Source organism: Hyla sarda, unplaced genomic scaffold (genome assembly GCF_029499605.1).
Source record: "Hyla sarda isolate aHylSar1 unplaced genomic scaffold, aHylSar1.hap1 scaffold_630, whole genome shotgun sequence".
In the NCBI taxonomy this organism is placed as follows: Eukaryota; Metazoa; Chordata; class Amphibia; order Anura; family Hylidae; genus Hyla; species Hyla sarda.
This window is the reverse complement of record NW_026610645.1, coordinates 7,415-149,363: the sequence shown is the minus strand read 5'-3', so window position 1 is coordinate 149,363 and position 141,949 is coordinate 7,415. Positions and strand designations below refer to the sequence as shown.

The following is a 141,949-nucleotide window of genomic DNA, read 5'->3' as shown; positions in this document are numbered from 1 at the left end:
TTCTCCTTTTCGCCTCTTTTCTGGGCGTATTATTCTTCTTTTTCTTCTTTTTTTTCGTCTAATGCATACCCCATCAGTGCAGCAATGCTTATTCAATACCGCCAGCAGATGGAGACACTGGGGGATAATTTTCTAAGGATTTATACTGATTTTTCCTGTCTGAATTTGTCGCACAGAAAGTTGCAGGCCAAATATGTGTGACATTTCTGCGACTTTAGCTTCTAGAGCATTTTTACAACATTATACATAGGTGCTGAATACATAAAAAGCGACTGTTCAGCGACAGACAAGTCGCATCGGCTGAAAGTAGGCCAGAATGTCAGTCCATGTTGGAGCAGGTTTAGATACAGTCTAAAGTATAGATCTCAAAGTCTGTGCACAGAATTTAGCAAGGGCCTCGCACCTTCTGATGCATCAGGTAGGTGCACAATAGCATAGCCTAACCCTCTGTACTTTGGTCTATATTGATGCGGGACATAGACAGCCAGCTGATGACCAATCCATTAGTGCAATGGATGGCTGGAAGCATTTGTCTTTGCCTTTGCAATACCACAGAAGCAATGCATGGTCAATGTACAGCAATGACACACCTGTGTGAACAGCCAGGAGACCCCCCCCCCCATGTTATGTTACATAGTTACATAGTTAGTACGGTCGAAAAAAGACATATGTCCATCAAGTTCAACCAGGGAATTAAGGGGTAGGGGTGTGGCGCGATATTGGGGAAGGGATGAGATTTTATATTTCTTCATAAGCATTAATCTTATTTTGTCAATTAGGAACATTCAGCACCCACCCGCTATCAAGGCAGCTGCCTATCATGTCATGCCCTACCTGCACAGGTGTGCTGGCTACTCAAATGATCCAATTAAGGAGGCCATTTAGTCAGCAGCAGCAGAAGTCCTGTGCCTGGACGCTCCAACAGCGGCCAGACACAAGCAGAAGCAGAAGCAGCAGAAGCAGCAGCAGCACCACCTTTTGTTTTTTGGCTGCAGCAGCAGCAAGGCCCACAGGGCTGGCTAGCTGGCTAGCCAGCAAGCAGGTAGCAATGAAAGTAGGAATCTTTCTTTTTAACCCTGTAAGGGGGTGGTGCACTGTACCCGAAGATACTGCCATATCGGGTCAAGGCATAGGGCGACGGAAGCAAGCTTCGAAATCGGCCCCCGTTCTCAAAAATCCATTTAATATATGGTCCCCAGATAGGGGACGTATCAGATATTAAACTGATAAGAACAGATACTACACTTGATCTTAGCCAAAAGGCCGAGAAGCGATAACCGTGAAAGGGGCGGGCCCAACAAGGTGCCCTTCATGGGCACTATCACTGCTTGCTGTCAGGGAGGCTGCCAGACAATTTTCCATGCACACTCTGGGCTGGGGGGCAGTCAACCACCAGTACACACAGCAGAACCTAAACCCATACCATTATTGCTAAGCAGCAAGACAGGGGCCCATTGCACTCCCACGGGGCCTTTTTAAATGCAATCCATAACCCGGATTTGCCAGGAACCCTTCTTACTCCTCCTACTTGCATGTGACACTGGGCTTAGGATCTGCATAGGAAACACACACACAAGCACACACCTACCTTTGTTGCCTGCAGATGCCTCCTTGGCTGTCCCCAAACGGTATCAAACCAACACCCACGGGAAGCTGTAAGCATAGAGGACATGCCTGCACCCCATTGGACTTACCTGTGTGGGTTAAACCCGGGTTATTTGACAACCTATGGCGGTGATGGTTCTGCTCAGGCAGAGCAGTGCTGATGCTCCTCATAAAGCTGTCGCTGCTGTGAAGGTTCTAGGTGACATCACAAATCCCTATGGTTACATACACAACAAAGCTGGGTTGTTGTTGTTTACACTCTGCAAGGCCTGTGGAAGTGAGTGACATCATAGCACTGTAGTTCTGAGGGTTCTAGATGGATGCAACAATCTCCTGTTGCTTCTATGAAGGCCATAATAGACGACATCACCAAACAGCTCCATAGTCACATACACAGCAAAGGAGAGATGTTGTTTACACCTAGTGATGTCAGTGGTATTGAGTGACATCACAGCACAGTGCTAAGGCTCCTGGGCCTGGACACAGCAGCGGCTGCAATATCTCAACGGAGAATACGTTTATATATATGTGTGTGTGTGCGCGTATATATATATATATATATATATATATTTTTTTTTTTTTTTTTCCGCCGAAATCACTTTTAAACCCATTTCCACCTTTTTTTCCCTTCTCTTCCTCTTACTTTTTTTTCACGTTTTTTTACGTTTTTCTCCTTTTCGCCTCTTTTCTGGGCGTATTATTCTTCTTTTTCTTCTTTTTTTTCGTCTAATGCATACCCCATCAGTGCAGCAATGCTTATTCAATACCGCCAGCAGATGGAGACACTGGGGGATAATTTTCTAAGGATTTATACTGATTTTTCCTGTCTGAATTTGTCGCACAGAAAGTTGCAGGCCAAATATGTGTGACATTTCTGCGACTTTAGCTTCTAGAGCATTTTTACAACATTATACATAGGTGCTGAATACATAAAAAGCGACTGTTCAGCGACAGACAAGTCGCATCGGCTGAAAGTAGGCCAGAATGTCAGTCCATGTTGGAGCAGGTTTAGATACAGTCTAAAGTATAGATCTCAAAGTCTGTGCACAGAATTTAGCAAGGGCCTCGCACCTTCTGATGCATCAGGTAGGTGCACAATAGCATAGCCTAACCCTCTGTACTTTGGTCTATATTGATGCGGGACATAGACAGCCAGCTGATGACCAATCCATTAGTGCAATGGATGGCTGGAAGCATTTGTCTTTGCCTTTGCAATACCACAGAAGCAATGCATGGTCAATGTACAGCAATGACACACCTGTGTGAACAGCCAGGAGACCCCCCCCCCCCATGTTATGTTACATAGTTACATAGTTAGTACGGTCGAAAAAAGACATATGTCCATCAAGTTCAACCAGGGAATTAAGGGGTAGGGGTGTGGCGCGATATTGGGGAAGGGATGAGATTTTATATTTCTTCATAAGCATTAATCTTATTTTGTCAATTAGGAACATTCAGCACCCACCCGCTATCAAGGCAGCTGCCTATCATGTCATGCCCTACCTGCACAGGTGTGCTGGCTACTCAAATGATCCAATTAAGGAGGCCATTTAGTCAGCAGCAGCAGAAGTCCTGTGCCTGGACGCTCCAACAGCGGCCAGACACAAGCAGAAGCAGAAGCAGCAGAAGCAGCAGCAGCACCACCTTTTGTTTTTTGGCTGCAGCAGCAGCAAGGCCCACAGGGCTGGCTAGCTGGCTAGCCAGCAAGCAGGTAGCAATGAAAGTAGGAATCTTTCTTTTTAACCCTGTAAGGGGGTGGTGCACTGTACCCGAAGATACTGCCATATCGGGTCAATGCATAGGGCGACGGAAGCAAGCTTCGAAATCGGCCCCCGTTCTCAAAAATCCATTTAATATATGGTCCCCAGATAGGGGACGTATCAGATATTAAACTGATAAGAACAGATACTACACTTGATCTTAGCCAAAAGGCCGAGAAGCGATAACCGTGAAAGGGGCGGGCCCAACAAGGTGCCCTTCATGGGCACTATCACTGCTTGCTGTCAGGGAGGCTGCCAGACAATTTTCCATGCACACTCTGGGCTGGGGGGCAGTCAACCACCAGTACACACAGCAGAACCTAAACCCATACCATTATTGCTAAGCAGCAAGACAGGGGCCCATTGCACTCCCACGGGGCCTTTTTAAATGCAATCCATAACCCGGATTTGCCAGGAACCCTTCTTACTCCTCCTACTTGCATGTGACACTGGGCTTAGGATCTGCATAGGAAACACACACACAAGCACACACCTACCTTTGTTGCCTGCAGATGCCTCCTTGGCTGTCCCCAAACGGTATCAAACCAACACCCACGGGAAGCTGTAAGCATAGAGGACATGCCTGCACCCCATTGGACTTACCTGTGTGGGTTAAACCCGGGTTATTTGACAACCTATGGCGGTGATGGTTCTGCTCAGGCAGAGCAGTGCTGATGCTCCTCATAAAGCTGTCGCTGCTGTGAAGGTTCTAGGTGACATCACAAATCCCTATGGTTACATACACAACAAAGCTGGGTTGTTGTTGTTTACACTCTGCAAGGCCTGTGGAAGTGAGTGACATCATAGCACTGTAGTTCTGAGGGTTCTAGATGGATGCAACAATCTCCTGTTGCTTCTATGAAGGCCATAATAGACGACATCACCAAACAGCTCCATAGTCACATACACAGCAAAGGAGAGATGTTGTTTACACCTAGTGATGTCAGTGGTATTGAGTGACATCACAGCACAGTGCTAAGGCTCCTGGGCCTGGACACAGCAGCGGCTGCAATATCTCAACGGAGAATACGTTTATATATATGTGTGTGTGTGCGCGTATATATATATATATATATATATATATATATATATATATATTTCTCCGCCGAAATCACTTTTAAACCCATTTCCACCTTTTTTTCCCTTCTCTTCCTCTTACTTTTTTTTCACGTTTTTTTTACGTTTTTCTCCTTTTCGCCTCTTTTCTGGGCGTATTATTCTTCTTTTTCTTCTTTTTTTTCGTCTAATGCATACCCCATCAGTGCAGCAATGCTTATTCAATACCGCCAGCAGATGGAGACACTGGGGGATAATTTTCTAAGGATTTATACTGATTTTTCCTGTCTGAATTTGTCGCACAGAAAGTTGCAGGCCAAATATGTGTGACATTTCTGCGACTTTAGCTTCTAGAGCATTTTTACAACATTATACATAGGTGCTGAATACATAAAAAGCGACTGTTCAGCGACAGACAAGTCGCATCGGCTGAAAGTAGGCCAGAATGTCAGTCCATGTTGGAGCAGGTTAAGATACAGTCTAAAGTATAGATCTCAAAGTCTGTGCACAGAATTTAGCAAGGGCCTCGCACCTTCTGATGCATCAGGTAGGTGCACAATAGCATAGCCTAACCCTCTGTACTTTGGTCTATATTGATGCGGGACATAGACAGCCAGCTGATGACCAATCCATTAGTGCAATGGATGGCTGGAAGCATTTGTCTTTGCCTTTGCAATACCACAGAAGCAATGCATGGTCAATGTACAGCAATGACACACCTGTGTGAACAGCCAGGAGACCCCCCCCCCCCCCATGTTATGTTACATAGTTACATAGTTAGTACGGTCGAAAAAAGACATATGTCCATCAAGTTCAACAAGGGAATTAAGGGGTAGGGGTGTGGCGCGATATTGGGGAAGGGATGAGATTTTATATTTCTTCATAAGCATTAATCTTATTTTGTCAATTAGGAACATTCAGCACCAACCCGCTATCAAGGCAGCTGCCTATCATGTCATGCCCTACCTGCACAGGTGTGCTGGCTACTCAAATGATCCAATTAAGGAGGCCATTTAGTCAGCAGCAGCAGAAGTCCTGTGCCTGGACGCTCCAACAGCGGCCAGACACAAGCAGAAGCAGAAGCAGCAGAAGCAGCAGCAGCACCACCTTTTGTTTTTTGGCTGCAGCAGCAGCAAGGCCCACAGGGCTGGCTAGCTGGCTAGCCAGCAAGCAGGTAGCAATGAAAGTAGGAATCTTTCTTTTTAACCCTGTAAGGGGGTGGTGCACTGTACCCGAAGATACTGCCATATCGGGTCAATGCATAGGGCGACGGAAGCAAGCTTCGAAATCGGCCCCCGTTCTCAAAAATCCATTTAATATATGGTCCCCAGATAGGGGACGTATCAGATATTAAACTGATAAGAACAGATACTACACTTGATCTTAGCCAAAAGGCCGAGAAGCGATAACCGTGAAAGGGGCGGGCCCAACAAGGTGCCCTTCATGGGCACTATCACTGCTTGCTGTCAGGGAGGCTGCCAGACAATTTTCCATGCACACTCTGGGCTGGGGGGCAGTCAACCACCAGTACACACAGCAGAACCTAAACCCATACCATTATTGCTAAGCAGCAAGACAGGGGCCCATTGCACTCCCACGGGGCCTTTTTAAATGCAATCCATAACCCGGATTTGCCAGGAACCCTTCTTACTCCTCCTACTTGCATGTGACACTGGGCTTAGGATCTGCATAGGAAACACACACACAAGCACACACCTACCTTTGTTGCCTGCAGATGCCTCCTTGGCTGTCCCCAAACGGTATCAAACCAACACCCACGGGAAGCTGTAAGCATAGAGGACATGCCTGCACCCCATTGGACTTACCTGTGTGGGTTAAACCCGGGTTATTTGACAACCTATGGCGGTGATGGTTCTGCTCAGGCAGAGCAGTGCTGATGCTCCTCATAAAGCTGTCGCTGCTGTGAAGGTTCTAGGTGACATCACAAATCCCTATGGTTACATACACAACAAAGCTGGGTTGTTGTTGTTTACACTCTGCAAGGCCTGTGGAAGTGAGTGACATCATAGCACTGTAGTTCTGAGGGTTCTAGATGGATGCAACAATCTCCTGTTGCTTCTATGAAGGCCATAATAGACGACATCACCAAACAGCTCCATAGTCACATACACAGCAAAGGAGAGATGTTGTTTACACCTAGTGATGTCAGTGGTATTGAGTGACATCACAGCACAGTGCTAAGGCTCCTGGGCCTGGACACAGCAGCGGCTGCAATATCTCAACGGAGAATACGTTTATATATATGTGTGTGTGTGCGCGTATATATATATATATATATATATATATATATATATATATATATATATATTTCTCCGCCGAAATCACTTTTAAACCCATTTCCACCTTTTTTTCCCTTCTCTTCCTCTTACTTTTTTTTCACGTTTTTTTTACGTTTTTCTCCTTTTCGCCTCTTTTCTGGGCGTATTATTCTTCTTTTTCTTCTTTTTTTTCGTCTAATGCATACCCCATCAGTGCAGCAATGCTTATTCAATACCGCCAGCAGATGGAGACACTGGGGGATAATTTTCTAAGGATTTATACTGATTTTTCCTGTCTGAATTTGTCGCACAGAAAGTTGCAGGCCAAATATGTGTGACATTTCTGCGACTTTAGCTTCTAGAGCATTTTTACAACATTATACATAGGTGCTGAATACATAAAAAGCGACTGTTCAGCGACAGACAAGTCGCATCGGCTGAAAGTAGGCCAGAATGTCAGTCCATGTTGGAGCAGGTTAAGATACAGTCTAAAGTATAGATCTCAAAGTCTGTGCACAGAATTTAGCAAGGGCCTCACACCTTCTGATGCATCAGGTAGGTGCACAATAGCATAGCCTAACCCTCTGTACTTTGGTCTATATTGATGCGGGACATAGACAGCCAGCTGATGACCAATCCATTAGTGCAATGGATGGCTGGAAGCATTTGTCTTTGCCTTTGCAATACCACAGAAGCAATGCATGGTCAATGTACAGCAATGACACACCTGTGTGAACAGCCAGGAGACCCCCCCCCCCCCCATGTTATGTTACATAGTTACATAGTTAGTACGGTCGAAAAAAGACATATGTCCATCAAGTTCAACAAGGGAATTAAGGGGTAGGGGTGTGGCGCGATATTGGGGAAGGGATGAGATTTTATATTTCTTCATAAGCATTAATCTTATTTTGTCAATTAGGAACATTCAGCACCCACCCGCTATCAAGGCAGCTGCCTATCATGTCATGCCCTACCTGCACAGGTGTGCTGGCTACTCAAATGATCCAATTAAGGAGGCCATTTAGTCAGCAGCAGCAGAAGTCCTGTGCCTGGACGCTCCAACAGCGGCCAGACACAAGCAGAAGCAGAAGCAGCAGAAGCAGCAGAAGCAGCAGCAGCACCACCTTTTGTTTTTTGGCTGCAGCAGCAGCAAGGCCCACAGGGCTGGCTAGCTGGCTAGCCAGCAAGCAGGTAGCAATGAAAGTAGGAATCTTTCTTTTTAACCCTGTAAGGGGGTGGTGCACTGTACCCGAAGATACTGCCATATCGGGTCAATGCATAGAGCGACGGAAGCAAGCTTCGAAATCGGCCCCCGTTCTCAAAAATCCATTTAATATATGGTCCCCAGATAGGGGACGTATCAGATATTAAACTGATAAGAACAGATACTACACTTGATCTTAGCCAAAAGGCCGAGAAGCGATAACCGTGAAAGGGGCGGGCCCAACAAGGTGCCCTTCATGGGCACTATCACTGCTTGCTGTCAGGGAGGCTGCCAGACAATTTTCCATGCACACTCTGGGCTGGGGGGCAGTCAACCACCAGTACACACAGCAGAACCTAAACCCATACCATTATTGCTAAGCAGCAAGACAGGGGCCCATTGCACTCCCACGGGGCCTTTTTAAATGCAATCCATAACCCGGATTTGCCAGGAACCCTTCTTACTCCTCCTACTTGCATGTGACACTGGGCTTAGGATCTGCATAGGAAACACACACACAAGCACACACCTACCTTTGTTGCCTGCAGATGCCTCCTTGGCTGTCCCCAAACGGTATCAAACCAACACCCACGGGAAGCTGTAAGCATAGAGGACATGCCTGCACCCCATTGGACTTACCTGTGTGGGTTAAACCCGGGTTATTTGACAACCTATGGCGGTGATGGTTCTGCTCAGGCAGAGCAGTGCTGATGCTCCTCATAAAGCTGTCGCTGCTGTGAAGGTTCTAGGTGACATCACAAATCCCTATGGTTACATACACAACAAAGCTGGGTTGTTGTTGTTTACACTCTGCAAGGCCTGTGGAAGTGAGTGACATCATAGCACTGTAGTTCTGAGGGTTCTAGATGGATGCAACAATCTCCTGTTGCTTCTATGAAGGCCATAATAGACGACATCACCAAACAGCTCCATAGTCACATACACAGCAAAGGAGAGATGTTGTTTACACCTAGTGATGTCAGTGGTATTGAGTGACATCACAGCACAGTGCTAAGGCTCCTGGGCCTGGACACAGCAGCGGCTGCAATATCTCAACGGAGAATACGTTTATATATATGTGTGTGTGTGCGCGTATATATATATATATATATATATATATATATATATATATATATATATATTTCTCCGCCGAAATCACTTTTAAACCCATTTCCACCTTTTTTTCCCTTCTCTTCCTCTTACTTTTTTTTCACGTTTTTTTTACGTTTTTCTCCTTTTCGCCTCTTTTCTGGGCGTATTATTCTTCTTTTTCTTCTTTTTTTTCGTCTAATGCATACCCCATCAGTGCAGCAATGCTTATTCAATACCGCCAGCAGATGGAGACACTGGGGGATAATTTTCTAAGGATTTATACTGATTTTTCCTGTCTGAATTTGTCGCACAGAAAGTTGCAGGCCAAATATGTGTGACATTTCTGCGACTTTAGCTTCTAGAGCATTTTTACAACATTATACATAGGTGCTGAATACATAAAAAGCGACTGTTCAGCGACAGACAAGTCGCATCGGCTGAAAGTAGGCCAGAATGTCAGTCCATGTTGGAGCAGGTTTAGATACAGTCTAAAGTATAGATCTCAAAGTCTGTGCACAGAATTTAGCAAGGGCCTCGCACCTTCTGATGCATCAGGTAGGTGCACAATAGCATAGCCTAACCCTCTGTACTTTGGTCTATATTGATGCGGGACATAGACAGCCAGCTGATGACCAATCCATTAGTGCAATGGATGGCTGGAAGCATTTGTCTTTGCCTTTGCAATACCACAGAAGCAATGCATGGTCAATGTACAGCAATGACACACCTGTGTGAACAGCCAGGAGACCCCCCCCCCCCCCATGTTATGTTACATAGTTACATAGTTAGTACGGTCGAAAAAAGACATATGTCCATCAAGTTCAACCAGGGAATTAAGGGGTAGGGGTGTGGCGCGATATTGGGGAAGGGATGAGATTTTATATTTCTTCATAAGCATTAATCTTATTTTGTCAATTAGGAACATTCAGCACCCACCCGCTATCAAGGCAGCTGCCTATCATGTCATGCCCTACCTGCACAGGTGTGCTGGCTACTCAAATGATCCAATTAAGGAGGCCATTTAGTCAGCAGCAGCAGAAGTCCTGTGCCTGGACGCTCCAACAGCGGCCAGACACAAGCAGAAGCAGAAGCAGCAGAAGCAGCAGCAGCACCACCTTTTGTTTTTTGGCTGCAGCAGCAGCAAGGCCCACAGGGCTGGCTAGCTGGCTAGCCAGCAAGCAGGTAGCAATGAAAGTAGGAATCTTTCTTTTTAACCCTGTAAGGGGGTGGTGCACTGTACCCGAAGATACTGCCATATCGGGTCAATGCATAGGGCGACGGAAGCAAGCTTCGAAATCGGCCCCCGTTCTCAAAAATCCATTTAATATATGGTCCCCAGATAGGGGACGTATCAGATATTAAACTGATAAGAACAGATACTACACTTGATCTTAGCCAAAAGGCCGAGAAGCGATAACCGTGAAAGGGGCGGGCCCAACAAGGTGCCCTTCATGGGCACTATCACTGCTTGCTGTCAGGGAGGCTGCCAGACAATTTTCCATGCACACTCTGGGCTGGGGGGCAGTCAACCACCAGTACACACAGCAGAACCTAAACCCATACCATTATTGCTAAGCAGCAAGACAGGGGCCCATTGCACTCCCACGGGGCCTTTTTAAATGCAATCCATAACCCGGATTTGCCAGGAACCCTTCTTACTCCTCCTACTTGCATGTGACACTGGGCTTAGGATCTGCATAGGAAACACACACACAAGCACACACCTACCTTTGTTGCCTGCAGATGCCTCCTTGGCTGTCCCCAAACGGTATCAAACCAACACCCACGGGAAGCTGTAAGCATAGAGGACATGCCTGCACCCCATTGGACTTACCTGTGTGGGTTAAACCCGGGTTATTTGACAACCTATGGCGGTGATGGTTCTGCTCAGGCAGAGCAGTGCTGATGCTCCTCATAAAGCTGTCGCTGCTGTGAAGGTTCTAGGTGACATCACAAATCCCTATGGTTACATACACAACAAAGCTGGGTTGTTGTTGTTTACACTCTGCAAGGCCTGTGGAAGTGAGTGACATCATAGCACTGTAGTTCTGAGGGTTCTAGATGGATGCAACAATCTCCTGTTGCTTCTATGAAGGCCATAATAGACGACATCACCAAACAGCTCCATAGTCACATACACAGCAAAGGAGAGATGTTGTTTACACCTAGTGATGTCAGTGGTATTGAGTGACATCACAGCACAGTGCTAAGGCTCCTGGGCCTGGACACAGCAGCGGCTGCAATATCTCAACGGAGAATACGTTTATATATATGTGTGTGTGTGCGCGTATATTTATATATATATATATATATATATATATATATATATATATATATTTCTCCGCCGAAATCACTTTTAAACCCATTTCCACCTTTTTTTCCCTTCTCTTCCTCTTACTTTTTTTTCACGTTTTTTTACGTTTTTCTCCTTTTCGCCTCTTTTCTGGGCGTATTATTCTTCTTTTTCTTCTTTTTTTTCGTCTAATGCATACCCCATCAGTGCAGCAATGCTTATTCAATACCGCCAGCAGATGGAGACACTGGGGGATAATTTTCTAAGGATTTATACTGATTTTTCCTGTCTGAATTTGTCGCACAGAAAGTTGCAGGCCAAATATGTGTGACATTTCTGCGACTTTAGCTTCTAGAGCATTTTTACAACATTATACATAGGTGCTGAATACATAAAAAGCGACTGTTCAGCGACAGACAAGTCGCATCGGCTGAAAGTAGGCCAGAATGTCAGTCCATGTTGGAGCAGGTTTAGATACAGTCTAAAGTATAGATCTCAAAGTCTGTGCACAGAATTTAGCAAGGGCCTCGCACCTTCTGATGCATCAGGTAGGTGCACAATAGCATAGCCTAACCCTCTGTACTTTGGTCTATATTGATGCGGGACATAGACAGCCAGCTGATGACCAATCCATTAGTGCAATGGATGGCTGGAAGAATTTGTCTTTGCCTTTGCAATACCACAGAAGCAATGCATGGTCAATGTACAGCAATGACACACCTGTGTGAACAGCCAGGAGACCCCCCCCCCCCATGTTATGTTACATAGTTACATAGTTAGTACGGTCGAAAAAAGACATATGTCCATCAAGTTCAACCAGGGAATTAAGGGGTAGGGGTGTGGCGCGATATTGGGGAAGGGATGAGATTTTATATTTCTTCATAAGCATTAATCTTATTTTGTCAATTAGGAACATTCAGCACCCACCCGCTATCAAGGCAGCTGCCTATCATGTCATGCCCTACCTGCACAGGTGTGCTGGCTACTCAAATGATCCAATTAAGGAGGCCATTTAGTCAGCAGCAGCAGAAGTCCTGTGCCTGGACGCTCCAACAGCGGCCAGCCACAAGCAGAAGCAGAAGCAGCAGAAGCAGCAGCAGCACCACCTTTTGTTTTTTGGCTGCAGCAGCAGCAAGGCCCACAGGGCTGGCTAGCTGGCTAGCCAGCAAGCAGGTAGCAATGAAAGTAGGAATCTTTCTTTTTAACCCTGTAAGGGGGTGGTGCACTGTACCCGAAGATACTGCCATATCGGGTCAATGCATAGGGCGACGGAAGCAAGCTTCGAAATCGGCCCCCGTTCTCAAAAATCCATTTAATATATGGTCCCCAGATAGGGGACGTATCAGATATTAAACTGATAAGAACAGATACTACACTTGATCTTAGCCAAAAGGCCGAGAAGCGATAACCGTGAAAGGGGCGGGCCCAACAAGGTGCCCTTCATGGGCACTATCACTGCTTGCTGTCAGGGAGGCTGCCAGACAATTTTCCATGCACACTCTGGGCTGGGGGGCAGTCAACCACCAGTACACACAGCAGAACCTAAACCCATACCATTATTGCTAAGCAGCAAGACAGGGGCCCATTGCACTCCCACGGGGCCTTTTTAAATGCAATCCATAACCCGGATTTGCCAGGAACCCTTCTTACTCCTCCTACTTGCATGTGACACTGGGCTTAGGATCTGCATAGGAAACACACACACAAGCACACACCTACCTTTGTTGCCTGCAGATGCCTCCTTGGCTGTCCCCAAACGGTATCAAACCAACACCCACGGGAAGCTGTAAGCATAGAGGACATGCCTGCACCCCATTGGACTTACCTGTGTGGGTTAAACCCGGGTTATTTGACAACCTATGGCGGTGATGGTTCTGCTCAGGCAGAGCAGTGCTGATGCTCCTCATAAAGCTGTCGCTGCTGTGAAGGTTCTAGGTGACATCACAAATCCCTATGGTTACATACACAACAAAGCTGGGTTGTTGTTGTTTACACTCTGCAAGGCCTGTGGAAGTGAGTGACATCATAGCACTGTAGTTCTGAGGGTTCTAGATGGATGCAACAATCTCCTGTTGCTTCTATGAAGGCCATAATAGACGACATCACCAAACAGCTCCATAGTCACATACACAGCAAAGGAGAGATGTTGTTTACACCTAGTGATGTCAGTGGTATTGAGTGACATCACAGCACAGTGCTAAGGCTCCTGGGCCTGGACACAGCAGCGGCTGCAATATCTCAACGGAGAATACGTTTATATATATGTGTGTGTGTGCGCGTATATATATATATATATATATATATATATATTTCTCCGCCGAAATCACTTTTAAACCCATTTCCACCTTTTTTTCCCTTCTCTTCCTCTTACTTTTTTTTCACGTTTTTTTACGTTTTTCTCCTTTTCGCCTCTTTTCTGGGCGTATTATTCTTCTTTTTCTTCTTTTTTTTCGTCTAATGCATACCCCATCAGTGCAGCAATGCTTATTCAATACCGCCAGCAGATGGAGACACTGGGGGATAATTTTCTAAGGATTTATACTGATTTTTCCTGTCTGAATTTGTCGCACAGAAAGTTGCAGGCCAAATATGTGTGACATTTCTGCGACTTTAGCTTCTAGAGCATTTTTACAACATTATACATAGGTGCTGAATACATAAAAAGCGACTGTTCAGCGACAGACAAGTCGCATCGGCTGAAAGTAGGCCAGAATGTCAGTCCATGTTGGAGCAGGTTTAGATACAGTCTAAAGTATAGATCTCAAAGTCTGTGCACAGAATTTAGCAAGGGCCTCGCACCTTCTGATGCATCAGGTAGGTGCACAATAGCATAGCCTAACCCTCTGTACTTTGGTCTATATTGATGCGGGACATAGACAGCCAGCTGATGACCAATCCATTAGTGCAATGGATGGCTGGAAGCATTTGTCTTTGCCTTTGCAATACCACAGAAGCAATGCATGGTCAATGTACAGCAATGACACACCTGTGTGAACAGCCAGGAGACCCCCCCCCCCCCATGTTATGTTACATAGTTATATAGTTAGTACGGTCGAAAAAAGACATATGTCCATCAAGTTCAACCAGGGAATTAAGGGGTAGGGGTGTGGCGCGATATTGGGGAAGGGATGAGATTTTATATTTCTTCATAAGCATTAATCTTATTTTGTCAATTAGGAACATTCAGCACCCACCCGCTATCAAGGCAGCTGCCTATCATGTAATGCCCTACCTGCACAGGTGTGCTGGCTACTCAAATGATCCAATTAAGGAGGCCATTTAGTCAGCAGCAGCAGAAGTCCTGTGCCTGGACGCTCCAACAGCAGCCAGACACAAGCAGAAGCAGAAGCAGCAGAAGCACCACCTTTTGTTTCTTGGCTGCAGCAGCAGCAAGGCCCACAGGGCTGGCTAGCTGGCTAGCCAGCAAGCAGGTAGCAATGAAAGTAGGAATCTTTCTTTTTAACCCTGTAAGGGGGTGGTGCACTGTACCCGAAGATACTGCCATATCGGGTCAATGCATAGGGCGACGGAAGCAAGCTTCGAAATCGGCCCCCGTTCTCAAAAATCCATTTAATATATGGTCCCCAGATAGGGGACGTATCAGATATTAAACTGATAAGAACAGATACTACACTTGATCTTAGCCAAAAGGCCGAGAAGCGATAACCGTGAAAGGGGCGGGCCCAACAAGGTGCCCTTCATGGGCACTATCACTGCTTGCTGTCAGGGAGGCTGCCAGACAATTTTCCATGCACACTCTGGGCTGGGGGGCAGTCAACCACCAGTACACACAGCAGAACCTAAACCCATACCATTATTGCTAAGCAGCAAGACAGGGGCCCATTGCACTCCCACGGGGCCTTTTTAAATGCAATCCATAACCCGGATTTGCCAGGAACCCTTCTTACTCCTCCTACTTGCATGTGACACTGGGCTTAGGATCTGCATAGGAAACACACACACAAGCACACACCTACCTTTGTTGCCTGCAGATGCCTCCTTGGCTGTCCCCAAACGGTATCAAACCAACACCCACGGGAAGCTGTAAGCATAGAGGACATGCCTGCACCCCATTGGACTTACCTGTGTGGGTTAAACCCGGGTTATTTGACAACCTATGGCGGTGATGGTTCTGCTCAGGCAGAGCAGTGCTGATGCTCCTCATAAAGCTGTCGCTGCTGTGAAGGTTCTAGGTGACATCACAAATCCCTATGGTTACATACACAACAAAGCTGGGTTGTTGTTGTTTACACTCTGCAAGGCCTGTGGAAGTGAGTGACATCATAGCACTGTAGTTCTGAGGGTTCTAGATGGATGCAACAATCTCCTGTTGCTTCTATGAAGGCCATAATAGACGACATCACCAAACAGCTCCATAGTCACATACACAGCAAAGGAGAGATGTTGTTTACACCTAGTGATGTCAGTGGTATTGAGTGACATCACAGCACAGTGCTAAGGCTCCTGGGCCTGGACACAGCAGCGGCTGCAATATCTCAACGGAGAATACGTTTATATATATGTGTGTGTGTGCGCGTATATATATATATATATATATATATATATATATATATATTTCTCCGCCGAAATCACTTTTAAACCCATTTCCACCTTTTTTTCCCTTCTCTTCCTCTTACTTTTTTTTCACGTTTTTTTTACGTTTTTCTCCTTTTCGCCTCTTTTCTGGGCGTATTATTCTTCTTTTTCTTCTTTTTTTTCGTCTAATGCATACCCCATCAGTGCAGCAATGCTTATTCAATACCGCCAGCAGATGGAGACACTGGGGGATAATTTTCTAAGGATTTATACTGATTTTTCCTGTCTGAATTTGTCGCACAGAAAGTTGCAGGCCAAATATGTGTGACATTTCTGCGACTTTAGCTTCTAGAGCATTTTTACAACATTATACATAGGTGCTGAATACATAAAAAGCGACTGTTCAGCGACAGACAAGTCGCATCGGCTGAAAGTAGGCCAGAATGTCAGTCCATGTTGGAGCAGGTTTAGATACAGTCTAAAGTATAGATCTCAAAGTCTGTGCACAGAATTTAGCAAGGGCCTCGCACCTTCTGATGCATCAGGTAGGTGCACAATAGCATAGCCTAACCCTCTGTACTTTGGTCTATATTGATGCGGGACATAGACAGCCAGCTGATGACCAATCCATTAGTGCAATGGATGGCTGGAAGCATTTGTCTTTGCCTTTGCAATACCACAGAAGCAATGCATGGTCAATGTACAGCAATGACACACCTGTGTGAACAGCCAGGAGACCCCCCCCCCCCCCCATGTTATGTTACATAGTTACATAGTTAGTACGGTCGAAAAAAGACATATGTCCATCAAGTTCAACCAGGGAATTAAGGGGTAGGGGTGTGGCGCGATATTGGGGAAGGGATGAGATTTTATATTTCTTCATAAGCATTAATCTTATTTTGTCAATTAGGAACATTCAGCACCCACCCGCTATCAAGGCAGCTGCCTATCATGTAATGCCCTACCTGTACAGGTGTGCTGGCTACTCAAATGATCCAATTAAGGAGGCCATTTAGTCAGCAGCAGCAGAAGTCCTGTGCCTGGACGCTCCAACAGCAGCCAGACACAAGCAGAAGCAGAAGCAGCAGAAGCACCACCTTTTGTTTCTTGGCTGCAGCAGCAGCAAGGCCCACAGGGCTGGCTAGCTGGCTAGCCAGCAAGCAGGTAGCAATGAAAGTAGGAATCTTTCTTTTTAACCCTGTAAGGGGGTGGTGCACTGTACCCGAAGATACTGCCATATCGGGTCAATGCATAGGGCGACGGAAGCAAGCTTCGAAATCGGCCCCCGTTCTCAAAAATCCATTTAATATATGGTCCCCAGATAGGGGACGTATCAGATATTAAACTGATAAGAACAGATACTACACTTGATCTTAGCCAAAAGGCCGAGAAGCGATAACCGTGAAAGGGGCGGGCCCAACAAGGTGCCCTTCATGGGCACTATCACTGCTTGCTGTCAGGGAGGCTGCCAGACAATTTTCCATGCACACTCTGGGCTGGGGGGCAGTCAACCACCAGTACACACAGCAGAACCTAAACCCATACCATTATTGCTAAGCAGCAAGACAGGGGCCCATTGCACTCCCACGGGGCCTTTTTAAATGCAATCCATAACCCGGATTTGCCAGGAACCCTTCTTACTCCTCCTACTTGCATGTGACACTGGGCTTAGGATCTGCATAGGAAACACACACACAAGCACACACCTACCTTTGTTGCCTGCAGATGCCTCCTTGGCTGTCCCCAAACGGTATCAAACCAACACCCACGGGAAGCTGTAAGCATAGAGGACATGCCTGCACCCCATTGGACTTACCTGTGTGGGTTAAACCCGGGTTATTTGACAACCTATGGCGGTGATGGTTCTGCTCAGGCAGAGCAGTGCTGATGCTCCTCATAAAGCTGTCGCTGCTGTGAAGGTTCTAGGTGACATCACAAATCCCTATGGTTACATACACAACAAAGCTGGGTTGTTGTTGTTTACACTCTGCAAGGCCTGTGGAAGTGAGTGACATCATAGCACTGTAGTTCTGAGGGTTCTAGATGGATGCAACAATCTCCTGTTGCTTCTATGAAGGCCATAATAGACGACATCACCAAACAGCTCCATAGTCACATACACAGCAAAGGAGAGATGTTGTTTACACCTAGTGATGTCAGTGGTATTGAGTGACATCACAGCACAGTGCTAAGGCTCCTGGGCCTGGACACAGCAGCGGCTGCAATATCTCAACGGAGAATACGTTTATATATATGTGTGTGTGTGCGCGTATATATATATATATATATATATATATATATATATATATATATATATATATTCTCCGCCGAAATCACTTTTAAACCCATTTCCACCTTTTTTTCCCTTCTCTTCCTCTTACTTTTTTTTCACGTTTTTTTACGTTTTTCTCCTTTTCGCCTCTTTTCTGGGCGTATTATTCTTCTTTTTCTTCTTTTTTTCGTCTAATGCATACCCCATCAGTGCAGCAATGCTTATTCAATACCGCCAGCAGATGGAGACACTGGGGGATAATTTTCTAAGGATTTATACTGATTTTTCCTGTCTGAATTTGTCGCACAGAAAGTTGCAGGCCAAATATGTGTGACATTTCTGCGACTTTAGCTTCTAGAGCATTTTTACAACATTATACATAGGTGCTGAATACATAAAAAGCGACTGTTCAGCGACAGACAAGTCGCATCGGCTGAAAGTAGGCCAGAATGTCAGTCCATGTTGGAGCAGGTTTAGATACAGTCTAAAGTATAGATCTCAAAGTCTGTGCACAGAATTTAGCAAGGGCCTCGCACCTTCTGATGCATCAGGTAGGTGCACAATAGCATAGCCTAACCCTCTGTACTTTGGTCTATATTGATGCGGGACATAGACAGCCAGCTGATGACCAATCCATTAGTGCAATGGATGGCTGGAAGCATTTGTCTTTGCCTTTGCAATACCACAGAAGCAATGCATGGTCAATGTACAGCAATGACACACCTGTGTGAACAGCCAGGAGACCCCCCCCCCCCCATGTTATGTTACATAGTTACATAGTTAGTACGGTCGAAAAAAGACATATGTCCATCAAGTTCAACCAGGGAATTAAGGGGTAGGGGTGTGGCGCGATATTGGGGAAGGGATGAGATTTTATATTTCTTCATAAGCATTAATCTTATTTTGTCAATTAGGAACATTCAGCACCCACCCGCTATCAAGGCAGCTGCCTATCATGTCATGCCCTACCTGCACAGGTGTGCTGGCTACTCAAATGATCCAATTAAGGAGGCCATTTAGTCAGCAGCAGCAGAAGTCCTGTGCCTGGACGCTCCAACAGCGGCCAGACACAAGCAGAAGCAGAAGCAGCAGAAGCAGCAGCAGCACCACCTTTTGTTTTTTGGCTGCAGCAGCAGCAAGGCCCACAGGGCTGGCTAGCTGGCTAGCCAGCAAGCAGGTAGCAATGAAAGTAGGAATCTTTCTTTTTAACCCTGTAAGGGGGTGGTGCACTGTACCCGAAGATACTGCCATATCGGGTCAATGCATAGGGCGACGGAAGCAAGCTTCGAAATCGGCCCCCGTTCTCAAAAATCCATTTAATATATGGTCCCCAGATAGGGGACGTATCAGATATTAAACTGATAAGAACAGATACTACACTTGATCTTAGCCAAAAGGCCGAGAAGCGATAACCGTGAAAGGGGCGGGCCCAACAAGGTGCCCTTCATGGGCACTATCACTGCTTGCTGTCAGGGAGGCTGCCAGACAATTTTCCATGCACACTCTGGGCTGGGGGGCAGTCAACCACCAGTACACACAGCAGAACCTAAACCCATACCATTATTGCTAAGCAGCAAGACAGGGGCCCATTGCACTCCCACGGGGCCTTTTTAAATGCAATCTATAACCCGGATTTGCCAGGAACCCTTCTTACTCCTCCTACTTGCATGTGACACTGGGCTTAGGATCTGCATAGGAAACACACACACAAGCACACACCTACCTTTGTTGCCTGCAGATGCCTCCTTGGCTGTCCCCAAACGGTATCAAACCAACACCCACGGGAAGCTGTAAGCATAGAGGACATGCCTGCACCCCATTGGACTTACCTGTGTGGGTTAAACCCGGGTTATTTGACAACCTATGGCGGTGATGGTTCTGCTCAGGCAGAGCAGTGCTGATGCTCCTCATAAAGCTGTCGCTGCTGTGAAGGTTCTAGGTGACATCACAAATCCCTATGGTTACATACACAACAAAGCTGGGTTGTTGTTGTTTACACTCTGCAAGGCCTGTGGAAGTGAGTGACATCATAGCACTGTAGTTCTGAGGGTTCTAGATGGATGCAACAATCTCCTGTTGCTTCTATGAAGGCCATAATAGACGACATCACCAAACAGCTCCATAGTCACATACACAGCAAAGGAGAGATGTTGTTTACACCTAGTGATGTCAGTGGTATTGAGTGACATCACAGCACAGTGCTAAGGCTCCTGGGCCTGGACACAGCAGCGGCTGCAATATCTCAACGGAGAATACGTTTATATATATGTGTGTGTGTGCGCGTATATATATATATATATATATATATATATATATATATATATATTTCTCCGCCGAAATCACTTTTAAACCCATTTCCACCTTTTTTTCCCTTCTCTTCCTCTTACTTTTTTTTCACGTTTTTTTACGTTTTTCTCCTTTTCGCCTCTTTTCTGGGCGTATTATTCTTCTTTTTCTTCTTTTTTTTCGTCTAATGCATACCCCATCAGTGCAGCAATGCTTATTCAATACCGCCAGCAGATGGAGACACTGGGGGATAATTTTCTAAGGATTTATACTGATTTTTCCTGTCTGAATTTGTCGCACAGAAAGTTGCAGGCCAAATATGTGTGACATTTCTGCGACTTTAGCTTCTAGAGCATTTTTACAACATTATACATAGGTGCTGAATACATAAAAAGCGACTGTTCAGCGACAGACAAGTCGCATCGGCTGAAAGTAGGCCAGAATGTCAGTCCATGTTGGAGCAGGTTTAGATACAGTCTAAAGTATAGATCTCAAAGTCTGTGCACAGAATTTAGCAAGGGCCTCGCACCTTCTGATGCATCAGGTAGGTGCACAATAGCATAGCCTAACCCTCTGTACTTTGGTCTATATTGATGCGGGACATAGACAGCCAGCTGATGACCAATCCATTAGTGCAATGGATGGCTGGAAGCATTTGTCTTTGCCTTTGCAATACCACAGAAGCAATGCATGGTCAATGTACAGCAATGACACACCTGTGTGAACAGCCAGGAGACCCCCCCCCCCCCCCCATGTTATGTTACATAGTTACATAGTTAGTACGGTCGAAAAAAGACATATGTCCATCAAGTTCAACCAGGGAATTAAGGGGTAGGGGTGTGGCGCGATATTGGGGAAGGGATGAGATTTTATATTTCTTCATAAGCATTAATCTTATTTTGTCAATTAGGAACATTCAGCACCCACCCGCTATCAAGGCAGCTGCCTATCATGTCATGCCCTACCTGCACAGGTGTGCTGGCTACTCAAATGATCCAATTAAGGAGGCCATTTAGTCAGCAGCAGCAGAAGTCCTGTGCCTGGACGCTCCAACAGCGGCCAGACACAAGCAGAAGCAGAAGCAGCAGAAGCAGCAGCAGCACCACCTTTTGTTTTTTGGCTGCAGCAGCAGCAAGGCCCACAGGGCTGGCTAGCTGGCTAGCCAGCAAGCAGGTAGCAATGAAAGTAGGAATCTTTCTTTTTAACCCTGTAAGGGGGTGGTGCACTGTACCCGAAGATACTGCCATATCGGGTCAATGCATAGGGCGACGGAAGCAAGCTTCGAAATCGGCCCCCGTTCTCAAAAATCCATTTAATATATGGTCCCCAGATAGGGGACGTATCAGATATTAAACTGATAAGAACAGATACTACACTTGATCTTAGCCAAAAGGCCGAGAAGCGATAACCGTGAAAGGGGCGGGCCCAACAAGGTGCCCTTCATGGGCACTATCACTGCTTGCTGTCAGGGAGGCTGCCAGACAATTTTCCATGCACACTCTGGGCTGGGGGGCAGTCAACCACCAGTACACACAGCAGAACCTAAACCCATACCATTATTGCTAAGCAGCAAGACAGGGGCCCATTGCACTCCCACGGGGCCTTTTTAAATGCAATCTATAACCCGGATTTGCCAGGAACCCTTCTTACTCCTCCTACTTGCATGTGACACTGGGCTTAGGATCTGCATAGGAAACACACACACAAGCACACACCTACCTTTGTTGCCTGCAGATGCCTCCTTGGCTGTCCCCAAACGGTATCAAACCAACACCCACGGGAAGCTGTAAGCATAGAGGACATGCCTGCACCCCATTGGACTTACCTGTGTGGGTTAAACCCGGGTTATTTGACAACCTATGGCGGTGATGGTTCTGCTCAGGCAGAGCAGTGCTGATGCTCCTCATAAAGCTGTCGCTGCTGTGAAGGTTCTAGGTGACATCACAAATCCCTATGGTTACATACACAACAAAGCTGGGTTGTTGTTGTTTACACTCTGCAAGGCCTGTGGAAGTGAGTGACATCATAGCACTGTAGTTCTGAGGGTTCTAGATGGATGCAACAATCTCCTGTTGCTTCTATGAAGGCCATAATAGACGACATCACCAAACAGCTCCATAGTCACATACACAGCAAAGGAGAGATGTTGTTTACACCTAGTGATGTCAGTGGTATTGAGTGACATCACAGCACAGTGCTAAGGCTCCTGGGCCTGGACACAGCAGCGGCTGCAATATCTCAACGGAGAATACGTTTATATATATGTGTGTGTGTGCGCGTATATATATATATATATATATATATATATATATATATATATCTCCGCCGAAATCACTTTTAAACCCATTTCCACCTTTTTTTCCCTTCTCTTCCTCTTACTTTTTTTTCACGTTTTTTTACGTTTTTCTCCTTTTCGCCTCTTTTCTGGGCGTATTATTCTTCTTTTTCTTCTTTTTTTTCGTCTAATGCATACCCCATCAGTGCAGCAATGCTTATTCAATACCGCCAGCAGATGGAGACACTGGGGGATAATTTTCTAAGGATTTATACTGATTTTTCCTGTCTGAATTTGTCGCACAGAAAGTTGCAGGCCAAATATGTGTGACATTTCTGCGACTTTAGCTTCTAGAGCATTTTTACAACATTATACATAGGTGCTGAATACATAAAAAGCGACTGTTCAGCGACAGACAAGTCGCATCGGCTGAAAGTAGGCCAGAATGTCAGTCCATGTTGGAGCAGGTTTAGATACAGTCTAAAGTATAGATCTCAAAGTCTGTGCACAGAATTTAGCAAGGGCCTCGCACCTTCTGATGCATCAGGTAGGTGCACAATAGCATAGCCTAACCCTCTGTACTTTGGTCTATATTGATGCGGGACATAGACAGCCAGCTGATGACCAATCCATTAGTGCAATGGATGGCTGGAAGCATTTGTCTTTGCCTTTGCAATACCACAGAAGCAATGCATGGTCAATGTACAGCAATGACACACCTGTGTGAACAGCCAGGAGACCCCCCCCCCCCCCCATGTTATGTTACATAGTTACATAGTTAGTACGGTCGAAAAAAGACATATGTCCATCAAGTTCAACCAGGGAATTAAGGGGTAGGGGTGTGGCGCGATATTGGGGAAGGGATGAGATTTTATATTTCTTCATAAGCATTAATCTTATTTTGTCAATTAGGAACATTCAGCACCCACCCGCTATCAAGGCAGCTGCCTATCATGTCATGCCCTACCTGCACAGGTGTGCTGGCTACTCAAATGATCCAATTAAGGAGGCCATTTAGTCAGCAGCAGCAGAAGTCCTGTGCCTGGACGCTCCAACAGCGGCCAGACACAAGCAGAAGCAGAAGCAGCAGCAGCACCACCTTTTGTTTTTTGGCTGCAGCAGCAGCAAGGCCCACAGGGCTGGCTAGCTGGCTAGCCAGCAAGCAGGTAGCAATGAAAGTAGGAATCTTTCTTTTTAACCCTGTAAGGGGGTGGTGCACTGTACCCGAAGATACTGCCATATCGGGTCAATGCATAGGGCGACGGAAGCAAGCTTCGAAATCGGCCCCCGTTCTCAAAAATCCATTTAATATATGGTCCCCAGATAGGGGACGTATCAGATATTAAACTGATAAGAACAGATACTACACTTGATCTTAGCCAAAAGGCCGAGAAGCGATAACCGTGAAAGGGGCGGGCCCAACAAGGTGCCCTTCATGGGCACTATCACTGCTTGCTGTCAGGGAGGCTGCCAGACAATTTTCCATGCACACTCTGGGCTGGGGGGCAGTCAACCACCAGTACACACAGCAGAACCTAAACCCATACCATTATTGCTAAGCAGCAAGACAGGGGCCCATTGCACTCCCACGGGGCCTTTTTAAATGCAATCCATAACCCGGATTTGCCAGGAACCCTTCTTACTCCTCCTACTTGCATGTGACACTGGGCTTAGGATCTGCATAGGAAACACACACACAAGCACACACCTACCTTTGTTGCCTGCAGATGCCTCCTTGGCTGTCCCCAAACGGTATCAAACCAACACCCACGGGAAGCTGTAAGCATAGAGGACATGCCTGCACCCCATTGGACTTACCTGTATGGGTTAAACCCGGGTTATTTGACAACCTATGGCGGTGATGGTTCTGCTCAGGCAGAGCAGTGCTGATGCTCCTCATAAAGCTGTCGCTGCTGTGAAGGTTCTAGGTGACATCACAAATCCCTATGGTTACATACACAACCAAAGCTGGGTTGTTGTTGTTTACACTCTGCAAGGCCTGTGGAAGTGAGTGACATCATAGCACTGTAGTTCTGAGGGTTCTAGATGGATGCAACAATCTCCTGTTGCTTCTATGAAGGCCATAATAGACGACATCACCAAACAGCTCCATAGTCACATACACAGCAAAGGAGAGATGTTGTTTACACCTAGTGATGTCAGTGGTATTGAGTGACATCACAGCACAGTGCTAAGGCTCCTGGGCCTGGACACAGCAGCGGCTGCAATATCTCAACGGAGAATACGTTTATATATATGTGTGTGTGTGCGCGTATATATATATATATATATATATATATATATATATATTTCTCCGCCGAAATCACTTTTAAACCCATTTCCACCTTTTTTTCCCTTCTCTTCCTCTTACTTTTTTTTCACGTTTTTTTACGTTTTTCTCCTTTTCGCCTCTTTTCTGGGCGTATTATTCTTCTTTTTCTTCTTTTTTTTCGTCTAATGCATACCCCATCAGTGCAGCAATGCTTATTCAATACCGCCAGCAGATGGAGACACTGGGGGATAATTTTCTAAGGATTTATACTGATTTTTCCTGTCTGAATTTGTCGCACAGAAAGTTGCAGGCCAAATATGTGTGACATTTCTGCGACTTTAGCTTCTAGAGCATTTTTACAACATTATACATAGGTGCTGAATACATAAAAAGCGACTGTTCAGCGACAGACAAGTCGCATCGGCTGAAAGTAGGCCAGAATGTCAGTCCATGTTGGAGCAGGTTTAGATACAGTCTAAAGTATAGATCTCAAAGTCTGTGCACAGAATTTAGCAAGGGCCTCGCACCTTCTGATGCATCAGGTAGGTGCACAATAGCATAGCCTAACCCTCTGTACTTTGGTCTATATTGATGCGGGACATAGACAGCCAGCTGATGACCAATCCATTAGTGCAATGGATGGCTGGAAGCATTTGTCTTTGCCTTTGCAATACCACAGAAGCAATGCATGGTCAATGTACAGCAATGACACACCTGTGTGAACAGCCAGGAGACCCCCCCCCCCCCCCCATGTTATGTTACATAGTTACATAGTTAGTACGGTCGAAAAAAGACATATGTCCATCAAGTTCAACCAGGGAATTAAGGGGTAGGGGTGTGGCGCGATATTGGGGAAGGGATGAGATTTTATATTTCTTCATAAGCATTAATCTTATTTTGTCAATTAGGAACATTCAGCACCCACCCGCTATCAAGGCAGCTGCCTATCATGTCATGCCCTACCTGCACAGGTGTGCTGGCTACTCAAATGATCCAATTAAGGAGGCCATTTAGTCAGCAGCAGCAGAAGTCCTGTGCCTGGACGCTCCAACAGCGGCCAGACACAAGCAGAAGCAGAAGCAGCAGCAGCACCACCTTTTGTTTTTTGGCTGCAGCAGCAGCAAGGCCCACAGGGCTGGCTAGCTGGCTAGCCAGCAAGCAGGTAGCAATGAAAGTAGGAATCTTTCTTTTTAACCCTGTAAGGGGGTGGTGCACTGTACCCGAAGATACTGCCATATCGGGTCAATGCATAGGGCGACGGAAGCAAGCTTCGAAATCGGCCCCCGTTCTCAAAAATCCATTTAATATATGGTCCCCAGATAGGGGACGTATCAGATATTAAACTGATAAGAACAGATACTACACTTGATCTTAGCCAAAAGGCCGAGAAGCGATAACCGTGAAAGGGGCGGGCCCAACAAGGTGCCCTTCATGGGCACTATCACTGCTTGCTGTCAGGGAGGCTGCCAGACAATTTTCCATGCACACTCTGGGCTGGGGGGCAGTCAACCACCAGTACACACAGCAGAACCTAAACCCATACCATTATTGCTAAGCAGCAAGACAGGGGCCCATTGCACTCCCACGGGGCCTTTTTAAATGCAATCCATAACCCGGATTTGCCAGGAACCCTTCTTACTCCTCCTACTTGCATGTGACACTGGGCTTAGGATCTGCATAGGAAACACACACACAAGCACACACCTACCTTTGTTGCCTGCAGATGCCTCCTTGGCTGTCCCCAAACGGTATCAAACCAACACCCACGGGAAGCTGTAAGCATAGAGGACATGCCTGCACCCCATTGGACTTACCTGTGTGGGTTAAACCCGGGTTATTTGACAACCTTGGCGGTGATGGTTCTGCTCAGGCAGAGCAGTGCTGATGCTCCTCATAAAGCTGTCGCTGCTGTGAAGGTTCTAGGTGACATCACAAATCCCTATGGTTACATACACAACAAAGCTGGGTTGTTGTTGTTTACACTCTGCAAGGCCTGTGGAAGTGAGTGACATCATAGCACTGTAGTTCTGAGGGTTCTAGATGGATGCAACAATCTCCTGTTGCTTCTATGAAGGCCATAATAGACGACATCACCAAACAGCTCCATAGTCACATACACAGCAAAGGAGAGATGTTGTTTACACCTAGTGATGTCAGTGGTATTGAGTGACATCACAGCACAGTGCTAAGGCTCCTGGGCCTGGACACAGCAGCGGCTGCAATATCTCAACGGAGAATACGTTTATATATATGTGTGTGTGTGCGCGTATATATATATATATATATATATATATATATATATATATATTCTCCGCCGAAATCACTTTTAAACCCATTTCCACCTTTTTTTCCCTTCTCTTCCTCTTACTTTTTTTTCACGTTTTTTTACGTTTTTCTCCTTTTCGCCTCTTTTCTGGGCGTATTATTCTTCTTTTTCTTCTTTTTTTTCGTCTAATGCATACCCCATCAGTGCAGCAATGCTTATTCAATACCGCCAGCAGATGGAGACACTGGGGGATAATTTTCTAAGGATTTATACTGATTTTTCCTGTCTGAATTTGTCGCACAGAAAGTTGCAGGCCAAATATGTGTGACATTTCTGCGACTTTAGCTTCTAGAGCATTTTTACAACATTATACATAGGTGCTGAATACATAAAAAGCGACTGTTCAGCGACAGACAAGTCGCATCGGCTGAAAGTAGGCCAGAATGTCAGTCCATGTTGGAGCAGGTTTAGATACAGTCTAAAGTATAGATCTCAAAGTCTGTGCACAGAATTTAGCAAGGGCCTCGCACCTTCTGATGCATCAGGTAGGTGCACAATAGCATAGCCTAACCCTCTGTACTTTGGTCTATATTGATGCGGGACATAGACAGCCAGCTGATGACCAATCCATTAGTGCAATGGATGGCTGGAAGCATTTGTCTTTGCCTTTGCAATACCACAGAAGCAATGCATGGTCAATGTACAGCAATGACACACCTGTGTGAACAGCCAGGAGACCCCCCCCCCCCCCCCATGTTATGTTACATAGTTACATAGTTAGTACGGTCGAAAAAAGACATATGTCCATCAAGTTCAACCAGGGAATTAAGGGGTAGGGGTGTGGCGCGATATTGGGGAAGGGATGAGATTTTATATTTCTTCATAAGCATTAATCTTATTTTGTCAATTAGGAACATTCAGCACCCACCCGCTATCAAGGCAGCTGCCTATCATGTCATGCCCTACCTGCACAGGTGTGCTGGCTACTCAAATGATCCAATTAAGGAGGCCATTTAGTCAGCAGCAGCAGAAGTCCTGTGCCTGGACGCTCCAACAGCGGCCAGACACAAGCAGAAGCAGAAGCAGCAGAAGCAGCAGCAGCACCACCTTTTGTTTTTTGGCTGCAGCAGCAGCAAGGCCCACAGGGCTGGCTAGCTGGCTAGCCAGCAAGCAGGTAGCAATGAAAGTAGGAATCTTTCTTTTTAACCCTGTAAGGGGGTGGTGCACTGTACCCGAAGATACTGCCATATCGGGTCAATGCATAGGGCGACGGAAGCAAGCTTCGAAATCGGCCCCCGTTCTCAAAAATCCATTTAATATATGGTCCCCAGATAGGGGACGTATCAGATATTAAACTGATAAGAACAGATACTACACTTGATCTTAGCCAAAAGGCCGAGAAGCGATAACCGTGAAAGGGGCGGGCCCAACAAGGTGCCCTTCATGGGCACTATCACTGCTTGCTGTCAGGGAGGCTGCCAGACAATTTTCCATGCACACTCTGGGCTGGGGGGCAGTCAACCACCAGTACACACAGCAGAACCTAAACCCATACCATTATTGCTAAGCAGCAAGACAGGGGCCCATTGCACTCCCACGGGGCCTTTTTAAATGCAATCCATAACCCGGATTTGCCAGGAACCCTTCTTACTCCTCCTACTTGCATGTGACACTGGGCTTAGGATCTGCATAGGAAACACACACACAAGCACACACCTACCTTTGTTGCCTGCAGATGCCTCCTTGGCTGTCCCCAAACGGTATCAAACCAACACCCACGGGAAGCTGTAAGCATAGAGGACATGCCTGCACCCCATTGGACTTACCTGTGTGGGTTAAACCCGGGTTATTTGACAACCTATGGCGGTGATGGTTCTGCTCAGGCAGAGCAGTGCTGATGCTCCTCATAAAGCTGTCGCTGCTGTGAAGGTTCTAGGTGACATCACAAATCCCTATGGTTACATACACAACAAAGCTGGGTTGTTGTTGTTTACACTCTGCAAGGCCTGTGGAAGTGAGTGACATCATAGCACTGTAGTTCTGAGGGTTCTAGATGGATGCAACAATCTCCTGTTGCTTCTATGAAGGCCATAATAGACGACATCACCAAACAGCTCCATAGTCACATACACAGCAAAGGAGAGATGTTGTTTACACCTAGTGATGTCAGTGGTATTGAGTGACATCACAGCACAGTGCTAAGGCTCCTGGGCCTGGACACAGCAGCGGCTGCAATATCTCAACGGAGAATACGTTTATATATATGTGTGTGTGTGCGCGTATATATATATATATATATATATATATATATATATATATTTCTCCGCCGAAATCACTTTTAAACCCATTTCCACCTTTTTTTCCCTTCTCTTCCTCTTACTTTTTTTTCACGTTTTTTTACGTTTTACTCCTTTTCGCCTCTTTTCTGGGCGTATTATTCTTCTTTTTCTTCTTTTTTTTTCGTCTAATGCATACCCCATCAGTGCAGCAATGCTTATTCAATACCGCCAGCAGATGGAGACACTGGGGGATAATTTTCTAAGGATTTATACTGATTTTTCCTGTCTGAATTTGTCGCACAGAAAGTTGCAGGCCAAATATGTGTGACATTTCTGCGACTTTAGCTTCTAGAGCATTTTTACAACATTATACATAGGTGCTGAATACATAAAAAGCGACTGTTCAGCGACAGACAAGTCGCATCGGCTGAAAGTAGGCCAGAATGTCAGTCCATGTTGGAGCAGGTTTAGATACAGTCTAAAGTATAGATCTCAAAGTCTGTGCACAGAATTTAGCAAGGGCCTCGCACCTTCTGATGCATCAGGTAGGTGCACAATAGCATAGCCTAACCCTCTGTACTTTGGTCTATATTGATGCGGGACATAGACAGCCAGCTGATGACCAATCCATTAGTGCAATGGATGGCTGGAAGCATTTGTCTTTGCCTTTGCAATACCACAGAAGCAATGCATGGTCAATGTACAGCAATGACACACCTGTGTGAACAGCCAGGAGACCCCCCCCCCCCCCCATGTTATGTTACATAGTTACATAGTTAGTACGGTCGAAAAAAGACATATGTCCATCAAGTTCAACCAGGGAATTAAGGGGTAGGGGTGTGGCGCGATATTGGGGAAGGGATGAGATTTTATATTTCTTCATAAGCATTAATCTTATTTTGTCAATTAGGAACATTCAGCACCCACCCGCTATCAAGGCAGCTGCCTATCATGTCATGCCCTACCTGCACAGGTGTGCTGGCTACTCAAATGATCCAATTAAGGAGGCCATTTAGTCAGCAGCAGCAGAAGTCCTGTGCCTGGACGCTCCAACAGCGGCCAGACACAAGCAGAAGCAGAAGCAGCAGAAGCAGCAGCAGCACCACCTTTTGTTTTTTGGCTGCAGCAGCAGCAAGGCCCACAGGGCTGGCTAGCTGGCTAGCCAGCAAGCAGGTAGCAATGAAAGTAGGAATCTTTCTTTTTAACCCTGTAAGGGGGTGGTGCACTGTACCCGAAGATACTGCCATATCGGGTCAATGCATAGGGCGACGGAAGCAAGCTTCGAAATCGGCCCCCGTTCTCAAAAATCCATTTAATATATGGTCCCCAGATAGGGGACGTATCAGATATTAAACTGATAAGAACAGATACTACACTTGATCTTAGCCAAAAGGCCGAGAAGCGATAACCGTGAAAGGGGCGGGCCCAACAAGGTGCCCTTCATGGGCACTATCACTGCTTGCTGTCAGGGAGGCTGCCAGACAATTTTCCATGCACACTCTGGGCTGGGGGGCAGTCAACCACCAGTACACACAGCAGAACCTAAACCCATACCATTATTGCTAAGCAGCAAGACAGGGGCCCATTGCACTCCCACGGGGCCTTTTTAAATGCAATCCATAACCCGGATTTGCCAGGAACCCTTCTTACTCCTCCTACTTGCATGTGACACTGGGCTTAGGATCTGCATAGGAAACACACACACAAGCACACACCTACCTTTGTTGCCTGCAGATGCCTCCTTGGCTGTCCCCAAACGGTATCAAACCAACACCCACGGGAAGCTGTAAGCATAGAGGACATGCCTGCACCCCATTGGACTTACCTGTGTGGGTTAAACCCGGGTTATTTGACAACCTATGGCGGTGATGGTTCTGCTCAGGCAGAGCAGTGCTGATGCTCCTCATAAAGCTGTCGCTGCTGTGAAGGTTCTAGGTGACATCACAAATCCCTATGGTTACATACACAACAAAGCTGGGTTGTTGTTGTTTACACTCTGCAAGGCCTGTGGAAGTGAGTGACATCATAGCACTGTAGTTCTGAGGGTTCTAGATGGATGCAACAATCTCCTGTTGCTTCTATGAAGGCCATAATAGACGACATCACCAAACAGCTCCATAGTCACATACACAGCAAAGGAGAGATGTTGTTTACACCTAGTGATGTCAGTGGTATTGAGTGACATCACAGCACAGTGCTAAGGCTCCTGGGCCTGGACACAGCAGCGGCTGCAATATCTCAACGGAGAATACGTTTATATATATGTGTGTGTGTGCGCGTATATATATATATATATATATATATATATATATATATTTCTCCGCCGAAATCACTTTTAAACCCATTTCCACCTTTTTTTCCCTTCTCTTCCTCTTAATTTTTTTTTCACGTTTTTTTACGTTTTTCTCCTTTTCGCCTCTTTTCTGGGCGTATTATTCTTCTTTTTCTTCTTTTTTTTCGTCTAATGCATACCCCATCAGTGCAGCAATGCTTATTCAATACCGCCAGCAGATGGAGACACTGGGGGATAATTTTCTAAGGATTTATACTGATTTTTCCTGTCTGAATTTGTCGCACAGAAAGTTGCAGGCCAAATATGTGTGACATTTCTGCGACTTTAGCTTCTAGAGCATTTTTACAACATTATACATAGGTGCTGAATACATAAAAAGCGACTGTTCAGCGACAGACAAGTCGCATCGGCTGAAAGTAGGCCAGAATGTCAGTCCATGTTGGAGCAGGTTTAGATACAGTCTAAAGTATAGATCTCAAAGTCTGTGCACAGAATTTAGCAAGGGCCTCGCACCTTCTGATGCATCAGGTAGGTGCACAATAGCATAGCCTAACCCTCTGTACTTTGGTCTATATTGATGCGGGACATAGACAGCCAGCTGATGACCAATCCATTAGTGCAATGGATGGCTGGAAGCATTTGTCTTTGCCTTTGCAATACCACAGAAGCAATGCATGGTCAATGTACAGCAATGACACACCTGTGTGAACAGCCAGGAGACCCCCCCCCCCCCCCCCATGTTATGTTACATAGTTACATAGTTAGTACGGTCGAAAAAAGACATATGTCCATCAAGTTCAACCAGGGAATTAAGGGGTAGGGGTGTGGCGCGATATTGGGGAAGGGATGAGATTTTATATTTCTTCATAAGCATTAATCTTATTTTGTCAATTAGGAACATTCAGCACCCACCCGCTATCAAGGCAGCTGCCTATCATGTCATGCCCTACCTGCACAGGTGTGCTGGCTACTCAAATGATCCAATTAAGGAGGCCATTTAGTCAGCAGCAGCAGAAGTCCTGTGCCTGGACGCTCCAACAGCGGCCAGACACAAGCAGAAGCAGAAGCAGCAGAAGCACCACCTTTAGTTTTTTGGCTGCAGCAGCAGCAAGGCCCACAGGGCTGGCTAGCTGGCTAGCCAGCAAGCAGGTAGCAATGAAAGTAGGAATCTTTCTTTTTAACCCTGTAAGGGGGTGGTGCACTGTACCCGAAGATACTGCCATATCGGGTGAATGCATAGGGCGACGGAAGCAAGCTTCGAAATCGGCCCCCGTTCTCAAAAATCCATTTAATATATGGTCCCCAGATAGGGGACGTATCAGATATTAAACTGATAAGAACAGATACTACACTTGATCTTAGCCAAAAGGCCGAGAAGCGATAACCGTGAAAGGGGCGGGCCCAACAAGGTGCCCTTCATGGGCACTATCACTGCTTGCTGTCAGGGAGGCTGCCATACAATTTTCCATGCACACTCTGGGCTGGGGGGCAGTCAACCACCAGTACACACAGCAGAACCTAAACCCATACCATTATTGCTAAGCAGCAAGACAGGGGCCCATTGCACTCCCACGGGGCCTTTTTAAATGCAATCCATAACCCGGATTTGCCAGGAACCCTTCTTACTCCTCCTACTTGCATGTGACACTGGGCTTAGGATCTGCATAGGAAACACACACACAAGCACACACCTACCTTTGTTGCCTGCAGATGCCTCCTTGGCTGTCCCCAAACGGTATCAAACCAACACCCACGGGAAGCTGTAAGCATAGAGGACATGCCTGCACCCCATTGGACTTACCTGTGTGGGGGTATACCCGGGTTATTTGACAACCTATGGCGGTGATGGTTCTGCTCAGGCAGAGCAGTGCTGATGCTCCTCATAAAGCTGTCGCTGCTGTGAAGGTTCTAGGTGACATCACAAATCCCTATGGTTACATACACAACAAAGCTGGGTTGTTGTTGTTTACACTCTGCAAGGCCTGTGGAAGTGAGTGACATCATAGCACTGTAGTTCTGAGGGTTCTAGATGGATGCAACAATCTCCTGTTGCTTCTATGAAGGCCATAATAGACGACATCACCAAACAGCTCCATAGTCACATACACAGCAAAGGAGAGATGTTGTTTACACCTAGTGATGTCAGTGGTATTGAGTGACATCACAGCACAGTGCTAAGGCTCCTGGGCCTGGACACAGCAGCGGCTGCAATATCTCAACGGAGAATACGTTTATATATATGTGTGTGTCACGATGCCGGCTGGCAGGTAGTGGATCCTCTGTGCCAGAGAGGGATTGGCGTGGACCGTGCTAGTGGATCGGTTCTAAGTCACTACTGGTTTTCACCAGAGCCCGCCGCAAAGCGGGATGGTCTTGCTGCGGCGGTAGTGACCAGGTCGTATCCACTAGCAACGGCTCTACCTCTCTGGCTGCTGAAGATAGGCGCGGTACAAGGGAGTAGACAGAAGCAAGGTCGGACGTAGCAGAAGGTCGGGGCAGGCAGCAAGGATCGTAGTCAGGGGCAACGGCAGGAGGTCTGGAACACAGGCTAGGAACACACTAGGAAACGCTTTCACTGGCACGATGGCAACAAGATCCGGCGAGGGAGTGAAGGGGAAGTGAGATGATATAGGGAAGTGCACAGGTGATAACACTAATTGGAACCACTGCGCCAATCAGCGGCGCAGTGGCCCTTTAAATCGCAAAGACCCGGCGCACGCGCGCCCTAGGGAGCGGGGCCGCGCGCGCCGGGACAGGACAGACGGAGAGCGAGTCAGGTACGGGAGCCGGGGTGCGCATCGCGAGCGGGCGCTACCCGCATCGCGAATCGCATCCCGGCTGGAGGCGGTATCGCAGCGCCCCGGGTCAGTGGAACTGACCGGAGCGCTGCAGTGAGAAGAGTGTAGCGAGCGCTCCGGGGAGGAGCGGGGACCCGGAGTGCTCGGCGTAACAGTACCCCCCCCCCCTTGGGTCTCCCCCTCTTCTTGGGGCCTGAGAACCTGAGGACCAGACTTTTGTCCAGGATATTGTCCTCAGGTTCCCAGGACCTCTCTTCGGGACCACAACCCTCCCAATCCACTAAAAAGAAGGTTTTCCCTCTGACCTTTTTAGATGCTAAAATCTCTTTGACGGAGAAGATGTCCGAGGAGCCGGAGACAGGAGTGGGAGGAACAGATTTGGGAGAGAAACGGTTAATGATAAGTGGTTTAAGAAGAGAAACGTGAAAGGCATTAGGAATACGAAGAGAAGGAGGAAGAAGAAGTTTGTAAGAGACAGGATTAATCTGGCGCAAAATTTTGAAAGGACCAAGATAGCGTGGTCCCAACTTATAGCTAGGGACACGGAAGCGGACATATTTAGCGGAGAGCCATACCTTGTCTCCAGGGGAAAAAATGGGAGGAGCTCTTCTTTTCTTATCCGCAAATTTCTTCATGCGTGAAGAAGCCTGTAAGAGAGAATTTTGGGTCTCTCTCCATATGATGGAAAGATCACGAGAAATTTCATCCACAGCGGGCAGACCAGAGGGCAAGGGGGTAGGGAGGGGAGGAAGAGGGTGACGGCCGTACACCACGAAAAATGGGGATTTGGAGGAAGATTCAGAGACTCTGAAATTATACGAGAATTCGGCCCAAGGTAGAAGATCTGCCCAGTCATCCTGGCGGGAGGAAACAAAATGTCGTAAATAATCACCCAAGACCTGGTTAATTCTTTCTACTTGTCCATTGGATTGAGGATGATATGCAGAAGAAAAATTTTATTTAATCTTGAGTTGTTTACAGAGAGCCCTCCAGAATTTAGACACGAATTGGACGCCTCTATCCGAGACGATCTGCGTAGGCAACCCGTGAAGACGAAAAATGTGTACAAAAAATTGTTTAGCCAACTGAGGCGCTGAAGGAAGACCAGGAAGAGGGATGAAATGTGCCATTTTGGAGAATCGATCAACGACCACCCAAATAACAGTGTTGCCATGGGATGGGGGTAAGTCAGTAATAAAATCCATACCAATCAGAGACCAAGGCTGTTCGGGGACAGGCAGAGGATGAAGAAAACCAGCGGGCTTCTGGCGAGGAGTCTTATCCCGGGCACAGATAGTGCAGGCTCGCACAAAGTCCACCACATCAGTCTCTAGAGTCGGCCACCAATAGAAGCGAGAGATGAGTTGCACAGATTTCTTGATGCCCGCATGACCTGCGAGATGGGAGGAGTGACCCCATTTGAGGATTCCGAGGCGTTGGCGTGGAGAAACAAAGGTCTTTCCTGGAGGAGTTTGCCTGATGGAGGCTGGAGAAGTGGAAATCAGGCAGTCAGGAGGAATGATGTGTTGAGGAGAGAGTTCAACTTCAGAAGCATCTGAGGAACGAGAGAGAGCATCGGCCCTAATGTTCTTATCGGCAGGCCGAAAGTGAATTTCAAAATTAAATCGGGCAAAGAACAGAGACCACCTGGCCTGACGAGGATTCAGCCGTTGGGCAGACTGGAGGTAGGAGAGGTTCTTGTGATCGGTGTAAATAATAACTGGAAATCTTGATCCCTCCAGCAGATGCCTCCATTCCTCAAGTGCTAATTTAATGGCTAGAAGCTCTCGATCCCCGATGGAGTAGTTCCTCTCCGCCGGAGAGAAGGTCCTAGAAAAAAAACCACAAGTAACAGCATGCCCGGAAGAGTTTTTTTGTAGAAGGACAGCTCCAGCTCCCACTGAGGAGGCATCAACCTCCAATAGAAAGGGTTTAGATGGGTCAGGTCTGGAGAGCACGGGAGCCGAAGAAAAGGCAGACTTGAGCCATTTAAAGGCGTCTTCCGCTTGAGGAGGCCAAGACTTGGGATCGGCATTTTTTTTGGTTAAAGCCACAATAGGAGCCACAACGGTAGAAAAATGTGGAATAAATTGCCTGTAATAATTGGCGAACCCCAAAAAACGTTGGATGGCACGGAGTCCGGAGGGGCGTGGCCAATCTAAGACGGCAGAGAGTTTGTCTGGATCCATTTGTAGTCCCTGGGCAGAGACCAAGTATCCTAGGAAAGGAAGAGATTGGCATTCAAACAGACATTTCTCTATTTTGGCATAGAGTTGATTGTCACGAAGTCTCTGAAGAACCATACGGACATGCTGGCGGTGTTCTTCTAGATTGGCAGAAAAAATCAGGATATCGTCCAGATATACAACAACACAGGAGTATAGGAGATCACGAAAAATTTCATTAACAAAGTCTTGGAAGACGGCAGGGGCGTTGCACAGGCCAAAGGGCATGACCAGATACTCAAAGTGTCCATCTCTGGTGTTAAATGCCGTTTTCCATTCATCCCCCTCTCTGATGCGGATGAGATTATAAGCACCTCTTAAGTCCAGTTTGGTAAAAATGTGGGCACCTTGGAGGCGATCAAAGAGTTCAGAGATGAGGGGTAGGGGGTAGCGGTTCTTAACCGTGATTTTATTAAGACCGCGGTAGTCAATGCAAGGACGTAGAGAGCCATCTTTTTTGGACACAAAGAAAAATCCGGCTCCGGCAGGAGAGGAGGATTTACGGATAAAGCCCTTTTTTAAATTTTCCTGGACGTATTCAGACATGGCAAGAGTCTCTGGGACGGACAGAGGATAGATTCTGCCCCGGGGTGGAGTAGTGCCCGGGAGGAGGTCAATAGGACAATCATAAGGCCTGTGAGGAGGTAGAGTCTCAGCTTGTTTTTTGCAAAAAACGTCCGCAAAGTCCATATAGGCCTTAGGGAGACCGGTTACAGGAGGAACCACAGAGTCACGGCAAGGGTTACTGGGAACCGGTTTTAGGCAGTCCTTGGAACAAGAGGGCCCCCAACTCCTGATCTCCCCAGTGGACCAATCCAGGGTTGGGGAATGGAGTTGAAGCCAGGGAAGTCCAAGGAGAATTTCAGAAGTGCAATTGGGGAGGACCAAAAGTTCAATCCTCTCGTGATGAGATCCGATGCACATTAGAAGGGGCTCCGTGCGGAAACGTATGGTACAGTCCAATCTTTCATTGTTTACACAATTGATGTAGAGGGGTCTGGCGAGACTGGTCACCGGGATGTTGAACTTGTTGACGAGAGAGGCCAAAATAAAATTTCCTGCAGATCCGGAGTCCAAGAAGGCCACAGCAGAGAAGGAGAAGGCAGAGGCAGACATCCGCACAGGCACAGTAAGACGTGGAGAAGCAGAGTAGACATCAAGGACTGTCTCACCTTTGTGCGGAGTCAGCGTACGTCTTTCCAGGCGGGGAGGACGGATAGGACAATCCTTCAGGAAGTGTTCGGTACTAGCACAGTACAGGCAGAGATTCTCCATGCGGCGTCGTGTCCTCTCTTGAGGTGTCAGGCGAGACCGGTCGACCTGCATAGCCTCCACGGCGGGAGGCACAGGAACAGATTGCAGGGGACCAGAGGAGAGAGGAGCCGGGGAGAAGAAACGCCTCGTGCGAACAGAGTCCATATCCTGGCGGAGCTCCTGACGGCTTTCGGAAAAACGCATGTCAATGCGAGTGGCTAGGTGAATGAGTTCATGTAGATTAGCAGGGATTTCTCGTGCGGCCAGAACATCTTTAATGTTGCTGGATAGGCCTTTTTTAAAGGTCGCGCAGAGTGCCTCATTATTCCAGGATAATTCTGAAGCAAGAGTACGGAATTGTACGGCATACTCGCCAACGGAAGAATTACCCTGGACCAGGTTCAACAGGGCAGTCTCAGCAGAAGAGGCTCGGGCAGGTTCCTCAAAGACACTTCGAATTTCCGAGAAGAAGGAGTGTACAGAGGCAGTGACGGGGTCATTGCGGTCCCAGAGCGGTGTGGCCCAAGACAGGGCTTTTCCAGACAGAAGGCTGACTACGAAAGCCACCTTAGACCTTTCAGTGGGGAACTGGTCCGACATCATCTCCAAGTGCAATGAACATTGGGAAAGAAAGCCACGGCAAAACTTAGAGTCCCCATCAAATTTATCCGGCAAGGATAGTCGTAGTCCAGAAGTGGCCACTCGCTGCGGAGGAGGTGCAGGAGCTGGCGGAGGAGATGATTGCTGGAGCTGTGGTAGTAACTGTTGTAGCATAACAGTCAGTTGAGACAGCTGTTGGCCTTGTTGCGCTATCTGTTGTGACTGCTGGGCGACCACCGTGGTGAGGTCAGCGACAACTGGCAGAGGAACTTCAGCGGGATCCATGGCCGGATCTACAGTCACGATGCCGGCTGGCAGGTAGTGGATCCTCTGTGCCAGAGAGGGATTGGCGTGGACCGTGCTAGTGGATCGGTTCTAAGTCACTACTGGTTTTCACCAGAGCCCGCCGCAAAGCGGGATGGTCTTGCTGCGGCGGTAGTGACCAGGTCGTATCCACTAGCAACGGCTCTACCTCTCTGGCTGCTGAAGATAGGCGCGGTACAAGGGAGTAGACAGAAGCAAGGTCGGACGTAGCAGAAGGTCGGGGCAGGCAGCAAGGATCGTAGTCAGGGGCAACGGCAGGAGGTCTGGAACACAGGCTAGGAACACACTAGGAAACGCTTTCACTGGCACGATGGCAACAAGATCCGGCGAGGGAGTGAAGGGGAAGTGAGATGATATAGGGAAGTGCACAGGTGATAACACTAATTGGAACCACTGCGCCAATCAGCGGCGCAGTGGCCCTTTAAATCGCAAAGACCCGGCGCGCGCGCGCCCTAGGGAGCGGGGCCGCGCGCGCCGGGACAGGACAGACGGAGAGCGAGTCAGGTACGGGAGCCGGGGTGCGCATCGCGAGCGGGCGCTACCCGCATCGCGAATCGCATCCCGGCTGGAGGCGGTATCGCAGCGCCCCGGGTCAGTGGAACTGACCGGAGCGCTGCAGTGAGAAGAGTGTAGCGAGCGCTCCGGGGAGGAGCGGGGACCCGGAGCGCTCGGCGTAACAGTGTGTGTGTGCGCGTATATATATATATATATATATATATATATATATATATATATATATATTTCTCCGCCGAAATCACTTTTAAACCCATTTCCACCTTTTTTTCCCTTCTCTTCCTCTTACTTTTTTTTCACGTTTTTTTACGTTTTTCTCCTTTTCGCCTCTTTTCTGGGCGTATTATTCTTCTTTTTCTTCTTTTTTTTCGTCTAATGCATACCCCATCAGTGCAGCAATGCTTATTCAATACCGCCAGCAGATGGAGACACTGGGGGATAATTTTCTAAGGATTTATACTGATTTTTCCTGTCTGAATTTGTCGCACAGAAAGTTGCAGGCCAAATATGTGTGACATTTCTGCGACTTTAGCTTCTAGAGCATTTTTACAACATTATACATAGGTGCTGAATACATAAAAAGCGACTGTTCAGCGACAGACAAGTCGCATCGGCTGAAAGTAGGCCAGAATGTCAGTCCATGTTGGAGCAGGTTTAGATACAGTCTAAAGTATAGATCTCAAAGTCTGTGCACAGAATTTAGCAAGGGCCTCGCACCTTCTGATGCATCAGGTAGGTGCACAATAGCATAGCCTAACCCTCTGTACTTTGGTCTATATTGATGCGGGACATAGACAGCCAGCTGATGACCAATCCATTAGTGCAATGGATGGCTGGAAGCATTTGTCTTTGCCTTTGCAATACCACAGAAGCAATGCATGGTCAATGTACAGCAATGACACACCTGTGTGAACAGCCAGGAGACCCCCCCCCCCCCCCCCCATGTTATGTTACATAGTTACATAGTTAGTACGGTCGAAAAAAGACATATGTCCATCAAGTTCAACCAGGGAATTAAGGGGTAGGGGTGTGGCGCGATATTGGGGAAGGGATGAGATTTTATATTTCTTCATAAGCATTAATCTTATTTTGTCAATTAGGAACATTCAGCACCCACCCGCTATCAAGGCAGCTGCCTATCATGTCATGCCCTACCTGCACAGGTGTGCTGGCTACTCAAATGATCCAATTAAGGAGGCCATTTAGTCAGCAGCAGCAGAAGTCCTGTGCCTGGACGCTCCAACAGCGGCCAGACACAAGCAGAAGCAGAAGCAGCAGAAGCAGCAGCAGCACCACCTTTTGTTTTTTGGCTGCAGCAGCAGCAAGGCCCACAGGGCTGGCTAGCTGGCTAGCCAGCAAGCAGGTAGCAATGAAAGTAGGAATCTTTCTTTTTAACCCTGTAAGGGGGTGGTGCACTGTACCCGAAGATACTGCCATATCGGGTGAATGCATAGGGCGACGGAAGCAAGCTTCGAAATCGGCCCCCGTTCTCAAAAATCCATTTAATATATGGTCCCCAGATAGGGGACGTATCAGATATTAAACTGATAAGAACAGATACTACACTTGATCTTAGCCAAAAGGCCGAGAAGCGATAACCGTGAAAGGGGCGGGCCCAACAAGGTGCCCTTCATGGGCACTATCACTGCTTGCTGTCAGGGAGGCTGCCAGACAATTTTCCATGCACACTCTGGGCTGGGGGGCAGTCAACCACCAGTACACACAGCAGAACCTAAACCCATACCATTATTGCTAAGCAGCAAGACAGGGGCCCATTGCACTCCCACGGGGCCTTTTTAAATGCAATCCATAACCCGGATTTGCCAGGAACCCTTCTTACTCCTCCTACTTGCATGTGACACTGGGCTTAGGATCTGCATAGGAAACACACACACAAGCACACACCTACCTTTGTTGCCTGCAGATGCCTCCTTGGCTGTCCCCAAACGGTATCAAACCAACACCCACGGGAAGCTGTAAGCATAGAGGACATGCCTGCACCCCATTGGACTTACCTGTGTGGGGGTATACCCGGGTTATTTGACAACCTATGGCGGTGATGGTTCTGCTCAGGCAGAGCAGTGCTGATGCTCCTCATAAAGCTGTCGCTGCTGTGAAGGTTCTAGGTGACATCACAAATCCCTATGGTTACATACACAACAAAGCTGGGTTGTTGTTGTTTACACTCTGCAAGGCCTGTGGAAGTGAGTGACATCATAGCACTGTAGTTCTGAGGGTTCTAGATGGATGCAACAATCTCCTGTTGCTTCTATGAAGGCCATAATAGACGACATCACCAAACAGCTCCATAGTCACATACACAGCAAAGGAGAGATGTTGTTTACACCTAGTAATGTCAGTGGTATTGAGTGACATCACAGCACAGTGCTAAGGCTCCTGGGCCTGGACACAGCAGCGGCTGCAATATCTCAACGGAGAATACGTTTATATATATGTGTGTGTGTGCGCGTATATATATATATATATATATATATATATATATATATATATATTTCTCCGCCGAAATCACTTTTAAACCCATTTCCACCTTTTTTTCACTTCTCTTCCTCTTACTTTTTTTTCACGTTTTTTTACGTTTTTCTCCTTTTCGCCTCTTTTCTGGGCGTATTATTCTTCTTTTTCTTCTTTTTTTTCGTCTAATGCATACCCCATCAGTGCAGCAATGCTTATTCAATACCGCCAGCAGATGGAGACACTGGGGGATAATTTTCTAAGGATTTATACTGATTTTTCCTGTCTGAATTTGTCGCACAGAAAGTTGCAGGCCAAATATGTGTGACATTTCTGCGACTTTAGCTTCTAGAGCATTTTTACAACATTATACATAGGTGCTGAATACATAAAAAGCGACTGTTCAGCGACAGACAAGTCGCATCGGCTGAAAGTAGGCCAGAATGTCAGTCCATGTTGGAGCAGGTTTAGATACAGTCTAAAGTATAGATCTCAAAGTCTGTGCACAGAATTTAGCAAGGGCCTCGCACCTTCTGATGCATCAGGTAGGTGCACAATAGCATAGCCTAACCCTCTGTACTTTGGTCTATATTGATGCGGGACATAGACAGCCAGCTGATGACCAATCCATTAGTGCAATGGATGGCTGGAAGCATTTGTCTTTGCCTTTGCAATACCACAGAAGCAATGCATGGTCAATGTACAGCAATGACACACCTGTGTGAACAGCCAGGAGACCCCCCCCCCCCCCCCATGTTATGTTACATAGTTACATAGTTAGTACGGTCGAAAAAAGACATATGTCCATCAAGTTCAACCAGGGAATTAAGGGGTAGGGGTGTGGCGCGATATTGGGGAAGGGATGAGATTTTATATTTCTTCATAAGCATTAATCTTATTTTGTCAATTAGGAACATTCAGCACCCACCCGCTATCAAGGCAGCTGCCTATCATGTCATGCCCTACCTGCACAGGTGTGCTGGCTACTCAAATGATCCAATTAAGGAGGCCATTTAGTCAGCAGCAGCAGAAGTCCTGTGCCTGGACGCTCCAACAGCGGCCAGACACAAGCAGAAGCAGAAGCAGCAGAAGCAGCAGCAGCACCACCTTTTGTTTTTTGGCTGCAGCAGCAGCAAGGCCCACAGGGCTGGCTAGCTGGCTAGCCAGCAAGCAGGTAGCAATGAAAGTAGGAATCTTTCTTTTTAACCCTGTAAGGGGGTGGTGCACTGTACCCGAAGATACTGCCATATCGGGTCAATGCATAGGGCGACGGAAGCAAGCTTCGAAATCGGCCCCCGTTCTCAAAAATCCATTTAATATATGGTCCCCAGATAGGGGACGTATCAGATATTAAACTGATAAGAACAGATACTACACTTGATCTTAGCCAAAAGGCCGAGAAGCGATAACCGTGAAAGGGGCGGGCCCAACAAGGTGCCCTTCATGGGCACTATCACTGCTTGCTGTCAGGGAGGCTGCCAGACAATTTTCCATGCACACTCTGGGCTGGGGGGCAGTCAACCACCAGTACACACAGCAGAACCTAAACCCATACCATTATTGCTAAGCAGCAAGACAGGGGCCCATTGCACTCCCACGGGGCCTTTTTAAATGCAATCCATAACCCGGATTTGCCAGGAACCCTTCTTACTCCTCCTACTTGCATGTGACACTGGGCTTAGGATCTGCATAGGAAACACACACACAAGCACACACCTACCTTTGTTGCCTGCAGATGCCTCCTTGGCTGTCCCCAAACGGTATCAAACCAACACCCACGGGAAGCTGTAAGCATAGAGGACATGCCTGCACCCCATTGGACTTACCTGTGTGGGGGTATACCCGGGTTATTTGACAACCTATGGCGGTGATGGTTCTGCTCAGGCAGAGCAGTGCTGATGCTCCTCATAAAGCTGTCGCTGCTGTGAAGGTTCTAGGTGACATCACAAATCCCTATGGTTACATACACAACAAAGCTGGGTTGTTGTTGTTTACACTCTGCAAGGCCTGTGGAAGTGAGTGACATCATAGCACTGTAGTTCTGAGGGTTCTAGATGGATGCAACAATCTCCTGTTGCTTCTATGAAGGCCATAATAGACGACATCACCAAACAGCTCCATAGTCACATACACAGCAAAGGAGAGATGTTGTTTACACCTAGTGATGTCAGTGGTATTGAGTGACATCACAGCACAGTGCTAAGGCTCCTGGGCCTGGACACAGCAGCGGCTGCAATATCTCAACGGAGAATACGTTTATATATATGTGTGTGTCACGATGCCGGCTGGCAGGTAGTGGATCCTCTGTGCCAGAGAGGGATTGGCGTGGACCGTGCTAGTGGATCGGTTCTAAGTCACTACTGGTTTTCACCAGAGCCCGCCGCAAAGCGGGATGGTCTTGCTGCGGCGGTAGTGACCAGGTCGTATCCACTAGCAACGGCTCTACCTCTCTGGCTGCTGAAGATAGGCGCGGTACAAGGGAGTAGACAGAAGCAAGGTCGGACGTAGCAGAAGGTCGGGGCAGGCAGCAAGGATCGTAGTCAGGGGCAACGGCAGGAGGTCTGGAACACAGGCTAGGAACACACTAGGAAACGCTTTCACTGGCACGATGGCAACAAGATCCGGCGAGGGAGTGAAGGGGAAGTGAGATGATATAGGGAAGTGCACAGGTGATAACACTAATTGGAACCACTGCGCCAATCAGCGGCGCAGTGGCCCTTTAAATCGCAAAGACCCGGCGCGCGCGCGCCCTAGGGAGCGGGGCCGCGCGCGCCGGGACAGGACAGACGGAGAGCGAGTCAGGTACGGGAGCCGGGGTGCGCATCGCGAGCGGGCGCTACCCGCATCGCGAATCGCATCCCGGCTGGAGGCGGTATCGCAGCGCCCCGGGTCAGTGGAACTGACCGGAGCGCTGCAGTGAGAAGAGTGTAGCGAGCGCTCCGGGGAGGAGCGGGGACCCGGAGTGCTCGGCGTAACAGTACCCCCCCCCCCTTGGGTCTCCCCCTCTTCTTGGGGCCTGAGAACCTGAGGACCAGACTTTTGTCCAGGATATTGTCCTCAGGTTCCCAGGACCTCTCTTCGGGACCACAACCCTCCCAATCCACTAAAAAGAAGGTTTTCCCTCTGACCTTTTTAGATGCTAAAATCTCTTTGACGGAGAAGATGTCCGAGGAGCCGGAGACAGGAGTGGGAGGAACAGATTTGGGAGAGAAACGGTTAATGATAAGTGGTTTAAGAAGAGAAACGTGAAAGGCATTAGGAATACGAAGAGAAGGAGGAAGAAGAAGTTTGTAAGAGACAGGATTAATCTGGCGCAAAATTTTGAAAGGACCAAGATAGCGTGGTCCCAACTTATAGCTAGGGACACGGAAGCGGACATATTTAGCGGAGAGCCATACCTTGTCTCCAGGGGAAAAAATGGGAGGAGCTCTTCTTTTCTTATCCGCAAATTTCTTCATGCGTGAAGAAGCCTGTAAGTGAGAATTTTGGGTCTCTCTCCATATGATGGAAAGATCACGAGAAATTTCATCCACAGCGGGCAGACCAGAGGGCAAGGGGGTAGGGAGGGGAGGAAGAGGGTGACGGCCGTACACCACGAAAAATGGGGATTTGGAGGAAGATTCAGAGACTCTGAAATTATACGAGAATTCGGCCCAAGGTAGAAGATCTGCCCAGTCATCCTGGCGGGAGGAAACAAAATGTCGTAAATAATCACCCAAGACCTGGTTAATTCTTTCTACTTGTCCATTGGATTGAGGATGATATGCAGAAGAAAAATTTAATTTAATCTTGAGTTGTTTACAGAGAGCCCTCCAGAATTTAGACACGAATTGGACGCCTCTATCCGAGACGATCTGCGTAGGCAACCCGTGAAGACGAAAAATGTGTACAAAAAATTGTTTAGCCAACTGAGGCGCTGAAGGAAGACCAGGAAGAGGGATGAAATGTGCCATTTTGGAGAATCGATCAACGACCACCCAAATAACAGTGTTGCCATGGGATGGGGGTAAGTCAGTAATAAAATCCATACCAATCAGAGACCAAGGCTGTTCGGGGACAGGCAGAGGATGAAGAAAACCAGCGGGCTTCTGGCGAGGAGTCTTATCCCGGGCACAGATAGTGCAGGCTCGCACAAAGTCCACCACATCAGTCTCTAGAGTCGGCCACCAATAGAAGCGAGAGATGAGTTGCACAGATTTCTTGATGCCCGCATGACCTGCGAGATGGGAGGAGTGACCCCATTTGAGGATTCCGAGGCGTTGGCGTGGAGAAACAAAGGTCTTTCCTGGAGGAGTTTGCCTGATGGAGGCTGGAGAAGTGGAAATCAGGCAGTCAGGAGGAATGATGTGTTGAGGAGAGAGTTCAACTTCAGAAGCATCTGAGGAACGAGAGAGAGCATCGGCCCTAATGTTCTTATCGGCAGGCCGAAAGTGAATTTCAAAATTAAATCGGGCAAAGAACAGAGACCACCTGGCCTGACGAGGATTCAGCCGTTGGGCAGACTGGAGGTAGGAGAGGTTCTTGTGATCGGTGTAAATAATAACTGGAAATCTTGATCCCTCCAGCAGATGCCTCCATTCCTCAAGTGCTAATTTAATGGCTAGAAGCTCTCGATCCCCGATGGAGTAGTTCCTCTCCGCCGGAGAGAAGGTCCTAGAAAAAAAACCACAAGTAACAGCATGCCCGGAAGAGTTTTTTTGTAGAAGGACAGCTCCAGCTCCCACTGAGGAGGCATCAACCTCCAATAGAAAGGGTTTAGATGGGTCAGGTCTGGAGAGCACGGGAGCCGAAGAAAAGGCAGACTTGAGCCATTTAAAGGCGTCTTCCGCTTGAGGAGGCCAAGACTTGGGATCGGCATTTTTTTTGGTTAAAGCCACAATAGGAGCCACAACGGTAGAAAAATGTGGAATAAATTGCCTGTAATAATTGGCGAACCCCAAAAAACGTTGGATGGCACGGAGTCCGGAGGGGCGTGGCCAATCTAAGACGGCAGAGAGTTTGTCTGGATCCATTTGTAGTCCCTGGGCAGAGACCAAGTATCCTAGGAAAGGAAGAGATTGGCATTCAAACAGACATTTCTCTATTTTGGCATAGAGTTGATTGTCACGAAGTCTCTGAAGAACCATACGGACATGCTGGCGGTGTTCTTCTAGATTGGCAGAAAAAATCAGGATATCGTCCAGATATACAACAACACAGGAGTATAGGAGATCACGAAAAATTTCATTAACAAAGTCTTGGAAGACGGCAGGGGCGTTGCACAGGCCAAAGGGCATGACCAGATACTCAAAGTGTCCATCTCTGGTGTTAAATGCCGTTTTCCATTCATCCCCCTCTCTGATGCGGATGAGATTATAAGCACCTCTTAAGTCCAGTTTGGTAAAAATGTGGGCACCTTGGAGGCGATCAAAGAGTTCAGAGATGAGGGGTAGGGGGTAGCGGTTCTTAACCGTGATTTTATTAAGACCGCGGTAGTCAATGCAAGGACGTAGAGAGCCATCTTTTTTGGACACAAAGAAAAATCCGGCTCCGGCAGGAGAGGAGGATTTACGGATAAAGCCCTTTTTTAAATTTTCCTGGACGTATTCAGACATGGCAAGAGTCTCTGGGACGGACAGAGGATAGATTCTGCCCCGGGGTGGAGTAGTGCCCGGGAGGAGGTCAATAGGACAATCATAAGGCCTGTGAGGAGGTAGAGTCTCAGCTTGTTTTTTGCAAAAAACGTCCGCAAAGTCCATATAGGCCTTAGGGAGACCGGTTACAGGAGGAACCACAGAGTCACGGCAAGGGTTACTGGGAACCGGTTTTAGGCAGTCCTTGGAACAAGAGGGCCCCCAACTCCTGATCTCCCCAGTGGACCAATCCAGGGTTGGGGAATGGAGTTGAAGCCAGGGAAGTCCAAGGAGAATTTCAGAAGTGCAATTGGGGAGGACCAAAAGTTCAATCCTCTCGTGATGAGATCCGATGCACATTAGAAGGGGCTCCGTGCGGAAACGTATGGTACAGTCCAATCTTTCATTGTTTACACAATTGATGTAGAGGGGTCTGGCGAGACTGGTCACCGGGATGTTGAACTTGTTGACGAGAGAGGCCAAAATAAAATTTCCTGCAGATCCGGAGTCCAAGAAGGCCACAGCAGAGAAGGAGAAGGCAGAGGCAGACATCCGCACAGGCACAGTAAGACGTGGAGAAGCAGAGTAGACATCAAGGACTGTCTCACCTTTGTGCGGAGTCAGCGTACGTCTTTCCAGGCGGGGAGGACGGATAGGACAATCCTTCAGGAAGTGTTCGGTACTAGCACAGTACAGGCAGAGATTCTCCATGCGGCGTCGTGTCCTCTCTTGAGGTGTCAGGCGAGACCGGTCGACCTGCATAGCCTCCACGGCGGGAGGCACAGGAACAGATTGCAGGGGACCAGAGGAGAGAGGAGCCGGGGAGAAGAAACGCCTCGTGCGAACAGAGTCCATATCCTGGCGGAGCTCCTGACGCCTTTCGGAAAAACGCATGTCAATGCGAGTGGCTAGGTGAATGAGTTCATGTAGATTAGCAGGGATTTCTCGTGCGGCCAGAACATCTTTAATGTTGCTGGATAGGCCTTTTTTAAAGGTCGCGCAGAGTGCCTCATTATTCCAGGATAATTCTGAAGCAAGAGTACGGAATTGTACGGCATACTCGCCAACGGAAGAATTACCCTGGACCAGGTTCAACAGGGCAGTCTCAGCAGAAGAGGCTCGGGCAGGTTCCTCAAAGACACTTCGAATTTCCGAGAAGAAGGAGTGTACAGAGGCAGTGACGGGGTCATTGCGGTCCCAGAGCGGTGTGGCCCAAGACAGGGCTTTTCCAGACAGAAGGCTGACTACGAAAGCCACCTTAGACCTTTCAGTGGGGAACTGGTCCGACATCATCTCCAAGTGCAATGAACATTGGGAAAGAAAGCCACGGCAAAACTTAGAGTCCCCATCAAATTTATCCGGCAAGGATAGTCGTAGTCCAGAAGTGGCCACTCGCTGCGGAGGAGGTGCAGGAGCTGGCGGAGGAGATGATTGCTGGAGCTGTGGTAGTAACTGTTGTAGCATAACAGTCAGTTGAGACAGCTGTTGGCCTTGTTGCGCTATCTGTTGTGACTGCTGGGCGACCACCGTGGTGAGGTCAGCGACAACTGGCAGAGGAACTTCAGCGGGATCCATGGCCGGATCTACAGTCACGATGCCGGCTGGCAGGTAGTGGATCCTCTGTGCCAGAGAGGGATTGGCGTGGACCGTGCTAGTGGATCGGTTCTAAGTCACTACTGGTTTTCACCAGAGCCCGCCGCAAAGCGGGATGGTCTTGCTGCGGCGGTAGTGACCAGGTCGTATCCACTAGCAACGGCTCTACCTCTCTGGCTGCTGAAGATAGGCGCGGTACAAGGGAGTAGACAGAAGCAAGGTCGGACGTAGCAGAAGGTCGGGGCAGGCAGCAAGGATCGTAGTCAGGGGCAACGGCAGGAGGTCTGGAACACAGGCTAGGAACACACTAGGAAACGCTTTCACTGGCACGATGGCAACAAGATCCGGCGAGGGAGTGAAGGGGAAGTGAGATGATATAGGGAAGTGCACAGGTGATAACACTAATTGGAACCACTGCGCCAATCAGCGGCGCAGTGGCCCTTTAAATCGCAAAGACCCGGCGCGCGCGCGCCCTAGGGAGCGGGGCCGCGCGCGCCGGGACAGGACAGACGGAGAGCGAGTCAGGTACGGGAGCCGGGGTGCGCATCGCGAGCGGGCGCTACCCGCATCGCGAATCGCATCCCGTCTGGAGGCGGTATCGCAGCGCCCCGGGTCAGTGGAACTGACCGGAGCGCTGCAGTGAGAAGAGTGTAGCGAGCGCTCCGGGGAGGAGCGGGGACCCGGAGCGCTCGGCGTAACAGTGTGTGTGTGCGCGTATATATATATATATATATATATATATATATATATATATATATATATATTTCTCCGCCGAAATCACTTTTAAACCCATTTCCACCTTTTTTTCCCTTCTCTTCCTCTTACTTTTTTTTCACGTTTTTTTACGTTTTTCTCCTTTTCGCCTCTTTTCTGGGCGTATTATTCTTCTTTTTCTTCTTTTTTTTCGTCTAATGCATACCCCATCAGTGCAGCAATGCTTATTCAATACCGCCAGCAGATGGAGACACTGGGGGATAATTTTCTAAGGATTTATACTGATTTTTCCTGTCTGAATTTGTCGCACAGAAAGTTGCAGGCCAAATATGTGTGACATTTCTGCGACTTTAGCTTCTAGAGCATTTTTACAACATTATACATAGGTGCTGAATACATAAAAAGCGACTGTTCAGCGACAGACAAGTCGCATCGGCTGAAAGTAGGCCAGAATGTCAGTCCATGTTGGAGCAGGTTTAGATACAGTCTAAAGTATAGATCTCAAAGTCTGTGCACAGAATTTAGCAAGGGCCTCGCACCTTCTGATGCATCAGGTAGGTGCACAATAGCATAGCCTAACCCTCTGTACTTTGGTCTATATTGATGCGGGACATAGACAGCCAGCTGATGACCAATCCATTAGTGCAATGGATGGCTGGAAGCATTTGTCTTTGCCTTTGCAATACCACAGAAGCAATGCATGGTCAATGTACAGCAATGACACACCTGTGTGAACAGCCAGGAGACCCCCCCCCCCCCCCCCCATGTTATGTTACATAGTTACATAGTTAGTACGGTCGAAAAAAGACATATGTCCATCAAGTTCAACCAGGGAATTAAGGGGTAGGGGTGTGGCGCGATATTGGGGAAGGGATGAGATTTTATATTTCTTCATAAGCATTAATCTTATTTTGTCAATTAGGAACATTCAGCACCCACCCGCTATCAAGGCAGCTGCCTATCATGTCATGCCCTACCTGCACAGGTGTGCTGGCTACTCAAATGATCCAATTAAGGAGGCCATTTAGTCAGCAGCAGCAGAAGTCCTGTGCCTGGACACTCCAACAGCGGCCAGACACAAGCAGAAGCAGAAGCAGCAGAAGCAGCAGCAGCACCACCTTTTGTTTTTTGGCTGCAGCAGCAGCAAGGCCCACAGGGCTGGCTAGCTGGCTAGCCAGCAAGCAGGTAGCAATGAAAGTAGGAATCTTTCTTTTTAACCCTGTAAGGGGGTGGTGCACTGTACCCGAAGATACTGCCATATCGGGTCAATGCATAGGGCGACGGAAGCAAGCTTCGAAATCGGCCCCCGTTCTCAAAAATCCATTTAATATATGGTCCCCAGATAGGGGACGTATCAGATATTAAACTGATAAGAACAGATTTTTTTTTTTTTTTTTTTTTTATCTAAAGCCGAGGAACGTGCTTTCGATTCACCCAAAGTGCAAGAAAAAGTGCAAACGTGTTACACAAAAAAAAACGTGCACAAAGGATGCGGTCTATCGCAAGCCCTTCTCCGATAGGAGAGAGGCCCCCCAACAAACCTTACCCTTCGCCTCCGGACCAAAAGGTACCTGCGAGGTTCCAGGTTCGATGTCCCTTTTCGCCGAAGCTACTAGGGGACCACAAATGCTCCCGGCATCCCCCTTGGCGTCAGCCAAGGTATCTGCCCGCAGAGCCGATTACGGTAGGTACCCTGCCAAAGCAGGAGTACCCGGGGTGTTTGCAGGGAGGTGTGGAACCTAATGGCCACACACACCTCCCCTAGACCGCCAGGAGGGACACCCAGAAGGGCTACCGCATCCTGACAAATCCTGTGAACACACAACACGCAAAAAGTGACACAGTGAGACAAAAAAGAAATAAATAAGTGAATGTGTGCAGATATACTGCCCGGACATTCGGCCGGATCTATAAAAATTTCTCTGATCCTAGCCAGAAGGCCGGGAATCAAGAGGTGAGTGCCACAAGGTGAAGAGATTATGGTGCCCGTGCGTCAACTCGGTGAGTCTATTCTCCCAGTGAGTTTCGGCACCTCGGGGTCACCACTCCCCGAGGCACAAAAGTACCTCGGCTCTAGACCCTCTCAGCCTCATGGCGAGACCCGGAGGGAACAGGTCACATCGGGGCAGCCGTCGAGCTGATTCCTCAGAACCAGCCCCGGAAAGCCCTGGTACACCTGCATCCTCCATGCAGCACCCATCCCCACCAGCATGAAAACTGATAAGAACAGATACTACACTTGATCTTAGCCAAAAGGCCGAGAAGCGATAACCGTGAAAGGGGCGGGCCCAACAAGGTGCCCTTCATGGGCACTATCACTGCTTGCTGTCAGGGAGGCTGCCAGACAATTTTCCATGCACACTCTGGGCTGGGGGGCAGTCAACCACCAGTACACACAGCAGAACCTAAACCCATACCATTATTGCTAAGCAGCAAGACAGGGGCCCATTGCACTCCCACGGGGCCTTTTTAAATGCAATCCATAACCCGGATTTGCCAGGAACCCTTCTTACTCCTCCTACTTGCATGTGACACTGGGCTTAGGATCTGCATAGGAAACACACACACAAGCACACACCTACCTTTGTTGCCTGCAGATGCCTCCTTGGCTGTCCCCAAACGGTATCAAACCAACACCCACGGGAAGCTGTAAGCATAGAGGACATGCCTGCACCCCATTGGACTTACCTGTGTGGGTTAAACCCGGGTTATTTGACAACCTATGGCGGTGATGGTTCTGCTCAGGCAGAGCAGTGCTGATGCTCCTCATAAAGCTGTCGCTGCTGTGAAGGTTCTAGGTGACATCACAAATCCCTATGGTTACATACACAACAAAGCTGGGTTGTTGTTGTTTACACTCTGCAAGGCCTGTGGAAGTGAGTGACATCATAGCACTGTAGTTCTGAGGGTTCTAGATGGATGCAACAATCTCCTGTTGCTTCTATGAAGGCCATAATAGACGACATCACCAAACAGCTCCATAGTCACATACACAGCAAAGGAGAGATGTTGTTTACACCTAGTGATGTCAGTGGTATTGAGTGACATCACAGCACAGTGCTAAGGCTCCTGGGCCTGGACACAGCAGCGGCTGCAATATCTCAACGGAGAATACGTTTATATATATGTGTGAGTGTGCGCGTATATATATATATATATATATATATATATATATATATATATATTTCTCCGCCGAAATCACTTTTAAACCCATTTCCACCTTTTTTTCCCTTCTCTTCCTCTTACTTTTTTTTCACGTTTTTTTACGTTTTTCTCCTTTTCGCCTCTTTTCTGGGCGTATTATTCTTCTTTTTCTTCTTTTTTTTCGTCTAATGCATACCCCATCAGTGCAGCAATGCTTATTCAATACCGCCAGCAGATGGAGACCCTGGGGGATAATTTTCTAAGGATTTATACTGATTTTTCCTGTCTGAATTTGTCGCACAGAAAGTTGCAGGCCAAATATGTGTGACATTTCTGCGACTTTAGCTTCTAGAGCATTTTTACAACATTATACATAGGTGCTGAATACATAAAAAGCGACTGTTCAGCGACAGACAAGTCGCATCGGCTGAAAGTAGGCCAGAATGTCAGTCCATGTTGGAGCAGGTTTAGATACAGTCTAAAGTATAGATCTCAAAGTCTGTGCACAGAATTTAGCAAGGGCCTCGCACCTTCTGATGCATCAGGTAGGTGCACAATAGCATAGCCTAACCCTCTGTACTTTGGTCTATATTGATGCGGGACATAGACAGCCAGCTGATGACCAATCCATTAGTGCAATGGATGGCTGGAAGCATTTGTCTTTGCCTTTGCAATACCACAGAAGCAATGCATGGTCAATGTACAGCAATGACACACCTGTGTGAACAGCCAGGAGACCCCCCCCCCATGTTATGTTACATAGTTACATAGTTAGTACGGTCGAAAAAAGACATATGTCCATCAAGTTCAACCAGGGAATTAAGGGGTAGGGGTGTGGCGCGATATTGGGGAAGGGATGAGATTTTATATTTCTTCATAAGCATTAATCTTATTTTGTCAATTAGGAACATTCAGCACCCACCCGCTATCAAGGCAGCTGCCTATCATGTCATGCCCTACCTGCACAGGTGTGCTGGCTACTCAAATGATCCAATTAAGGAGGCTATTTAGTCAGCAGCAGCAGAAGTCCTGTGCCTGGACGCTCCAACAGCGGCCAGACACAAGCAGAAGCAGAAGCAGCAGAAGCAGCAGCAGCACCACCTTTTGTTTTTTGGCTGCAGCAGCAGCAAGGCCCACAGGGCTGGCTAGCTGGCTAGCCAGCAAGCAGGTAGCAATGAAAGTAGGAATCTTTCTTTTTAACCCTGTAAGGGGGTGGTGCACTGTACCCGAAGATACTGCCATATCGGGTCAATGCATAGGGCGACGGAAGCAAGCTTCGAAATCGGCCCCCGTTCTCAAAAATCCATTTAATATATGGTCCCCAGATAGGGGACGTATCAGATATTAAACTGATAAGAACAGATTTTTTTACTTTTAGATATAATATTCTTAGACTAAAAGACCTTACGCAGTCCAGATTACACTTAGTCTGCTAAAAGCATATTCCACAGATGTAGATTCCAAAGACTTTTAGCCACTTTGTGACCTAATCTTTTTTTATCCAATAAATAGAAAACATACATCTCACTAAGAGCTAGGCGAACACAATCTTTAGAGGTAATAGTGTCTCTTTTAAAAAGAAGAATATTCCTCGTCTTCCATAGTGCAATTTTAATACAATTTATACTAATCCACAAAACCCGAGACTTCTCCACAGATAAAACATTATAAAATCCATATAAAATAACTTCATGATTTAAAAAATTAAGATCAGAAATGAATTTTAGTAAGGGTCCTATCAAATGCCATATCTCTTGGGCGTAAAAACAGTTCCAAAAAAGGTGTAAAACTGTTTCCTCACTAGGACACCCCATTCTCGGGCACTTTGCACTACGACACAATCCTCTTCTGTGTTGGAATTCTCTGGTAGGCAAACATTGATGTGCTATCTGCCAGGCCAGATCTTTTAAGTCATTAGATAAGAATCCCATATTCACCATCCTCCAAACTCTTAGAGATTTCTCAGTGGAATAATTAGATATTAAGCAAATCTGTTCTATCTTCCTGATTTCAGGAACTAATTTTCGTGCATTACTACAAATTTCTTGACTAAAATTAGCAATGCCATAAATACGAATAATCTTTTCTAAAACCACATAGTGCGCTGGGGGAATAAATAAGATTGGGGACGTTAAAGGTAAGGTTATCCACTTTCTTTTTCTAAAAATGTGACCTGCAGCATATTTTAAAAAATAAGACCAATAACAGTTTCTTTGCAAGCCATTAAAACACATAGAAAAAAAGTGAATATATAAAAACCTTTTTAAATCAGGCACATCCTTACCCCCCAATTTCTTTGTCTTCATCATTACATCTCTCCTGAGTTTATCCATTTTAGACCCCCATAAAAAATGAAAGCAAATCTTGTTTAAAAACTTTAAGGTGCGTTCACTCGGTGGGAAAACCAAGCTTAAATATAGCATGATAGGTAGCAACAAAGCTTTCATTATCAGTACTTTTCCTTCTATTGTTAATTTCCTCATTTTCCAAAAACTTATTTTCTTTTGCACTTTCTCTTTGACGATGGACCAGCTTTCCTCTCCATTATTTTCATTGTCAAAGATGACACCCAAGATTTTGATTTTATCATATTGCACATTCACCTCCGTATTGCCCCAATTCCCTATTGCAAAGCAATCACATTTATTTTTATTTAATTTGAAGCCAGAGCCCTCACAAAAAAATTCTGTCTGTCTGATAGCACGTTTCAGGGATGGTTCATCTGAACATAGAATATTAACATCATCCATGTATGCTATCGTCTTTACGCTCTGTCCTCCACTTCCAGGGATTGGCACTCCTCTAATGAGCTTATCTTTTCTCAAAACATTCAACAGAGGTTCTATTGCACATATGAAAAGAATGGGTGATAGGGGGCACCCCTGTTTCACCCCAGACTGTAAACATACTTCTTGGGATAAAAAACCGTTAATTAAAATACGACTAAAACAGTTTTTATATAAAAGTGCAATTTTTCCAACAATAAAATCAGGAAAATTCATTTTCTTTAAAACCAACCATAAAAAATCATGAGAAACACGGTCATAAGCCTTTTGAAAATCCAAGGATAAAATTGCCAATTTCTGATCACATTGTTTCTGATACCATAAAACATCTTTTACAAGGTTTAGATGATCACTTATTTTCCTTCCAGGTACTCCGCATACTTGGTCACTGTGTATAACCTTAGCAATTACCTGCTTGAGCCTATTTGCTAAAATTTTTGCTAAAACCTTATAGTCTGTATTTAGCAGGGTAATAGGCCTCCAATTTTCTAATTTAGAGATGTCTCCTTTTTTAAAAATCAGAGTAACAACACCATCTCTCCAGGACGCAGGTAAAATCTCAGATTTAAAAGCACAGTTAAAAATACCTAAAAGATCATCTTTTAAAATGGACCAAAAACACAGATAAAATTCAACTGGCAACCCATCCGAACCAGGTGTTTTACCATTTAAAAAACTCTTAAAAGTGCTTAAAAGTTCAGGTAAAAAGATTTCATCACAAAGGCTCTCTTGGTCAGTTTTGTCAAGTTTTGAATCTAAGGTATCTAAAACATCATTAGTAAAGGAAATATCAATATCTTTTTTATTAAAAAGCTCCTGATAAAATACTTGTGCTTCTCGCAACATCTCTTCATTAGTTATCTTCCCTTCAATTACAGATATCATTTCTTTCTTTCCCACCACCTTCTTAAAAAAGAATCTCGAACACTTTTCATCATTCTCCAGACATTGCACCTTGCTGTTAAAAATCATTTCTTTTCCTTTTTGACTAATGGCATTTTTTATTTCATTCTTTGTCTGAGCAATAACATCATCCATCTCAAGCCCGGCTTGCTTTAGTTTATAATATGTTTGGATTTTAGTGTTTAACATTTTAAACCATAACTTTTTCTCCTTAGCCTTTTGGATGCCCACACGGATAAAAAACTGTTTAGTCCACTTTTTAACATCCTCCCACCAATCCAAAATATTTTTATATTGGGATTGACGCAATCTCCATTTGTTATAAGCAGCAATAAAATCATTTTTTGTTTTCATGTCCTCTAATAAAGTAGTGTTGAGCTTCCAAACGCCTCTGCCTTTCTCTAGGCCAGGTAAAGTGACATGTGCATATAATAACTTATGATCAGAGAAAATATTCGATAAAAGAGAAACATCAACTAGATTAAAACTTTCCGATAAAAAAATAAAATCAATCCTGGATTTGCAGACATTATTTTCCCATGTGTAACCAGGGTCGTCTGGGTATTTTCTCCTCCAGACATCGGTAAAGTTAAAATCCTCAGTCATACTCTTAATCTGTTTCTCTGTTTTATCCACTCTGACATGCACACTTCCACTCTCACGATGATCACCACTCATACAACAATTAAAATCTCCAGCCATTAAAATAGGTGTTGAACCTGGGATAAAAGCCTGAATATCATTAATCAAGTCGGCTCTCACATTTTTTTCAGGAGAAGCATAGATGTTAAAAAGCTTAATCTCCGAGCCATTGTACTTAATATTAACTAATAGCGCTCTACCAGGTATAATTTCTAAGAAGGACAAAACTTGTACATCTGAACCTCTAAACAAGATCCCAACACCTGAAGATCTGTTCAGATTGTCACCCGACCAGACCGATGGTCCCAAAGTCCAGCCACGACAAAGGCCCTCATAATTTGGACTATGTTCAATTCCACATTCTTGTAAAAAGAACAGAGAACAGTCCAAGGTCTCTAAAAAACTAAACAAAGCAGCCCTTCTCGTAGGGCTCTTTAGACCTCTCACATTAAGAGAGGAGCACTTTAAGGAAGCTATTCGCTACTGGAGTTTGAGTCCGATATGAAACCCACAGGTGACTCCGGGCTTTCGAACTCTTTGATATTTTTTGGATCGGACGCTGATCTTATAGAAGGCCTCCATGCATGTTGACTGTCCTCACATTCTTCTGAGCTTTTTTTGACAGGCCGTTTAATGCCAAGTTGTGGCTCATCTCCGAGTTCCTTCTTCCGCTTGATCTCCTTCACGCCAACCTCCATGGCTTCACTGCTCACTAGTGACCCTCCACCGCCAGAACCCTCCACAGAAGGTCTCCCCTCTGTCTCAGGCACAGCAGAAAGGTCCATAAGCTCCGCCACGACATCAGAAGTTACAGCCGGCTTTTCTGAAGGCGCCTCAGACCGCTGGGGTGCTTTCGCAGGTGGTACTTCAGCTTGCACTACACCCACTCTCCCCGCTACACGGTCAGCCCACGATCTAGCTACACTGGAACGGAGACTGCAATCTTTAAAGGCATGGCCTTCTTCACCACAAATGTTGCAGACAATTTTAGCACAGTCCTTAGAAACATGGCCTTCTTGATTGCACCGACCACAGCGAACTGTAGTGTCCGTGCAAACTTCCATAGTATGTCCGAATTTCTTACATTTCCTACAAAAAGTAGGCATCTCGGGATAAAACAAATAGCCCTTATCCCGACCGATAGAAAAGTTGGAGGGTGGATGACACAACCCTCCAATGCCAGTAGCATCCTCCTTCATTTTCACAAAAAACTTATGTTTCCCCGTCCATAGGTCTTCTGAATTCATCACCTTATGGGAATACTTAACAGAACTGCAGTATTTCCCCAAAAAGAGCTCAATATGGGACACAGTCACAAAGGGATTGTGCATACACACAACTAGAGGAATATCGCCACCAGTATACAACACTGTGACCGTGATCCCATCAAGCTCAGCAAGGTCTTGATTGCTTTTCAGCTTCTCAAAAAGATTCTGGCATGCATAAGCAGAGTCCAGAGTTAGGATGAAGCTGCCCTTCCGAGGATCTCTGAGACAGACGATGTTCTCTTTCTTCACCCCAAGAAGCTTGTAGAGAGTTTCTTTCACAAAATAAGAAAGTTGGACGAGTTCTTGTTTGTCTTCATCAACATCAAAGCGAAAGGAAAAACGAATCCGCGTTTCACCGGATGTAAGGTAACGGATGCGAACACCCATCTTGTCGATCGCCTTTTCGGTTCCTCGTAGCAGCCCCCCTTGGAAAAGGTAGGACAAACTCCCAGGATCCTCCTGACCAGACACTTGATCTAGCCAAAAGGCCGAGAAGCGATAACCGTGAAAGGGGCGGGCCCAACAAGGTGCCCTTCATGGGCACTATCACTGCTTGCTGTCAGGGAGGCTGCCAGACAATTTTCCATGCACACTCTGGGCTGGGGGGCAGTCAACCACCAGTACACACAGCAGAACCTAAACCCATACCATTATTGCTAAGCAGCAAGACAGGGGCCCATTGCACTCCCACGGGGCCTTTTTAAATGCAATCCATAACCCGGATTTGCCAGGAACCCTTCTTACTCCTCCTACTTGCATGTGACACTGGGCTTAGGATCTGCATAGGAAACACACACACAAGCACACACCTACCTTTGTTGCCTGCAGATGCCTCCTTGGCTGTCCCCAAACGGTATCAAACCAACACCCACGGGAAGCTGTAAGCATAGAGGACATGCCTGCACCCCATTGGACTTACCTGTGTGGGTTAAACCCGGGTTATTTGACAACCTATGGCGGTGATGGTTCTGCTCAGGCAGAGCAGTGCTGATGCTCCTCATAAAGCTGTCGCTGCTGTGAAGGTTCTAGGTGACATCACAAATCCCTATGGTTACATACACAACAAAGCTGGGTTGTTGTTGTTTACACTCTGCAAGGCCTGTGGAAGTGAGTGACATCATAGCACTGTAGTTCTGAGGGTTCTAGATGGATGCAACAATCTCCTGTTGCTTCTATGAAGGCCATAATAGACGACATCACCAAACAGCTCCATAGTCACATACACAGCAAAGGAGAGATGTTGTTTACACCTAGTGATGTCAGTGGTATTGAGTGACATCACAGCACAGTGCTAAGGCTCCTGGGCCTGGACACAGCAGCGGCTGCAATATCTCAACGGAGAATACGTTTATATATATGTGTGTGTGTGCGTATATATATATATATATATATATATATATATATATATATATATATTTCTCCGCCAAAATCACTTTTAAACCCATTTCCACCTTTTTTTCCCTTCTCTTCCTCTTACTTTTTTTTCACGTTTTTTTACGTTTTTCTCCTTTTCGCCTCTTTTCTGGGCGTATTATTCTTCTTTTTCTTCTTTTTTTTCGTCTAATGCATACCCCATCAGTGCAGCAATGCTTATTCAATACCGCCAGCAGATGGAGACACTGGGGGATAATTTTCTAAGGATTTATACTGATTTTTCCTGTCTGAATTTGTCGCACAGAAAGTTGCAGGCCAAATATGTGTGACATTTCTGCGACTTTAGCTTCTAGAGCATTTTTACAACATTATACATAGGTGCTGAATACATAAAAAGCGACTGTTCAGCGACAGACAAGTCGCATCGGCTGAAAGTAGGCCAGAATGTCAGTCCATGTTGGAGCAGGTTTAGATACAGTCTAAAGTATAGATCTCAAAGTCTGTGCACAGAATTTAGCAAGGGCCTCGCACCTTCTGATGCATCAGGTAGGTGCACAATAGCATAGCCTAACCCTCTGTACTTTGGTCTATATTGATGCGGGACATAGACAGCCAGCTGATGACCAATCCATTAGTGCAATGGATGGCTGGAAGCATTTGTCTTTGCCTTTGCAATACCACAGAAGCAATGCATGGTCAATGTACAGCAATGACACACCTGTGTGAACAGCCAGGAGACCCCCCCCCCCCCATGTTATGTTACATAGTTACATAGTTAGTACGGTCGAAAAAAGACATATGTCCATCAAGTTCAACCAGGGAATTAAGGGGTAGGGGTGTGGCGCGATATTGGGGAAGGGATGAGATTTTATATTTCTTCATAAGCATTAATCTTATTTTGTCAATTAGGAACATTCAGCACCCACCCGCTATCAAGGCAGCTGCCTATCATGTCATGCCCTACCTGCACAGGTGTGCTGGCTACTCAAATGATCCAATTAAGGAGGCCATTTAGTCAGCAGCAGCAGAAGTCCTGTGCCTGGACGCTCCAACAGCGGCCAGACACAAGCAGAAGCAGAAGCAGCAGAAGCAGCAGCAGCACCACCTTTTGTTTTTTGGCTGCAGCAGCAGCAAGGCCCACAGGGCTGGCTAGCTGGCTAGCCAGCAAGCAGGTAGCAATGAAAGTAGGAATCTTTCTTTTTAACCCTGTAAGGGGGTGGTGCACTGTACCCGAAGATACTGCCATATCGGGTCAATGCATAGGGCGACGGAAGCAAGCTTCGAAATCGGCCCCCGTTCTCAAAAATCCATTTAATATATGGTCCCCAGATAGGGGACGTATCAGATATTAAACTGATAAGAACAGATACTACACTTGATCTTAGCCAAAAGGCCGAGAAGCGATAACCGTGAAAGGGGCGGGCCCAACAAGGTGCCCTTCATGGGCACTATCACTGCTTGCTGTCAGGGAGGCTGCCAGACAATTTTCCATGCACACTCTGGGCTGGGGGGCAGTCAACCACCAGTACACACAGCAGAACCTAAACCCATACCATTATTGCTAAGCAGCAAGACAGGGGCCCATTGCACTCCCACGGGGCCTTTTTAAATGCAATCCATAACCCGGATTTGCCAGGAACCCTTCTTACTCCTCCTACTTGCATGTGACACTGGGCTTAGGATCTGCATAGGAAACACACACACAAGCACACACCTACCTTTGTTGCCTGCAGATGCCTCCTTGGCTGTCCCCAAACGGTATCAAACCAACACCCACGGGAAGCTGTAAGCATAGAGGACATGCCTGCACCCCATTGGACTTACCTGTGTGGGTTAAACCCGGGTTATTTGACAACCTATGGCGGTGATGGTTCTGCTCAGGCAGAGCAGTGCTGATGCTCCTCATAAAGCTGTCGCTGCTGTGAAGGTTCTAGGTGACATCACAAATCCCTATGGTTACATACACAACAAAGCTGGGTTGTTGTTGTTTACACTCTGCAAGGCCTGTGGAAGTGAGTGACATCATAGCACTGTAGTTCTGAGGGTTCTAGATGGATGCAACAATCTCCTGTTGCTTCTATGAAGGCCATAATAGACGACATCACCAAACAGCTCCATAGTCACATACACAGCAAAGGAGAGATGTTGTTTACACCTAGTGATGTCAGTGGTATTGAGTGACATCACAGCACAGTGCTAAGGCTCCTGGGCCTGGACACAGCAGCGGCTGCAATATCTCAACGGAGAATACGTTTATATATATGTGTGTGTGTGCGCGTATATATATATATATATATATATATATATATATATATATATATATATATATATATATATTTCTCCGCCGAAATCACTTTTAAACCCATTTCCACCTTTTTTTCCCTTCTCTTCCTCTTACTTTTTTTTCACGTTTTTTTACGTTTTTCTCCTTTTCGCCTCTTTTCTGGGCGTATTATTCTTCTTTTTCTTCTTTTTTTTCGTCTAATGCATACCCCATCAGTGCAGCAATGCTTATTCAATACCGCCAGCAGATGGAGACACTGGGGGATAATTTTCTAAGGATTTATACTGATTTTTCCTGTCTGAATTTGTCGCACAGAAAGTTGCAGGCCAAATATGTGTGACATTTCTGCGACTTTAGCTTCTAGAGCATTTTTACAACATTATACATAGGTGCTGAATACATAAAAAGCGACTGTTCAGCGACAGACAAGTCGCATCGGCTGAAAGTAGGCCAGAATGTCAGTCCATGTTGGAGCAGGTTTAGATACAGTCTAAAGTATAGATCTCAAAGTCTGTGCACAGAATTTAGCAAGGGCCTCGCACCTTCTGATGCATCAGGTAGGTGCACAATAGCATAGCCTAACCCTCTGTACTTTGGTCTATATTGATGCGGGACATAGACAGCCAGCTGATGACCAATCCATTAGTGCAATGGATGGCTGGAAGCATTTGTCTTTGCCTTTGCAATACCACAGAAGCAATGCATGGTCAATGTACAGCAATGACACACCTGTGTGAACAGCCAGGAGACCCCCCCCCCCCCATGTTATGTTACATAGTTACATAGTTAGTACGGTCGAAAAAAGACATATGTCCATCAAGTTCAACCAGGGAATTAAGGGGTAGGGGTGTGGCGCGATATTGGGGAAGGGATGAGATTTTATATTTCTTCATAAGCATTAATCTTATTTTGTCAATTAGGAACATTCAGCACCCACCCGCTATCAAGGCAGCTGCCTATCATGTCATGCCCTACCTGCACAGGTGTGCTGGCTACTCAAATGATCCAATTAAGGAGGCCATTTAGTCAGCAGCAGCAGAAGTCCTGTGCCTGGACGCTCCAACAGCGGCCAGACACAAGCAGAAGCAGAAGCAGCAGAAGCAGCAGCAGCACCACCTTTTGTTTTTTGGCTGCAGCAGCAGCAAGGCCCACAGGGCTGGCTAGCTGGCTAGCCAGCAAGCAGGTAGCAATGAAAGTAGGAATCTTTCTTTTTAACCCTGTAAGGGGGTGGTGCACTGTACCCGAAGATACTGCCATATCGGGTCAATGCATAGGGCGACGGAAGCAAGCTTCGAAATCGGCCCCCGTTCTCAAAAATCCATTTAATATATGGTCCCCAGATAGGGGACGTATCAGATATTAAACTGATAAGAACAGATACTACACTTGATCTTAGCCAAAAGGCCGAGAAGCGATAACCGTGAAAGGGGCGGGCCCAACAAGGTGCCCTTCATGGGCACTATCACTGCTTGCTGTCAGGGAGGCTGCCAGACAATTTTCCATGCACACTCTGGGCTGGGGGGCAGTCAACCACCAGTACACACAGCAGAACCTAAACCCATACCATTATTGCTAAGCAGCAAGACAGGGGCCCATTGCACTCCCACGGGGCCTTTTTAAATGCAATCCATAACCCGGATTTGCCAGGAACCCTTCTTACTCCTCCTACTTGCATGTGACACTGGGCTTAGGATCTGCATAGGAAACACACACACAAGCACACACCTACCTTTGTTGCCTGCAGATGCCTCCTTGGCTGTCCCCAAACGGTATCAAACCAACACCCACGGGAAGCTGTAAGCATAGAGGACATGCCTGCACCCCATTGGACTTACCTGTGTGGGTTAAACCCGGGTTATTTGACAACCTATGGCGGTGATGGTTCTGCTCAGGCAGAGCAGTGCTGATGCTCCTCATAAAGCTGTCGCTGCTGTGAAGGTTCTAGGTGACATCACAAATCCCTATGGTTACATACACAACAAAGCTGGGTTGTTGTTGTTTACACTCTGCAAGGCCTGTGGAAGTGAGTGACATCATAGCACTGTAGTTCTGAGGGTTCTAGATGGATGCAACAATCTCCTGTTGCTTCTATGAAGGCCATAATAGACGACATCACCAAACAGCTCCATAGTCACATACACAGCAAAGGAGAGATGTTGTTTACACCTAGTGATGTCAGTGGTATTGAGTGACATCACAGCACAGTGCTAAGGCTCCTGGGCCTGGACACAGCAGCGGCTGCAATATCTCAACGGAGAATACGCTTATATATATGTGTGTGTGTGTGCGCGTATATATATATATATATATATATATATATATATATATTTCTCCGCCGAAATCACTTTTAAACCAATTTCCACCTTTTTTTCCCTTCTCTTCCTCTTACTTTTTTTTCACGTTTTTTTACGTTTTTCTCCTTTTCGCCTCTTTTCTGGGCGTATTATTCTTCTTTTTCTTCTTTTTTTTCGTCTAATGCATACCCCATCAGTGCAGCAATGCTTATTCAATACCGCCAGCAGATGGAGACACTGGGGGATAATTTTCTAAGGATTTATACTGATTTTTCCTGTCTGAATTTGTCGCACAGAAAGTTGCAGGCCAAATATGTGTGACATTTCTGCGACTTTAGCTTCTAGAGCATTTTTACAACATTATACATAGGTGCTGAATACATAAAAAGCGACTGTTCAGCGACAGACAAGTCGCATCGGCTGAAAGTAGGCCAGAATGTCAGTCCATGTTGGAGCAGGTTTAGATACAGTCTAAAGTATAGATCTCAAAGTAAGTCTGTGCACAGAATTTAGCAAGGGCCTCGCACCTTCTGATGCATCAGGTAGGTGCACAATAGCATAGCCTAACCCTCTGTACTTTGGTCTATATTGATGCGGGACATAGACAGCCAGCTGATGACCAATTCATTAGTGCAATGGATGGCTGGAAGCATTTGTCTTTGCCTTTGCAATACCACAGAAGCAATGCATGGTCAATGTACAGCAATGACACACCTGTGTGAACAGCCAGGAGACCCCCCCCCCCCCATGTTATGTTACATAGTTACATAGTTAGTACGGTCGAAAAAAGACATATGTCCATCAAGTTCAACCAGGGAATTAAGGGGTAGGGGTGTGGCGCGATATTGGGGAAGGGATGAGATTTTATATTTCTTCATAAGCATTAATCTTATTTTGTCAATTAGGAACATTCAGCACCCACCCGCTATCAAGGCAGCTGCCTATCATGTCATGCCCTACCTGCACAGGTGTGCTGGCTACTCAAATGATCCAATTAAGGAGGCCATTTAGTCAGCAGCAGCAGAAGTCCTGTGCCTGGACGCTCCAACAGCGGCCAGACACAAGCAGAAGCAGAAGCAGCAGAAGCAGCAGCAGCACCACCTTTTGTTTTTTGGCTGCAGCAGCAGCAAGGCCCACAGGGCTGGCTAGCTGGCTAGCCAGCAAGCAGGTAGCAATGAAAGTAGGAATCTTTCTTTTTAACCCTGTAAGGGGGTGGTGCACTGTACCCGAAGATACTGCCATATCGGGTCAATGCATAGGGCGACGGAAGCAAGCTTCGAAATCGGCCCCCGTTCTCAAAAATCCATTTAATATATGGTCCCCAGATAGGGGACGTATCAGATATTAAACTGATAAGAACAGATACTACACTTGATCTTAGCCAAAAGGCCGAGAAGCGATAACCGTGAAAGGGGCGGGCCCAACAAGGTGCCCTTCATGGGCACTATCACTGCTTGCTGTCAGGGAGGCTGCCAGACAATTTTCCATGCACACTCTGGGCTGGGGGGCAGTCAACCACCAGTACACACAGCAGAACCTAAACCCATACCATTATTGCTAAGCAGCAAGACAGGGGCCCATTGCACTCCCACGGGGCCTTTTTAAATGCAATCCATAACCCGGATTTGCCAGGAACCCTTCTTACTCCTCCTACTTGCATGTGACACTGGGCTTAGGATCTGCATAGGAAACACACACACAAGCACACACCTACCTTTGTTGCCTGCAGATGCCTCCTTGGCTGTCCCCAAACGGTATCAAACCAACACCCACGGGAAGCTGTAAGCATAGAGGACATGCCTGCACCCCATTGGACTTACCTGTGTGGGTTAAACCCGGGTTATTTGACAACCTATGGCGGTGATGGTTCTGCTCAGGCAGAGCAGTGCTGATGCTCCTCATAAAGCTGTCGCTGCTGTGAAGGTTCTAGGTGACATCACAAATCCCTATGGTTACATACACAACAAAGCTGGGTTGTTGTTGTTTACACTCTGCAAGGCCTGTGGAAGTGAGTGACATCATAGCACTGTAGTTCTAAGGGGTCTAGATGGATGCAACAATCTCCTGTTGCTTCTATGAAGGCCATAATAGACGACATCACCAAACAGCTCCATAGTCACATACACAGCAAAGGAGAGATGTTGTTTACACCTAGTGATGTCAGTGGTATTGAGTGACATCACAGCACAGTGCTAAGGCTCCTGGGCCTGGACACAGCAGCGGCTGCAATATCTCAACGGAGAATACGTTTATATATATGTGTGTGTGTGCGCGTATATATATATATATATATATATATATATATATATATATTTCTCCGCCGAAATCACTTTTAAACCCATTTCCACCTTTTTTTCCCTTCTCTTCCTCTTACTTTTTTTTCACGTTTTTTTACGTTTTTCTCCTTTTCGCCTCTTTTCTGGGCGTATTATTCTTCTTTTTCTTCTTTTTTTTTCGTCTAATGCATACCCCATCAGTGCAGCAATGCTTATTCAATACCGCCAGCAGATGGAGACACTGGGGGATAATTTTCTAAGGATTTATACTGATTTTTCCTGTCTGAATTTGTCGCACAGAAAGTTGCAGGCCAAATATGTGTGACATTTCTGCGACTTTAGCTTCTAGAGCATTTTTACAACATTATACATAGGTGCTGAATACATAAAAAGCGACTGTTCAGCGACAGACAAGTCGCATCGGCTGAAAGTAGGCCAGAATGTCAGTCCATGTTGGAGCAGGTTTAGATACAGTCTAAAGTATAGATCTCAAAGTCTGTGCACAGAATTTAGCAAGGGCCTCGCACCTTCTGATGCATCAGGTAGGTGCACAATAGCATAGCCTAACCCTCTGTACTTTGGTCTATATTGATGCGGGACATAGACAGCCAGCTGATGACCAATCCATTAGTGCAATGGATGGCTGGAAGCATTTGTCTTTGCCTTTGCAATACCACAGAAGCAATGCATGGTCAATGTACAGCAATGACACACCTGTGTGAACAGCCAGGAGACCCCCTTTCCCCCCCCCCCATGTTATGTTACATAGTTACATAGTTAGTACGGTCGAAAAAAGACATATGTCCATCAAGTTCAACCAGGGAATTAAGGGGTAGGGGTGTGGCGCGATATTGGGGAAGGGATGAGATTTTATATTTCTTCATAAGCATTAATCTTATTTTGTCAATTAGGAACATTCAGCACCCACCCGCTATCAAGGCAGCTGCCTATCATGTCATGCCCTACCTGCACAGGTGTGCTGGCTACTCAAATGATCCAATTAAGGAGGCCATTTAGTCAGCAGCAGCAGAAGTCCTGTGCCTGGACGCTCCAACAGCGGCCAGACACAAGCAGAAGCAGAAGCAGCAGAAGCAGCAGCAGCACCACCTTTTGTTTTTTGGCTGCAGCAGCAGCAAGGCCCACAGGGCTGGCTAGCTGGCTAGCCAGCAAGCAGGTAGCAATGAAAGTAGGAATCTTTCTTTTTAACCCTGTAAGGGGGTGGTGCACTGTACCCGAAGATACTGCCATATCGGGTCAATGCATAGGGCGACGGAAGCAAGCTTCGAAATCGGCCCCCGTTCTCAAAAATCCATTTAATATATGGTCCCCAGATAGGGGACGTATCAGATATTAAACTGATAAGAACAGATACTACACTTGATCTTAGCCAAAAGGCCGAGAAGCGATAACCGTGAAAGGGGCGGGCCCAACAAGGTGCCCTTCATGGGCACTATCACTGCTTGCTGTCAGGGAGGCTGCCAGACAATTTTCCATGCACACTCTGGGCTGGGGGGCAGTCAACCACCAGTACACACAGCAGAACCTAAACCCATACCATTATTGCTAAGCAGCAAGACAGGGGCCCATTGCACTCCCACGGGGCCTTTTTAAATGCAATCCATAACCCGGATTTGCCAGGAACCCTTCTTACTCCTCCTACTTGCATGTGACACTGGGCTTAGGATCTGCATAGGAAACACACACACAAGCACACACCTACCTTTGTTGCCTGCAGATGCCTCCTTGGCTGTCCCCAAACGGTATCAAACCAACACCCACGGGAAGCTGTAAGCATAGAGGACATGCCTGCACCCCATTGGACTTACCTGTGTGGGTTAAACCCGGGTTATTTGACAACCTATGGCGGTGATGGTTCTGCTCAGGCAGAGCAGTGCTGATGCTCCTCATAAAGCTGTCGCTGCTGTGAAGGTTCTAGGTGACATCACAAATCCCTATGGTTACATACACAACAAAGCTGGGTTGTTGTTGTTTACACTCTGCAAGGCCTGTGGAAGTGAGTGACATCATAGCACTGTAGTTCTGAGGGTTCTAGATGGATGCAACAATCTCCTGTTGCTTCTATGAAGGCCATAATAGACGACATCACCAAACAGCTCCATAGTCACATACACAGCAAAGGAGAGATGTTGTTTACACCTAGTGATGTCAGTGGTATTGAGTGACATCACAGCACAGTGCTAAGGCTCCTGGGCCTGGACACAGCAGCGGCTGCAATATCTCAACGGAGAATACGCTTATATATATGTGTGTGTGTGTGCGCGTATATATATATATATATATATATATATATATATATTTCTCCGCCGAAATCACTTTTAAACCAATTTCCACCTTTTTTTCCCTTCTCTTCCTCTTACTTTTTTTTCACGTTTTTTTACGTTTTTCTCCTTTTCGCCTCTTTTCTGGGCGTATTATTCTTCTTTTTCTTCTTTTTTTTCGTCTAATGCATACCCCATCAGTGCAGCAATGCTTATTCAATACCGCCAGCAGATGGAGACACTGGGGGATAATTTTCTAAGGATTTATACTGATTTTTCCTGTCTGAATTTGTCGCACAGAAAGTTGCAGGCCAAATATGTGTGACATTTCTGCGACTTTAGCTTCTAGAGCATTTTTACAACATTATACATAGGTGCTGAATACATAAAAAGCGACTGTTCAGCGACAGACAAGTCGCATCGGCTGAAAGTAGGCCAGAATGTCAGTCCATGTTGGAGCAGGTTTAGATACAGTCTAAAGTATAGATCTCAAAGTAAGTCTGTGCACAGAATTTAGCAAGGGCCTCGCACCTTCTGATGCATCAGGTAGGTGCACAATAGCATAGCCTAACCCTCTGTACTTTGGTCTATATTGATGCGGGACATAGACAGCCAGCTGATGACCAATTCATTAGTGCAATGGATGGCTGGAAGCATTTGTCTTTGCCTTTGCAATACCACAGAAGCAATGCATGGTCAATGTACAGCAATGACACACCTGTGTGAACAGCCAGGAGACCCCCCCCCCCCCCATGTTATGTTACATAGTTACATAGTTAGTACGGTCGAAAAAAGACATATGTCCATCAAGTTCAACCAGGGAATTAAGGGGTAGGGGTGTGGCGCGATATTGGGGAAGGGATGAGATTTTATATTTCTTCATAAGCATTAATCTTATTTTGTCAATTAGGAACATTCAGCACCCACCCGCTATCAAGGCAGCTGCCTATCATGTCATGCCCTACCTGCACAGGTGTGCTGGCTACTCAAATGATCCAATTAAGGAGGCCATTTAGTCAGCAGCAGCAGAAGTCCTGTGCCTGGACGCTCCAACAGCGGCCAGACACAAGCAGAAGCAGAAGCAGCAGAAGCAGCAGCAGCACCACCTTTTGTTTTTTGGCTGCAGCAGCAGCAAGGCCCACAGGGCTGGCTAGCTGGCTAGCCAGCAAGCAGGTAGCAATGAAAGTAGGAATCTTTCTTTTTAACCCTGTAAGGGGGTGGTGCACTGTACCCGAAGATACTGCCATATCGGGTCAATGCATAGGGCGACGGAAGCAAGCTTCGAAATCGGCCCCCGTTCTCAAAAATCCATTTAATATATGGTCCCCAGATAGGGGACGTATCAGATATTAAACTGATAAGAACAGATACTACACTTGATCTTAGCCAAAAGGCCGAGAAGCGATAACCGTGAAAGGGGCGGGCCCAACAAGGTGCCCTTCATGGGCACTATCACTGCTTGCTGTCAGGGAGGCTGCCAGACAATTTTCCATGCACACTCTGGGCTGGGGGGCAGTCAACCACCAGTACACACAGCAGAACCTAAACCCATACCATTATTGCTAAGCAGCAAGACAGGGGCCCATTGCACTCCCACGGGGCCTTTTTAAATGCAATCCATAACCCGGATTTGCCAGGAACCCTTCTTACTCCTCCTACTTGCATGTGACACTGGGCTTAGGATCTGCATAGGAAACACACACACAAGCACACACCTACCTTTGTTGCCTGCAGATGCCTCCTTGGCTGTCCCCAAACGGTATCAAACCAACACCCACGGGAAGCTGTAAGCATAGAGGACATGCCTGCACCCCATTGGACTTACCTGTGTGGGTTAAACCCGGGTTATTTGACAACCTATGGCGGTGATGGTTCTGCTCAGGCAGAGCAGTGCTGATGCTCCTCATAAAGCTGTCGCTGCTGTGAAGGTTCTAGGTGACATCACAAATCCCTATGGTTACATACACAACAAAGCTGGGTTGTTGTTGTTTACACTCTGCAAGGCCTGTGGAAGTGAGTGACATCATAGCACTGTAGTTCTAAGGGGTCTAGATGGATGCAACAATCTCCTGTTGCTTCTATGAAGGCCATAATAGACGACATCACCAAACAGCTCCATAGTCACATACACAGCAAAGGAGAGATGTTGTTTACACCTAGTGATGTCAGTGGTATTGAGTGACATCACAGCACAGTGCTAAGGCTCCTGGGCCTGGACACAGCAGCGGCTGCAATATCTCAACGGAGAATACGTTTATATATATGTGTGTGTGTGCGCGTATATATATATATATATATATATATATATATATATATATATTTCTCCGCCGAAATCACTTTTAAACCCATTTCCACCTTTTTTTCCCTTCTCTTCCTCTTACTTTTTTTTCACGTTTTTTTACGTTTTTCTCCTTTTCGCCTCTTTTCTGGGCGTATTATTCTTCTTTTTCTTCTTTTTTTTTCGTCTAATGCATACCCCATCAGTGCAGCAATGCTTATTCAATACCGCCAGCAGATGGAGACACTGGGGGATAATTTTCTAAGGATTTATACTGATTTTTCCTGTCTGAATTTGTCGCACAGAAAGTTGCAGGCCAAATATGTGTGACATTTCTGCGACTTTAGCTTCTAGAGCATTTTTACAACATTATACATAGGTGCTGAATACATAAAAAGCGACTGTTCAGCGACAGACAAGTCGCATCGGCTGAAAGTAGGCCAGAATGTCAGTCCATGTTGGAGCAGGTTTAGATACAGTCTAAAGTATAGATCTCAAAGTCTGTGCACAGAATTTAGCAAGGGCCTCGCACCTTCTGATGCATCAGGTAGGTGCACAATAGCATAGCCTAACCCTCTGTACTTTGGTCTATATTGATGCGGGACATAGACAGCCAGCTGATGACCAATCCATTAGTGCAATGGATGGCTGGAAGCATTTGTCTTTGCCTTTGCAATACCACAGAAGCAATGCATGGTCAATGTACAGCAATGACACACCTGTGTGAACAGCCAGGAGACCCCCTTTCCCCCCCCCCCATGTTATGTTACATAGTTACATAGTTAGTACGGTCGAAAAAAGACATATGTCCATCAAGTTCAACCAGGGAATTAAGGGGTAGGGGTGTGGCGCGATATTGGGGAAGGGATGAGATTTTATATTTCTTCATAAGCATTAATCTTATTTTGTCAATTAGGAACATTCAGCACCCACCCGCTATCAAGGCAGCTGCCTATCATGTCATGCCCTACCTGCACAGGTGTGCTGGCTACTCAAATGATCCAATTAAGGAGGCCATTTAGTCAGCAGCAGCAGAAGTCCTGTGCCTGGACGCTCCAACAGCAGCCAGACACAAGCAGAAGCAGAAGCAGCAGCAGCACCACCTTTTGTTTCTTGGCTGCAGCAGCAGCAAGGCCCACAGGGCTGGCTAGCTGGCTAGCCAGCAAGCAGGTAGCAATGAAAGTAGGAATCTTTCTTTTTAACCCTGTAAGGGGGTGGTGCACTGTACCCGAAGATACTGCCATATCGGGTCAATGCATAGGGCGACGGAAGCAAGCTTCGAAATCGGCCCCCGTTCTCAAAAATCCATTTAATATATGGTCCCCAGATAGGGGACGTATCAGATATTAAACTGATAAGAACAGATACTACACTTGATCTTAGCCAAAAGGCCGAGAAGCGATAACCGTGAAAGGGGCGGGCCCAACAAGGTGCCCTTCATGGGCACTATCACTGCTTGCTGTCAGGGAGGCTGCCAGACAATTTTCCATGCACACTCTGGGCTGGGGGGCAGTCAACCACCAGTACACACAGCAGAACCTAAACCCATACCATTATTGCTAAGCAGCAAGACAGGGGCCCATTGCACTCCCACGGGGCCTTTTTAAATGCAATCCATAACCCGGATTTGCCAGGAACCCTTCTTACTCCTCCTACTTGCATGTGACACTGGGCTTAGGATCTGCATAGGAAACACACACACAAGCACACACCTACCTTTGTTGCCTGCAGATGCCTCCTTGGCTGTCCCCAAACGGTATCAAACCAACACCCACGGGAAGCTGTAAGCATAGAGGACATGCCTGCACCCCATTGGACTTACCTGTGTGGGTTAAACCCGGGTTATTTGACAACCTATGGCGGTGATGGTTCTGCTCAGGCAGAGCAGTGCTGATGCTCCTCATAAAGCTGTCGCTGCTGTGAAGGTTCTAGGTGACATCACAAATCCCTATGGTTACATACACAACAAAGCTGGGTTGTTGTTGTTTACACTCTGCAAGGCCTGTGGAAGTGAGTGACATCATAGCACTGTAGTTCTGAGGGTTCTAGATGGATGCAACAATCTCCTGTTGCTTCTATGAAGGCCATAATAGACGACATCACCAAACAGCTCCATAGTCACATACACAGCAAAGGAGAGATGTTGTTTACACCTAGTGATGTCAGTGGTATTGAGTGACATCACAGCACAGTGCTAAGGCTCCTGGGCCTGGACACAGCAGCGGCTGCAATATCTCAACGGAGAATACGTTTATATATATGTGTGTGTGTGCGCGTATATATATATATATATATATATATATATATATATATATATTTCTCCGCCGAAATCACTTTTAAACCCATTTCCACCTTTTTTTCCCTTCTCTTCCTCTTACTTTTTTTTCACGTTTTTTTACGTTTTTCTCCTTTTCGCCTCTTTTCTGGGCGTATTATTCTTCTTTTTCTTCTTTTTTTTTGTCTAATGCATACCCCATCAGTGCAGCAATGCTTATTCAATACCGCCAGCAGATGGAGACACTGGGGGATAATTTTCTAAGGATTTATACTGATTTTTCCTGTCTGAATTTGTCGCACAGAAAGTTGCAGGCCAAATATGTGTGACATTTCTGCGACTTTAGCTTCTAGAGCATTTTTACAACATTATACATAGGTGCTGAATACATAAAAAGCGACTGTTCAGCGACAGACAAGTCGCATCGGCTGAAAGTAGGCCAGAATGTCAGTCCATGTTGGAGCAGGTTTAGATACAGTCTAAAGTATAGATCTCAAAGTCTGTGCACAGAATTTAGCAAGGGCCTCGCACCTTCTGATGCATCAGGTAGGTGCACAATAGCATAGCCTAACCCTCTGTACTTTGGTCTATATTGATGCGGGACATAGACAGCCAGCTGATGACCAATCCATTAGTGCAATGGATGGCTGGAAGCATTTGTCTTTGCCTTTGCAATACCACAGAAGCAATGCATGGTCAATGTACAGCAATGACACACCTGTGTGAACAGCCAGGAGACCCCCCCCCCCCATGTTATGTTACATAGTTACATAGTTAGTACGGTCGAAAAAAGACATATGTCCATCAAGTTCAACCAGGGAATTAAGGGGTAGGGGTGTGGCGCGATATTGGGGAAGGGATGAGATTTTATATTTCTTCATAAGCATTAATCTTATTTTGTCAATTAGGAACATTCAGCACCCACCCGCTATCAAGGCAGCTGCCTATCATGTCATGCCCTACCTGCACAGGTGTGCTGGCTACTCAAATGATCCAATTAAGGAGGCCATTTAGTCAGCAGCAGCAGAAGTCCTGTGCCTGGACGCTCCAACAGCGGCCAGACACAAGCAGAAGCAGAAGCAGCAGAAGCAGCAGCAGCACCACCTTTTGTTTTTTGGCTGCAGCAGCAGCAAGGCCCACAGGGCTGGCTAGCTGGCTAGCCAGCAAGCAGGTAGCAATGAAAGTAGGAATCTTTCTTTTTAACCCTGTAAGGGGGTGGTGCACTGTACCCGAAGATACTGCCATATCGGGTCAATGCATAGGGCGACGGAAGCAAGCTTCGAAATCGGCCCCCGTTCTCAAAAATCCATTTAATATATGGTCCCCAGATAGGGGACGTATCAGATATTAAACTGATAAGAACAGATTTTTTTTTTTTTTTTTATAAACCTTCAGGTTTAGACTAAACACCACTTAGATAACGCGTCATTTTTGACTCATGGTGAAGTCTAACTCATCATTAGGTCATTCTTTATTTGTTCAAAGCAAATTCAAAACAAATTCAAATACCATCACCATTACACCCTTACAACATGTCTCCACTTCAAAAATTTCCATATCCCCTCTGCATCTATTTCACCTAATTTCTTTTTATCACGTAAATAAACGGTGTACAACCTATCCAGAATCATTCTTAAACTTCCTTCCACAGTCACATCTTTTCTCTTAAACACATATAAATTTCTAACATCCCACAAGACTTCCTTCACAATCGCCAACAACACAAACAACACTCTTTCATTCTTTCTTCCAATCATACTAAGACCAAACATCACAATCTCATATGACAACCTATTTATCCCAGTCAACTCCTTACACAACGGACCTATCCCTCTCCATACATTCTGAGCCATGTCACAATTCCAAATCACATGCATCACACTTTCAACCCCACTACAATCTTCCCTCGGACATATTTCACTCCTTCCAATACCTCTATTCCTTTGGAACTCTCTTACTGGTAAGGCTCCATGCAAACACTGCCATCCTATCTCTCTCTGTCTATTTGATATTCCATCTGTCATTAAACTCTTCCACACCTTAGACACATCCTGGCCTCTTACCATATTAATCGGACACTCCACCTCACTTGCGGCGACATACCCAAACACATTCTTCTTACTTTCAAACAACTCCTTTCTCACACCAATCAACCTATAACTCTCCAAAAACTTTTCCACATACAAATACCAACTCGGGCACACAAACGCATAAGGCACTCTCAAATCTCTCTCCAGCCAACCTAATTTGCATAACACACGCCCACCTAAATATCTCAACATACATGCAAAATTCTTTTCTCCTCTCATCATCCTTCTAACCGCAAACACCACATTCACCCCCAAATACACATCTAGATTTGGAAATCCCATTCCACCCTTACTACCATCCTTCATCACAACTTCTCTCCTCACTCTTTCCACTTTTGTACCCCAAAAAAACACAAACAAAATTCTTTTTAACTTCCTTAAAACCATATAACTTGGCGGAAACACTATTGCCACATACAATAAAATAGGCAATATTACACTTTTCACAACCAGCACTTTCCCAACCATAGACAAATCTCTCAACCTCCAAAGACTCAATTTTTTGGACACTCTCTTCTCTACATCATCCCAACTTTCTCTCCCATCCAATCTTTCATCCATTTTAACACCTAAAACCTGAATACCACCTTCAATATTATTCATACCCACATCCTCACTTCCTTGCATACTACCAAAACATTTATACTCACTTTTGTCCCAATTCACCTTAAACCCAGACGCTCCACAAAACAATCCAACTAGTAACTTTGCCCTTCTCATAACAGCCACAGACTCTCCCAAAATACACACATCATCCATGTAGGCCAAAACTTTGACTTCTCTCCCACCACTCCCTGGAATTTTTAACCCTCTAACACACTTATCCCGCCGCAACATCTCTAATAATGGCTCCATAGCACATATAAAAGCCATAGGGGACAACGGACAACCCTGCCTTACACCAGAACATACTTTCACCTTCTCAGACATCCAACCATTTATCAAAACCTTACTATATACTCCATCATACAGCATCCTTACAACATTTACAAAATCACCCGGGAATCCCATTCTCACTAATACTCTAAACAAAAACCTATGTGACAGACGATCAAACGCCTTTTCAAAATCTATCGACATCACTCTAACCTCCTGTTTCCTACTCATACTATCCCATAACAAATCTCTCAACAAACACAAATTTTCATTTATTCTTCTCCCAGGCACTCCACACACTTGTTCTTCTCCAATCACCTGCTCAACCACATCTCTCATCCTATTTGTAATTATTTTAGCAAACACCTTATAATCTACATTCAACAAAGTTATCGGCCTCCAATTCCTCACATCATTCACATCACCTTTCTTATAAATCAACACAACCACTCCACTCTTCATACTTTCCACCATTCTCTCATTCCTCCACATATACCTATACACTTCCACCAAATCATCCTTCACAACATCCCAAATCCAAGCATAAAATTCAACAGGCAACCCATCCTCTCCAGGCGTTTTATTTCTTGACATACCATCCACAGTCCTCTTCACTTCCTCCTCTCCAATCTCTCTCATCAGAGTCCCATATTCACTACCATCCACCCTCTTATCAAGCACTCTCAACACTTCATCCTGCAAGTCCTCTTCACAATCTTTTACCGCATACAACTCTTCATAAAAATTTTTAACCACTCCCAACACAGCTTTACCTTTAACCAGACAGCCATCATCATCATACACTCTTACCATATCCTCTCTCTTCCCAATAACTTTTTTAAAGAAATATCTTGAACATTTCTCATCTTTCTCTAACTTATCAAGTTTTGCTTGATACATCAACTCTTTACCTTTCTCATTCAACCAATTTTTTAGATCACTCTTCACAACCTCAATCTGCTCACCCACACTCCAGCCATACTTCTTTAACTTATTGAGAAACACCAATCTTTTATTCAACCATTCATACTTCTTCTTCCTCCCAGCATTCCGCTTATATCCCTCTCTTTTAAAGAAAACTTTTGTTTGACCCTTAACCCATTCCCACCAACACAATATATCAGGAAAATCATTCTTTTTCTTACACCAACCCCTATACTTATTAACATATCTATCATACACTCCTTCCACTTCCAACAATTTAACATTTAATTTCCATACACCCCTCCCACTCACACAATCTGCATCCAATACTAACTCACAACACACATACTCATGATCTGAATATCCTACTTTTTCTTGCATATAATTCTTACATAACACACCCTTAGACACAAAACACATATCTAGTCTGGAACTATGACTTCCACTATCGGAATAATATGTATCTAACAAAGGACACACTCCACACGCTTCAGCCACATCCTTTAACTTAAAGTCACACACCATACTTTTAAGAATATTCCCAGATACATCCACATTCCCCTTAATTTCACAGTTGAAATCCCCCACCCACACCAAAGGTATTTTACCCGGCAGAAACCTCTTAATTACCTCCAACAACCCCACCCGCTCCTCCCTCCTTACCGGCGCATACACATTTATCAACCTAAATTTAACCCCCTGCACCTTAACCTCCACCATGATACACCTCCCCTCCTCTATTACCACATAACTACAAACTTCAAACTTAAAGCTCTTAAAAAGCACCCCTACCCCATCATTCCTATTATGCCCAGACACCGACCAAACAGCAGGACCATAAGCCCATTCTCCCTTCCCCGGAATATCATTTAGCCCACATTCCTGCAAACAAATAATGTCCGCTTTTTTCCCTGCCAAGTCCTCCAAAATTACTGTCCTTCTGACTTTACTTCTAAAGACTCTAACGTTTATAGAACCGACTAAAAAAGACATACCACCATCTTAACAACCCTAAGGAAGAATTTGACAGAAAAGAAGAAAGTTATTTAGGTAGCTTTCCTCAGCGGTGTGGGAGAAGCTTCTCCCGCAGAGCACGCATCCATGTCGCTCTCAGATAGCGGTTGATACCGATTGTCCGTAGCCACCAGCGTCGACTCCATCTGTCCACCAGAAAGCTTCCTGGCCGTCTTCTTGGGGGGACGAAAAAGATCAAAGTCATCCTCTCTCTCTCTATGTCTCTCCTCACGGTCTTCACCCTCAGAAGAAGACCACTCTTCAATTTGCGGCGACTCCTCAGCCGGGGGACTGGGAGCATCCTCAATCTCCCCTTCTTCCACTTGCACCGCCATTTGCTCCTCCTCCACCACCACTTGCTCCTCCACCACCTTCACTTGCTCCTCTACCACCACAGGACTCTGTACCTCTCCAATAATAACGCTCTCTCTTGCAGGAACCACTGCAGCCGCAGCTGCAGCTGCCCTCCTCCTCTCCACCATTTCCTCTTCCATTCTCCTCTCCTCCTCCCTCCTCTTCAACACTGGACAGTTCTTGTACACATGGCCAGCTTCCCCACATAGGTCACAGGTCCTCGGGTGTGGACATGCACCCGCCTCATGCCCCGGTTGCTTACAGTTCCTGCATTTCTTACTGCCAGGGCAGGCCTCCTTCACATGTCCAAACAATAGACAATTTCTACAGAAAGATGGCTGTCCGTAGTAATAGAGATAACCTCTGAAACCAGCAATGGTAAAGTTCGCCGGAGGGTGCTTAACGCCTCCAATGCAATCTCCATCAAGCCGCAACTTCACAAAGAACTTATACGTGCCATTAAATACACCAATGCTGCTTGTCTGCTTAGTACCACCAGCAATAGACTCACAATAGATGCTCAAGAAGTTCTTAATCATAGAGACATCAACAAACGGATTGTACATGTGGATAAACAAAGTCTTTGTCCCCATTTCAAAAAGGGGATAAAAGGACACATCCCGCAAAACCTCACTTCCACTGTTCCGTTTTAAGCACTCATAAAAGTTCTGGCAGTCAGCATCATATAAGAAGGACACGTCATAAATACCTTGGCGCTTGTTCTCCTGGACACAAAAGAGGTCGCTCAAGGAAAATCCTGCCAGTCGCTCAACAATGGTATGGCCGATGTATTCAATGCTGTTTCTTAGACGATCCGTGGTTAGCACCTTGATGCGTACGGTCTTCTCCACTGCAGACATGTTGGATCCAGCCATCTTTCCAAATCTGTCGGTAACGAGTACCACAGTCTTGATCACCTACGCAGCTAGTCGCGGCGCAGTTCACTCGCACCCTCAGCGCCGACCGAGGCAATAAACCCCGATCTTAGCCAAAAGGCCGAGAAGCGATAACCGTGAAAGGGGCGGGCCCAACAAGGTGCCCTTCATGGGCACTATCACTGCTTGCTGTCAGGGAGGCTGCCAGACAATTTTCCATGCACACTCTGGGCTGGGGGGCAGTCAACCACCAGTACACACAGCAGAACCTAAACCCATACCATTATTGCTAAGCAGCAAGACAGGGGCCCATTGCACTCCCACGGGGCCTTTTTAAATGCAATCCATAACCCGGATTTGCCAGGAACCCTTCTTACTCCTCCTACTTGCATGTGACACTGGGCTTAGGATCTGCATAGGAAACACACACACAAGCACACACCTACCTTTGTTGCCTGCAGATGCCTCCTTGGCTGTCCCCAAACGGTATCAAACCAACACCCACGGGAAGCTGTAAGCATAGAGGACATGCCTGCACCCCATTGGACTTACCTGTGTGGGTTAAACCCGGGTTATTTGACAACCTATGGCGGTGATGGTTCTGCTCAGGCAGAGCAGTGCTGATGCTCCTCATAAAGCTGTCGCTGCTGTGAAGGTTCTAGGTGACATCACAAATCCCTATGGTTACATACACAACAAAGCTGGGTTGTTGTTGTTTACACTCTGCAAGGCCTGTGGAAGTGAGTGACATCATAGCACTGTAGTTCTGAGGGTTCTAGATGGATGCAACAATCTCCTGTTGCTTCTATGAAGGCCATAATAGACGACATCACCAAACAGCTCCATAGTCACATACACAGCAAAGGAGAGATGTTGTTTACACCTAGTGATGTCAGTGGTATTGAGTGACATCACAGCACAGTGCTAAGGCTCCTGGGCCTGGACACAGCAGCGGCTGCAATATCTCAACGGAGAATACGTTTATATATATGTGTGTGTGTGCGCGTATATATATATATATATATATATATATATATATATATATATATTTCTCCGCCGAAATCACTTTTAAACCCATTTCCACCTTTTTTTCCCTTCTCTTCCTCTTACTTTTTTTTCACGTTTTTTTACGTTTTTCTCCTTTTCGCCTCTTTTCTGGGCGTATTATTCTTCTTTTTCTTCTTTTTTTTCGTCTAATGCATACCCCATCAGTGCAGCAATGCTTATTCAATACCGCCAGCAGATGGAGACACTGGGGGATAATTTTCTAAGGATTTATACTGATTTTTCCTGTCTGAATTTGTCGCACAGAAAGTTGCAGGCCAAATATGTGTGACATTTCTGCGACTTTAGCTTCTAGAGCATTTTTACAACATTATACATAGGTGCTGAATACATAAAAAGCGACTGTTCAGCGACAGACAAGTCGCATCGGCTGAAAGTAGGCCAGAATGTCAGTCCATGTTGGAGCAGGTTTAGATACAGTCTAAAGTATAGATCTCAAAGTCTGTGCACAGAATTTAGCAAGGGCCTCGCACCTTCTGATGCATCAGGTAGGTGCACAATAGCATAGCCTAACCCTCTGTACTTTGGTCTATATTGATGCGGGACATAGACAGCCAGCTGATGACCAATTCATTAGTGCAATGGATGGCTGGAAGCATTTGTCTTTGCCTTTGCAATACCACAGAAGCAATGCATGGTCAATGTACAGCAATGACACACCTGTGTGAACAGCCAGGAGACCCCCCCCCCCCCCCCATGTTATGTTACATAGTTACATAGTTAGTACGGTCGAAAAAAGACATATGTCCATCAAGTTCAACCAGGGAATTAAGGGGTAGGGGTGTGGCGCGATATTGGGGAAGGGATGAGATTTTATATTTCTTCATAAGCATTAATCTTATTTTGTCAATTAGGAACATTCAGCACCCACCCGCTATCAAGGCAGCTGCCTATCATGTCATGCCCTACCTGCACAGGTGTGCTGGCTACTCAAATGATCCAATTAAGGAGGCCATTTAGTCAGCAGCAGCAGAAGTCCTGTGCCTGGACGCTCCAACAGCGGCCAGACACAAGCAGAAGCAGAAGCAGCAGCAGCACCACCTTTTGTTTTTTGGCTGCAGCAGCAGCAAGGCCCACAGGGCTGGCTAGCTGGCTAGCCAGCAAGCAGGTAGCAATGAAAGTAGGAATCTTTCTTTTTAACCCTGTAAGGGGGTGGTGCACTGTACCCGAAGATACTGCCATATCGGGTCAATGCATAGGGCGACGGAAGCAAGCTTCGAAATCGGCCCCCGTTCTCAAAAATCCATTTAATATATGGTCCCCAGATAGGGGACGTATCAGATATTAAACTGATAAGAACAGATACTACACTTGATCTTAGCCAAAAGGCCGAGAAGCGATAACCGTGAAAGGGGCGGGCCCAACAAGGTGCCCTTCATGGGCACTATCACTGCTTGCTGTCAGGGAGGCTGCCAGACAATTTTCCATGCACACTCTGGGCTGGGGGGCAGTCAACCACCAGTACACACAGCAGAACCTAAACCCATACCATTATTGCTAAGCAGCAAGACAGGGGCCCATTGCACTCCCACGGGGCCTTTTTAAATGCAATCCATAACCCGGATTTGCCAGGAACCCTTCTTACTCCTCCTACTTGCATGTGACACTGGGCTTAGGATCTGCATAGGAAACACACACACAAGCACACACCTATCTTTGTTGCCTGCAGATGCCTCCTTGGCTGTCCCCAAACGGTATCAAACCAACACCCACGGGAAGCTGTAAGCATAGAGGACATGCCTGCACCCCATTGGACTTACCTGTGTGGGTTAAACCCGGGTTATTTGACAACCTATGGCGGTGATGGTTCTGCTCAGGCAGAGCAGTGCTGATGCTCCTCATAAAGCTGTCGCTGCTGTGAAGGTTCTAGGTGACATCACAAATCCCTATGGTTACATACACAACAAAGCTGGGTTGTTGTTGTTTACACTCTGCAAGGCCTGTGGAAGTGAGTGACATCATAGCACTGTAGTTCTGAGGGTTCTAGATGGATGCAACAATCTCCTGTTGCTTCTATGAAGGCCATAATAGACGACATCACCAAACAGCTCCATAGTCACATACACAGCAAAGGAGAGATGTTGTTTACACCTAGTGATGTCAGTGGTATTGAGTGACATCACAGCACAGTGCTAAGGCTCCTGGGCCTGGACACAGCAGCGGCTGCAATATCTCAACGGAGAATACGTTTATATATATGTGTGTGTGTGCGCGTATATATATATATATATATATATATATATATATATATATATATATATATATATTTCTCCGCCGAAATCACTTTTAAACCCATTTCCACCTTTTTTTCCCTTCTCTTCCTCTTACTTTTTTTTCACGTTTTTTTACGTTTTTCTCCTTTTCGCCTCTTTTCTGGGCGTATTATTCTTCTTTTTCTTCTTTTTTTTTCGTCTAATGCATACCCCATCAGTGCAGCAATGCTTATTCAATACCGCCAGCAGATGGAGACACTGGGGGATAATTTTCTAAGGATTTATACTGATTTTTCCTGTCTGAATTTGTCGCACAGAAAGTTGCAGGCCAAATATGTGTGACATTTCTGCGACTTTAGCTTCTAGAGCATTTTTACAACATTATACATAGGTGCTGAATACATAAAAAGCGACTGTTCAGCGACAGACAAGTCGCATCGGCTGAAAGTAGGCCAGAATGTCAGTCCATGTTGGAGCAGGTTTAGATACAGTCTAAAGTATAGATCTCAAAGTCTGTGCACAGAATTTAGCAAGGGCCTCGCACCTTCTGATGCATCAGGTAGGTGCACAATAGCATAGCCTAACCCTCTGTACTTTGGTCTATATTGATGCGGGACATAGACAGCCAGCTGATGACCAATCCATTAGTGCAATGGATGGCTGGAAGCATTTGTCTTTGCCTTTGCAATACCACAGAAGCAATGCATGGTCAATGTACAGCAATGACACACCTGTGTGAACAGCCAGGAGACCCCCCCATGTTATGTTACATAGTTACATAGTTAGTATGGTCGAAAAAAGACATATGTCCATCAAGTTCAACCAGGGAATTAAGGGGTAGGGGTGTGGCGCGATATTGGGGAAGGGATGAGATTTTATATTTCTTCATAAGCATTAATCTTATTTTGTCAATTAGGAACATTCAGCACCCACCCGCTATCAAGGCAGCTGCCTATCATGTCATGCCCTACCTGCACAGGTGTGCTGGCTACTCAAATGATCCAATTAAGGAGGCCATTTAGTCAGCAGCAGCAGAAGTCCTGTGCCTGGACGCTCCAACAGCGGCCAGACACAAGCAGAAGCAGAAGCAGCAGAAGCAGCAGCAGCACCACCTTTTGTTTTTTGGCTGCAGCAGCAGCAAGGCCCACAGGGCTGGCTAGCTGGCTAGCCAGCAAGCAGGTAGCAATGAAAGTAGGAATCTTTCTTTTTAACCCTGTAAGGGGGTGGTGCACTGTACCCGAAGATACTGCCATATCGGGTCAATGCATAGGGCGACGGAAGCAAGCTTCGAAATCGGCCCCCGTTCTCAAAAATCCATTTAATATATGGTCCCCAGATAGGGGACGTATCAGATATTAAACTGATAAGAACAGATACTACACTTGATCTTAGCCAAAAGGCCGAGAAGTGATAACCGTGAAAGGGGCGGGCCCAACAAGGTGCCCTTCATGGGCACTATCACTGCTTGCTGTCAGGGAGGCTGCCAGACAATTTTCCATGCACACTCTGGGCTGGGGGGCAGTCAACCACCAGTACACACAGCAGAACCTAAACCCATACCATTATTGCTAAGCAGCAAGACAGGGGCCCATTGCACTCCCACGGGGCCTTTTTAAATGCAATCCATAACCCGGATTTGCCAGGAACCCTTCTTACTCCTCCTACTTGCATGTGACACTGGGCTTAGGATCTGCATAGGAAACACACACACAAGCACACACCTACCTTTGTTGCCTGCAGATGCCTCCTTGGCTGTCCCCAAACGGTATCAAACCAACACCCACGGGAAGCTGTAAGCATAGAGGACATGCCTGCACCCCATTGGACTTACCTGTGTGGGTTAAACCCGGGTTATTTGACAACCTATGGCGGTGATGGTTCTGCTCAGGCAGAGCAGTGCTGATGCTCCTCATAAAGCTGTCGCTGCTGTGAAGGTTCTAGGTGACATCACAAATCCCTATGGTTACATACACAACAAAGCTGGGTTGTTGTTGTTTACACTCTGCAAGGCCTGTGGAAGTGAGTGACATCATAGCACTGTAGTTCTGAGGGTTCTAGATGGATGCAACAATCTCCTGTTGCTTCTATGAAGGCCATAATAGACGACATCACCAAACAGCTCCATAGTCACATACACAGCAAAGGAGAGATGTTGTTTACACCTAGTGATGTCAGTGGTATTGAGTGACATCACAGCACAGTGCTAAGGCTCCTGGGCCTGGACACAGCAGCGGCTGCAATATCTCAACGGAGAATACGTTTATATATATGTGTGTGTGTGCGCGTATATATATATATATATATATATATATATATATATATTTCTCCGCCGAAATCACTTTTAAACCCATTTCCACCTTTTTTTCCCTTCTCTTCCTCTTACTTTTTTTTCACGTTTTTTTACGTTTTTCTCCTTTTCGCCTCTTTTCTGGGCGTATTATTCTTCTTTTTCTTCTTTTTTTTCGTCTAATGCATACCCCATCAGTGCAGCAATGCTTATTCAATACCGCCAGCAGATGGAGACACTGGGGGATAATTTTCTAAGGATTTATACTGATTTTTCCTGTCTGAATTTGTCGCACAGAAAGTTGCAGGCCAAATATGTGTGACATTTCTGCGACTTTAGCTTCTAGAGCATTTTTACAACATTATACATAGGTGCTGAATACATAAAAAGCGACTGTTCAGCGACAGACAAGTCGCATCGGCTGAAAGTAGGCCAGAATGTCAGTCCATGTTGGAGCAGGTTTAGATACAGTCTAAAGTATAGATCTCAAAGTCTGTGCACAGAATTTAGCAAGGGCCTCGCACCTTCTGATGCATCAGGTAGGTGCACAATAGCATAGCCTAACCCTCTGTACTTTGGTCTATATTGATGCGGGACATAGACAGCCAGCTGATGACCAATTCATTAGTGCAATGGATGGCTGGAAGCATTTGTCTTTGCCTTTGCAATACCACAGAAGCAATGCATGGTCAATGTACAGCAATGACACACCTGTGTGAACAGCCAGGAGACCCCCCCCCCCCCCCATGTTATGTTACATAGTTACATAGTTAGTACGGTCGAAAAAAGACATATGTCCATCAAGTTCAACCAGGGAATTAAGGGGTAGGGGTGTGGCGCGATATTGGGGAAGGGATGAGATTTTATATTTCTTCATAAGCATTAATCTTATTTTGTCAATTAGGAACATTCAGCACCCACCCGCTATCAAGGCAGCTGCCTATCATGTCATGCCCTACCTGCACAGGTGTGCTGGCTACTCAAATGATCCAATTAAGGAGGCCATTTAGTCAGCAGCAGCAGAAGTCCTGTGCCTGGACGCTCCAACAGCGGCCAGACACAAGCAGAAGCAGAAGCAGCAGAAGCAGCAGCAGCACCACCTTTTGTTTTTTGGCTGCAGCAGCAGCAAGGCCCACAGGGCTGGCTAGCTGGCTAGCCAGCAAGCAGGTAGCAATGAAAGTAGGAATCTTTCTTTTTAACCCTGTAAGGGGGTGGTGCACTGTACCCGAAGATACTGCCATATCGGGTCAATGCATAGGGCGACGGAAGCAAGCTTCGAAATCGGCCCCCGTTCTGAAAAATCCATTTAATATATGGTCCCCAGATAGGGGACGTATCAGATATTAAACTGATAAGAACAGATTTTTTTTTTTTTTTTTTATCTAAAGCCGAGGAACGTGCTTTCGATTCACCCAAAGTGCAAGAAAAAGTGCAAACGTGTTACACTAAAAAAACGTGCACAAAGGATGCGGTCTATCGCAAGCCCTTCTCCGATAGGAGAGAGGCCCCCCAACAAACCTTACCCTTCACCTCCGGACCAAAAGGTACCTGCGAGGTTCCAGGTTCGATGTCCCTTTTCGCCGAAGCTACTAGGGGACCACAAATGCTCCCGGCATCCCCCTTGGCGTTGGCCAAGGTATCTGCCCGCAGAGCTGATTACGGTAGGTACCCTGCCAAAGCAGGAGTACCCGGGGTGTTTGCAGGGAGGTGCGGAACCTAATGGCCACACACACCTCCCCTAGACCGCCAGGAGGGACACCCAGAAGGGCTACCGCATCCTGACAAATCCTGTGAACACACAACACGCAAAAAGTGACACAGTGAGACAAAAAAGAAATAAATAAGTGAATGTGTGCAGATATACTGCCCGGACATCCGGCCGGATCTATAAAAATTTCTCTGATCCTAGCCAGAAGGCCGGGAATCAAGAGGTGAGTGCCACAAGGTGAAGAGATTATGGTGCCCGTGCTTCAACTCAGTGAGTCTATTCTCCCAGTGAGTTTCGGCACCTCGGGGTCACCACTCCCCGAGGCACAAAAGTACCTCGGCTCTAGACCCTCTCAGCCTCATGGCGAGACCCGGAGGGAACAGGTCACATCGGGGCAGCCGTCGAGCTGATTCCTCAGAACCAGCCCCGGAAAGCCCTGGTACACCTGCATCCTCCATGCAGCACCCATCCCAACCAGCATGAAAACTGATAAGAACAGATTTTTTACTTTTAGATATAATATTCTTAGACTAAAAGACCTTACGCAGTCCAGATTACACTTAGTCTGCTAAAAGCATATTCCACAGATGTAGATTCCAAAGACTTTTAGCCACTTTGTGACCTAATCTTTTTTTATCCAATAAATAGAAAACATACATCTCACTAAGAGCTAGGCGAACACAATCTTTAGAGGTAATAGTGTCTCTTTTAAAAAGAAGAATATTCCTCGTCTTCCATAGTGCAATTTTAATACAATTTATACTAATCCACAAAACCCGAGACTTCTCCACAGATAAAACATTATAAAATCCATATAAAATAACTTCATGATTTAAAAAATTAAGATCAGAAATGAATTTTAGTAAGGGTCCTATCAAATGCCATATCTCTTGGGCGTAAAAACAGTTCCAAAAAAGGTGTAAAACTGTTTCCTCACTAGGACACCCCATTCTCGGGCACTTTGCACTACGACACAATCCTCTTCTGTGTTGGAATTCTCTGGTAGGCAAACATTGATGTGCTATCTGCCAGGCCAGATCTTTTAAGTCATTAGATAAGAATCCCATATTCACCATCCTCCAAACTCTTAGAGATTTCTCAGTGGAATAATTAGATATTAAGCAAATCTGTTCTATCTTCCTGATTTCAGGAACTAATTTTCGTGCATTACTACAAATTTCTTGACTAAAATTAGCAATGCCATAAATACGAATAATCTTTTCTAAAACCACATAGTGCGCTGGGGGAATAAATAAGATTGGGGACGTTAAAGGTAAGGTTATCCACTTTCTTTTTCTAAAAATGTGACCTGCAGCATATTTTAAAAAATAAGACCAATAACAGTTTCTTTGCAAGCCATTAAAACACATAGAAAAAAAGTGAATATATAAAAACCTTTTTAAATCAGGCACATCCTTACCCCCCAATTTCTTTGTCTTCATCATTACATCTCTCCTGAGTTTATCCATTTTAGACCCCCATAAAAAATGAAAGCAAATCTTGTTTAAAAACTTTAAGGTGCGTTCACTCGGTGGGAAAACCAAGCTTAAATATAGCATGATAGGTAGCAACAAAGCTTTCATTATCAGTACTTTTCCTTCTATTGTTAATTTCCTCATTTTCCAAAAACTTATTTTCCTTTGCACTTTCTCTTTGACGATGGACCAGCTTTCCTCTCCATTATTTTCATTGTCAAAGATGACACCCAAGATTTTGATTTTATCATATTGCACATTCACCTCCGTATTGCCCCAATTCCCTATTGCAAAGCAATCACATTTATTTTTATTTAATTTGAAGCCAGAGCCCTCACAAAAAAATTCTGTCTGTCTGATAGCACGTTTCAGGGATGGTTCATCTGAACATAGAATATTAACATCATCCATATATGCTATCGTCTTTACGCTCTGTCCTCCACTTCCAGGGATTGGCACTCCTCTAATGAGCTTATCTTTTCTCAAAACATTCAACAGAGGTTCTATTGCACATATGAAAAGAATGGGTGATAGGGGGCACCCCTGTTTCACCCCAGACTGTAAACATACCTCTTGGGATAAAAAACCGTTAATTAAAATACGACTAAAACAGTTTTTATATAAAAGTGCAATTTTTCCAACAATAAAATCAGGAAAATTCATTTTCTTTAAAACCAACCATAAAAAATCATGAGAAACACGGTCATAAGCCTTTTGAAAATCCAAGGATAAAATTGCCAATTTCTGATCACATTGTTTCTGATACCATAAAACATCTTTTACAAGGTTTAGATGATCACTTATTTTCCTTCCAGGTACTCCGCATACTTGGTCACTGTGTATAACCTTAGCAATTACCTGCTTGAGCCTATTTGCTAAAATTTTTGCTAAAACCTTATAGTCTGTATTTAGCAGGGTAATAGGCCTCCAATTTTCTAATTTAGAGATGTCTCCTTTTTTAAAAATCAGAGTAACAACACCATCTCTCCAGGACGCAGGTAAAATCTCAGATTTAAAAGCACAGTTAAAAATACCTAAAAGATCATCTTTTAAAATGGACCAAAAACACAGATAAAATTCAACTGGCAACCCATCCGAACCAGGTGTTTTACCATTTAAAAAACTCTTAAAAGTGCTTAAAAGTTCAGGTAAAAAGATTTCATCACAAAGGCTCTCTTGGTCAGTTTTGTCAAGTTTTGAATCCAAGGTATCTAAAACATCATTAGTAAAGGAAATATCAATATCTTTTTTATTAAAAAGCTCCTGATAAAATACTTGTGCTTCTCGCAACATCTCTTCATTAGTTATCTTCCCTTCTATTACAGATATCATTTCTTTCTTTCCCACCACCTTCTTAAAAAAGAATCTCGAACACTTTTCATCATTCTCCAGACATTGCACCTTGCTGTTAAAAATCATTTCTTTTCCTTTTTGACTAATGGCATTTTTTATTTCATTTTTTGTCTGAGCAATAACATCATCCATCTCAAGCCCGGCTTGCTTTAGTTTATAATATGTTTGGATTTTAGTGTTTAACATTTTAAACCATAACTTTTTCTCCTTAGCCTTTTGGATGCCCACACGGATAAAAAACAGTTTAGTCCACTTTTTAACATCCTCCCACCAATCCAAAATATTTTTATATTGGGATTGACGCAATCTCCATTTGTTATAATCAGCAATAAAATCATTTTTTGTTTTCATGTCCTCTAATAAAGTAGTGTTGAGCTTCCAAACGCCTCTGCCTTTCTCTAGGCCAGGTAAAGTGACATGTGCATATAATAACTTATGATCAGAGAAAATATTCGATAAAAGAGAAACATCAACTAGATTAAAACTTTCCGATAAAAAAATAAAATCAATCCTGGATTTGCAGACATTATTTTCCCATGTGTAACCAGGGTCGTCTGGGTATTTTCTCCTCCAGACATCGGTAAAGTTAAAATCCTCAGTCATACTCTTAATCTGTTTCTCTGTTTTATCCACTCTGACATGCACACTTCCACTCTCACGATGATCACCACTCATACAACAATTAAAATCTCCAGCCATTAAAATAGGTGTTGAACCTGGGATAAAAGCCTGAATATCATTAATCAAGTCGGCTCTCTCATTTTTTTCAGGAGAAGCATAGATGTTAAAAAGCTTAATCTCCGAGCCATTGTACTTAATATTAACTAATAGCGCTCTACCAGGTATAATTTCTAAGAAGGACAAAACTTGTACATCTGAACCTCTAAACAAGATCCCAACACCTGAAGATCTGTTCAGATTGTCACCTGACCAGACCGATGGTCCCAAAGTCCAGCCACGACAAAGGTCCTCATAATTTGGACTATGTTCAATTCCACATTCTTGTAAAAAGAACAGAGAACAGTCCAAGGTCTCTAAAAAACTAAACAAAGCAGCCCTTCTCGTAGGGCTCTTTAGACCTCTCACATTAAGAGAGGAGCACTTTAAGGAAGCTATTCGCTACTGGAGTTTGAGTCCGATATGAAACCCACAGGTGACTCCGGGCTTTCGAACTCTTTGATATTTTTTGGATCGGACGCTGATCTTATAGAAGGCCTCCATGCATGTTGACTGTCCTCACATTCGTCTGAGCTTTTTTTGACAGGCCGTTTAATGCCAAGTTGTGGCTCATCTCCGAGTTCCTTCTTCCGCTTGATCTCCTTCACGCCAACCTCCATGGCTTCACTGCTCACTAGTGACCCTCCACCACCAGAACCCTCCACAGAAGGTCTCCCCTCTGTCTCAGGCACAGCAGCAGAAAGGTCCATAAGCTCCGCCACGACATCAGAAGTTACAGCCGGCTTTTCTGAAGGCGCCTCAGACCGCTGGGGTGCTTTCGCAGGTGGTACTTCAGCTTGCACTACACCCACTCTCCCCGCTACACGGTCAGCCCACGATCTAGCTACACTGGAACGGAGACTGCAATCTTTAAAGGCATGGCCTTCTTCACCACAAATGTTGCAGACAATTTTAGCACAGTCCTTAGAAACATGGCCTTCTTGATTGCACCGACCACAGCGAACTGTAGTGTCCGTGCAAACTTCCATAGTATGTCCGAATTTCTTACATTTCCTACAAAAAGTAGGCATCTCGGGATAAAACAAATAGCCCTTATCCCGACCGATAGAAAAGTTGGAGGGTGGATGACACAACCCTCCAATGCCAGTAGCATCCTCCTTCATTTTCACAAAAAACTTATGTTTCCCCGTCCATAGGTCTTCTGAATTCATCACCTTATGGGAATACTTAACAGAACTGCAGTATTTCCCCAAAAAGAGCTCAATATGGGACACAGTCACAAAGGGATTGTGCATACACACAACTAGAGGAATATCACCTCCAGTATACAACACTGTGACCGTGATCCCATCAAGCTCAGCAAGGTCTTGATTGCTTTTCAGCTTCTCAAAAAGATTCTGGCATGCATAAGCAGAGTCCAGAGTTAAGATGAAGCTGCCCTTCCGAGGATCTCTGAGACAGACGATGTTCTCTTTCTTCACCCCAAGAAGCTTGTAGAGAGTTTCTTTCACAAAATAAGAAAGTTGGACGAGTTCTTGCTTGTCTTCATCAACATCAAAGCGAAAGGAAAAACGAATCCGCGTTTCACCGGATGTAAGGTAACGGATGCGAACACCCATCTTGTCGATCGCCTTTTCGGTTCCTCGTAGCAGCCCCCCTTGAAAAAGGTAGGACAAACTCCCAGGATCCTCCTGACCAGACACTTGATCTAGCCAAAAGGCCGAGAAGCGATAACCGTGAAAGGGGCGGGCCCAACAAGGTGCCCTTCATGGGCACTATCACTGCTTGCTGTCAGGGAGGCTGCCAGACAATTTTCCATGCACACTCTGGGCTGGGGGGCAGTCAACCACCAGTACACACAGCAGAACCTAAACCCATACCATTATTGCTAAGCAGCAAGACAGGGGCCCATTGCACTCCCACGGGGCCTTTTTAAATGCAATCCATAACCCGGATTTGCCAGGAACCCTTCTTACTCCTCCTACTTGCATGTGACACTGGGCTTAGGATCTGCATAGGAAACACACACACAAGCACACACCTACCTTTGTTGCCTGCAGATGCCTCCTTGGCTGTCCCCAAACGGTATCAAACCAACACCCACGGGAAGCTGTAAGCATAGAGGACATGCCTGCACCCCATTGGACTTACCTGTGTGGGTTAAACCCGGGTTATTTGACAACCTATGGCGGTGATGGTTCTGCTCAGGCAGAGCAGTGCTGATGCTCCTCATAAAGCTGTCGCTGCTGTGAAGGTTCTAGGTGACATCACAAATCCCTATGGTTACATACACAACAAAGCTGGGTTGTTGTTGTTTACACTCTGCAAGGCCTGTGGAAGTGAGTGACATCATAGCACTGTAGTTCTGAGGGTTCTAGATGGATGCAACAATCTCCTGTTGCTTCTATGAAGGCCATAATAGACGACATCACCAAACAGCTCCATAGTCACATACACAGCAAAGGAGAGATGTTGTTTACACCTAGTGATGTCAGTGGTATTGAGTGACATCACAGCACAGTGCTAAGGCTCCTGGGCCTGGACACAGCAGCGGCTGCAATATCTCAACGGAGAATACGTTTATATATATGTGTGTGCGCGTATATATATATATATATATATATATATATATATATATATATATATATTTCTCCGCCGAAATCACTTTTAAACCCATTTCCACCTTTTTTTCCCTTCTCTTCCTCTTACTTTTTTTTCACGTTTTTTTACGTCTTTCTCCTTTTCGCCTCTTTTCTGGGCGTATTATTCTTCTTTTTCTTCTTTTTTTTCGTCTAATGCATACCCCATCAGTGCAGCAATGCTTATTCAATACCGCCAGCAGATGGAGACACTGGGGGATAATTTTCTAAGGATTTATACTGATTTTTCCTGTCTGAATTTGTCGCACAGAAAGTTGCAGGCCAAATATGTGTGACATTTCTGCGACTTTAGCTTCTAGAGCATTTTTACAACATTATACATAGGTGCTGAATACATAAAAAGCGACTGTTCAGCGACAGACAAGTCGCATCGGCTGAAAGTAGGCCAGAATGTCAGTCCATGTTGGAGCAGGTTTAGATACAGTCTAAAGTATAGATCTCAAAGTCTGTGCACAGAATTTAGCAAGGGCCTCGCACCTTCTGATGCATCAGGTAGGTGCACAATAGCATAGCCTAACCCTCTGTACTTTGGTCTATATTGATGCGGGACATAGACAGCCAGCTGATGACCAATCCATTAGTGCAATGGATGGCTGGAAGCATTTGTCTTTGCCTTTGCAATACCACAGAAGCAATGCATGGTCAATGTACAGCAATGACACACCTGTGTGAACAGCCAGGAGACCCCCCCCCCCCCCCATGTTATGTTACATAGTTACATAGTTAGTACGGTCGAAAAAAGACATATGTCCATCAAGTTCAACCAGGGAATTAAGGGGTAGGGGTGTGGCGCGATATTGGGGAAGGGATGAGATTTTATATTTCTTCATAAGCATTAATCTTATTTTGTCAATTAGGAACATTCAGCACCCACCCGCTATCAAGGCAGCTGCCTATCATGTCATGCCCTACCTGCACAGGTGTGCTGGCTACTCAAATGATCCAATTAAGGAGGCCATTTAGTCAGCAGCAGCAGAAGTCCTGTGCCTGGACGCTCCAACAGCGGCCAGACACAAGCAGAAGCAGAAGCAGCAGAAGCAGCAGCAGCACCACCTTTTGTTTTTTGGCTGCAGCAGCAGCAAGGCCCACAGGGCTGGCTAGCTGGCTAGCCAGCAAGCAGGTAGCAATGAAAGTAGGAATCTTTCTTTTTAACCCTGTAAGGGGGTGGTGCACTGTACCCGAAGATACTGCCATATCGGGTCAATGCATAGGGCGACGGAAGCAAGCTTCGAAATCGGCCCCCGTTCTCAAAAATCCATTTAATATATGGTCCCCAGATAGGGGACGTATCAGATATTAAACTGATAAGAACAGATACTACACTTGATCTTAGCCAAAAGGCCGAGAAGCGATAACCGTGAAAGGGGCGGGCCCAACAAGGTGCCCTTCATGGGCACTATCACTGCTTGCTGTCAGGGAGGCTGCCAGACAATTTTCCATGCACACTCTGGGCTGGGGGGCAGTCAACCACCAGTACACACAGCAGAACCTAAACCCATACCATTATTGCTAAGCAGCAAGACAGGGGCCCATTGCACTCCCACGGGGCCTTTTTAAATGCAATCCATAACCCGGATTTGCCAGGAACCCTTCTTACTCCTCCTACTTGCATGTGACACTGGGCTTAGGATCTGCATAGGAAACACACACACAAGCACACACCTACCTTTGTTGCCTGCAGATGCCTCCTTGGCTGTCCCCAAACGGTATCAAACCAACACCCACGGGAAGCTGTAAGCATAGAGGACATGCCTGCACCCCATTGGACTTACCTGTGTGGGTTAAACCCGGGTTATTTGACAACCTATGGCGGTGATGGTTCTGCTCAGGCAGAGCAGTGCTGATGCTCCTCATAAAGCTGTCGCTGCTGTGAAGGTTCTAGGTGACATCACAAATCCCTATGGTTACATACACAACAAAGCTGGGTTGTTGTTGTTTACACTCTGCAAGGCCTGTGGAAGTGAGTGACATCATAGCACTGTAGTTCTGAGGGTTCTAGATGGATGCAACAATCTCCTGTTGCTTCTATGAAGGCCATAATAGACGACATCACCAAACAGCTCCATAGTCACATACACAGCAAAGGAGAGATGTTGTTTACACCTAGTGATGTCAGTGGTATTGAGTGACATCACAGCACAGTGCTAAGGCTCCTGGGCCTGGACACAGCAGCGGCTGCAATATCTCAACGGAGAATATGTTTATATATATGTGTGTGTGTGCGCGTATATATATATATATATATATATATATATATATATATATATATATTTCTCCGCCGAAATCACTTTTAAACCCATTTCCACCTTTTTTTCCCTTCTCTTCCTCTTACTTTTTTTTCACGTTTTTTTACGTCTTTCTCCTTTTCGCCTCTTTTCTGGGCGTATTATTCTTCTTTTTCTTCTTTTTTTTCGTCTAATGCATACCCCATCAGTGCAGCAATGCTTATTCAATACCGCCAGCAGATGGAGACACTGGGGGATAATTTTCTAAGGATTTATACTGATTTTTCCTGTCTGAATTTGTCGCACAGAAAGTTGCAGGCCAAATATGTGTGACATTTCTGCGACTTTAGCTTCTAGAGCATTTTTACAACATTATACATAGGTGCTGAATACATAAAAAGCGACTGTTCAGCGACAGACAAGTCGCATCGGCTGAAAGTAGGCCAGAATGTCAGTCCATGTTGGAGCAGGTTTAGATACAGTCTAAAGTATAGATCTCAAAGTCTGTGCACAGAATTTAGCAAGGGCCTCGCACCTTCTGATGCATCAGGTAGGTGCACAATAGCATAGCCTAACCCTCTGTACTTTGGTCTATATTGATGCGGGACATAGACAGCCAGCTGATGACCAATCCATTAGTGCAATGGATGGCTGGAAGCATTTGTCTTTGCCTTTGCAATACCACAGAAGCAATGCATGGTCAATGTACAGCAATGACACACCTGTGTGAACAGCCAGGAGACCCCCCCCCCCCCATGTTATGTTACATAGTTACATAGTTAGTACGGTCGAAAAAAGACATATGTCCATCAAGTTCAACCAGGGAATTAAGGGGTAGGGGTGTGGCGCGATATTGGGGAAGGGATGAGATTTTATATTTCTTCATAAGCATTAATCTTATTTTGTCAATTAGGAACATTCAGCACCCACCCGCTATCAAGGCAGCTGCCTATCATGTCATGCCCTACCTGCACAGGTGTGCTGGCTACTCAAATGATCCAATTAAGGAGGCCATTTAGTCAGCAGCAGCAGAAGTCCTGTGCCTGGACGCTCCAACAGCGGCCAGACACAAGCAGAAGCAGAAGCAGCAGAAGCAGCAGCAGCACCACCTTTTGTTTTTTGGCTGCAGCAGCAGCAAGGCCCACAGGGCTGGCTAGCTGGCTAGCCAGCAAGCAGGTAGCAATGAAAGTAGGAATCTTTCTTTTTAACCCTGTAAGGGGGTGGTGCACTGTACCCGAAGATACTGCCATATCGGGTCAATGCATAGGGCGACGGAAGCAAGCTTCGAAATCGGCCCCCGTTCTCAAAAATCCATTTAATATATGGTCCCCAGATAGGGGACGTATCAGATATTAAACTGATAAGAACAGATACTACACTTGATCTTAGCCAAAAGGCCGAGAAGCGATAACCGTGAAAGGGGCGGGCCCAACAAGGTGCCCTTCATGGGCACTATCACTGCTTGCTGTCAGGGAGGCTGCCAGACAATTTTCCATGCACACTCTGGGCTGGGGGGCAGTCAACCACCAGTACACACAGCAGAACCTAAACCCATACCATTATTGCTAAGCAGCAAGACAGGGGCCCATTGCACTCCCACGGGGCCTTTTTAAATGCAATCCATAACCCGGATTTGCCAGGAACCCTTCTTACTCCTCCTACTTGCATGTGACACTGGGCTTAGGATCTGCATAGGAAACACACACACAAGCACACACCTACCTTTGTTGCCTGCAGATGCCTCCTTGGCTGTCCCCAAACGGTATCAAACCAACACCCACGGGAAGCTGTAAGCATAGAGGACATGCCTGCACCCCATTGGACTTACCTGTGTGGGTTAAACCCGGGTTATTTGACAACCTATGGCGGTGATGGTTCTGCTCAGGCAGAGCAGTGCTGATGCTCCTCATAAAGCTGTCGCTGCTGTGAAGGTTCTAGGTGACATCACAAATCCCTATGGTTACATACACAACAAAGCTGGGTTGTTGTTGTTTACACTCTGCAAGGCCTGTGGAAGTGAGTGACATCATAGCACTGTAGTTCTGAGGGTTCTAGATGGATGCAACAATCTCCTGTTGCTTCTATGAAGGCCATAATAGACGACATCACCAAACAGCTCCATAGTCACATACACAGCAAAGGAGAGATGTTGTTTACACCTAGTGATGTCAGTGGTATTGAGTGACATCACAGCACAGTGCTAAGGCTCCTGGGCCTGGACACAGCAGCGGCTGCAATATCTCAACGGAGAATACGTTTATATATATGTGTGTGTGTGCGCGTATATATATATATATATATATATATATATATATATATATATATATTTCTCCGCCGAAATCACTTTTAAACCCATTTCCACCTTTTTTTCCCTTCTCTTCCTCTTACTTTTTTTTCACGTTTTTTTACGTTTTTCTCCTTTTCGCCTCTTTTCTGGGCGTATTATTCTTCTTTTTCTTCTTTTTTTTCGTCTAATGCATACCCCATCAGTGCAGCAATGCTTATTCAATACCGCCAGCAGATGGAGACACTGGGGGATAATTTTCTAAGGATTTATACTGATTTTTCCTGTCTGAATTTGTCGCACAGAAAGTTGCAGGCCAAATATGTGTGACATTTCTGCGACTTTAGCTTCTAGAGCATTTTTACAACATTATACATAGGTGCTGAATACATAAAAAGCGACTGTTCAGCGACAGACAAGTCGCATCGGCTGAAAGTAGGCCAGAATGTCAGTCCATGTTGGAGCAGGTTTAGATACAGTCTAAAGTATAGATCTCAAAGTCTGTGCACAGAATTTAGCAAGGGCCTCGCACCTTCTGATGCATCAGGTAGGTGCACAATAGCATAGCCTAACCCTCTGTACTTTGGTCTATATTGATGCGGGACATAGACAGCCAGCTGATGACCAATCCATTAGTGCAATGGATGGCTGGAAGCATTTGTCTTTGCCTTTGCAATACCACAGAAGCAATGCATGGTCAATGTACAGCAATGACACACCTGTGTGAACAGCCAGGAGACCCCCCCCCCCCCCATGTTATGTTACATAGTTACATAGTTAGTACGGTCGAAAAAAGACATATGTCCATCAAGTTCAACCAGGGAATTAAGGGGTAGGGGTGTGGCGCGATATTGGGGAAGGGATGAGATTTTATATTTCTTCATAAGCATTAATCTTATTTTGTCAATTAGGAACATTCAGCACCCACCCGCTATCAAGGCAGCTGCCTATCATGTCATGCCCTACCTGCACAGGTGTGCTGGCTACTCAAATGATCCAATTAAGGAGGCCATTTAGTCAGCAGCAGCAGAAGTCCTGTGCCTGGACGCTCCAACAGCGGCCAGACACAAGCAGCAGCAGAAGCAGCAGCAGCACCACCTTTTGTTTTTTGGCTGCAGCAGCAGCAAGGCCCACAGGGCTGGCTAGCTGGCTAGCCAGCAAGCAGGTAGCAATGAAAGTAGGAATCTTTCTTTTTAACCCTGTAAGGGGGTGGTGCACTGTACCCGAAGATACTGCCATATCGGGTCAATGCATAGGGCGACGGAAGCAAGCTTCGAAATCGGCCCCCGTTCTCAAAAATCCATTTAATATATGGTCCCCAGATAGAGGACGTATCAGATATTAAACTGATAAGAACAGATTTTTTTTTTTTTTTTTTTTTATTGAAAAGGAAATATACAATACATAACCAAGTAAATCATTCAAAAAATTACATATTCATCTGAAAAACACATGAATAACACATATTTGACATATACAATATATACAGGAAGCATGTCTTTACATGTACATATAACAAAAAGCTTTCCCTTCATGACTTTCCCTCAGAAAAAATAAATTGCAGCGGATTCTGTCCCTCCAACTGTCCCTTCATATCAGGATATAATCTGTAAGAAAAGAAAAAGAAAGACAAATAAGAATACAATCATAACCAGTACTTCCATTTTTTGTGTTTCCAGATCCCCTCTGCATCATCAGAACCATAGTTTTTCCTATCACATAATACGTAAAGGTAAATTTTACCACGGATCATGCCCAGACATTCCTTCACACTTACTTCAGTTTGATTGAAAATCCTAATATTCCTTACATCCCACAGAACCTCTTTTACACAATTTACTATGAACCATAACACTCTTGCCTTCTCTCTCTCCACTGCACACAAACCAAACATCATCATATTAAAGGATAACATTTCAATTCCAGTAAGATTTTTAATTAGACCAGACATTCTTCTCCACACAGACTTCGCATAACCACACTCCCAAAACACATGTACATAATTCTCACATCCACCGCAACCATCCCTGGGACACACTTCACTGTCTACCAATCTCCTTCTCCTCTGAAATTCCCTTGTTGGCAGACACCCATGAGCTAACATCCAAGACAAGTCCTTTTGTTTATTTGTCAGTTCCTTGTGACTGACATTTTTCCACACTACCTTACAATCCTTCTCAGACAGACCTCCCACACATTCCACTGTTTCTCTCTGCTCCAACACTTTCATCACCTTCTTACTATCATTCCATTCAGTCACACATTCCAGATTATTTTTCCTGACACACCGCCCTATTCTCTGATAGAACCAAGGAACCTCAAAACTTACAGGTACCCTTAAGTCCCTTTCCATTAGCTTATATTTCAACAACACATTACCAGCCAAATACCTTACCATGCACCCAAACACACATTCCTTCTTACTTACAGCGAGACAAAAACTGACATACTTCACAGCCAGGAACACTTCCACATTCATCATTCCTTTCCCACCATGCATTCTGCTTTTCACCACCTTCCCACGACTCAATTTCTCCATCCTTGAATTCCATAAGAAAACAAAGATCTCCCTGATAATTCTTGCCAGACACCTATCCGGTGGAGGAAACACATAATTAACATAAAGCAAAATAGGAATTATAACAGCTTTAATAACCAGAATCCTTCCCTCAATCGATAAAGTCCTTAAAGACCAGAAGTTTATTTTATTCCCCACCCTCCCCAAAACCCTCTCCCAACTTTCTTTCCCATACAAATCATTATCAAACACCACCCCAAGCACTTCCACACCCCCCTCTCTCACAGGCCACTCGCACAACCCACTCTCTCCCCACCCCTCAAAAAATTTACAACCACTCTTCCCAACATTAAGCTTAAACCCACTCATTAAACAGAAACACTCAGTCAATAACTTAGCACGCCTTACCCCTGCCATTGACTTACATACAACAGTAACATCATCCATGTAACCAATCACTCGCATATCCTTCCCATGACTACCAGGTATTTCTATACCCCGCATCACCTTATCTCTCCTAATCATCCCCAACAAAGGCTCAATCATACAAATAAAAAGAATTGGCGACAGGGGACACCCCTGCCGCACTCCAGATTTTATACTCACCTCCCTACTCAGAAAACCATTGACCTGAATCTTACTATAAATGTCCCTATACAAACATTCAATCCACTTCACCATTCTGTCCGGCACATTCATCCTCCTCAAAACCCTAAACAATAAATCATGCACCACCCTATCATACGCTTTTTCAAAATCCACCGTAACAACAGCCACACCTTGCTTCCTAGTTTTACAGTCCCACAATACATCCCTCAGACCTAACAGACATTCAGAAATCCTACGATCAGGCACTGCACACATTTGCTCCTCACCTACCATACAATCAATCACATCCTTTAACCTATTCGCAATAACTTTAGCAATAATTTTGTAATCACAATTCAAGAGCGCTATAGGCCTCCAATTTTTAAGATCCCTCTTATCCCCTTTTTTAAACAATAACACAGTCACACTCTCACTCATACTTTTAGATAACTTCCCTCTCCTAAGTACTTCCTTACACACCTCCCATACATAATCCCCTAACATATCCCAAAACACAAGATAAAATTCCACAGGCAAACCATCACTCCCTGCCACCTTTCCTTTCTTCATCCCATTCACAGCATCCTCCACCTCACTCTTCCTCACATCCTCTTCCATAAAGAACCCATCAATTTCATCCAAACGCTTATCCACATATCCCAAACATTCCTCCTCTAGAGTCACGTCCCGCTCCTTCTCCGTGAATAAATCAGAATAAAACTTCCACACTTCCTCTAACACCTCATCCTTACCAAAGACCTCTACCCCATCATTCTTAAAAACACTCATCATCTCAGTTTTTTTACTGAATGCCTTTTTAAAGAAAAATTTGCTACATTTCTCATCCTTCTCTTTCACTTCAACCCTAGCCTGTGCAATAATCTTCCTTCCATTCCTCTCCAGACACTCATTCACACTTCCACGAGCTTCCTCAATCTCCTTCTCAACACTCATCCCCAAACGCCTCAATTCATACAAATACTCTAACCTTCTTTGCCATCTCTCATACTCTTCTCTATCTTTCCTCCCTTTCTCACACCCTTTTTTAATAAAAAACCTTTTAGTCTCTAACTTCACCCACTCCCACCACTCAACCACACTATAAAATGCATCCTTCCTCAACACCCATCCATCAAAACGCTCCCTATATTCTTGTAATACACATTCATTATCCAATAAAGACACATTCAACTTCCAAACACCCTTTCCATACTCACTTAGACCACCACCTTTTACCACACACTCAATCCAGGCATGATCCGTGAACGGTAACCTCCTCCGTCTGAAATTAGAAACAGACATTAGTTTTGAGACAAAAATGAAATCAATACGCGAACTTGTATTGTTAGAAAAATATGTATAACCGATAGTACCATCATTATGGGCAACAAAGGAATCCTTTAACCCAAATAAATTTACAATCTCTTTAAGCTGCTTACTAGTACTGTCTAAACCAGACCCACCACCCACCGTAGTACTACTCCTATCCCCCTCTGTTATTATACAATTGAAATCCCCTATAAGGAACACATCATCCCTCCCACTCAAAAAGAAATATAATTTCTCAAACACCTCCCCTCTTTCCTTCCTCCCAGTTGGAGCATAAACATTAATTACTTTATATGTGAAACCCCTGAAAATAAAATGCACTAATAATACCCTACCCGGAACAATATGGACAACTTTTTTAACAACAAACTCATTACTTTTGAACAAAATCCCCACCCCCGAATTACGTTCCATTGAACCAGACCATACCGATTGCCCATAAGGCCAGGAGATATTTGGCTCCCCATCCAAGCAGCACTCCTGGAGACCTAGAACATCAAAAGAATATCTAGAAAGTAAATCAAAAATGGCGGATCTCCTTTCTAAAGATCTAATACTGCGGACATTTAGAGAACCAATTGTTAAACTCATTCAAACATTTGAAGGAAAAAAAGGAAATACAAAATCAAGCATTATCAAAAGGAGGCCTAGCCTTTCCCCGACCTCTACCCTTATTTTTTGCCTCCCCTTCCTTAAACTTAAGAGTCTTTGTCAATTTTTTGACTGAACATTCCTCCAAATAACCTGTGCCCAGGGAGGATAAAGAGGAGTCAGAATCAATCTGACATGACGACCCTCCACCTGCCTCCTCCCTTCCCGGGCTAGGAAAGTCCTCAATCCTTTGACTCTGAGGAGTCGGACAGTCATCCTCCGATTCTTCCACCGGCATCTTTCTCTTCAAGGATTCTTTGTCCACAGTCATCTCCTCTGGGGGATCAGAGGCCTCCGAAACAGATGCCCCCGAAACAGACTCCGCCTTCTCCCCCTCTGCCACCAAAGCATCCGGAACAGACCTAGAAATGGAAGGAAAAACAGGGGCAGACTCTGCTTCACTGGTCAGCACGCTAACCTCTGCATCGCCTGCCCTGGCAGCATTGGAGTCCTCAGGAACTGTCCCACCTCGAAGAGCCATTGCATATGATCGGGGTGCCCCGGACTGGTAAGTGGGGCAACTCCTAGCCAGGTGATCCGAAGAACCACAGAAATGACACTTGCGTTTCTCGGGACAGTCTGCAGTGCGGTGATCAGGCTTGTGGCAGTTCCTGCAAACCTGCCCGGTTGTACAGTTCTCTCTGGTATGACCAAAGCAAAAACAGTCCCGGCAAAAACTTGGCATCCCCGGGTAGTGCAGAAACCCCCTGTTGTTCCCTATCGCAAAGTTCTGCGGGGGGTGACAAAAACCTTCAGCACCACCCTCGGGGGCAGGCCTAAACTCCACCCAAAAACGTCTCATGCCTGTGAAAGTCCCCAGGATGTTATTTTTCCTCTCCGCACCAGAAACAGACACACAATACCTTCTTAGAAAGGTCTGGATCTCCTCATCCCGCACAAAAGGGTTGTACATATGCACTACCACTGGAACTTTCTTAGGCCGAGCCTCGCAGGAAATGAATCGGATCCCTTGTAGGTCAGGGTGAGAAGCATTCTCCTTACTCCGGTAGAGACAGGTACGGAGATCATCCAGGTTGTAGAAGGTCACGTCAAAGAATCCTTGGCTGGGAAAGACCTGGACACAGAAGATGGAAGCATGCGGCATCCTCAGCACTCCCTCCACGACCTTCTGCTGGACATGCAAAATCCCGTAGGCACTCCTCTTTTCCTCCTCGATAAACAGCCGTACTGTATTAGGAGCGTTCGGCGCATTAGCCATCCTCTCCGGCAGACCCGTCCTCCGATGATCACCTTCCCGTTATCCTGGGACTAAGCCCTCTCCCCAATAGCAGCAGGTGGGTGAAGCCCAGGCAATAAACCTGGGCGATCCCACAAGGCCGAGGAGAGGGGTACCCGAATACCTTAGGGCAAGACACTTGATCTTAGCCAAAAGGCCGAGAAGCGATAACCGTGAAAGGGGCGGGCCCAACAAGGTGCCCTTCATGGGCACTATCACTGCTTGCTGTCAGGGAGGCTGCCAGACAATTTTCCATGCACACTCTGGGCTGGGGGGCAGTCAACCACCAGTACACACAGCAGAACCTAAACCCATACCATTATTGCTAAGCAGCAAGACAGGGGCCCATTGCACTCCCACGGGGCCTTTTTAAATGCAATCCATAACCCGGATTTGCCAGGAACCCTTCTTACTCCTCCTACTTGCATGTGACACTGGGCTTAGGATCTGCATAGGAAACACACACACAAGCACACACCTACCTTTGTTGCCTGCAGATGCCTCCTTGGCTGTCCCCAAACGGTATCAAACCAACACCCACGGGAAGCTGTAAGCATAGAGGACATGCCTGCACCCCATTGGACTTACCTGTGTGGGTTAAACCCGGGTTATTTGACAACCTATGGCGGTGATGGTTCTGCTCAGGCAGAGCAGTGCTGATGCTCCTCATAAAGCTGTCGCTGCTGTGAAGGTTCTAGGTGACATCACAAATCCCTATGGTTACATACACAACAAAGCTGGGTTGTTGTTGTTTACACTCTGCAAGGCCTGTGGAAGTGAGTGACATCATAGCACTGTAGTTCTGAGGGTTCTAGATGGATGCAACAATCTCCTGTTGCTTCTATGAAGGCCATAATAGACGACATCACCAAACAGCTCCATAGTCACATACACAGCAAAGGAGAGATGTTGTTTACACCTAGTGATGTCAGTGGTATTGAGTGACATCACAGCACAGTGCTAAGGCTCCTGGGCCTGGACACAGCAGCGGCTGCAATATCTCAACGGAGAATACGTTTATATATATGTGTGTGTGTGCGCGTATATATATATATATATATATATATATATATATTTCTCCGCCGAAATCACTTTTAAACCCATTTCCACCTTTTTTTCCCTTCTCTTCCTCTTACTTTTTTTTCACGTTTTTTTACGTTTTTCTCCTTTTCGCCTCTTTTCTGGGCGTATTATTCTTCTTTTTCTTCTTTTTTTTCGTCTAATGCATACCCCATCAGTGCAGCAATGCTTATTCAATACCGCCAGCAGATGGAGACACTGGGGGATAATTTTCTAAGGATTTATACTGATTTTTCCTGTCTGAATTTGTCGCACAGAAAGTTGCAGGCCAAATATGTGTGACATTTCTGCGACTTTAGCTTCTAGAGCATTTTTACAACATTATACATAGGTGCTGAATACATAAAAAGCGACTGTTCAGCGACAGACAAGTCGCATCGGCTGAAAGTAGGCCAGAATGTCAGTCCATGTTGGAGCAGGTTTAGATACAGTCTAAAGTATAGATCTCAAAGTCTGTGCACAGAATTTAGCAAGGGCCTCGCACCTTCTGATGCATCAGGTAGGTGCACAATAGCATAGCCTAACCCTCTGTACTTTGGTCTATATTGATGCGGGACATAGACAGCCAGCTGATGACCAATCCATTAGTGCAATGGATGGCTGGAAGCATTTGTCTTTGCCTTTGCAATACCACAGAAGCAATGCATGGTCAATGTACAGCAATGACACACCTGTGTGAACAGCCAGGAGACCCCCCCCCCCCCCCCCATGTTATGTTACATAGTTACATAGTTAGTACGGTCGAAAAAAGACATATGTCCATCAAGTTCAACCAGGGAATTAAGGGGTAGGGGTGTGGCGCGATATTGGGGAAGGGATGAGATTTTATATTTCTTCATAAGCATTAATCTTATTTTGTCAATTAGGAACATTCAGCACCCACCCGCTATCAAGGCAGCTGCCTATCATGTCATGCCCTACCTGCACAGGTGTGCTGGCTACTCAAATGATCCAATTAAGGAGGCCATTTAGTCAGCAGCAGCAGAAGTCCTGTGCCTGGACGCTCCAACAGCGGCCAGACACAAGCAGAAGCAGAAGCAGCAGAAGCAGCAGCAGCACCACCTTTTGTTTTTTGGCTGCAGCAGCAGCAAGGCCCACAGGGCTGGCTAGCTGGCTAGCCAGCAAGCAGGTAGCAATGAAAGTAGGAATCTTTCTTTTTAACCCTGTAAGGGGGTGGTGCACTGTACCCGAAGATACTGCCATATCGGGTCAATGCATAGGGCGACGGAAGCAAGCTTCGAAATCGGCCCCCGTTCTCAAAAATCCATTTAATATATGGTCCCCAGATAGGGGACGTATCAGATATTAAACTGATAAGAACAGATACTACACTTGATCTTAGCCAAAAGGCCGAGAAGCGATAACCGTGAAAGGGGCGGGCCCAACAAGGTGCCCTTCATGGGCACTATCACTGCTTGCTGTCAGGGAGGCTGCCAGACAATTTTCCATGCACACTCTGGGCTGGGGGGCAGTCAACCACCAGTACACACAGCAGAACCTAAACCCATACCATTATTGCTAAGCAGCAAGACAGGGGCCCATTGCACTCCCACGGGGCCTTTTTAAATGCAATCCATAACCCGGATTTGCCAGGAACCCTTCTTACTCCTCCTACTTGCATGTGACACTGGGCTTAGGATCTGCATAGGAAACACACACACAAGCACACACCTACCTTTGTTGCCTGCAGATGCCTCCTTGGCTGTCCCCAAACGGTATCAAACCAACACCCACGGGAAGCTGTAAGCATAGAGGACATGCCTGCACCCCATTGGACTTACCTGTGTGGGTTAAACCCGGGTTATTTGACAACCTATGGCGGTGATGGTTCTGCTCAGGCAGAGCAGTGCTGATGCTCCTCATAAAGCTGTCGCTGCTCTGAAGGTTCTAGGTGACATCACAAATCCCTATGGTTACATACACAACAAAGCTGGGTTGTTGTTGTTTACACTCTGCAAGGCCTGTGGAAGTGAGTGACATCATAGCACTGTAGTTCTGAGGGTTCTAGATGGATGCAACAATCTCCTGTTGCTTCTATGAAGGCCATAATAGACGACATCACCAAACAGCTCCATAGTCACATACACAGCAAAGGAGAGATGTTGTTTACACCTAGTGATGTCAGTGGTATTGAGTGACATCACAGCACAGTGCTAAGGCTCCTGGGCCTGGACACAGCAGCGGCTGCAATATCTCAACGGAGAATACGTTTATATATATGTGTGTGTGTGCGCGTATATATATATATATATATATATATATATATATATATATATATATATATTTCTCCGCCGAAATCACTTTTAAACCCATTTCCACCTTTTTTTCCCTTCTCTTCCTCTTACTTTTTTTTCACGTTTTTTTACGTTTTTCTCCTTTTCGCCTCTTTTCTGGGCGTATTCTTCTTCTTTTTCTTCTTTTTTTTCGTCTAATGCATACCCCATCAGTGCAGCAATGCTTATTCAATACCGCCAGCAGATGGAGACACTGGGGGATAATTTTCTAAGGATTTATACTGATTTTTCCTGTCTGAATTTGTCGCACAGAAAGTTGCAGGCCAAATATGTGTGACATTTCTGCGACTTTAGCTTCTAGAGCATTTTTACAACATTATACATAGGTGCTGAATACATAAAAAGCGACTGTTCAGCGACAGACAAGTCGCATCGGCTGAAAGTAGGCCAGAATGTCAGTCCATGTTGGAGCAGGTTTAGATACAGTCTAAAGTATAGATCTCAAAGTCTGTGCACAGAATTTAGCAAGGGCCTCGCACCTTCTGATGCATCAGGTAGGTGCACAATAGCATAGCCTAACCCTCTGTACTTTGGTCTATATTGATGCGGGACATAGACAGCCAGCTGATGACCAATCCATTAGTGCAATGGATGGCTGGAAGCATTTGTCTTTGCCTTTGCAATACCACAGAAGCAATGCATGGTCAATGTACAGCAATGACACACCTGTGTGAACAGCCAGGAGACCCCCCCCCCCCCCCATGTTATGTTACATAGTTACATAGTTAGTACGGTCGAAAAAAGACATATGTCCATCAAGTTCAACCAGGGAATTAAGGGGTAGGGGTGTGGCGCGATATTGGGGAAGGGATGAGATTTTATATTTCTTCATAAGCATTAATCTTATTTTGTCAATTAGGAACATTCAGCACCCACCCGCTATCAAGGCAGCTGCCTATCATGTCATGCCCTACCTGCACAGGTGTGCTGGCTACTCAAATGATCCAATTAAGGAGGCCATTTAGTCAGCAGCAGCAGAAGTCCTGTGCCTGGATGCTCCAACAGCGGCCAGACACAAGCAGAAGCAGAAGCAGCAGAAGCAGCAGCAGCACCACCTTTTGTTTTTTGGCTGCAGCAGCAGCAAGGCCCACAGGGCTGGCTAGCTGGCTAGCCAGCAAGCAGGTAGCAATGAAAGTAGGAATCTTTCTTTTTAACCCTGTAAGGGGGTGGTGCACTGTACCCGAAGATACTGCCATATCGGGTCAATGCATAGGGCGACGGAAGCAAGCTTCGAAATCGGCCCCCGTTCTCAAAAATCCATTTAATATATGGTCCCCAGATAGGGGACGTATCAGATATTAAACTGATAAGAACAGATACTACACTTGATCTTAGCCAAAAGGCCGAGAAGCGATAACCGTGAAAGGGGCGGGCCCAACAAGGTGCCCTTCATGGGCACTATCACTGCTTGCTGTCAGGGAGGCTGCCAGACAATTTTCCATGCACACTCTGGGCTGGGGGGCAGTCAACCACCAGTACACACAGCAGAACCTAAACCCATACCATTATTGCTAAGCAGCAAGACAGGGGCCCATTGCACTCCCACGGGGCCTTTTTAAATGCAATCCATAACCCGGATTTGCCAGGAACCCTTCTTACTCCTCCTACTTGCATGTGACACTGGGCTTAGGATCTGCATAGGAAACACACACACAAGCACACACCTACCTTTGTTGCCTGCAGATGCCTCCTTGGCTGTCCCCAAACGGTATCAAACCAACACCCACGGGAAGCTGTAAGCATAGAGGACATGCCTGCACCCCATTGGACTTACCTGTGTGGGTTAAACCCGGGTTATTTGACAACCTATGGCGGTGATGGTTCTGCTCAGGCAGAGCAGTGCTGATGCTCCTCATAAAGCTGTCGCTGCTGTGAAGGTTCTAGGTGACATCACAAATCCCTATGGTTACATACACAACAAAGCTGGGTTGTTGTTGTTTACACTCTGCAAGGCCTGTGGAAGTGAGTGACATCATAGCACTGTAGTTCTGAGGGTTCTAGATGGATGCAACAATCTCCTGTTGCTTCTATGAAGGCCATAATAGACGACATCACCAAACAGCTCCATAGTCACATACACAGCAAAGGAGAGATGTTGTTTACACCTAGTGATGTCAGTGGTATTGAGTGACATCACAGCACAGTGCTAAGGCTCCTGGGCCTGGACACAGCAGCGGCTGCAATATCTCAACGGAGAATACGTTTATATATATGTGTGTGTGTGCGCGTATATATATATATATATATATATATATATATATATATATATATATATATATATATATTTCTCTGCCGAAATCACTTTTAAACCCATTTCCACCTTTTTTTCCCTTCTCTTCCTCTTACTTTTTTTTCACGTTTTTTTACGTTTTTCTCCTTTTCGCCTCTTTTCTGGGCGTATTATTCTTCTTTTTCTTCTTTTTTTTCGTCTAATGCATACCCCATCAGTGCAGCAATGCTTATTCAATACCGCCAGCAGATGGAGACACTGGGGGATAATTTTCTAAGGATTTATACTGATTTTTCCTGTCTGAATTTGTCGCACAGAAAGTTGCAGGCCAAATATGTGTGACATTTCTGCGACTTTAGCTTCTAGAGCATTTTTACAACATTATACATAGGTGCTGAATACATAAAAAGCGACTGTTCAGCGACAGACAAGTCGCATCGGCTGAAAGTAGGCCAGAATGTCAGTCCATGTTGGAGCAGGTTTAGATACAGTCTAAAGTATAGATCTCAAAGTCTGTGCACAGAATTTAGCAAGGGCCTCGCACCTTCTGATGCATCAGGTAGGTGCACAATAGCATAGCCTAACCCTCTGTACTTTGGTCTATATTGATGCGGGACATAGACAGCCAGCTGATGACCAATCCATTAGTGCAATGGATGGCTGGAAGCATTTGTCTTTGCCTTTGCAATACCACAGAAGCAATGCATGGTCAATGTACAGCAATGACACACCTGTGTGAACAGCCAGGAGACCCCCCCCCCCCCCATGTTATGTTACATAGTTACATAGTTAGTACGGTCGAAAAAAGACATATGTCCATCAAGTTCAACCAGGGAATTAAGGGGTAGGGGTGTGGCGCGATATTGGGGAAGGGATGAGATTTTATATTTCTTCATAAGCATTAATCTTATTTTGTCAATTAGGAACATTCAGCACCCACCCGCTATCAAGGCAGCTGCCTATCATGTCATGCCCTACCTGCACAGGTGTGCTGGCTACTCAAATGATCCAATTAAGGAGGCCATTTAGTCAGCAGCAGCAGAAGTCCTGTGCCTGGACGCTCCAACAGCGGCCAGACACAAGCAGAAGCAGAAGCAGCAGCAGCACCACCTTTTGTTTTTTGGCTGCAGCAGCAGCAAGGCCCACAGGGCTGGCTAGCTGGCTAGCCAGCAAGCAGGTAGCAATGAAAGTAGGAATCTTTCTTTTTAACCCTGTAAGGGGGTGGTGCACTGTACCCGAAGATACTGCCATATCGGGTCAATGCATAGGGCGACGGAAGCAAGCTTCGAAATCGGCCCCCGTTCTCAAAAATCCATTTAATATATGGTCCCCAGATAGGGGACGTATCAGATATTAAACTGATAAGAACAGATACTACACTTGATCTTAGCCAAAAGGCCGAGAAGCGATAACCGTGAAAGGGGCGGGCCCAACAAGGTGCCCTTCATGGGCACTATCACTGCTTGCTGTCAGGGAGGCTGCCAGACAATTTTCCATGCACACTCTGGGCTGGGGGGCAGTCAACCACCAGTACACACAGCAGAACCTAAACCCATACCATTATTGCTAAGCAGCAAGACAGGGGCCCATTGCACTCCCACGGGGCCTTTTTAAATGCAATCCATAACCCGGATTTGCCAGGAACCCTTCTTACTCCTCCTACTTGCATGTGACACTGGGCTTAGGATCTGCATAGGAAACACACACACAAGCACACACCTACCTTTGTTGCCTGCAGATGCCTCCTTGGCTGTCCCCAAACGGTATCAAACCAACACCCACGGGAAGCTGTAAGCATAGAGGACATGCCTGCACCCCATTGGACTTACCTGTGTGGGTTAAACCCGGGTTATTTGACAACCTATGGCGGTGATGGTTCTGCTCAGGCAGAGCAGTGCTGATGCTCCTCATAAAGCTGTCGCTGCTGTGAAGGTTCTAGGTGACATCACAAATCCCTATGGTTACATACACAACAAAGCTGGGTTGTTGTTGTTTACACTCTGCAAGGCCTGTGGAAGTGAGTGACATCATAGCACTGTAGTTCTGAGGGTTCTAGATGGATGCAACAATCTCCTGTTGCTTCTATGAAGGCCATAATAGACGACATCACCAAACAGCTCCATAGTCACATACACAGCAAAGGAGAGATGTTGTTTACACCTAGTGATGTCAGTGGTATTGAGTGACATCACAGCACAGTGCTAAGGCTCCTGGGCCTGGACACAGCAGCGGCTGCAATATCTCAACGGAGAATACGTTTATATATATGTGTGCGCGTATATATATATATATATATATATATATATATATATATATATATATTTCTCCGCCGAAATCACTTTTAAACCCATTTCCACCTTTTTTTCCCTTCTCTTCCTCTTACTTTTTTTTCACGTTTTTTTACGTTTTTCTCCTTTTCGCCTCTTTTCTGGGCGTATTATTCTTCTTTTTCTTCTTTTTTTTCGTCTAATGCATACCCCATCAGTGCAGCAATGCTTATTCAATACCGCCAGCAGATGGAGACACTGGGGGATAATTTTCTAAGGATTTATACTGATTTTTCCTGTCTGAATTTGTCGCACAGAAAGTTGCAGGCCAAATATGTGTGACATTTCTGCGACTTTAGCTTCTAGAGCATTTTTACAACATTATACATAGGTGCTGAATACATAAAAAGCGACTGTTCAGCGACAGACAAGTTGCATCGGCTGAAAGTAGGCCAGAATGTCAGTCCATGTTGGAGCAGGTTTAGATACAGTCTAAAGTATAGATCTCAAAGTCTGTGCACAGAATTTAGCAAGGGCCTCGCACCTTCTGATGCATCAGGTAGGTGCACAATAGCATAGCCTAACCCTCTGTACTTTGGTCTATATTGATGCGGGACATAGACAGCCAGCTGATGACCAATCCATTAGTGCAATGGATGGCTGGAAGCATTTGTCTTTGCCTTTGCAATACCACAGAAGCAATGCATGGTCAATGTACAGCAATGACACACCTGTGTGAACAGCCAGGAGACCCCCCCCCCCCCCATGTTATGTTACATAGTTACATAGTTAGTACGGTCGAAAAAAGACATATGTCCATCAAGTTCAACCAGGGAATTAAGGGGTAGGGGTGTGGCGCGATATTGGGGAAGGGATGAGATTTTATATTTCTTCATAAGCATTAATCTTATTTTGTCAATTAGGAACATTCAGCACCCACCCGCTATCAAGGCAGCTGCCTATCATGTCATGCCCTACCTGCACAGGTGTGCTGGCTACTCAAATGATCCAATTAAGGAGGCCATTTAGTCAGCAGCAGCAGAAGTCCTGTGCCTGGACGCTCCAACAGCGGCCAGACACAAGCAGAAGCAGAAGCAGCAGAAGCAGCAGCAGCACCACCTTTTGTTTTTTGGCTGCAGCAGCAGCAAGGCCCACAGGGCTGGCTAGCTGGCTAGCCAGCAAGCAGGTAGCAATGAAAGTAGGAATCTTTCTTTTTAACCCTGTAAGGGGGTGGTGCACTGTACCCGAAGATACTGCCATATCGGGTCAATGCATAGGGCGACGGAAGCAAGCTTCGAAATCGGCCCCCGTTCTCAAAAATCCATTTAATATATGGTCCCCAGATAGGGGACGTATCAGATATTAAACTGATAAGAACAGATACTACACTTGATCTTAGCCAAAAGGCCGAGAAGCGATAACCGTGAAAGGGGCGGGCCCAACAAGGTGCCCTTCATGGGCACTATCACTGCTTGCTGTCAGGGAGGCTGCCAGACAATTTTCCATGCACACTCTGGGCTGGGGGGCAGTCAACCACCAGTACACACAGCAGAACCTAAACCCATACCATTATTGCTAAGCAGCAAGACAGGGGCCCATTGCACTCCCACGGGGCCTTTTTAAATGCAATCTATAACCCGGATTTGCCAGGAACCCTTCTTACTCCTCCTACTTGCATGTGACACTGGGCTTAGGATCTGCATAGGAAACACACACACAAGCACACACCTACCTTTGTTGCCTGCAGATGCCTCCTTGGCTGTCCCCAAACGGTATCAAACCAACACCCACGGGAAGCTGTAAGCATAGAGGACATGCCTGCACCCCATTGGACTTACCTGTGTGGGTTAAACCCGGGTTATTTGACAACCTATGGCGGTGATGGTTCTGCTCAGGCAGAGCAGTGCTGATGCTCCTCATAAAGCTGTCGCTGCTGTGAAGGTTCTAGGTGACATCACAAATCCCTATGGTTACATACACAACAAAGCTGGGTTGTTGTTGTTTACACTCTGCAAGGCCTGTGGAAGTGAGTGACATCATAGCACTGTAGTTCTGAGGGTTCTAGATGGATGCAACAATCTCCTGTTGCTTCTATGAAGGCCATAATAGACGACATCACCAAACAGCTCCATAGTCACATACACAGCAAAGGAGAGATGTTGTTTACACCTAGTGATGTCAGTGGTATTGAGTGACATCACAGCACAGTGCTAAGGCTCCTGGGCCTGGACACAGCAGCGGCTGCAATATCTCAACGGAGAATACGTTTATATATATGTGTGTGTGTGCGCGTATATATATATATATATATATATATATATATATATATATATATATATATATTTCTCCGCCGAAATCACTTTTAAACCCATTTCCACCTTTTTTTCCCTTCTCTTCCTCTTACTTTTTTTTCACGTTTTTTTACGTTTTTCTCCTTTTCGCCTCTTTTCTGGGCGTATTATTCTTCTTTTTCTTCTTTTTTTTCGTCTAATGCATACCCCATCAGTGCAGCAATGCTTATTCAATACCGCCAGCAGATGGAGACACTGGGGGATAATTTTCTAAGGATTTATACTGATTTTTCCTGTCTGAATTTGTCGCACAGAAAGTTGCAGGCCAAATATGTGTGACATTTCTGCGACTTTAGCTTCTAGAGCATTTTTACAACATTATACATAGGTGCTGAATACATAAAAAGCGACTGTTCAGCGACAGACAAGTCGCATCGGCTGAAAGTAGGCCAGAATGTCAGTCCATGTTGGAGCAGGTTTAGATACAGTCTAAAGTATAGATCTCAAAGTCTGTGCACAGAATTTAGCAAGGGCCTCGCACCTTCTGATGCATCAGGTAGGTGCACAATAGCATAGCCTAACCCTCTGTACTTTGGTCTATATTGATGCGGGACATAGACAGCCAGCTGATGACCAATCCATTAGTGCAATGGATGGCTGGAAGCATTTGTCTTTGCCTTTGCAATACCACAGAAGCAATGCATGGTCAATGTACAGCAATGACACACCTGTGTGAACAGCCAGGAGACCCCCCCCCCCCCCATGTTATGTTACATAGTTACATAGTTAGTACGGTCGAAAAAAGACATATGTCCATCAAGTTCAACCAGGGAATTAAGGGGTAGGGGTGTGGCGCGATATTGGGGAAGGGATGAGATTTTATATTTCTTCATAAGCATTAATCTTATTTTGTCAATTAGGAACATTCAGCACCCACCCGCTATCAAGGCAGCTGCCTATCATGTCATGCCCTACCTGCACAGGTGTGCTGGCTACTCAAATGATCCAATTAAGGAGGCCATTTAGTCAGCAGCAGCAGAAGTCCTGTGCCTGGACGCTCCAACAGCGGCCAGACACAAGCAGAAGCAGAAGCAGCAGCAGCACCACCTTTTGTTTTTTGGCTGCAGCAGCAGCAAGGCCCACAGGGCTGGCTAGCTGGCTAGCCAGCAAGCAGGTAGCAATGAAAGTAGGAATCTTTCTTTTTAACCCTGTAAGGGGGTGGTGCACTGTACCCGAAGATACTGCCATATCGGGTCAATGCATAGGGCGACGGAAGCAAGCTTCGAAATCGGCCCCCGTTCTCAAAAATCCATTTAATATATGGTCCCCAGATAGGGGACGTATCAGATATTAAACTGATAAGAACAGATACTACACTTGATCTTAGCCAAAAGGCCGAGAAGCGATAACCGTGAAAGGGGCGGGCCCAACAAGGTGCCCTTCATGGGCACTATCACTGCTTGCTGTCAGGGAGGCTGCCAGACAATTTTCCATGCACACTCTGGGCTGGGGGGCAGTCAACCACCAGTACACACAGCAGAACCTAAACCCATACCATTATTGCTAAGCAGCAAGACAGGGGCCCATTGCACTCCCACGGGGCCTTTTTAAATGCAATCTATAACCCGGATTTGCCAGGAACCCTTCTTACTCCTCCTACTTGCATGTGACACTGGGCTTAGGATCTGCATAGGAAACACACACACAAGCACACACCTACCTTTGTTGCCTGCAGATGCCTCCTTGGCTGTCCCCAAACGGTATCAAACCAACACCCACGGGAAGCTGTAAGCATAGAGGACATGCCTGCACCCCATTGGACTTACCTGTGTGGGTTAAACCCGGGTTATTTGACAACCTATGGCGGTGATGGTTCTGCTCAGGCAGAGCAGTGCTGATGCTCCTCATAAAGCTGTCGCTGCTGTGAAGGTTCTAGGTGACATCACAAATCCCTATGGTTACATACACAACAAAGCTGGGTTGTTGTTGTTTACACTCTGCAAGGCCTGTGGAAGTGAGTGACATCATAGCACTGTAGTTCTGAGGGTTCTAGATGGATGCAACAATCTCCTGTTGCTTCTATGAAGGCCATAATAGACGACATCACCAAACAGCTCCATAGTCACATACACAGCAAAGGAGAGATGTTGTTTACACCTAGTGATGTCAGTGGTATTGAGTGACATCACAGCACAGTGCTAAGGCTCCTGGGCCTGGACACAGCAGCGGCTGCAATATCTCAACGGAGAATACGTTTATATATATGTGTGTGTGTGCGCGTATATATATATATATATATATATATATATATATATATATATATATTTCTCCGCCGAAATCACTTTTAAACCCATTTCCACCTTTTTTTCCCTTCTCTTCCTCTTACTTTTTTTTCACGTTTTTTTACGTTTTTCTCCTTTTCGCCTCTTTTCTGGGCGTATTATTCTTCTTTTTCTTCTTTTTTTTCGTCTAATGCATACCCCATCAGTGCAGCAATGCTTATTCAATACCGCCAGCAGATGGAGACACTGGGGGATAATTTTCTAAGGATTTATACTGATTTTTCCTGTCTGAATTTGTCGCACAGAAAGTTGCAGGCCAAATATGTGTGACATTTCTGCGACTTTAGCTTCTAGAGCATTTTTACAACATTATACATAGGTGCTGAATACATAAAAAGCGACTGTTCAGCGACAGACAAGTCGCATCGGCTGAAAGTAGGCCAGAATGTCAGTCCATGTTGGAGCAGGTTTAGATACAGTCTAAAGTATAGATCTCAAAGTCTGTGCACAGAATTTAGCAAGGGCCTCGCACCTTCTGATGCATCAGGTAGGTGCACAATAGCATAGCCTAACCCTCTGTACTTTGGTCTATATTGATGCGGGACATAGACAGCCAGCTGATGACCAATCCATTAGTGCAATGGATGGCTGGAAGCATTTGTCTTTGCCTTTGCAATACCACAGAAGCAATGCATGGTCAATGTACAGCAATGACACACCTGTGTGAACAGCCAGGAGACCCCCCCCCCCCCCCCCATGTTATGTTACATAGTTACATAGTTAGTACGGTCGAAAAAAGACATATGTCCATCAAGTTCAACCAGGGAATTAAGGGGTAGGGGTGTGGCGCGATATTGGGGAAGGGATGAGATTTTATATTTCTTCATAAGCATTAATCTTATTTTGTCAATTAGGAACATTCAGCACCCACCCGCTGTCAAGGCAGCTGCCTATCATGTCATGCCCTACCTGCACAGGTGTGCTGGCTACTCAAATGATCCAATTAAGGAGGCCATTTAGTCAGCAGCAGCAGAAGTCCTGTGCCTGGACGCTCCAACAGCGGCCAGACACAAGCAGAAGCAGAAGCAGCAGCAGCACCACCTTTTGTTTTTTGGCTGCAGCAGCAGCAAGGCCCACAGGGCTGGCTAGCTGGCTAGCCAGCAAGCAGGTAGCAATGAAAGTAGGAATCTTTCTTTTTAACCCTGTAAGGGGGTGGTGCACTGTACCCGAAGATACTGCCATATCGGGTCAATGCATAGGGCGACGGAAGCAAGCTTCGAAATCGGCCCCCGTTCTCAAAAATCCATTTAATATATGGTCCCCAGATAGGGGACGTATCAGATATTAAACTGATAAGAACAGATACTACACTTGATCTTAGCCAAAAGGCCGAGAAGCGATAACCGTGAAAGGGGCGGGCCCAACAAGGTGCCCTTCATGGGCACTATCACTGCTTGCTGTCAGGGAGGCTGCCAGACAATTTTCCATGCACACTCTGGGCTGGGGGGCAGTCAACCACCAGTACACACAGCAGAACCTAAACCCATACCATTATTGCTAAGCAGCAAGACAGGGGCCCATTGCACTCCCACGGGGCCTTTTTAAATGCAATCCATAACCCGGATTTGCCAGGAACCCTTCTTACTCCTCCTACTTGCATGTGACACTGGGCTTAGGATCTGCATAGGAAACACACACACAAGCACACACCTACCTTTGTTGCCTGCAGATGCCTCCTTGGCTGTCCCCAAACGGTATCAAACCAACACCCACGGGAAGCTGTAAGCATAGAGGACATGCCTGCACCCCATTGGACTTACCTGTATGGGTTAAACCCGGGTTATTTGACAACCTATGGCGGTGATGGTTCTGCTCAGGCAGAGCAGTGCTGATGCTCCTCATAAAGCTGTCGCTGCTGTGAAGGTTCTAGGTGACATCACAAATCCCTATGGTTACATACACAACAAAGCTGGGTTGTTGTTGTTTACACTCTGCAAGGCCTGTGGAAGTGAGTGACATCATAGCACTGTAGTTCTGAGGGTTCTAGATGGATGCAACAATCTCCTGTTGCTTCTATGAAGGCCATAATAGACGACATCACCAAACAGCTCCATAGTCACATACACAGCAAAGGAGAGATGTTGTTTACACCTAGTGATGTCAGTGGTATTGAGTGACATCACAGCACAGTGCTAAGGCTCCTGGGCCTGGACACAGCAGCGGCTGCAATATCTCAACGGAGAATACGTTTATATATATGTGTGTGTGTGCGCGTATATATATATATATATATATATATATATATATATATATATATTTCTCCGCCGAAATCACTTTTAAACCCATTTCCACCTTTTTTTCCCTTCTCTTCCTCTTACTTTTTTTTCACGTTTTTTTACGTTTTTCTCCTTTTCGCCTCTTTTCTGGGCGTATTATTCTTCTTTTTCTTCTTTTTTTTCGTCTAATGCATACCCCATCAGTGCAGCAATGCTTATTCAATACCGCCAGCAGATGGAGACACTGGGGGATAATTTTCTAAGGATTTATACTGATTTTTCCTGTCTGAATTTGTCGCACAGAAAGTTGCAGGCCAAATATGTGTGACATTTCTGCGACTTTAGCTTCTAGAGCATTTTTACAACATTATACATAGGTGCTGAATACATAAAAAGCGACTGTTCAGCGACAGACAAGTCGCATTGGCTGAAAGTAGGCCAGAATGTCAGTCCATGTTGGAGCAGGTTTAGATACAGTCTAAAGTATAGATCTCAAAGTCTGTGCACAGAATTTAGCAAGGGCCTCGCACCTTCTGATGCATCAGGTAGGTGCACAATAGCATAGCCTAACCCTCTGTACTTTGGTCTATATTGATGCGGGACATAGACAGCCAGCTGATGACCAATCCATTAGTGCAATGGATGGCTGGAAGCATTTGTCTTTGCCTTTGCAATACCACAGAAGCAATGCATGGTCAATGTACAGCAATGACACACCTGTGTGAACAGCCAGGAGACCCCCCCCCCCCCATGTTATGTTACATAGTTACATAGTTAGTACGGTCGAAAAAAGACATATGTCCATCAAGTTCAACCAGGGAATTAAGGGGTAGGGGTGTGGCGCGATATTGGGGAAGGGATGAGATTTTATATTTCTTCATAAGCATTAATCTTATTTTGTCAATTAGGAACATTCAGCACCCACCCGCTATCAAGGCAGCTGCCTATCATGTCATGCCCTACCTGCACAGGTGTGCTGGCTACTCAAATGATCCAATTAAGGAGGCCATTTAGTCAGCAGCAGCAGAAGTCCTGTGCCTGGACGCTCCAACAGCGGCCAGACACAAGCAGAAGCAGAAGCAGCAGCAGCACCACCTTTTGTTTTTTGGCTGCAGCAGCAGCAAGGCCCACAGGGCTGGCTAGCTGGCTAGCCAGCAAGCAGGTAGCAATGAAAGTAGGAATCTTTCTTTTTAACCCTGTAAGGGGGTGGTGCACTGTACCCGAAGATACTGCCATATCGGGTCAATGCATAGGGCGACGGAAGCAAGCTTCGAAATCGGCCCCCGTTCTCAAAAATCCATTTAATATATGGTCCCCAGATAGGGGACGTATCAGATATTAAACTGATAAGAACAGATACTACACTTGATCTTAGCCAAAAGGCCGAGAAGCGATAACCGTGAAAGGGGCGGGCCCAACAAGGTGCCCTTCATGGGCACTATCACTGCTTGCTGTCAGGGAGGCTGCCAGACAATTTTCCATGCACACTCTGGGCTGGGGGGCAGTCAACCACCAGTACACACAGCAGAACCTAAACCCATACCATTATTGCTAAGCAGCAAGACAGGGGCCCATTGCACTCCCACGGGGCCTTTTTAAATGCAATCCATAACCCGGATTTGCCAGGAACCCTTCTTACTCCTCCTACTTGCATGTGACACTGGGCTTAGGATCTGCATAGGAAACACACACACAAGCACACACCTACCTTTGTTGCCTGCAGATGCCTCCTTGGCTGTCCCCAAACGGTATCAAACCAACACCCACGGGAAGCTGTAAGCATAGAGGACATGCCTGCACCCCATTGGACTTACCTGTGTGGGTTAAACCCGGGTTATTTGACAACCTATGGCGGTGATGGTTCTGCTCAGGCAGAGCAGTGCTGATGCTCCTCATAAAGCTGTCGCTGCTGTGAAGGTTCTAGGTGACATCACAAATCCCTATGGTTACATACACAACAAAGCTGGGTTGTTGTTGTTTACACTCTGCAAGGCCTGTGGAAGTGAGTGACATCATAGCACTGTAGTTCTGAGGGTTCTAGATGGATGCAACAATCTCCTGTTGCTTCTATGAAGGCCATAATAGACGACATCACCAAACAGCTCCATAGTCACATACACAGCAAAGGAGAGATGTTGTTTACACCTAGTGATGTCAGTGGTATTGAGTGACATCACAGCACAGTGCTAAGGCTCCTGGGCCTGGACACAGCAGCGGCTGCAATATCTCAACGGAGAATACGTTTATATATATGTGTGTGTGTGCGCGTATATATATATATATATATATATATATATATATATATATTTCTCCGCCGAAATCACTTTTAAACCCATTTCCACCTTTTTTTCCCTTCTCTTCCTCTTACTTTTTTTTCACGTTTTTTTACGTTTTACTCCTTTTCGCCTCTTTTCTGGGCGTATTATTCTTCTTTTTCTTCTTTTTTTTTCGTCTAATGCATACCCCATCAGTGCAGCAATGCTTATTCAATACCGCCAGCAGATGGAGACACTGGGGGATAATTTTCTAAGGATTTATACTGATTTTTCCTGTCTGAATTTGTCGCACAGAAAGTTGCAGGCCAAATATGTGTGACATTTCTGCGACTTTAGCTTCTAGAGCATTTTTACAACATTATACATAGGTGCTGAATACATAAAAAGCGACTGTTCAGCGACAGACAAGTCGCATCGGCTGAAAGTAGGCCAGAATGTCAGTCCATGTTGGAGCAGGTTTAGATACAGTCTAAAGTATAGATCTCAAAGTCTGTGCACAGAATTTAGCAAGGGCCTCGCACCTTCTGATGCATCAGGTAGGTGCACAATAGCATAGCCTAACCCTCTGTACTTTGGTCTATATTGATGCGGGACATAGACAGCCAGCTGATGACCAATCCATTAGTGCAATGGATGGCTGGAAGCATTTGTCTTTGCCTTTGCAATACCACAGAAGCAATGCATGGTCAATGTACAGCAATGACACACCTGTGTGAACAGCCAGGAGACCCCCCCCCCCCCCATGTTATGTTACATAGTTACATAGTTAGTACGGTCGAAAAAAGACATATGTCCATCAAGTTCAACCAGGGAATTAAGGGGTAGGGGTGTGGCGCGATATTGGGGAAGGGATGAGATTTTATATTTCTTCATAAGCATTAATCTTATTTTGTCAATTAGGAACATTCAGCACCCACCCGCTATCAAGGCAGCTGCCTATCATGTCATGCCCTACCTGCACAGGTGTGCTGGCTACTCAAATGATCCAATTAAGGAGGCCATTTAGTCAGCAGCAGCAGAAGTCCTGTGCCTGGACGCTCCAACAGCGGCCAGACACAAGCAGAAGCAGAAGCAGCAGAAGCAGCAGCAGCACCACCTTTTGTTTTTTGGCTGCAGCAGCAGCAAGGCCCACAGGGCTGGCTAGCTGGCTAGCCAGCAAGCAGGTAGCAATGAAAGTAGGAATCTTTCTTTTTAACCCTGTAAGGGGGTGGTGCACTGTACCCGAAGATACTGCCATATCGGGTCAATGCATAGGGCGACGGAAGCAAGCTTCGAAATCGGCCCCCGTTCTCAAAAATCCATTTAATATATGGTCCCCAGATAGGGGACGTATCAGATATTAAACTGATAAGAACAGATACTACACTTGATCTTAGCCAAAAGGCCGAGAAGCGATAACCGTGAAAGGGGCGGGCCCAACAAGGTGCCCTTCATGGGCACTATCACTGCTTGCTGTCAGGGAGGCTGCCAGACAATTTTCCATGCACACTCTGGGCTGGGGGGCAGTCAACCACCAGTACACACAGCAGAACCTAAACCCATACCATTATTGCTAAGCAGCAAGACAGGGGCCCATTGCACTCCCACGGGGCCTTTTTAAATGCAATCCATAACCCGGATTTGCCAGGAACCCTTCTTACTCCTCCTACTTGCATGTGACACTGGGCTTAGGATCTGCATAGGAAACACACACACAAGCACACACCTACCTTTGTTGCCTGCAGATGCCTCCTTGGCTGTCCCCAAACGGTATCAAACCAACACCCACGGGAAGCTGTAAGCATAGAGGACATGCCTGCACCCCATTGGACTTACCTGTGTGGGTTAAACCCGGGTTATTTGACAACCTATGGCGGTGATGGTTCTGCTCAGGCAGAGCAGTGCTGATGCTCCTCATAAAGCTGTCGCTGCTGTGAAGGTTCTAGGTGACATCACAAATCCCTATGGTTACATACACAACAAAGCTGGGTTGTTGTTGTTTACACTCTGCAAGGCCTGTGGAAGTGAGTGACATCATAGCACTGTAGTTCTGAGGGTTCTAGATGGATGCAACAATCTCCTGTTGCTTCTATGAAGGCCATAATAGACGACATCACCAAACAGCTCCATAGTCACATACACAGCAAAGGAGAGATGTTGTTTACACCTAGTGATGTCAGTGGTATTGAGTGACATCACAGCACAGTGCTAAGGCTCCTGGGCCTGGACACAGCAGCGGCTGCAATATCTCAACGGAGAATACGTTTATATATATGTGTGTGTGTGCGCGTATATATATATATATATATATATATATATATATATATATTTCTCCGCCGAAATCACTTTTAAACCCATTTCCACCTTTTTTTCCCTTCTCTTCCTCTTAATTTTTTTTTCACGTTTTTTTACGTTTTTCTCCTTTTCGCCTCTTTTCTGGGCGTATTATTCTTCTTTTTCTTCTTTTTTTTCGTCTAATGCATACCCCATCAGTGCAGCAATGCTTATTCAATACCGCCAGCAGATGGAGACACTGGGGGATAATTTTCTAAGGATTTATACTGATTTTTCCTGTCTGAATTTGTCGCACAGAAAGTTGCAGGCCAAATATGTGTGACATTTCTGCGACTTTAGCTTCTAGAGCATTTTTACAACATTATACATAGGTGCTGAATACATAAAAAGCGACTGTTCAGCGACAGACAAGTCGCATCGGCTGAAAGTAGGCCAGAATGTCAGTCCATGTTGGAGCAGGTTTAGATACAGTCTAAAGTATAGATCTCAAAGTCTGTGCACAGAATTTAGCAAGGGCCTCGCACCTTCTGATGCATCAGGTAGGTGCACAATAGCATAGCCTAACCCTCTGTACTTTGGTCTATATTGATGCGGGACATAGACAGCCAGCTGATGACCAATCCATTAGTGCAATGGATGGCTGGAAGCATTTGTCTTTGCCTTTGCAATACCACAGAAGCAATGCATGGTCAATGTACAGCAATGACACACCTGTGTGAACAGCCAGGAGACCCCCCCCCCCCCCCCCATGTTATGTTACATAGTTACATAGTTAGTACGGTCGAAAAAAGACATATGTCCATCAAGTTCAACCAGGGAATTAAGGGGTAGGGGTGTGGCGCGATATTGGGGAAGGGATGAGATTTTATATTTCTTCATAAGCATTAATCTTATTTTGTCAATTAGGAACATTCAGCACCCACCCGCTATCAAGGCAGCTGCCTATCATGTCATGCCCTACCTGCACAGGTGTGCTGGCTACTCAAATGATCCAATTAAGGAGGCCATTTAGTCAGCAGCAGCAGAAGTCCTGTGCCTGGACGCTCCAACAGCGGCCAGACACAAGCAGAAGCAGAAGCAGCAGAAGCACCACCTTTAGTTTTTTGGCTGCAGCAGCAGCAAGGCCCACAGGGCTGGCTAGCTGGCTAGCCAGCAAGCAGGTAGCAATGAAAGTAGGAATCTTTCTTTTTAACCCTGTAAGGGGGTGGTGCACTGTACCCGAAGATACTGCCATATCGGGTGAATGCATAGGGCGACGGAAGCAAGCTTCGAAATCGGCCCCCGTTCTCAAAAATCCATTTAATATATGGTCCCCAGATAGGGGACGTATCAGATATTAAACTGATAAGAACAGATACTACACTTGATCTTAGCCAAAAGGCCGAGAAGCGATAACCGTGAAAGGGGCGGGCCCAACAAGGTGCCCTTCATGGGCACTATCACTGCTTGCTGTCAGGGAGGCTGCCAGACAATTTTCCATGCACACTCTGGGCTGGGGGGCAGTCAACCACCAGTACACACAGCAGAACCTAAACCCATACCATTATTGCTAAGCAGCAAGACAGGGGCCCATTGCACTCCCACGGGGCCTTTTAAATGCAATCCATAACCCGGATTTGCCAGGAACCCTTCTTACTCCTCCTACTTGCATGTGACACTGGGCTTAGGATCTGCATAGGAAACACACACACAAGCACACACCTACCTTTGTTGCCTGCAGATGCCTCCTTGGCTGTCCCCAAACGGTATCAAACCAACACCCACGGGAAGCTGTAAGCATAGAGGACATGCCTGCACCCCATTGGACTTACCTGTGTGGGGGTATACCCGGGTTATTTGACAACCTATGGCGGTGATGGTTCTGCTCAGGCAGAGCAGTGCTGATGCTCCTCATAAAGCTGTCGCTGCTGTGAAGGTTCTAGGTGACATCACAAATCCCTATGGTTACATACACAACAAAGCTGGGTTGTTGTTGTTTACACTCTGCAAGGCCTGTGGAAGTGAGTGACATCATAGCACTGTAGTTCTGAGGGTTCTAGATGGATGCAACAATCTCCTGTTGCTTCTATGAAGGCCATAATAGACGACATCACCAAACAGCTCCATAGTCACATACACAGCAAAGGAGAGATGTTGTTTACACCTAGTGATGTCAGTGGTATTGAGTGACATCACAGCACAGTGCTAAGGCTCCTGGGCCTGGACACAGCAGCGGCTGCAATATCTCAACGGAGAATACGTTTATATATATGTGTGTGTCACGATGCCGGCTGGCAGGTAGTGGATCCTCTGTGCCAGAGAGGGATTGGCGTGGACCGTGCTAGTGGATCGGTTCTAAGTCACTACTGGTTTTCACCAGAGCCCGCCGCAAAGCGGGATGGTCTTGCTGCGGCGGTAGTGACCAGGTCGTATCCACTAGCAACGGCTCTACCTCTCTGGCTGCTGAAGATAGGCGCGGTACAAGGGAGTAGACAGAAGCAAGGTCGGACGTAGCAGAAGGTCGGGGCAGGCAGCAAGGATCGTAGTCAGGGGCAACGGCAGGAGGTCTGGAACACAGGCTAGGAACACACTAGGAAACGCTTTCACTGGCACGATGGCAACAAGATCCGGCGAGGGAGTGAAGGGGAAGTGAGATGATATAGGGAAGTGCACAGGTGATAACACTAATTGGAACCACTGCGCCAATCAGCGGCGCAGTGGCCCTTTAAATCGCAAAGACCCGGCGCACGCGCGCCCTAGGGAGCGGGGCCGCGCGCGCCGGGACAGGACAGACGGAGAGCGAGTCAGGTACGGGAGCCGGGGTGCGCATCGCGAGCGGGCGCTACCCGCATCGCGAATCGCATCCCGGCTGGAGGCGGTATCGCAGCGCCCCGGGTCAGTGGAACTGACCGGAGCGCTGCAGTGAGAAGAGTGTAGCGAGCGCTCCGGGGAGGAGCGGGGACCCGGAGTGCTCGGCGTAACAGTACCCCCCCCCCTTGGGTCTCCCCCTCTTCTTGGGGCCTGAGAACCTGAGGACCAGACTTTTGTCCAGGATATTGTCCTCAGGTTCCCAGGACCTCTCTTCGGGACCACAACCCTCCCAATCCACTAAAAAGAAGGTTTTCCCTCTGACCTTTTTAGATGCTAAAATCTCTTTGACGGAGAAGATGTCCGAGGAGCCGGAGACAGGAGTGGGAGGAACAGATTTGGGAGAGAAACGGTTAATGATAAGTGGTTTAAGAAGAGAAACGTGAAAGGCATTAGGAATACGAAGAGAAGGAGGAAGAAGAAGTTTGTAAGAGACAGGATTAATCTGGCGCAAAATTTTGAAAGGACCAAGATAGCGTGGTCCCAACTTATAGCTAGGGACACGGAAGCGGACATATTTAGCGGAGAGCCATACCTTGTCTCCAGGGGAAAAAATGGGAGGAGCTCTTCTTTTCTTATCCGCAAATTTCTTCATGCGTGAAGAAGCCTGTAAGAGAGAATTTTGGGTCTCTCTCCATATGATGGAAAGATCACGAGAAATTTCATCCACAGCGGGCAGACCAGAGGGCAAGGGGGTAGGGAGGGGAGGAAGAGGGTGACGGCCGTACACCACGAAAAATGGGGATTTGGAGGAAGATTCAGAGACTCTGAAATTATACGAGAATTCGGCCCAAGGTAGAAGATCTGCCCAGTCATCCTGGCGGGAGGAAACAAAATGTCGTAAATAATCACCCAAGACCTGGTTAATTCTTTCTACTTGTCCATTGGATTGAGGATGATATGCAGAAGAAAAATTTAATTTAATCTTGAGTTGTTTACAGAGAGCCCTCCAGAATTTAGACACGAATTGGACGCCTCTATCCGAGACGATCTGCGTAGGCAACCCGTGAAGACGAAAAATGTGTACAAAAAATTGTTTAGCCAACTGAGGCGCTGAAGGAAGACCAGGAAGAGGGATGAAATGTGCCATTTTGGAGAATCGATCAACGACCACCCAAATAACAGTGTTGCCATGGGATGGGGGTAAGTCAGTAATAAAATCCATACCAATCAGAGACCAAGGCTGTTCGGGGACAGGCAGAGGATGAAGAAAACCAGCGGGCTTCTGGCGAGGAGTCTTATCCCGGGCACAGATAGTGCAGGCTCGCACAAAGTCCACCACATCAGTCTCTAGAGTCGGCCACCAATAGAAGCGAGAGATGAGTTGCACAGATTTCTTGATGCCCGCATGACCTGCGAGATGGGAGGAGTGACCCCATTTGAGGATTCCGAGGCGTTGGCGTGGAGAAACAAAGGTCTTTCCTGGAGGAGTTTGCCTGATGGAGGCTGGAGAAGTGGAAATCAGGCAGTCAGGAGGAATGATGTGTTGAGGAGAGAGTTCAACTTCAGAAGCATCTGAGGAACGAGAGAGAGCATCGGCCCTAATGTTCTTATCGGCAGGCCGAAAGTGAATTTCAAAATTAAATCGGGCAAAGAACAGAGACCACCTGGCCTGACGAGGATTCAGCCGTTGGGCAGACTGGAGGTAGGAGAGGTTCTTGTGATCGGTGTAAATAATAACTGGAAATCTTGATCCCTCCAGCAGATGCCTCCATTCCTCAAGTGCTAATTTAATGGCTAGAAGCTCTCGATCCCCGATGGAGTAGTTCCTCTCCGCCGGAGAGAAGGTCCTAGAAAAAAAACCACAAGTAACAGCATGCCCGGAAGAGTTTTTTTGTAGAAGGACAGCTCCAGCTCCCACTGAGGAGGCATCAACCTCCAATAGAAAGGGTTTAGATGGGTCAGGTCTGGAGAGCACGGGAGCCGAAGAAAAGGCAGACTTGAGCCATTTAAAGGCGTCTTCCGCTTGAGGAGGCCAAGACTTGGGATCGGCATTTTTTTTGGTTAAAGCCACAATAGGAGCCACAACGGTAGAAAAATGTGGAATAAATTGCCTGTAATAATTGGCGAACCCCAAAAAACGTTGGATGGCACGGAGTCCGGAGGGGCGTGGCCAATCTAAGACGGCAGAGAGTTTGTCTGGATCCATTTGTAGTCCCTGGGCAGAGACCAAGTATCCTAGGAAAGGAAGAGATTGGCATTCAAACAGACATTTCTCTATTTTGGCATAGAGTTGATTGTCACGAAGTCTCTGAAGAACCATACGGACATGCTGGCGGTGTTCTTCTAGATTGGCAGAAAAAATCAGGATATCGTCCAGATATACAACAACACAGGAGTATAGGAGATCACGAAAAATTTCATTAACAAAGTCTTGGAAGACGGCAGGGGCGTTGCACAGGCCAAAGGGCATGACCAGATACTCAAAGTGTCCATCTCTGGTGTTAAATGCCGTTTTCCATTCATCCCCCTCTCTGATGCGGATGAGATTATAAGCACCTCTTAAGTCCAGTTTGGTAAAAATGTGGGCACCTTGGAGGCGATCAAAGAGTTCAGAGATGAGGGGTAGGGGGTAGCGGTTCTTAACCGTGATTTTATTAAGACCGCGGTAGTCAATGCAAGGACGTAGAGAGCCATCTTTTTTGGACACAAAGAAAAATCCGGCTCCGGCAGGAGAGGAGGATTTACGGATAAAGCCCTTTTTTAAATTTTCCTGGACGTATTCAGACATGGCAAGAGTCTCTGGGACGGACAGAGGATAGATTCTGCCCCGGGGTGGAGTAGTGCCCGGGAGGAGGTCAATAGGACAATCATAAGGCCTGTGAGGAGGTAGAGTCTCAGCTTGTTTTTTGCAAAAAACGTCCGCAAAGTCCATATAGGCCTTAGGGAGACCGGTTACAGGAGGAACCACAGAGTCACGGCAAGGGTTACTGGGAACCGGTTTTAGGCAGTCCTTGGAACAAGAGGGCCCCCAACTCCTGATCTCCCCAGTGGACCAATCCAGGGTTGGGGAATGGAGTTGAAGCCAGGGAAGTCCAAGGAGAATTTCAGAAGTGCAATTGGGGAGGACCAAAAATTCAATCCTCTCGTGATGAGATCCGATGCACATTAGAAGGGGCTCCGTGCGGAAACGTATGGTACAGTCCAATCTTTCATTGTTTACACAATTGATGTAGAGGGGTCTGGCGAGACTGGTCACCGGGATGTTGAACTTGTTGACGAGAGAGGCCAAAATAAAATTTCCTGCAGATCCGGAGTCCAAGAAGGCCACAGCAGAGAAGGAGAAGGCAGAGGCAGACATCCGCACAGGCACAGTAAGACGTGGAGAAGCAGAGTAGACATCAAGGACTGTCTCACCTTTGTGCGGAGTCAGCGTACGTCTTTCCAGGCGGGGAGGACGGATAGGACAATCCTTCAGGAAGTGTTCGGTACTAGCACAGTACAGGCAGAGATTCTCCATGCGGCGTCGTGTCCTCTCTTGAGGTGTCAGGCGAGACCGGTCGACCTGCATAGCCTCCACGGCGGGAGGCACAGGAACAGATTGCAGGGGACCAGAGGAGAGAGGAGCCGGGGAGAAGAAACGCCTCGTGCGAACAGAGTCCATATCCTGGCGGAGCTCCTGACGGCTTTCGGAAAAACGCATGTCAATGCGAGTGGCTAGGTGAATGAGTTCATGTAGATTAGCAGGGATTTCTCGTGCGGCCAGAACATCTTTAATGTTGCTGGATAGGCCTTTTTTAAAGGTCGCGCAGAGTGCCTCATTATTCCAGGATAATTCTGAAGCAAGAGTACGGAATTGTACGGCATACTCGCCAACGGAAGAATTACCCTGGACCAGGTTCAACAGGGCAGTCTCAGCAGAAGAGGCTCGGGCAGGTTCCTCAAAGACACTTCGAATTTCCGAGAAGAAGGAGTGTACAGAGGCAGTGACGGGGTCATTGCGGTCCCAGAGCGGTGTGGCCCAAGACAGGGCTTTTCCAGACAGAAGGCTGACTACGAAAGCCACCTTAGACCTTTCAGTGGGGAACTGGTCCGACATCATCTCCAAGTGCAATGAACATTGGGAAAGAAAGCCACGGCAAAACTTAGAGTCCCCATCAAATTTATCCGGCAAGGATAGTCGTAGTCCAGAAGTGGCCACTCGCTGCGGAGGAGGTGCAGGAGCTGGCGGAGGAGATGATTGCTGGAGCTGTGGTAGTAACTGTTGTAGCATAACAGTCAGTTGAGACAGCTGTTGGCCTTGTTGCGCTATCTGTTGTGACTGCTGGGCGACCACCGTGGTGAGGTCAGCGACAACTGGCAGAGGAACTTCAGCGGGATCCATGGCCGGATCTACAGTCACGATGCCGGCTGGCAGGTAGTGGATCCTCTGTGCCAGAGAGGGATTGGCGTGGACCGTGCTAGTGGATCGGTTCTAAGTCACTACTGGTTTTCACCAGAGCCCGCCGCAAAGCGGGATGGTCTTGCTGCGGCGGTAGTGACCAGGTCGTATCCACTAGCAACGGCTCTACCTCTCTGGCTGCTGAAGATAGGCGCGGTACAAGGGAGTAGACAGAAGCAAGGTCGGACGTAGCAGAAGGTCGGGGCAGGCAGCAAGGATCGTAGTCAGGGGCAACGGCAGGAGGTCTGGAACACAGGCTAGGAACACACTAGGAAACGCTTTCACTGGCACGATGGCAACAAGATCCGGCGAGGGAGTGAAGGGGAAGTGAGATGATATAGGGAAGTGCACAGGTGATAACACTAATTGGAACCACTGCGCCAATCAGCGGCGCAGTGGCCCTTTAAATCGCAAAGACCCGGCGCGCGCGCGCCCTAGGGAGCGGGGCCGCGCGCGCCGGGACAGGACAGACGGAGAGCGAGTCAGGTACGGGAGCCGGGGTGCGCATCGCGAGCGGGCGCTACCCGCATCGCGAATCGCATCCCGGCTGGAGGCGGTATCGCAGCGCCCCGGGTCAGTGGAACTGACCGGAGCGCTGCAGTGAGAAGAGTGTAGCGAGCGCTCCGGGGAGGAGCGGGGACCCGGAGCGCTCGGCGTAACAGTGTGTGTGTGCGCGTATATATATATATATATATATATATATATATATATATATATTTCTCCGCCGAAATCACTTTTAAACCCATTTCCACCTTTTTTTCCCTTCTCTTCCTCTTACTTTTTTTTCACGTTTTTTTACGTTTTTCTCCTTTTCGCCTCTTTTCTGGGCGTATTATTCTTCTTTTTCTTCTTTTTTTTCGTCTAATGCATACCCCATCAGTGCAGCAATGCTTATTCAATACCGCCAGCAGATGGAGACACTGGGGGATAATTTTCTAAGGATTTATACTGATTTTTCCTGTCTGAATTTGTCGCACAGAAAGTTGCAGGCCAAATATGTGTGACATTTCTGCGACTTTAGCTTCTAGAGCATTTTTACAACATTATACATAGGTGCTGAATACATAAAAAGCGACTGTTCAGCGACAGACAAGTCGCATCGGCTGAAAGTAGGCCAGAATGTCAGTCCATGTTGGAGCAGGTTTAGATACAGTCTAAAGTATAGATCTCAAAGTCTGTGCACAGAATTTAGCAAGGGCCTCGCACCTTCTGATGCATCAGGTAGGTGCACAATAGCATAGCCTAACCCTCTGTACTTTGGTCTATATTGATGCGGGACATAGACAGCCAGCTGATGACCAATCCATTAGTGCAATGGATGGCTGGAAGCATTTGTCTTTGCCTTTGCAATACCACAGAAGCAATGCATGGTCAATGTACAGCAATGACACACCTGTGTGAACAGCCAGGAGACCCCCCCCCCCCATGTTATGTTACATAGTTACATAGTTAGTACGGTCGAAAAAAGACATATGTCCATCAAGTTCAACCAGGGAATTAAGGGGTAGGGGTGTGGCGCGATATTGGGGAAGGGATGAGATTTTATATTTCTTCATAAGCATTAATCTTATTTTGTCAATTAGGAACATTCAGCACCCACCCGCTATCAAGGCAGCTGCCTATCATGTCATGCCCTACCTGCACAGGTGTGCTGGCTACTCAAATGATCCAATTAAGGAGGCCATTTAGTCAGCAGCAGCAGAAGTCCTGTGCCTGGACGCTCCAACAGCGGCCAGACACAAGCAGAAGCAGAAGCAGCAGAAGCAGCAGCAGCACCACCTTTTGTTTTTTGGCTGCAGCAGCAGCAAGGCCCACAGGGCTGGCTAGCTGGCTAGCCAGCAAGCAGGTAGCAATGAAAGTAGGAATCTTTCTTTTTAACCCTGTAAGGGGGTGGTGCACTGTACCCGAAGATACTGCCATATCGGGTCAATGCATAGGGCGACGGAAGCAAGCTTCGAAATCGGCCCCCGTTCTCAAAAATCCATTTAATATATGGTCCCCAGATAGGGGACGTATCAGATATTAAACTGATAAGAACAGATTTTTTTTTTTTTTTTTTTATCTAAAGCCGAGGAACGTGCTTTCGATTCACCCAAAGTGCAAGAAAAAGTGCAAACGTGTTACACAAAAAAAAACGTGCACAAAGGATGCGGTCTATCGCAAGCCCTTCTCCGATAGGAGAGAGGCCCCCCAACAAACCTTACCCTTCGCCTCCGGACCAAAAGGTACCTGCGAGGTTCCAGGTTCGATGTCCCTTTTTGCCAAAGCTACTAGGGGACCACAAATGCTCCCGGCATCCCCCTTGGCGTCAGCCAAGGTATCTGCCCGCAGAGCCGATTACGGTAGGTACCCTGCCAAAGCAGGAGTACCCGGGGTGTTTGCAGGGAGGTGTGGAACCTAATGGCCACACACACCTCGCCTAGACCGCCAGGAGGGACACCCAGAAGGGCTACCGCATCCTGACAAATCCTGTGAACACACAACACGCAAAAAGTGACACAGTGAGACAAAAAAGAAATAAATAAGTGAATGTGTGCAGATATACTGCCCGGACATTCGGCCGGATCTATAAAAATTTCTCTGATCCTAGCCAGAAGGCCGGGAATCAAGAGGTGAGTGCCACAAGGTGAAGAGATTATGGTGCCCGTGCGTCAACTCAGTGAGTCTATTCTCCCAGTGAGTTTCGGCACCTCGGGGTCACCACTCCCCGAGGCACAAAAGTACCTCGGCTCTAGACCCTCTCAGCCTCATGGCGAGACCCGGAGGGAACAGGTCACATCGGGGCAGCCGTCGAGCTGATTCCTCAGAACCAGCCCCGGAAAGCCCTGGTACACCTGCATCCTCCATGCAGCACCCATCCCCACCAGCATGAAAACTGATAAGAACAGATACTACACTTGATCTTAGCCAAAAGGCCGAGAAGCGATAACCGTGAAAGGGGCGGGCCCAACAAGGTGCCCTTCATGGGCACTATCACTGCTTGCTGTCAGGGAGGCTGCCAGACAATTTTCCATGCACACTCTGGGCTGGGGGGCAGTCAACCACCAGTACACACAGCAGAACCTAAACCCATACCATTATTGCTAAGCAGCAAGACAGGGGCCCATTGCACTCCCACGGGGCCTTTTTAAATGCAATCCATAACCCGGATTTGCCAGGAACCCTTCTTACTCCTCCTACTTGCATGTGACACTGGGCTTAGGATCTGCATAGGAAACACACACACAAGCACACACCTACCTTTGTTGCCTGCAGATGCCTCCTTGGCTGTCCCCAAACGGTATCAAACCAACACCCACGGGAAGCTGTAAGCATAGAGGACATGCCTGCACCCCATTGGACTTACCTGTGTGGGTTAAACCCGGGTTATTTGACAACCTATGGCGGTGATGGTTCTGCTCAGGCAGAGCAGTGCTGATGCTCCTCATAAAGCTGTCGCTGCTGTGAAGGTTCTAGGTGACATCACAAATCCCTATGGTTACATACACAACAAAGCTGGGTTGTTGTTGTTTACACTCTGCAAGGCCTGTGGAAGTGAGTGACATCATAGCACTGTAGTTCTGAGGGTTCTAGATGGATGCAACAATCTCCTGTTGCTTCTATGAAGGCCATAATAGACGACATCACCAAACAGCTCCATAGTCACATACACAGCAAAGGAGAGATGTTGTTTACACCTAGTGATGTCAGTGGTATTGAGTGACATCACAGCACAGTGCTAAGGCTCCTGGGCCTGGACACAGCAGCGGCTGCAATATCTCAACGGAGAATACGTTTATATATATGTGTGTGTGTGCGCGTATATATATATATATATATATATATATATATATATATATATATATATTTCTCCGCCGAAATCACTTTTAAACCCATTTCCACCTTTTTTTCACTTCTCTTCCTCTTACTTTTTTTTCACGTTTTTTTACGTTTTTCTCCTTTTCGCCTCTTTTCTGGGCGTATTATTCTTCTTTTTCTTCTTTTTTTTCGTCTAATGCATACCCCATCAGTGCAGCAATGCTTATTCAATACCGCCAGCAGATGGAGACACTGGGGGATAATTTTCTAAGGATTTATACTGATTTTTCCTGTCTGAATTTGTCGCACAGAAAGTTGCAGGCCAAATATGTGTGACATTTCTGCGACTTTAGCTTCTAGAGCATTTTTACAACATTATACATAGGTGCTGAATACATAAAAAGCGACTGTTCAGCGACAGACAAGTCGCATCGGCTGAAAGTAGGCCAGAATGTCAGTCCATGTTGGAGCAGGTTTAGATACAGTCTAAAGTATAGATCTCAAAGTCTGTGCACAGAATTTAGCAAGGGCCTCGCACCTTCTGATGCATCAGGTAGGTGCACAATAGCATAGCCTAACCCTCTGTACTTTGGTCTATATTGATGCGGGACATAGACAGCCAGCTGATGACCAATCCATTAGTGCAATGGATGGCTGGAAGCATTTGTCTTTGCCTTTGCAATACCACAGAAGCAATGCATGGTCAATGTACAGCAATGACACACCTGTGTGAACAGCCAGGAGACCCCCCCCCCCCCCATGTTATGTTACATAGTTACATAGTTAGTACGGTCGAAAAAAGACATATGTCCATCAAGTTCAACCAGGGAATTAAGGGGTAGGGGTGTGGCGCGATATTGGGGAAGGGATGAGATTTTATATTTCTTCATAAGCATTAATCTTATTTTGTCAATTAGGAACATTCAGCACCCACCCGCTATCAAGGCAGCTGCCTATCATGTCATGCCCTACCTGCACAGGTGTGCTGGCTACTCAAATGATCCAATTAAGGAGGCCATTTAGTCAGCAGCAGCAGAAGTCCTGTGCCTGGACGCTCCAACAGCGGCCAGACACAAGCAGAAGCAGAAGCAGCAGAAGCAGCAGCAGCACCACCTTTTGTTTTTTGGCTGCAGCAGCAGCAAGGCCCACAGGGCTGGCTAGCTGGCTAGCCAGCAAGCAGGTAGCAATGAAAGTAGGAATCTTTCTTTTTAACCCTGTAAGGGGGTGGTGCACTGTACCCGAAGATACTGCCATATCGGGTCAATGCATAGGGCGACGGAAGCAAGCTTCGAAATCGGCCCCCGTTCTCAAAAATCCATTTAATATATGGTCCCCAGATAGGGGACGTATCAGATATTAAACTGATAAGAACAGATACTACACTTGATCTTAGCCAAAAGGCCGAGAAGCGATAACCGTGAAAGGGGCGGGCCCAACAAGGTGCCCTTCATGGGCACTATCACTGCTTGCTGTCAGGGAGGCTGCCAGACAATTTTCCATGCACACTCTGGGCTGGGGGGCAGTCAACCACCAGTACACACAGCAGAACCTAAACCCATACCATTATTGCTAAGCAGCAAGACAGGGGCCCATTGCACTCCCACGGGGCCTTTTTAAATGCAATCCATAACCCGGATTTGCCAGGAACCCTTCTTACTCCTCCTACTTGCATGTGACACTGGGCTTAGGATCTGCATAGGAAACACACACACAAGCACACACCTACCTTTGTTGCCTGCAGATGCCTCCTTGGCTGTCCCCAAACGGTATCAAACCAACACCCACGGGAAGCTGTAAGCATAGAGGACATGCCTGCACCCCATTGGACTTACCTGTGTGGGGGTATACCCGGGTTATTTGACAACCTATGGCGGTGATGGTTCTGCTCAGGCAGAGCAGTGCTGATGCTCCTCATAAAGCTGTCGCTGCTGTGAAGGTTCTAGGTGACATCACAAATCCCTATGGTTACATACACAACAAAGCTGGGTTGTTGTTGTTTACACTCTGCAAGGCCTGTGGAAGTGAGTGACATCATAGCACTGTAGTTCTGAGGGTTCTAGATGGATGCAACAATCTCCTGTTGCTTCTATGAAGGCCATAATAGACGACATCACCAAACAGCTCCATAGTCACATACACAGCAAAGGAGAGATGTTGTTTACACCTAGTAATGTCAGTGGTATTGAGTGACATCACAGCACAGTGCTAAGGCTCCTGGGCCTGGACACAGCAGCGGCTGCAATATCTCAACGGAGAATACGTTTATATATATGTGTGTGTGTGCGCGTATATATATATATATATATATATATATATATATATATATATATATATTTCTCCGCCGAAATCACTTTTAAACCCATTTCCACCTTTTTTTCACTTCTCTTCCTCTTACTTTTTTTTCACGTTTTTTTACGTTTTTCTCCTTTTCGCCTCTTTTCTGGGCGTATTATTCTTCTTTTTCTTCTTTTTTTTCGTCTAATGCATACCCCATCAGTGCAGCAATGCTTATTCAATACCGCCAGCAGATGGAGACACTGGGGGATAATTTTCTAAGGATTTATACTGATTTTTCCTGTCTGAATTTGTCGCACAGAAAGTTGCAGGCCAAATATGTGTGACATTTCTGCGACTTTAGCTTCTAGAGCATTTTTACAACATTATACATAGGTGCTGAATACATAAAAAGCGACTGTTCAGCGACAGACAAGTCGCATCGGCTGAAAGTAGGCCAGAATGTCAGTCCATGTTGGAGCAGGTTTAGATACAGTCTAAAGTATAGATCTCAAAGTCTGTGCACAGAATTTAGCAAGGGCCTCGCACCTTCTGATGCATCAGGTAGGTGCACAATAGCATAGCCTAACCCTCTGTACTTTGGTCTATATTGATGCGGGACATAGACAGCCAGCTGATGACCAATCCATTAGTGCAATGGATGGCTGGAAGCATTTGTCTTTGCCTTTGCAATACCACAGAAGCAATGCATGGTCAATGTACAGCAATGACACACCTGTGTGAACAGCCAGGAGACCCCCCCCCCCCCCCCATGTTATGTTACATAGTTACATAGTTAGTACGGTCGAAAAAAGACATATGTCCATCAAGTTCAACCAGGGAATTAAGGGGTAGGGGTGTGGCGCGATATTGGGGAAGGGATGAGATTTTATATTTCTTCATAAGCATTAATCTTATTTTGTCAATTAGGAACATTCAGCACCCACCCGCTATCAAGGCAGCTGCCTATCATGTCATGCCCTACCTGCACAGGTGTGCTGGCTACTCAAATGATCCAATTAAGGAGGCCATTTAGTCAGCAGCAGCAGAAGTCCTGTGCCTGGACGCTCCAACAGCGGCCAGACACAAGCAGAAGCAGAAGCAGCAGAAGCAGCAGCAGCACCACCTTTTGTTTTTTGGCTGCAGCAGCAGCAAGGCCCACAGGGCTGGCTAGCTGGCTAGCCAGCAAGCAGGTAGCAATGAAAGTAGGAATCTTTCTTTTTAACCCTGTAAGGGGGTGGTGCACTGTACCCGAAGATACTGCCATATCGGGTCAATGCATAGGGCGACGGAAGCAAGCTTCGAAATCGGCCCCCGTTCTCAAAAATCCATTTAATATATGGTCCCCAGATAGGGGACGTATCAGATATTAAACTGATAAGAACAGATACTACACTTGATCTTAGCCAAAAGGCCGAGAAGCGATAACCGTGAAAGGGGCGGGCCCAACAAGGTGCCCTTCATGGGCACTATCACTGCTTGCTGTCAGGGAGGCTGCCAGACAATTTTCCATGCACACTCTGGGCTGGGGGGCAGTCAACCACCAGTACACACAGCAGAACCTAAACCCATACCATTATTGCTAAGCAGCAAGACAGGGGCCCATTGCACTCCCACGGGGCCTTTTTAAATGCAATCCATAACCCGGATTTGCCAGGAACCCTTCTTACTCCTCCTACTTGCATGTGACACTGGGCTTAGGATCTGCATAGGAAACACACACACAAGCACACACCTACCTTTGTTGCCTGCAGATGCCTCCTTGGCTGTCCCCAAACGGTATCAAACCAACACCCACGGGAAGCTGTAAGCATAGAGGACATGCCTGCACCCCATTGGACTTACCTGTGTGGGGGTATACCCGGGTTATTTGACAACCTATGGCGGTGATGGTTCTGCTCAGGCAGAGCAGTGCTGATGCTCCTCATAAAGCTGTCGCTGCTGTGAAGGTTCTAGGTGACATCACAAATCCCTATGGTTACATACACAACAAAGCTGGGTTGTTGTTGTTTACACTCTGCAAGGCCTGTGGAAGTGAGTGACATCATAGCACTGTAGTTCTGAGGGTTCTAGATGGATGCAACAATCTCCTGTTGCTTCTATGAAGGCCATAATAGACGACATCACCAAACAGCTCCATAGTCACATACACAGCAAAGGAGAGATGTTGTTTACACCTAGTGATGTCAGTGGTATTGAGTGACATCACAGCACAGTGCTAAGGCTCCTGGGCCTGGACACAGCAGCGGCTGCAATATCTCAACGGAGAATACGTTTATATATATGTGTGTGTCACGATGCCGGCTGGCAGGTAGTGGATCCTCTGTGCCAGAGAGGGATTGGCGTGGACCGTGCTAGTGGATCGGTTCTAAGTCACTACTGGTTTTCACCAGAGCCCGCCGCAAAGCGGGATGGTCTTGCTGCGGCGGTAGTGACCAGGTCGTATCCACTAGCAACGGCTCTACCTCTCTGGCTGCTGAAGATAGGCGCGGTACAAGGGAGTAGACAGAAGCAAGGTCGGACGTAGCAGAAGGTCGGGGCAGGCAGCAAGGATCGTAGTCAGGGGCAACGGCAGGAGGTCTGGAACACAGGCTAGGAACACACTAGGAAACGCTTTCACTGGCACGATGGCAACAAGATCCGGCGAGGGAGTGAAGGGGAAGTGAGATGATATAGGGAAGTGCACAGGTGATAACACTAATTGGAACCACTGCGCCAATCAGCGGCGCAGTGGCCCTTTAAATCGCAAAGACCCGGCGCGCGCGCGCCCTAGGGAGCGGGGCCGCGCGCGCCGGGACAGGACAGACGGAGAGCGAGTCAGGTACGGGAGCCGGGGTGCGCATCGCGAGCGGGCGCTACCCGCATCGCGAATCGCATCCCGGCTGGAGGCGGTATCGCAGCGCCCCGGGTCAGTGGAACTGACCGGAGCGCTGCAGTGAGAAGAGTGTAGCGAGCGCTCCGGGGAGGAGCGGGGACCCGGAGTGCTCGGCGTAACAGTACCCCCCCCCCTTGGGTCTCCCCCTCTTCTTGGGGCCTGAGAACCTGAGGACCAGACTTTTGTCCAGGATATTGTCCTCAGGTTCCCAGGACCTCTCTTCGGGACCACAACCCTCCCAATCCACTAAAAAGAAGGTTTTCCCTCTGACCTTTTTAGATGCTAAAATCTCTTTGACGGAGAAGATGTCCGAGGAGCCGGAGACAGGAGTGGGAGGAACAGATTTGGGAGAGAAACGGTTAATGATAAGTGGTTTAAGAAGAGAAACGTGAAAGGCATTAGGAATACGAAGAGAAGGAGGAAGAAGAAGTTTGTAAGAGACAGGATTAATCTGGCGCAAAATTTTGAAAGGACCAAGATAGCGTGGTCCCAACTTATAGCTAGGGACACGGAAGCGGACATATTTAGCGGAGAGCCATACCTTGTCTCCAGGGGAAAAAATGGGAGGAGCTCTTCTTTTCTTATCCGCAAATTTCTTCATGCGTGAAGAAGCCTGTAAGTGAGAATTTTGGGTCTCTCTCCATATGATGGAAAGATCACGAGAAATTTCATCCACAGCGGGCAGACCAGAGGGCAAGGGGGTAGGGAGGGGAGGAAGAGGGTGACGGCCGTACACCACGAAAAATGGGGATTTGGAGGAAGATTCAGAGACTCTGAAATTATACGAGAATTCGGCCCAAGGTAGAAGATCTGCCCAGTCATCCTGGCGGGAGGAAACAAAATGTCGTAAATAATCACCCAAGACCTGGTTAATTCTTTCTACTTGTCCATTGGATTGAGGATGATATGCAGAAGAAAAATTTAATTTAATCTTGAGTTGTTTACAGAGAGCCCTCCAGAATTTAGACACGAATTGGACGCCTCTATCCGAGACGATCTGCGTAGGCAACCCGTGAAGACGAAAAATGTGTACAAAAAATTGTTTAGCCAACTGAGGCGCTGAAGGAAGACCAGGAAGAGGGATGAAATGTGCCATTTTGGAGAATCGATCAACGACCACCCAAATAACAGTGTTGCCATGGGATGGGGGTAAGTCAGTAATAAAATCCATACCAATCAGAGACCAAGGCTGTTCGGGGACAGGCAGAGGATGAAGAAAACCAGCGGGCTTCTGGCGAGGAGTCTTATCCCGGGCACAGATAGTGCAGGCTCGCACAAAGTCCACCACATCAGTCTCTAGAGTCGGCCACCAATAGAAGCGAGAGATGAGTTGCACAGATTTCTTGATGCCCGCATGACCTGCGAGATGGGAGGAGTGACCCCATTTGAGGATTCCGAGGCGTTGGCGTGGAGAAACAAAGGTCTTTCCTGGAGGAGTTTGCCTGATGGAGGCTGGAGAAGTGGAAATCAGGCAGTCAGGAGGAATGATGTGTTGAGGAGAGAGTTCAACTTCAGAAGCATCTGAGGAACGAGAGAGAGCATCGGCCCTAATGTTCTTATCGGCAGGCCGAAAGTGAATTTCAAAATTAAATCGGGCAAAGAACAGAGACCACCTGGCCTGACGAGGATTCAGCCGTTGGGCAGACTGGAGGTAGGAGAGGTTCTTGTGATCGGTGTAAATAATAACTGGAAATCTTGATCCCTCCAGCAGATGCCTCCATTCCTCAAGTGCTAATTTAATGGCTAGAAGCTCTCGATCCCCGATGGAGTAGTTCCTCTCCGCCGGAGAGAAGGTCCTAGAAAAAAAACCACAAGTAACAGCATGCCCGGAAGAGTTTTTTTGTAGAAGGACAGCTCCAGCTCCCACTGAGGAGGCATCAACCTCCAATAGAAAGGGTTTAGATGGGTCAGGTCTGGAGAGCACGGGAGCCGAAGAAAAGGCAGACTTGAGCCATTTAAAGGCGTCTTCCGCTTGAGGAGGCCAAGACTTGGGATCGGCATTTTTTTTGGTTAAAGCCACAATAGGAGCCACAACGGTAGAAAAATGTGGAATAAATTGCCTGTAATAATTGGCGAACCCCAAAAAACGTTGGATGGCACGGAGTCCGGAGGGGCGTGGCCAATCTAAGACGGCAGAGAGTTTGTCTGGATCCATTTGTAGTCCCTGGGCAGAGACCAAGTATCCTAGGAAAGGAAGAGATTGGCATTCAAACAGACATTTCTCTATTTTGGCATAGAGTTGATTGTCACGAAGTCTCTGAAGAACCATACGGACATGCTGGCGGTGTTCTTCTAGATTGGCAGAAAAAATCAGGATATCGTCCAGATATACAACAACACAGGAGTATAGGAGATCACGAAAAATTTCATTAACAAAGTCTTGGAAGACGGCAGGGGCGTTGCACAGGCCAAAGGGCATGACCA

At 46.3% G+C, this 141,949-nt stretch overlaps 43 non-coding genes and 3 pseudogenes across 43 annotated transcripts; all 46 read right to left on the bottom strand.

Moving 5' to 3' along the window:
* Window positions 1-1,084: 1,084 nt before the first annotated feature.
* LOC130341872 (U2 spliceosomal RNA) lies at window positions 1,085-1,275 on the bottom strand. The gene has a single exon (XR_008881632.1). It is a non-coding gene; the product is annotated as a U2 spliceosomal RNA (small nuclear RNA).
* A 2,083-nt stretch (window positions 1,276-3,358) lies between these two features.
* On the bottom strand, window positions 3,359-3,549 carry LOC130341920 (U2 spliceosomal RNA). Its single transcript, XR_008881672.1, has one exon. It is a non-coding gene; the product is annotated as a U2 spliceosomal RNA (small nuclear RNA).
* A 2,088-nt stretch (window positions 3,550-5,637) lies between these two features.
* Window positions 5,638-5,828, bottom strand: LOC130341919 (U2 spliceosomal RNA). The gene has a single exon (XR_008881671.1). It is a non-coding gene; the product is annotated as a U2 spliceosomal RNA (small nuclear RNA).
* A 2,105-nt stretch (window positions 5,829-7,933) lies between these two features.
* Window positions 7,934-8,124, bottom strand: LOC130341870 (U2 spliceosomal RNA). Its single transcript, XR_008881630.1, has one exon. It is a non-coding gene; the product is annotated as a U2 spliceosomal RNA (small nuclear RNA).
* Window positions 8,125-10,220: 2,096 nt separating this feature from the next.
* On the bottom strand, window positions 10,221-10,411 carry LOC130341918 (U2 spliceosomal RNA). The gene has a single exon (XR_008881670.1). It is a non-coding gene; the product is annotated as a U2 spliceosomal RNA (small nuclear RNA).
* Window positions 10,412-12,504: 2,093 nt separating this feature from the next.
* LOC130341917 (U2 spliceosomal RNA) lies at window positions 12,505-12,695 on the bottom strand. Its single transcript, XR_008881669.1, has one exon. It is a non-coding gene; the product is annotated as a U2 spliceosomal RNA (small nuclear RNA).
* Window positions 12,696-14,762: 2,067 nt separating this feature from the next.
* Window positions 14,763-14,953, bottom strand: LOC130341916 (U2 spliceosomal RNA). The gene has a single exon (XR_008881668.1). It is a non-coding gene; the product is annotated as a U2 spliceosomal RNA (small nuclear RNA).
* A 2,078-nt stretch (window positions 14,954-17,031) lies between these two features.
* On the bottom strand, window positions 17,032-17,222 carry LOC130341915 (U2 spliceosomal RNA). Its single transcript, XR_008881667.1, has one exon. It is a non-coding gene; the product is annotated as a U2 spliceosomal RNA (small nuclear RNA).
* A 2,094-nt stretch (window positions 17,223-19,316) lies between these two features.
* LOC130341914 (U2 spliceosomal RNA) lies at window positions 19,317-19,507 on the bottom strand. The gene has a single exon (XR_008881666.1). It is a non-coding gene; the product is annotated as a U2 spliceosomal RNA (small nuclear RNA).
* Window positions 19,508-21,598: 2,091 nt separating this feature from the next.
* LOC130341912 (U2 spliceosomal RNA) lies at window positions 21,599-21,789 on the bottom strand. Its single transcript, XR_008881664.1, has one exon. It is a non-coding gene; the product is annotated as a U2 spliceosomal RNA (small nuclear RNA).
* A 2,077-nt stretch (window positions 21,790-23,866) lies between these two features.
* LOC130341910 (U2 spliceosomal RNA) lies at window positions 23,867-24,057 on the bottom strand. Its single transcript, XR_008881663.1, has one exon. It is a non-coding gene; the product is annotated as a U2 spliceosomal RNA (small nuclear RNA).
* Window positions 24,058-26,134: 2,077 nt separating this feature from the next.
* On the bottom strand, window positions 26,135-26,325 carry LOC130341909 (U2 spliceosomal RNA). Its single transcript, XR_008881662.1, has one exon. It is a non-coding gene; the product is annotated as a U2 spliceosomal RNA (small nuclear RNA).
* Window positions 26,326-28,412: 2,087 nt separating this feature from the next.
* Window positions 28,413-28,603, bottom strand: LOC130341908 (U2 spliceosomal RNA). Its single transcript, XR_008881661.1, has one exon. It is a non-coding gene; the product is annotated as a U2 spliceosomal RNA (small nuclear RNA).
* A 2,087-nt stretch (window positions 28,604-30,690) lies between these two features.
* LOC130341907 (U2 spliceosomal RNA) lies at window positions 30,691-30,881 on the bottom strand. Its single transcript, XR_008881660.1, has one exon. It is a non-coding gene; the product is annotated as a U2 spliceosomal RNA (small nuclear RNA).
* A 2,078-nt stretch (window positions 30,882-32,959) lies between these two features.
* Window positions 32,960-33,150, bottom strand: LOC130341876 (U2 spliceosomal RNA). Its single transcript, XR_008881636.1, has one exon. It is a non-coding gene; the product is annotated as a U2 spliceosomal RNA (small nuclear RNA).
* Window positions 33,151-40,887: 7,737 nt separating this feature from the next.
* Window positions 40,888-41,078, bottom strand: LOC130341874 (U2 spliceosomal RNA). Its single transcript, XR_008881634.1, has one exon. It is a non-coding gene; the product is annotated as a U2 spliceosomal RNA (small nuclear RNA).
* A 2,092-nt stretch (window positions 41,079-43,170) lies between these two features.
* LOC130341906 (U2 spliceosomal RNA) lies at window positions 43,171-43,361 on the bottom strand. The gene has a single exon (XR_008881659.1). It is a non-coding gene; the product is annotated as a U2 spliceosomal RNA (small nuclear RNA).
* A 7,739-nt stretch (window positions 43,362-51,100) lies between these two features.
* LOC130341884 (U2 spliceosomal RNA) lies at window positions 51,101-51,288 on the bottom strand. Its single transcript, XR_008881642.1, has one exon. It is a non-coding gene; the product is annotated as a U2 spliceosomal RNA (small nuclear RNA).
* Window positions 51,289-51,982: 694 nt separating this feature from the next.
* LOC130341891 (U2 spliceosomal RNA) lies at window positions 51,983-52,142 on the bottom strand (annotated as a pseudogene).
* A 2,085-nt stretch (window positions 52,143-54,227) lies between these two features.
* Window positions 54,228-54,404, bottom strand: LOC130341882 (U2 spliceosomal RNA; annotated as a pseudogene).
* Window positions 54,405-61,204: 6,800 nt separating this feature from the next.
* Window positions 61,205-61,395, bottom strand: LOC130341905 (U2 spliceosomal RNA). The gene has a single exon (XR_008881658.1). It is a non-coding gene; the product is annotated as a U2 spliceosomal RNA (small nuclear RNA).
* Window positions 61,396-63,499: 2,104 nt separating this feature from the next.
* On the bottom strand, window positions 63,500-63,690 carry LOC130341904 (U2 spliceosomal RNA). The gene has a single exon (XR_008881657.1). It is a non-coding gene; the product is annotated as a U2 spliceosomal RNA (small nuclear RNA).
* A 2,088-nt stretch (window positions 63,691-65,778) lies between these two features.
* Window positions 65,779-65,969, bottom strand: LOC130341903 (U2 spliceosomal RNA). The gene has a single exon (XR_008881656.1). It is a non-coding gene; the product is annotated as a U2 spliceosomal RNA (small nuclear RNA).
* A 2,091-nt stretch (window positions 65,970-68,060) lies between these two features.
* LOC130341902 (U2 spliceosomal RNA) lies at window positions 68,061-68,251 on the bottom strand. Its single transcript, XR_008881655.1, has one exon. It is a non-coding gene; the product is annotated as a U2 spliceosomal RNA (small nuclear RNA).
* A 2,087-nt stretch (window positions 68,252-70,338) lies between these two features.
* On the bottom strand, window positions 70,339-70,529 carry LOC130341899 (U2 spliceosomal RNA). Its single transcript, XR_008881653.1, has one exon. It is a non-coding gene; the product is annotated as a U2 spliceosomal RNA (small nuclear RNA).
* A 2,084-nt stretch (window positions 70,530-72,613) lies between these two features.
* Window positions 72,614-72,804, bottom strand: LOC130341898 (U2 spliceosomal RNA). The gene has a single exon (XR_008881652.1). It is a non-coding gene; the product is annotated as a U2 spliceosomal RNA (small nuclear RNA).
* Window positions 72,805-74,889: 2,085 nt separating this feature from the next.
* On the bottom strand, window positions 74,890-75,082 carry LOC130341885 (U2 spliceosomal RNA). The gene has a single exon (XR_008881643.1). It is a non-coding gene; the product is annotated as a U2 spliceosomal RNA (small nuclear RNA).
* A 6,942-nt stretch (window positions 75,083-82,024) lies between these two features.
* LOC130341897 (U2 spliceosomal RNA) lies at window positions 82,025-82,215 on the bottom strand. Its single transcript, XR_008881651.1, has one exon. It is a non-coding gene; the product is annotated as a U2 spliceosomal RNA (small nuclear RNA).
* A 2,093-nt stretch (window positions 82,216-84,308) lies between these two features.
* LOC130341942 (U2 spliceosomal RNA) lies at window positions 84,309-84,499 on the bottom strand. The gene has a single exon (XR_008881692.1). It is a non-coding gene; the product is annotated as a U2 spliceosomal RNA (small nuclear RNA).
* A 2,084-nt stretch (window positions 84,500-86,583) lies between these two features.
* On the bottom strand, window positions 86,584-86,767 carry LOC130341886 (U2 spliceosomal RNA). The gene has a single exon (XR_008881644.1). It is a non-coding gene; the product is annotated as a U2 spliceosomal RNA (small nuclear RNA).
* A 7,643-nt stretch (window positions 86,768-94,410) lies between these two features.
* On the bottom strand, window positions 94,411-94,601 carry LOC130341896 (U2 spliceosomal RNA). Its single transcript, XR_008881650.1, has one exon. It is a non-coding gene; the product is annotated as a U2 spliceosomal RNA (small nuclear RNA).
* Window positions 94,602-96,691: 2,090 nt separating this feature from the next.
* On the bottom strand, window positions 96,692-96,882 carry LOC130341895 (U2 spliceosomal RNA). The gene has a single exon (XR_008881649.1). It is a non-coding gene; the product is annotated as a U2 spliceosomal RNA (small nuclear RNA).
* Window positions 96,883-98,964: 2,082 nt separating this feature from the next.
* Window positions 98,965-99,151, bottom strand: LOC130341881 (U2 spliceosomal RNA). The gene has a single exon (XR_008881640.1). It is a non-coding gene; the product is annotated as a U2 spliceosomal RNA (small nuclear RNA).
* Window positions 99,152-106,331: 7,180 nt separating this feature from the next.
* LOC130341894 (U2 spliceosomal RNA) lies at window positions 106,332-106,522 on the bottom strand. Its single transcript, XR_008881648.1, has one exon. It is a non-coding gene; the product is annotated as a U2 spliceosomal RNA (small nuclear RNA).
* A 2,096-nt stretch (window positions 106,523-108,618) lies between these two features.
* Window positions 108,619-108,809, bottom strand: LOC130341893 (U2 spliceosomal RNA). Its single transcript, XR_008881647.1, has one exon. It is a non-coding gene; the product is annotated as a U2 spliceosomal RNA (small nuclear RNA).
* Window positions 108,810-110,903: 2,094 nt separating this feature from the next.
* Window positions 110,904-111,094, bottom strand: LOC130341892 (U2 spliceosomal RNA). The gene has a single exon (XR_008881646.1). It is a non-coding gene; the product is annotated as a U2 spliceosomal RNA (small nuclear RNA).
* Window positions 111,095-113,179: 2,085 nt separating this feature from the next.
* LOC130341887 (U2 spliceosomal RNA) lies at window positions 113,180-113,370 on the bottom strand. Its single transcript, XR_008881645.1, has one exon. It is a non-coding gene; the product is annotated as a U2 spliceosomal RNA (small nuclear RNA).
* Window positions 113,371-115,458: 2,088 nt separating this feature from the next.
* Window positions 115,459-115,649, bottom strand: LOC130341875 (U2 spliceosomal RNA). Its single transcript, XR_008881635.1, has one exon. It is a non-coding gene; the product is annotated as a U2 spliceosomal RNA (small nuclear RNA).
* Window positions 115,650-117,734: 2,085 nt separating this feature from the next.
* On the bottom strand, window positions 117,735-117,925 carry LOC130341937 (U2 spliceosomal RNA). Its single transcript, XR_008881687.1, has one exon. It is a non-coding gene; the product is annotated as a U2 spliceosomal RNA (small nuclear RNA).
* Window positions 117,926-120,004: 2,079 nt separating this feature from the next.
* On the bottom strand, window positions 120,005-120,195 carry LOC130341925 (U2 spliceosomal RNA). Its single transcript, XR_008881676.1, has one exon. It is a non-coding gene; the product is annotated as a U2 spliceosomal RNA (small nuclear RNA).
* A 2,086-nt stretch (window positions 120,196-122,281) lies between these two features.
* LOC130341913 (U2 spliceosomal RNA) lies at window positions 122,282-122,472 on the bottom strand. The gene has a single exon (XR_008881665.1). It is a non-coding gene; the product is annotated as a U2 spliceosomal RNA (small nuclear RNA).
* A 2,080-nt stretch (window positions 122,473-124,552) lies between these two features.
* On the bottom strand, window positions 124,553-124,743 carry LOC130341873 (U2 spliceosomal RNA). The gene has a single exon (XR_008881633.1). It is a non-coding gene; the product is annotated as a U2 spliceosomal RNA (small nuclear RNA).
* A 7,723-nt stretch (window positions 124,744-132,466) lies between these two features.
* On the bottom strand, window positions 132,467-132,651 carry LOC130341883 (U2 spliceosomal RNA). The gene has a single exon (XR_008881641.1). It is a non-coding gene; the product is annotated as a U2 spliceosomal RNA (small nuclear RNA).
* Window positions 132,652-133,345: 694 nt separating this feature from the next.
* LOC130341890 (U2 spliceosomal RNA) lies at window positions 133,346-133,505 on the bottom strand (annotated as a pseudogene).
* A 2,093-nt stretch (window positions 133,506-135,598) lies between these two features.
* On the bottom strand, window positions 135,599-135,789 carry LOC130341901 (U2 spliceosomal RNA). The gene has a single exon (XR_008881654.1). It is a non-coding gene; the product is annotated as a U2 spliceosomal RNA (small nuclear RNA).
* Window positions 135,790-137,885: 2,096 nt separating this feature from the next.
* Window positions 137,886-138,076, bottom strand: LOC130341869 (U2 spliceosomal RNA). Its single transcript, XR_008881629.1, has one exon. It is a non-coding gene; the product is annotated as a U2 spliceosomal RNA (small nuclear RNA).
* Window positions 138,077-141,949: the final 3,873 nt, after the last annotated feature.